Raw genomic sequence first — 135,673 nt, forward strand, 5'->3', positions numbered from 1 at the left:
ACAAGGAATAATATTCTTAACAGAATATTTCCATTGATATGAAAAAAAATCTAGTTTAAATGTTTATTATATTATTGAATAGCGCATGCGTTATTGTTGAGAACTATTTCTAATATTTCCGATACTTTCGTTTTATTTTATTCCATTTGATATTGAAATTATTATTATTATATGTGTTTTAATTAGCCCAATTTTGACCTGTTGATATCGGGCTTTATAAGGGCACAGTTTGAGTTTCAGCGAGTCATTGTCATTCGTATTCACGTCAATCCGGTTATGTCTCTGACATTACCCACCCGCCTAGATTTCTATCGGCACATAATTTCAGAAATTAACCAATGATCAAGTTTAAATGTATTATTGCTGTTACTTTTGGTTCCGAGAATGTTGTCGAATATGCGACACAAGTGTTGAGTCATACTTTTCTGAACTAACCGAAACAATCTGAATAAATTTGTGTTGAAAATCAACCCAAATTCGCGTCAGGAATTACCCCTTAAAAACCTTAATAATTAGTTTCGTTCTTGTTAAGACGTAGAGCCGTCTTAAGCTAGTTTTAAATTTGATCAGTATCTAACGGGGAAAACAGATTAAAAAAAATTACATGCGAACGCAACTATGTAATGAAAACCGCGAAAATGTTACCGCAGAGGCGGAACTTGAACCAGTAGCTAGCTCCTAGCCATTTAAACTACCTGTATATGAAAACACACCAAGAGACATCCCAATTGACTAGAAGAACCAAGCATGCTCCACTTTACTTGGCCACCACAGCATTCAATTATAGTCATATCTCTATGGAAACACATCCAACACACATTTACTTGAGTCTAATTTTGTGTAAAAAGGTTAAGGTTCTCTGAACGAATGAAGTATGTTCCGCTCTGGAGTTTTTTCCACAATACTTTACTGTCGTCATTGGGGAGGATGTGAGCGATGCGGACAGGTCGATTCAAGTGGAGAAACCCGGTCGAAAGGTACTGGTATGGCAAGCAATATGTTCTTGTGGTTTGAATTCAACCATTTTTTACACTACCGGAACTATAAATGCAGAAATCTATCGATCTGAGTGTCTCCAGAAGAGATTGCTGCCTTTATATAGGAAGCATAGTACACCTCCACTATTTTGACCGAATTTAGCGCCACCGCTCACTATGCCAAAACCACTCTCAATTGGCTTGCGGAAAAGGGTATAAATTTCGTTGAAAAAAATATCAATACACCAAATTGCCCTCGGCTTCGACCGATCGAACGTTACTGGGCAATCGTGAAGAGGGTCTTCAAGAAGACTGGTTAGGCAGCTGGGAACATGCAGGAGTTCAAAAAAATTTGGGCTCAAGCGTCCAAAAAATGCGGTGCAACACTTGTCCGGAACGTGATGAAGAGCGTTCGATCAAAAGTTCGAAAACTCGTGAAGGAATAACGTAAATTTCATTCGGTTTTCTTTATGCTCAAGTTTAACCTCGTACAATAAAGGATCAATTTTTAGTTTGGATAAAATATCGTTTTTCATCATAATTTGAAAGAAAAATTTGTGGATAGCTTATTTTCGATACACTCCTTAAGACACTCGGCTCCCAGGGCCTCAGTTCAAAGGTTTCCACAGTGATTGCATATCCTTTCTATATGAAAAAGGAAAAAAATATATTGATTGATATCTCGTTCACTGTTTTTGCTTCTTACTAGCACGATTTACATCTCAAATGTGTTTTTATAGTAGACTTGAAACACAAGGTTGCATTTGAAAATTGCTATAAAACAATGCATGATTAAATTTAGGAACGTCAATGGTCAATGAGAAAAATTATTTTGTAAAACACAGAAGACTAATCGCTTGGGAAAAAATGTCCGTATGGATGAACAGTGAAGGCTATCTTTAATCCTTACCAGAAAAAAATGCAAAGTATTTCATTCGATTTGCCTGCGTTTCCCTGCGTCGTTAACCGATTCGATTCTAAATGTAACCGAATACTTTCTAAATGTGATGATTATTTGCCTGCTGACGCCCTACAAACGTCCTCAAACGCCAATTTTCACCAAGTTCTCGAAATTCAATTGCGATAAGGACGCTTCAGTGGTTATCGCTGTGACGGAAGCAATCCAACACTTTACCGGCTCCAGCTGTATATTGGTGCCGAAGCCGAAGCAAAACAAGCAAACACAAACAAAAACAAAACCATTCCGTGGGTTTTTTTTGCAATATTGAATCAGCCTTCCAAGAGGTTTGTTTGACCGGCGTTTTCTTGGCTGCAGCCTTGATACACACTCACTTTTTTCTCGTTCGTCACTTAAATATTCTTTTGTGTTCTTGCTAGCTTGAAACATGTGTACATCGCTGCCAAAATCTCAATCGATTCGGTGCGATTATTTCTTTCATTTCATGCTCCTGCTGCCTCGCACATGTTGTTCCACCAAATTACAGCAGTAACATTCATGAAACGTACGGGATGTCACACTTTTAACGATTACGTTTCTAAAATTAAACTTTAACTACACAACAAAACCAGACATTACATCTTGTCTCGTCGAAATGTAGAATCCACAGTAATTTTGCACCATTCTCACCCCATCTCGACTGAAGACGACGGGCATGAAGCGTGTCTTGGACTGAAACAATCGCTTCGGACCATTACTGGTGTTGTCGTTGAATTCCTGGACCAAGGACTCGATTGTAGCACCGATGGATATCGGCATGGCTGTCAACTGGGTACTTGTTTTCGGTAAACAAAATACAAAACTTCACTTAATCTGAACGCACTGTATCAATTGAGAAAGAACGGGCAAAAAAAATGATAATCCCGCGACTTGATCGCAGTAGACGGCGCGGCGTAGCGACTAGCGAGCTACTGTTCAGCTTTTCGTGCTGCAGCTCCAACGGCTACCAACGGACTAACTCAAGCTGAGTTAGCAGAAAACAAACGGCAAAATTCGAAGATACCATTTTACATCAGTAGCCGCTACCATTGCGGGACAGATTTGCTCGCACACAGGGTGGTCAGCGAAAATCGAGATAACTTGCCAAACCACGTTGAAGACCGGCAGTGATCGGAAGGAGGTAGGAGTCGATGAATAATAATAATAACAAAGACAATCACCCGAGACAGACTACATAGTGACGAACGGCGACGTGTCGCCGGTACAGCGAAAAATCTGATGGAACGGGTTTTGCTGGCGCTTTCCAAGTGCGCGCGTAAAAGCTAAACATGAAGGGATTCCCACGAGGATGCGTGCGGTCGGATGACGAAGGAGCGATCGATCTTTTGGGGGCACATTGGTAAAATGTTGTATAGTTAGTTGTAATTCAAGTGGATAAATGATGTCATCGAACCAGAGTAGGGTAGTTTAACTATTATTATAATTATTATTGCTTTTATAACTCAATTACTTGTTATATAGATCAAAATGACAAATATTATATGAATTAGATGTTTTTTTCTCATTTATAACGTTCTTTATAACGTCAGATTTTATGTATACAGTCGATATACGGACTAAAGTTGTAATTGAGGTAAAAATGGGCTTGACAGTCTGCATGTTTAATGTCCCTAAGCTCTCAGCTAATTCAAAAGCAGCTCTCATGTACACTGGAATCTTTTGATTGAAGATTGAAGTTTCTGAATTGTTTTGTAACAATGAGTCTATGTTTAAAAACCAAGTGTTGACATTTGATTTGCAGTTTTGAAAGATGACAGCTACGTTAAAGACTGTCCCAGAAAGTATGGACGCAACCAAAAACCGCTGCCATTTCGCAATGGTTCAGAATCTGTCAATTTTTAGGGCTGCGTCCTGTTGTTTACACTCTTCTCTAACCACTTGTGCAGTTGTTTATTCGTTTTCATTAGTTTGTTTCGAAATGCGTGGACTTTCAGCACAACAACGTCGAAAAATTGTGTACAAATGGTGCACAGAACGCGTACTGTCACTGAGTAAGATAGCAAAAATGGAAGGAGTAAGTGAAAAAGCCGTGCGAAATGCAATCAGGAAGTTCGGTGAGCATAACACCTTTGAAGATAAATCGAAAACGGGTCGGAAAAAGGTCCTGCTAATCCTCAGTTGGATAAACGTATACTGAAGGCGTTCGAACAAAAGAAGGAGGCTTCAGTTCGGGATGTGGCCAAAAAAGTGGGCACTTCGAAGTCAAATGTTCTTCGTGCAGAAGAACGTTTGAATCTTCGAACCTATAAGAAGCAGAAACAACCATAACGTAGCTCGAAACAAGAAGCATCGATCAGGCCGAGAGTTCGAAAGCTGTACAATACGATTCTTGCTGGAAATTTGAACTGCATAATCAAGGACGACGAAATCTACGTGAAACTCGATTACAAATCCTTGCCTGGACCACAATATTATACAGAGCGAGAAAGGCAAGTATTTAACCAGTCCAAGACATCGATTGAAGTCGAAAAATTTGATAAGAAAACTATGGTCTGGCAAGCAATTTGTAGCTGCGGTAAGATTTCGAAACCCTTTATCACCACTGCTTCAATGAACAGCGAAATATACATCAAGGAATGTTTACAAAAACGACTTCTACCCATGATTCGAAGCCACAAGGATCCTGTTGTCTTCTGGCCAGATCTTGCTTCTTGCCACTACTCGAAATCAACGGTTGAATGGTATACTACCAAAAATGTCACTTTCGTCCCAAAAGACATGAACCCACCAAATTTCCCACAACTTCGACCTATTGAGGAATTTTGGGAATTAACGAAGGCACATCTTAGGAAACATGTCTCGGCAGCCATCCACTGGAGTTGCTCTTCTAGACATAGAAAAAGCATTCGACAGTGTTTGGCACAAAGGTTTAATAGCAAAAATGTCTGATTTCCAGTTTCCTATTTATTTGATCAAAATGATTCAAAATTATTTAACTGATCGTACTCTTCAGGTTAGCTATCAGAATTGTAAATCTGAATTGCTACCCGTACGAGCCGGTGTTCCGCAGGGTTCGAGCGTAGCTCCAATCTTGTATAATATTTTCACTTTTGATCTTCCAAATCTACCCGTTGGTTGACAGAAATCGCTATTCTGTGACGACACAAGTCTGTTAGCAACAGGTAGAAATCTAAGAGTGATCTGCAGTCGCCTACAAAGAAGTTTAAATCTTTTCAGTGATTATCTGTCAAAATGGAAAATTAAACCAAATGCAGCAAAAACGCAATTAATTATTTTTCCTCATAAGCCAAGAGCTTCTTTTCTTAAACCAAACAATAATCACATTCTCAAATTGAATGGTTTGGAATTGACATGGTCTGATCAAGCTAAATACTTAGGTTTAACGTATGACAAAAAACTCACTTTCAAGGATCACATTGAAGGAATCCAGGCAAAGTGTAATAAATATATTAAATGCTTATATCCTCTTATAAACAGAAATTCTAAGCTTTGTCTAAAAAACAAATTGTTAATTTATAAACAAATTTTCAGACCAGCCATGCTTTATGCAGTACCAATTTGGTCAAGTTGTTGTTCCACCAGGAAGAAAACGCCTCAAAGGATTCAGAATAAAATTCTGAAAATGATTTTGAAGCGCCCTCCCTGGTTTAGTACAAATGAGTTACACAGACTCACAAATATAGAACCATTAGATGTAATGTCACATAATATTATAAGCAAATTCCGACAAAAATCGATGCAATCTTCAATTGAATCGATTCGCTCTCTTTATTAGTTAGTAAGTTAGTATATAAGTTCCTTTTCCCCATTACACAATACAAGTAGGTTTAGAATTTTTCCTACACAAAAATCACAGAATTGCGGAAGCAAATAATGTCCTCATGGGAATAACCAAATCATATATATAATAGGGCTGAAAAGTCACCACTTGTGGCTGAACACCCAATTTAAATTTTAATAATTTAATTTTAATTCATATTCCAATAAATAGTTATTTAAAAAAAAATGTCTCGGCAGCCGAAACCATTCAACAGTTCGAAAAAGATTGGAGAATAGTGTCAAAACTTGTCGCCAAGAAGTCTGTACGCAATTTAATGAGGAACATTCGCAAGAAGGTGCGCCAGCTAGTCTACAATGGTTAAGTAGCAAATGTTAAGAAAATTTTGTTTTGTTTCGATTATAGAGGTTTTAACCTTAAGGTCATTTGCCTCTTTGGGCCAGTAAAACTTTCTGACCCTATGTGCGGGGTTGGGAATCGAACCCAGGTGGGCTGCGTGAAAGGCATCGACTTACCCATTACGCTACACCCGTCCCCCAATGTTGAGAATAATATTTTGTTGTTGTAGCATTAATAAGGGAATTTATATAACGTATGTATTTTTAAAAATCGACTAATTTCGAAGTTGACATTGATAAAAATATACAAAGGAGAATTCAATGGACAAAATTTTCCTTGAATCCTACACACTTCGAAAAAACCCTGTGATTTTACATCTTATTAGATGTACATAAATGGAGCATCGCAGCTCACGCAAATTTACCTGCCAGAACATTTAATACTGTGGTAAGTTAAGTATTTAATATTGTGTCTAAAATTCCATGACATGAAATTCATTAAAATTAAAAAAAAATAATGATAGCGACATGACCGCCGTGATTTGAACTGAGAATCATTGGATCAAAAAGTACGTCCGGTAATCGTCTGAGCCACAGAAGCGCTTGACACATCTACTTGACTGGTAAAAGGTGCATTTAAATTCATACGGTCGCACTTGCTAGTCGAAAGCGCATTGCAGTCGAAACCAGTAATACGATTACGATTTCCGACGTTATTTAACCATGACGGATTTTTGTTAGTTTTTTGTAGCCTTAGCCTTAGTTTATCGCAAGCATCTGTAGCTACTAGGTTTAGGCTGAACGAATTCTTCTTCAGCTTCTGCTGCACTTCATAGTCACACGCATCGTCTAGCGACCGGAATAAGGTTCTATTCGATGTGGTAAATGCAGAACTATATCAGATGGACTCAAAGTGTGTCACAATGGTTAACCTTTTTGCTCCGGGATGAGTTTGGCAGCACAAATAAAATATTCGGACATTTATCAAGTTTGGATATCACATAACCGACAGTTCTGGTCCCGAAAATATTATTATTGGGCTCGTTTAGAAGTTATTATTATATAATTGATCAAGCTCAAATGTCTGACACTTCAGATTCCAAAGATATCATAGTATTGGTGACGTAACCGACAGACCGCTTTTTTAATTCACTCAATTTTTTCGGAGTTGGCAAAATAAATTTTAACAACCTTTGGATCTTTTCGAAGGCATTATCAGGCCATTGAACAATTTGTTAAGGAAGGGGTAGGGTCTAAATGATGAAAAAAATCATCATTTTTGAGAATTTTTCTCATAGTTATCGTGCAACAAAATAAATTCGAATGTTTCGCATGATAAAAAGCATCATTCGAACAACATTTTGTATTTTTTTCGTGGAAAAATATTAAGAAATAAGTCGGTGAAGAGGTATTTTTGAGAACGCTTCTTAAAAATCATGATTTGCGGTGTCCACTTTATCTCAGCGCAGAGTAATCAAAAGTGAATAAATCAAATCAACAAAGATAGAGTAGAAGTTTTTCTAGACCCCAACGTTTCTGTTTGATTTTTATTAATTTTTTTAAATTTTTGTTGATAGTTTAAAGTCCAAACTACGAGTTTTCACGAAAAAAATCCGCCATTTTGTAGCTGTAAAACTTCCCCAAAATAATGAACAACGAAAAAGAAAACGTTGGGGTCTGGTATTTTACATGTAGAAAGTGTGTGCAAAATTTGAGACAAATTGGTGCAGTTGGTGCAGACGATGGACATGGACTTTCAAAACCAGCTTACGAGAAAAACGCGTTCAAAGGTTTTCGTCTATAAAATCGAAGGAAACAATTTATTACTCTAGGGAGCCCATAGGATCTAACAATTTTCAAAACATCATATTTTTCTTCTATAATTTGTTATAGTAAAACATTTGTTATAGTAGAATATTTGTCATGTTTTATGGTCAATCGAAGTAGAAATCTTGGGCCTATGCGCCGAGCTCTTACTTCTTCATAAGCAAAGATAAAGGCCCATAACTTGATGAGTTTTGTTTCGATAGTTTTGAAAATTTCACAGAATATTCTTGAAATGTTTTACTATATGAAAATAGAATATAAGGAAAATAATAAATGAATTTTCAAAAGTGTTAGACCCTACCCGCCCCTTAAGCATATGTGTACTTCAGTGTATGAGTCGATAAACAGACGTACTCAGTGATCCAATGATACTCGGTTCAAGTCACGGTGGTGGCGCTATCAGTATTCTTTTTTTTTTCATTTCAATGAATTTCATGGAGATTTAGACACAATATTGAATGTTCTTTCACGCAAATTTACGTAAGCTGCGACGCTCCATTTAAGTGCATCTAATAAGGTGTAAAATAGTCGTCAGAAAACTCTCGAAAGTTGGCAAACTTCATGGAGAAATGGCGAACTGGGACGATGGCTACATTCCATTATCCCTAGGGTATCGACGAAACCTTGGTTCAGGGGGATGAACGTGAGTCGCGATTTGATTCGTGTTATGTCGCGGCTCATGTCAAATCACTACACTTTCAACGCACATCTTCGGCGTGTTGGGCTTGCGGACCGTCTGCACCTGTGGCGACTGTTATCAGGACATCGAGCATGTCGTGTGATCGTGCGTAGAGTATCGCGACGCCAGGTCGAAGCTACTGGAATCCCTTAGGGCCCGAAGTATACCAGTACCTTGAACACATCAACACATCATCGTCCACGGAAGACCACTCCAGCATGCGGGTCACCCGCCGGGCCTTCGTAGCCTGGGGGTGTTTCCCACGGACCCACACGGACCGAAGGATGCGGCCAGCATAGATATTTACCAACGCCATCTGGAAGACTCGTGCAATACTCAATTCTTCGACCACTGACGATCGCCAGCTGAAAGCCGAGATTACATAGTCTAATGATACTATTCTAGTTTTAAGTTAGTCGTTAATTAAGATTAGAAAATACCCTTGACATCTTAGAGCCTAAGCAGTGTGCCTAAAAATGTGAAAAAAAAGATGTAAAATCACAGGGTGAACGTGTTAAAATACCATCGTCTAAAACGCATGGCATATCTATCTCCCCTTTTTTATCACTCAGTTCAAAACAGGCAGCTCATCACATACCGAATTCACCGCGTCCCCCACTTCCCCGGCTTCCTTATATCAACAACAGCACTCGCTTGCAATCTCCACTAATGCCGTCAATTCCATCAAAAATGCCTCGTCCAGTGTACCCACGATCCCCCATGCGTCGCTCACCGAACCCTATTCCCTTCCAGCAAAAATCAAAATTTCTGACAACATTAGTCTGAGCATGTACTATCAGAACGTTGGAGGAATCGACTGCACTCTCGAAGATTATCGTCTCGCTTGCTCTGACGGTGCCTACGACATATACTTATTTACGGAGACATGGTTAAACGGCAACACTCTCTCTACGCAAATATTCGGTGATTCGTTCTCTGTTTACAGGCAGGATCGCACCGAGCAGACCAGCCATAAAAAAAGCGGCGGTGGTGTATTACTCGCCTGTCGTTCAAAATTCAAATCTCAACAGTTGTCTCTCTTGAACTGCACCGGTGTCGAGCAGCTTTGGGTTGCTCTCTTGTTCTCAGATTACACGCTCTATATTTGTGTTCTTTATATCCCGCCTGATCGCATCAATGATATGTCCCTGTTTGATCAGCATTTGAACTCGCTCTCACAAATTGAAAACCAAATGGCTTTAGACGATAAGGTGATTATTATAGGCGACTATAATTTCCCCGGCATTAAATGGTCTCGCTCTTCGTCTAATTATTTATTTCCCGATATTGCAAGCTCGTCTAAAACATCTACTTCCCTGAAACTTCTTGATAGCTATAGTACTGCAAGACTAGTACAGTTCAACGATCAAAATAATAGTAACAATCGCTTGCTTGATCTCTGCTTTGTTAGTCTTGAACTCATAAATACTTGCTTAATAACCCTCGCCCCCTCACCGCTCGTTAAATCTTGCCAACATCATCCCCCACTTCACATTGCCATTCGTGATTCTCCGTCTGTTGTTTTCAATGACGTCCCCGAATCAACCTTCTTTGACTACAGAAATGGTAATTTCAATGAAATGAATAGATTTCTGATGGAACTGGATTGGAACTATTTACTATCAAATCGTGACTGTAATTCTGCCGTTGATTTTTGGACACATAAAATAACCGACGCTATTAATCAATTTATACCCAAAAAGCTACGGAAAAAACAGCTCTGTCCACCGTGGTCAAACCGAACTTTGAAGCGTTTTAAAAGAGCCAAACGATGCGCTTTGAGGAAATTCACCAAAAAGCCTACTCTTCATTCTAGATCTTATTATCTGTTCCACAACAATCGTTATAAACGATTGAATAAATCGCTCCACTATGCCTTTCAATGTCGCATCCAGAAGAATCTTAAATCCCACCCTAAAAGGTTTTGGAATCACGTTAATGAGCAAAGAAAGGAATCAGGGTTACCTAATCATATGTCGCTCGGCACTCTGCAAGCATCGACCCCGCGTGATATCTGTGATCTCTTTGGCAAACACTTCAGCAGCGTTTTCTGTGAAGAAAATCTGGCTAGTAATAACATCTTCGAAGCTGCCAACAATGTTGCCAACGCCCCCCCGTTGGTCCCCATCCCATTATTACCATAGATATGGTGAAAGCTTCCTTAACTAAACTGAAAAGATCATCATGCGCTGGACCTGATGGAATACCCTCCATTATTCTCAAGAATTGCTCGGAAAGTCTACAGGTTCCTTTAATGATATTATTCAATATTTCCTTGCGCTCAGGAATTTTTCCTAATTCATGGAAGGAATCGTTCATCTTTCCTGTATTTAAAAAAGGTGATAAAAGCAATATATCAAATTACCGCGGAATTGCTGCATTATGTGCTGTATCTAAGCTTTTTGAAATAATTGTTTTGGACTTCATTACCCACAACTGCTCTAGCTACATATCTTCAACTCAACACGGTTTTATGCCAAAACGATCCACATCTACAAACCTGGTATGTTATACATCCTACGTAATTCAGTCGCTACAGGCGCGACAGCAGGTTGACGCCATATATACAGACTTCTCCGCTGCTTTTGATAAAATAAATCACCAAATAGCTATTGCTAAACTTGACAGACTTGGATTCAATGGATCATTTTTGAATTGGTTGCATTCGTACCTGATTGGTCGTAGTATGATAACTAAAATCGGTGACTGTACAGCTGAACCTTTTCGAGCTAACTCGGGTGTACCTCAAGGCAGTCATCTTGGACCCTTTTTATTCTTACTTTACCTGAACGATTTGAACCATTCGATGCAATGCTTGAAATTATCTTTCGCCGACGATTTTAAATTGTTCCATCTTATTAAAGATCACGAAGATGCCAGATTCCTGCAAAAACAGTTGGATATTTTCTCCAACTGGTGCGACCTCAATAGAATGGTATTAAACCCATCTAAATGTTCCGTGATCTCTTTTACTCGCAAACGCACAACGATAGTATTTAACTATACTATTTCCGGAACTATCCTCAAGCGAGAATCGACTGTAAAAGACCTGGGAGTCCTTTTGGACTCTAAACTTAGTTTCAAGCATCACGTCGAGTATATTATCTCTAAGGCTTCCAAGACACTTGGTTTTATTTTTCGAGTCACAAAGAACTTTAAAAGCATATATTGCTTAAAAGCACTATATTGCGCACTGGTTCGTTCTATCCTAGAATACGCTTCTGTCGTCTGGGCCCCCTATTATCAACTGGACATCAATCGCATCGAAGCTATTCAGCGCAAATTTCTTCGCTTTGCTCTTCGTAGTCTTCCTTGGAGAGATCCCAACAACCTCCCAAGCTATCAGGAACGCTGTAAACTGATCGATCTACACCTGTTATCTGATCGCCGAGATCTCTCCAGGGCAATATTCGTGCCAGATCTGTTACAATCTAAAATTGATTGCCCCGAATTGTTAGGCAAACTAAATTTAAATATTCATTCTCGAAATCTTCGATCTCATCAATTCCTGAGAATTCAAACCGCTCGCACTAATTATGGCTATAATGAACCTTTCTCCAGTATGTGTCGTCTATTCAATCGATGTGCTCATGTATTTGATTTTACCCTGTCTCGCAATACCATAAAACAATTTTTTTTAAACACAATCTCAAACAGTCCTTCCAACTCCAATACTTAAATTCTAGATTTAGCATTAGCGTGATTTAGTATCTAATCCACAAGTTTAGTTTAGTGCTCCCTCAGTAAGCCTACTTCCATTCTCTATCGATTACGCAACCAAGAATAATATTCACCATTAGGTTTGTTTCTAACATCCGCTCGACTCTCTCGATTCCCCGGCTGTCCACCATCTTCTTCGGAACTAACTAGATCTTTATGATGTTACTAATACTTTTTGCATCCCCCCCTCTTCATCTTTTCACCATCTTTTGTGACAATTAACTAGATCTTTTGCCGCTTTCTACTTCTTTCGAAACGCAACCCCCACCCCCCCCCCCCCCCCCCCCCCCTTCCACCCCTTCGTAATTCCATTTACTACAATATTCACTTCTCTCTTTTTCTCTCCTTTTTTCCTGCATTGCCACTCTCCGAGGGCCACCCTCTTTGATGTCCAGCATGCCGGACACCCGCCGAGTGTTTGTGCTTTGGGGGTTTTCCCGCGGACCCTCACGGACAGCAGGATGCGGCCCTCAACGTCACCGGCCAGTCAATCTTGACCCTCGCCGGGAATAATTTTACTTTAAGCCCTTAGTATTAAGCAGTATATCTGTTGGATCTTTGTAATCTGTTGATATAAAAAGATGAGGAGGTTTTATGCCTGCTGGAGAGAGAGATTGTAAATTTCAGCTCCAGCGGGCTTTTCCCTGCTCCCAAATAAATAAATAAATAAATAAACGCATAATTTTATTACCCATTCACATTTTATTACCCATTTTGTGTAATATAATATCGAAAAGTATACAATTAAATCGGTGTGTTGTGGAATGTCAAGCAAAAGTACGTCATTTTCGTGTAACATTAAAAGAATGTAATTTTATGCTTCATTTCAAACCCAGTTTATTTGTATGCCCAACCACCCAGAAGTTCCATAATTACTTAAAACATCCACTTTCATGTTGCTTAAAAATACCCGTGAAACTTTTGAGAACTTGAAAGTACAGAATAAGTTTAATGTGAACTTTTCGCTGCATAGAAGCTGAACAATGTATTCCAGAAGTAGCTTAGAAGTTCGTTCGGTTGCGTCACGCGAACTTTCAAGTGTGGAGAATTACCTTAAAATGTGGGCTGCTTAAAATTCCATTCATGAACTTCGTAAGCTGCTTAAGCCAAATCAGTCCCTTTTGTCCGAACTTCGAAGCAGGCGTGCGCGTTGGACGCGACTAATCTTCGCTCATGTTAAAATTTTTCTATAGTAAACTTTGCTCGTTTTTATTGGGAGTACAAATTAATACGGTGCGTTTTTTGGAGTCAAAATGCATTTATTTCAAAATAAAAAGAATTTATAGATTAATCAAAGTATCGTCCATTACTAGTTAGTACTTTTTCCCCACCTCTCAAGAAATTTTTTAATTTCATCTTGATAAAATGTCTCGTCTTTTGAGGTGTATCAAGTTTGAAGCCAATTTTCGATTTCTGCGAAAAAAGTAAACCAGATCGTACTGCATTCGTCGGAACAACCAGTAATCAGAACGAGCATTGTCAGGAGAATACGGCGGGTGCGACAAAATGTCCCACTTGAGCGTTTCCAAATATTTTCCATGACTTTTGCGACATGAGACCAAGCGTTGTCATGCAGGAGAATTACCTTATCATGTCTTTGCCTGTATTCCGGCCGTTCTTCTCGTAATGCACGGCTCAAATGCATCAATTGCAGCCTATACCGATCGCCCGTTATAGTATCGCCTGGTTGTATTAGCTCATAATAAATATCATCCTTTTGATTCCACCAGATGCACAACATTACCATCGAATCATGAATATTCGGCTTGGGCATTGATATCAAGATCGATAGCAACAACTGACCGGGCACAGTGTTTATTCTTCTTGGGGCTATCATAGAATATCCATTTTTCATCCCCAGTAACAATTCGATATAAAAACTTTTTCTTTGTTGCCTTTGATTCAGTAAGTAAAAAATCGCCTTTCAATGTCTCTCGGTTCCTGTTCATAAAGTACCAAACTGCATGCTTCTGAATTTAATAGATTGGATTCTAATCGCACAGAAACTGCTTGTTGTGTTACTTCCAATGATTCGGCAAGCACCTCTTGCGTTTGACTCCGATCTTCTTCGAGCAATGCCTCCCCCTGCTTATCATCGATTTTTTCGGTTGTACAGAACGAGGCCTGTCTTCAACGCCGAGATCTCCATTCTTGAAACGTCGAAACAATTCCATACGTGATTTATCAGTAACATCCATATCTATTTAATGCGCTTCAGCTGCAGTTCTTTTTAAAATAATACAGAAAACAGAAACTTCCCGAAAATGCTACTAAGTTCACACCAAATTCCTCATAACTAACACAGTGAAAAACAAGTTTTTTTTTAAACTCGAATCATTATGAACTAAATATCAACAAAAGATGTCTAACCTCTTGAAACTATCGATATCAGCTATTACTGTTCAGCGTCATAACGCAGGGCAATGTGCTCCGAAGTAATATTACAAGAATTTTATTACTGGAGTTTAACATGTACTATGCTTGCGTGTGATGACTATTTTATCGTATAAACAGATTTAAGTGTATCTAGCTAATGTGATTAAAATTTGCTCCGCACTATCTAAGCGGAATATCACAAAAATGAATTACACGGGGACATGGCAGAGAATGATAATTAACTGCCCTTCCCCTCGAAAAAAATTAAGCTTTGAGCGATGAGTTTTGTTCGGTTCACTAAATTATACTGTTTTGCGTCGTTTAGTCGTAAAATATTGCACCTTTAAAATACCGATTTACTTTATTTCACAGTACGGAAATAGAAAAACGGCATGAAATTTACATTTGATAGTGGATTATTGTACCAATAGTCTTCTCATTGGTACACGGATAAAAATCCATTGTCGGTATCATGATTAAAGAATCATGAAAATCAAGAAACATATCTTCTCATGAGATCATGCCAATTATTCTTGATCTCATGAAATTGTCATGGGAGATGAGATATTGTTCAAGATTTATATCATTTTGCTCATGAAATTATGAATAATAAGCATGATCTCATGTTTCATGATTTCATGATTTTTTAATCGTGGTACCGGATTTTTATCCGTGTAGAGTCGCCATACTTTGCTTCGGACTTAAAAATCAAAACAGCAAAAAAAAAACAGTTTGACGATTGTGCTATACTGCTGTTATACCAATGCGAAAACTCGAAGCAAATGCGCCTATTCTCATCTAGCCTTTGGAGTCGAGCAGAGACAGCAGATACTAATTATCTAAAATATTTAGTTTTATCTACACGAATTGATGCGTAGAAGTATTTCCAAGCAGTAGGTATAATTATATCGAAATTCTGTTAAGACCTGTTCGAGCTGTAGATGTTGAGAACCTGTCCACTGATTGTATTATTTCCCATATACAGAAAACAAAGGCGTGAAAGTTGAGAATAAATTATTGGAAAATGCTATGTTTTTAATTTAATTACGAACGCGGTTTTGGTTATCTAGTAGAACTTAACTTTTAGGGTGAAGCCAGAGTGGGCGTGACACGCGACGCGAAGCGAATATCAAAGGATCTGAATTTCGTTCATTTGTTTCCAGCAAAAAATCAACGTGTATTCCTGAGTAAACACGTGACAAGCGCTTTTTGGTGAGACAAACAACGAATCAGCACGTGCTCAGTTTTTATGCGATTAACGAGTGAACAAAGGTTTCCTAAATTATTTTTAGTTATGGCGGAAGAAGATAATTTAATTGATATCGAAGCTCCAATCGGACCAGTTTTTCAACGGAATGCCCTTTGGGATCAACAATCTCGCAATTATCGCAAAATGGGATATTGTGAACAAGTGTTAGAAATAGGTTTCAAAAACATTAGAAATTAATGGCAGTCAATGAAAGTTCATTCAATGTGCTTTGAGAATATTTTGAGTTATCCCGATGAAAAACGTCTATACATTTTTTTAAAATTTTTTGACGAAAATGAAAAATCTAAACGATACTTTAGGTCTAGAGCTACGAACTACTAGAATCTAGATCCGTCGAATCAGGTGGTCATATAATCTCCTCGAGAGGGATTACAATCAACAGGTTTTTTACGCCATCAAATAAACCCACGAATATCTTCGGGTAATTAAAAACCTCCTGTGCAGTACAATGCCAATGACATGATTGATACCGTCGGAGAAACAGGACTTGAAGTAGCACCTAGAGATTGAAATATTCGAGCTAGCCGAGACATCAATTTTCTGAGTTCTGAATGATTTTATGGTACTGATCTTCTGTCTCACAAAATCGGTAGTGATTTTGAGTTAAAATGATTCTTGATTCATGTAATATCAATCATTGGATGGTTCGATCAGCTTTGATCTTGGTGGAGTAAAATCACATATGAGCAAGATCAGACACATGAGTTCGCTTTTACATCTCATCCAAGTCAGTCGATAAAACAAAACCACTTACGTTTGGGACAGAAGAAACCAATTACAGTATTGTGTAGTGAACAATAGAACGACCTTGAAATGAGTAAACCAAACGAACAAAAGCTTTAGGCAGTGCAAAATTCGACCTTCTATACGAGAACTTGAAGGTTTGCTTAAGGAGCAAATGCATCTTGACATTAAACGTGTGTATTTACATCAATGCAATAAGACAAATAATGTTGTTTACATCCAGTTTTATAAAGAGTTGGATACAATTCAATTCGCAAAAAATAATAGCAATGTGCACTATGTGGAGCACGAAAACATTAGGTACAACATTCCAGTATATATGGAAGATAGTGCTATAGAAGTGTGTGTGCATGATCTTTCCTCAAGCGTCATCGATCCTTAAATCCTTCGTAAAACTATGTCCCAATACGGAGAGATTCTCTCTATCGAAAAAGAAAAGTGGAAGAACTTTTTCCCCGGTATCCTAAATGGCGTACGTTTGTTACGCATGCGCTTGAAGAAGCCTATACCTTCTTATGTAACTTTCGGTCAGGATACAAGAATCCCGTGCAAATCACTTGTTACCTATGACAATCAGATGGCCACATGTCAATATTGTCAAAAAGCTGTTCACTACGGTAAGCCATGTGATAAATTGGACAAGGAGACAACTACACCAAAGGACAACGGTGCTTCCTTCACACCAACCCCAAGCAACCCCAGTACACCTGTGACAGCCACCAACAACAATGAAGCATCCCCTTCAACGAATCCATCATCATCCCCTATAGAACAAAGTACACCAGCTGCAGTTAACAATTTACCTCCAACCAACCAGCAATTGCAACTAATGTACAACAAAGTGCATCTACAGCAACTAGCAACGAAAAGAAGACGGAAATCGACAACAATACCATCGATGCGGCAATGGATGACGAGACGAACCACGAACGAAGTGTTCCTCAATTCTCGCAGGAGGGAAATGAAAGCTCCTCTCCCCCTAGGATGAGGGTGACAACGAGATCCAACTAAAAAAAAAAATAGAGGGTTGTATTCAAGACACGACCGAGCACAATAACATTAAAAATGAAACGTTTCTAGGGTCTTCATAATTAATACAAAAATAAAGATGATAATGATGATGACACACTAGACTAAAAACATATTCAATTGACTAATTACAAACTTGCTCTAGTTTAAGCGCTGAGATTGTTAGCGAATGATAAAATTGACAATTAGAATCTTTCTTGATTATTGATTCTATTCAATTTTGATCCCTTTCCACAAATTTTTACACTGTTAAGTTTTTGAATAACGTCCTTTAACTAGAAGTCAATTATGATGAATTCAAAGTTACTCGAAAGCTCAATTTTAGATACAAACAACCTAAACATTTAAACCTGAACAAATAAAACTTTTATTTTATGATAATAATTTTCGAGAAACGTACAAACTTATTAATTTTATAAACAGTTAATCGATCCAAGAAAAGATTTTATTTATTTTAACGAAAGATGTTGTACCGGTACACTCAGTAATAGTGTAATTTTATTAATCCTTCTTCAAAATCGTCAATAATCTTCGGAAAATGTCGGTAAATAATATGGCAACAATACGAGGAAGGAAGCATGTGAAACAGTCCGCATAAAATATTTAGTTACTTACATTGATTTTCGCTTTGGCATATTAGGAATATACGGAATGGATACGCAACAAACTTCCGAAATTTTGTTAATATTGTAACTTGATGTTATTAACATATGAATGAACATTGTCATAGTTACAACGCGTGTAGTCATCAGACGTTTATTGTTTTGAAGCAAATATTAATTAAACTTAAACTGGCGGTTAACCAAATTCTACGAGGGTTCGTATTCAAACGATACATGTAAAACCGCAGGTAAACTTACCTTGAGTTTATCTTTGATACTATATGATATTGCATCTAATTGAACTGTATATGTGAGCCTGTGGAACTCATTTATACTACTAAACCGAGGAGGCCGCTTTTAGATAAGTTTCAGAATTTAATTTTGAATCTTTTGAAGCGTTTAATTCCTGGTGAGACAACAACTTGTTCAGTCACATATAATGAAGAAGAAGTATCTATGATTATCGTCATCACACAACTTTATACTGAATCCATTTTCGCGCCACCGTTTTGTTCGTATGGGAATGGAGATTTAAGTATGCAAACCGATCCGTTGACAAATTAAAACATTTTCAAGCTTACAATATTGAAGCTTTGGAATCATTTAAATTAGGATAATCCATTAACAAATCATCGAGGTATGCAATTGAGATATTCAAATAACGTCATCTCATAAGTTTAAGTTAAATGTTTCCGAATCGATTGGTTGTTGAATTATATAAATCCATCAACAAATGACTAAGTTATAAGCGTTCAAAATTATGACAGAAAAATGTTACGCGATTAGTTTTGCATGTTTTAAATTGACACCCAGCCTCGGGAAACGAAGTGTAAGGCATTTTTAATGGCAAAATCGACCAAAAATTTGCTAAATACAAGGGATATTTCAAAAGAATCGGTAACCACGCTAATTCGGTTCTTCAATAGCTAGATGATATATAAGATACTCAAGCGAACACGGTGTTGTGCAGACAGCAGGAAATTTCACCAACACATAATGCAAAAGCGACAATCCAGCGAGCGAACGCATACACAATCCAGTAATCAGCTCACTGGACGAGCTACTTGTTTCATTCACAGTCAAACATCAACTAGGCAAAGAAATATTGTGCAGCCTATATTTATAGATTTCTCTTCATACTACGCATAACGTTGCGGTGTTTTTTATGCATGACGCAAAGCCTCCTATGCCGAACAAGAAGTTGACGTCATTTTGCACAACGGGGATTGGTGGATGAAAACATAGGTCGATTCTAACCATTTTTTCAATAGTATGCTATTGAAATACTGAAACGACGTCGTCATACATGTTTAAGTTGAAAGTTTCCGAATCGATTGGTTGTTAAATTATAACAATCCATCAACAAATGACCGAGTTATTAACGTTCAAAATTATGACACAAAAAGGTTACGCGACTATTTTTGAAACTTTTAATTGACACCCGGCCCCATATAGTGAAGAGTAAGGCATTTTTAATGCCAAAATCAAACACATGAGTGTCGATTTATCTACGTCTGAAATCGTTGATCCCCCGCTGAGGGGTGTGAAAATTAGTGACAACAGCAATTCTACAGTTATTTATAATTAATTCATATTATGATTAAACACAATAAAACGCTTTGTGATATGAATTTGATTTATAGAAGTAACAGGAGCACAGCAAAACCTGCACTCCTGTTACTTCTGTATATGATGTTCAAGCTAAATAGGGTGAATTGATCAGCTGCATAACATGCTTTGTGATTGAACATTTTTTCTTTTTATTTTAATTATTATTAATCACAGAATATACGTTAATGTTGTTTGCTGGTTTTATTGATATTATTCCGCCAACACGGTATTGCTGAATAAATTTCAAATACATCAAGAAGCATGAAATTCCGATGCGACCGACCAAACAAACTAATTGAAATTCTTTCATTCTTGCTACCATACTTCTAGCGAAGAGGTTATGATTTCTCTCAATCGCTGTACAAGTGCAATTAAAACCAAACACTGATAACAGACTTTCTTACCGGCACCGTAATACGAAACCGCGGTGTTTTGCTTTCTTAATCCTTACAAACACATATACGTACCGGTGTGGTTTATAATCCACCTCTTTTTACCACCTATCATCAGATTCCTGAAAGTTAGAAATTCTATAATTCCCAAGCTCATATAAATTGACTAAAATTATTAGTTCATAGCTTAAGTTCAACTGTTTGAAGACACCTTCTTCCAATACTCATATTTGCAAATTTATAATTTTCGCTATTTTACTCACCCCTTCGTAATTTTTTTAAAATTTAGATTTTTACTGATCTCGACTTAATATGATCATGATCTTAGAAAAATCAAAATCACTCAGAGATCAGATCAGTTGTGATTTCCCAATGCATTTTTTTTTGGTTAAGAATACTTGTGATGAAATCAGTAGTGATTATCTCGTAGATCAGTGATCTTAAGATCAGCAGTGATCTTAGATCAGCAATGATTTTTGAGTTTCGATGATTTTCCCAGCCCAGAACAAGAATCTCCATAAAAAAATTATTGTGAATACTGTGAATCAGTCTGAATTTCGATCGAGTTCGAATTTTAAAATTTTGCACTCATTTGAAATGCAGATTGGAAATTTTTACATTCGATCGAAACGCAGATTGGAGATGGTAAGATTATCTGTGAATTTATTTTGTTATTTATAGGTATGTGCGATGAAAATGCGTATAATGAAAGTTTTTTGTTTGAGAGTAACAATGAATATGACGTAAAATTGGAATAATATAAAATTATTCATTTATTTAATTATTTTCCAGCATTCGTCCTCACAGCACGGTAATTTTCACATACTCAAACTCATTGTGGCTATCACGTAACTCTGGAGCTACCAGAAGCTGCACTTTTCCCATTTTAGCATTCAGCTGTTCTATTCAGAGTAGGATAACGCTATCCCCATTCATCAAGTATGCTGTAATCATTAGTTACAGTGAGATCTGATATCTCTATTCGATGGTTTGGTTGAAAAGGTAAGTCAATTCTCATTGGTGTGTTCGCTCCGAACTTTCGCTTCCCTAAAACAGTAGTATTGCAAATTTAACGAATTATTCTGCTGTGATATTTCTTCTCAAAGCCGAAGCGAAAATATTGTATTCGATCTGATTACAATTCATTGATTTGAGGTAGAGTAATCCGCTAAATAACGTGGTAGAATAATAAGGAGACTATTGGTACAGTGTCCCGGGTTGGCGGTTCATTGCATAGCACGCTGGTCTTACAAACCTGTTCTCGTATGTTCGAGCCCCGACCTCATTTATTGCTACATCATTTAAATTTTATTAAAACGGTTGCCACTTTTTAGTGTTTTCTTCCATCTATTTCCTGTCAGCCAAAGAAAATTCGAAGTTTCGTCAATATATTTGATTACTGGCACTTAAAACGGACATTCAATACCCAACGGAAATAGCGTCAATGCGGTATCGTAATCAACGTTCTCTTTTAATATATCACAGACAATGACAGTCAATTTTGCAACAAATACAACTTTTGAATCTATCAAATCAGAACAAGCATATTCCACTTTTAAACAACCAATTTATGGATTTAATACGCAAGTACTTGTTTTATTGTCTCATTTCTGCGTGTATATTAGCGATCGCAAATGCCGGTTCGGTTGTTTACCCGCTCTTTGTTCCGGCAACAAGGTGATAGGAGTACAATAACAAAAACGACATTGTAAAATCCATTTTATGTACTATCGGATGGGTAGAGGTGAGCATTCGATGTTGGTACCCCGATATAATACTACACGCTTAACGGTTCAGTCAACCGTACAATAAGTTGATTTGTTGGCCATGTTCTGAACGCACGATTAGTTGAGATGCAGCCAATGATGCTAATTCGTTCGCATTTTTCGCACATTGCGATAAGGATGTGAAGCGTGAAGCGAGCACAATCGCTAATCGTGCAGTCATCGTTGAAGATTTGTTTTGTTTTTGTCGGTAATGTGATGATCACTATAACTAGGCACCGATTTTTTGGGATTACTGCTCAATTGATTTTAGGTTAATGTATAATAATCAAAAACCCAAAATAATATTTTCGTCTTTAATGGCATTTTTTTTTATTCGGCGATACATTTAATAAGGCACACTACCTCAGCTGCCTACTTAAGACTAGTATAATTTCTTGAATTATAAAATTGTTGTATAGGGACCGTGCACGATAATAAGTAGCGCCATTAGTGGCGAATAGGCGAAAAAACTCTACCATAGCTTTACTCTGTTACCATATGCTCACGCTGAATAAAATAGTCAAAAACCTGTTTTAATACAACATATATATAATACTGTGGTATACTATTGAAAGTATTTCTCTCCGATTTTTAAAATAAACCAAAGATATTGTTTGTGCATTAACTAGTATAACCTACAGACTGAAACAGGTAGGTATTTCGGGCAATAGAACCCGATAATGCATAATCGAAGTTGGTTTGTATGGCCATGATTTTAATTGCAACCGAAAAATATGCTTAATTTTCGGTAGGAGCATAAGATCTTTCATTTGAACCTAAGATTATGAATACCGGACTAAGTGTAAAAGTAAGTGAGATCCGGATGAAATTCAAGAATTCCGTGTAGAACCATGAGACCTTTCATTTGAATCTAAGTTGGTCAACATCGATTAAGTCATTTTCGAGAAACACACACACGGATAGATTGCTCTGCTCGAAGAACTGAGTGGAATGGCATATGACACTTGGCCAATTTTTACTAGTCGATTTCAAGTGATTGTATAACCTTTCTATATGAGAAAGGCAAAACAGTTCAGCGTTTCAATAAAATGATTATTTGTTGTTAGCTTCGTGACTCGTATTTTCAATATACGTCAAACTGGCTACTCGTGAGATTGCTAGCATTTTTACGATTACAATTTATTTTCTTCCTCCATTCTAAGAGTATGGACCATCCTGCGAATTATTTGAACTTTTAGTAAAATTTGACAGTCGGGCAGTTATTTTTTATAGAGTAGTAAAATTTATTTAAAACTGTGGCCTATTTCAAAGTTTGACGGATGGAAAGTTATTTGGGTCTATTTTGCTCTGAAAATAAAGTAATAGCAAGTGATGTAATAATTGCAATTCAGCTAAAGTAAGAATAACTTCGAGATAAACTTACTTCATTCAAAAAATATTTAAACTTTTTATTGGGGTATTTTCATTGAGTGAAAGTATAAAAAGAAATTACACAGAAGCGATTTTTACTAAAGGTCTGAAATTAGAATGTTTTAGCAAGATATTATTCAGTGTTTATGGTCAAGTCGATTAAAAAATCATTTAATGTGCTGAGAATATCGTTTGAGTGTTTGAGTTTGAGTGAATATGACAAATATTATACACAAATCCAACTGCAATGACAGAAAATGACGTGGCCGTATTTAGATGCAGAAATAATAATTCGATTCAAAACTTAATAGTCAGTCGATGTTGAACAATCGTTCGCACCACACGCGAATAGTTCCATAGGGTTCGGAAAAAAATTCGCAGAGAAAATACTCTAGAAAGTATTTTTAAGTTAAAGTTTTGCTATGGTAGCATTATTTTTTCCACTCGCCGCCTCGTGCGCTGTCGTCGCCGGGCCACTTAACCACGCCCTCGTACACGGTCCCTATACCGATAACCGCAACTCTGGAGCATCCGGTTCGTGGTCGTCAGTGTCTGATAGTGTGGATCTTACAGATACGTAGGTACTTATCCATGGTGGCCGTATTCTTTTGTTCCTGTGGGTCCGCGGATTTCATGGTGTCATATCCTTTCGTTCAAACGTCAATATACTTTTTACATTACAGTGCTTTATAATTGTATCAACTGCGAATAATAAACTAACGAACGCTCTAAAGAAACTAGGTTTCGATTGCTGTATATACTATTTTGTTAAAAATTAAATTGGATCACAGGGAACTTTCTCTGCCGCCAGAAATCCACCTTTAGTTACGTTCTAGAGATTATCCATAATTCAAGCTTTAATAAACTAGAAATATGTTTTTACAATTGCTCTTAAAAATTTGTTTTTGATACGATAATTGCTGTTGTACGCATATATGTCCCTTGTTATATGGGATTTCCGTAAAACGGCAGATAAGATCAATACCATCAGGACCCAGAGAAGAATCCCAAGGGGCCCTGGCCTCTCCCAAAATCGGACACCCTTATAGATTGCTTTCTACATACTATTTAAGCATTTATGATTTGTACATAGAAAACTTTTTGGAGAAAAATTTTGGATAAAAAAAAACATTTGCGGGAGGCAAAATGGTGAAGAGAATCAAACAAAAGTTCTCCTTTAGATTGCACCGTGAAATTGTTGTTTCGAGACTCCACTACCAGTGAAGCCCGCAGCGGCAGGTCCTTCGATACAACACCAAGGACAATGTCAAAACTACACGAAATGGTGCTGAATGACTGGAAATAAAATGTGCGCGAGCCAACAGATGCCACAAGGATTAGTATTGAGCGCACTTACCATAGTTTAAGTTAGAATCTGCAGATAAAAAAGATATCCGCTGGATGCCGCGAATGCATACTCTGGACTGATAAGACGAACGCGAGCACACTTTGGAAACATGTTAGGCCATGCTGATGCAGATTTGTTTGCGCCTTTTGTGTACGTTGGTAACTGTTGACGAAACCTGGATTACACGCCAGGGAACAGCATGATTATCCGTCTATGTATTAAACCGGAACGAGTGTTCCGATGCAGCCTAGGAAGGCTCCATGGGACGGACAGGTCATGACGTCGGTTATCAGGGATTATAATGGTATACTTTTTATGAAAAACCTTGAAAAACTGAAATTAAACTATCGACAGTGAGTATTATTGAGAATTATTGGAGCGATTGAATACCGAAAAACCTTTTTTCATCCATCTAGTGATGATGCCTTTCTTATATTGCTTATATTTGCAAAAATATCACTAGAAAATTCTGTCAAGAATTTTTTTCCAATCTTGAATAAATTAAGTAACTTTCTTTGGGTATGAACTAACATAACCTTTGCAATTTGTAAACAGTTATGTCAAGTTGATAGGAATTATTCTTTGTTTTTCATCGTCGCACTAAATGATTAAACACACTTTACCCTTATAGTTCTGTAACCGGAAGTCGGACCCGAATGAAATTGACCACTATGTCCGGTACTTCTGGAACCGGGAACTTGGAATCAGTATAGCCGAAGTCGGTTCGTTAAGTGAGTAACTAATATAGCCTACAAATTGAAATAGGTTTGAGCCAAATTAAGAAGAATTTTACCCTTTTTTGCATCGTCGCTCTAAATAACGGTGTGCAATTTTAACACACTTTACCCTATGAAAGTATGATGAAATTTAATAGCAACCTATGGAACTTTGAGATTTTTTCATTTTATGAGTGACATTATTTGACATATAGTAACACACATACCGACACACACACATACATTACTCAGCTCGATTCTATATGAGAAAGGTAATAAGTGTACTTTTATAGAAAAGCATCGTTATCATGATTTTGTAATAACACTACGAAGTAGATACAAATTAAATAAAAGATTTACAAATTTACATATTTTTCACTTGAAAAATATAGATTTAAATGTGGCAACACTGCACGCAATACGAATTTGAACAAAGCACGCTGCGAACGGTGCAAAGCCGCACGTACCGACACGTGCCAGTTTTGCATCGTCATTTTAAATGACGATTTGAATGTTTTGACACGCATCGCCCTATAATTTCGGAACCGGAAGTCGGATCTGGAAGAAATTGTACAGTATAATTACAGGCAATGAGAACTTTAATTTGAACCATGATTTGTGAAAATCGGTTTAACCGTTGCTGAGAAATCGAAATGAGCTCCGTTTTTGAAGTTTTTCTTTACTATTGTCGGTGCTTTCGAAAGCGGAAACCGGGGACTAGTAGTCCCAAAGTAGTTTTATATATTCACTTACTCTTTTCGCCATAGCTTGTGAAAAAATATTCATGAAATTGAGAATGAATAACGCTGTAATACCGGAACCGGAAGTCGGATCTGGATAAGCTTTTCGGTTTTTTTTTAAAGAATTTCAAGAACTTTTATTTGCTTCTTAGTTTGCGAAAATCGATTAAGAATGTTTTTCATAAATTTGCACATCTTTCCTTGTAATTCCTTTACCGGAAGTTGGATCCAAATGAAATTCAAGTGATTGTATGAGGCCATAAGAACTTTCATTTGAATCAAAATATGTGAAAATCAGTTTAGCTATCTCTGAGAAACGTGTGTGACTAACCGGAACCGGAAGTCGGATCGGGATAAAATTTAATAGCAGTGCAAAAAATGAAAATATGTGTTCCCTACTAACCGTTCATACATTGCCAGATGAGCACTTTTGAAGAAAAGAATGTCCATCTTGCAACATATGGAAGGTTGACAGGGAACATAATTACCTAATTCAGGGACGAAATTTCTTTAAACGCGAAAATAGTGTTTTTTTGTGCAACGATTTTAAATTTGGAAAATCGTTTTATTTTTCAGTGTAGGATTCGAATAAACGAATTTCGCGTAAATCGTGTTCGAATTTTGCAGCACTCTCTTAGATTTGAAAACAAAAAACACTTTGCTTACTTTGTTTTTCCAAAATTGTTTGTCTTTTGTAAAGGACTAGAAATTTAACCTTTTTTTACAAATATAAAAAATAGGTATAGAATTCGCTCAAACTGTAGAAAAATTTTCCGAGGCCCGGGGGCCGAGTGTCGTATATCAATCGACGAACTAAGCAAATGTCCGTGTGTGTGTGTTGTCAACAAAAGGATCAATATTTCACAGATACAGATGAATAAACCGATTTTGAACAAACTAGTCGCAAATTGAAGGTCTTCCCGTCACCCTGAACGCTTTTGAATGGTTTTGAGATGGATGTTTACTGTTTGAGTAACAGTTTTATGTCAAAATTTTTAGTTTCATAATATCTGTCACAATTGATATTGAAAACATAATATGTTTTAGACTTAGATTCCGCACGGTAATAGCTATTCAACAAGCTACAGAAATCTAACCAATTTTAACGGAGATATCAACATTTTAGTGTAAGCGACTTTTCATCCTATTTCAGTGCACAGTGGTCCCAATAATTCCAAAACGCGTTTTCTGTTTGCGATTCTGAGGTAGATTTTGGAGCCTAAATGCCTTCAGAGGAATCGGAATTGTCCCCTGGAATATAATTAACCCATTCTAACCCAGGAATTCCAAAATTTGAACCAAATGAGCAGATATCATCAATACCATCATATTTTGTGTTGAAGATGTTGGGAAATGCAAAATCACTATTATAAATCTTTTCCAAACGAAATTATCTTATGTATGATATATCATACGCTGGGACAACACAGTAGCAACAAGAGATATGCCTATATTTTGAGAGTGGTATTTAAATATACGATTCAATTTCTTTCAAATAGTACCGGTAGAAGTACTATCGGAGATGGAGGCACAATATAAATATAAATATTTGGTGCATTTCGTCCAAAATAACAGTTCGGCTGAAAAGTTCGTATCGGTTAATAGAAACACACATTTTTTTTTGCCAAAATTCGTTTTTATTATTCAACATAATTGCCATCAGAGGCGATACAGCGATTATAGCGATCTTCCAACTTTTCGATACCATTTTTGTAGTACGATTTGTCCTTTGCCTCAAAATAGGCCTCAGTTTCAGCGATTACCTCTTCATTGCTTCTAAATTTTTTACCAGCGAGCATTCTCTTGAGGTCTGAGAACAGGAAAAAGTCACTGGGGGCCAAATCTGGAGAATACGGTGGATGAGGGAGCAATTCGAAGCCCAATTTGTTTAATTTCAGCATGGTTTTCATCGACTTGTGACACGGTGCATTGTCTTGATTAAACAAAACTTTTTTCTTCTTCAAATGAGGCCGTTTTTTTGAAATTTCGTCCTTCAAACGCTCTAATAACGCTATATAATAGTCACTGTTGATGGTTTTTCCCTTTTCAAGGTAGTCGATGAAAATTATACCATGCGAATCCCAAAATACAGACGCCATAACCTTACCGGCCGATTGTTGAGTCTTCCCACGCTTTGAGTTCGTTCATCGCGTGCAGTCCACTCAGCTGACTGGCGATTGGACTCCGGAGTGAAGTGATGGAGCTATGTTTCGTCCATTGTTATATATCGACGAAAAAATCGGTTTTATTTCGATATAACAGCTCCAAACACTGCTCAGAATCATCAATTCGTTGTTGTTTTTGATCGATTGTGAGCTCACGCGGCACCCATTTTGCACAAAGCTTTCTCATATCCAAATATTCGTGAATAATATGTCTAACACGTTCCTTTGATATCTTTAGGGTGTCAGCTATCTCGATCAACTTCACTTTACGGTAATTGAAAATCATTTTGTGGATTTTTTTCACGTTTTCATCGGTAACAGCCTCTTTTGGACGTCCACTGCGTTCATCGTCTTCGGTGCTTATATGACCAGTACGAAATTTTGCAAACCACTTACGAATTGTTGCTTCGCCCGGTGCAGAGTCTGGATAACACTCATCAAGCCAGTTTTTGGTATCGGCGGCACTTTTTTTCATCAAAAAGTAGTGTTTCATCAACACACGAAATTCCACAATAACACAATAATTTTCACAATAACAAAAGTAGTTTCATTCAAAATGCTATATCTCTCAAACTAATAATCAGACAGCTGTCAAATTTATACACGTATCTTTTGAAGGTTGGTACTAACTGAAAATGGTATGGATTTAATTCTAGTGGCGCCCTCTCATAGAAACGATACGAACTTTTCAGCCGATCTGTTATACCTTCGTTTCAGTTTTTAGCGGATTGTTATTGATAATATAATTATTTGTATATATTGTATTGTAAGCTGCAATAAACAGCTTCATTTGTCGATGCCTTTCTTTCAGCATACCTGCATTCGTTTCCTAACCCCGCACACAGGGTCAAAAGGTTTTTTTCTGGCCCGAAGTGGTGAAGGATTTTAAGATTAAAATCTGTCTAATCGAAGATAAAAATAATAATTTCATTCGTTTCCATTTCTTCGTTTTTAAGAAATACAAATACCTGTTTGTATTTGTATGATATTTGAGATATTTGTACGATTTGTTGAGAGTATCATAAGCTTATTTGACAGTGTTTCCAATGTTTAACAGGTTTTGGAGGTATTCATATTTACTTTTCTAAGTTAGCGTTCTACTCCATATTCACGTGTTCGTCAAATCTTAAAGGGTCCCTATCCTATCACTATTTTTGGCAGCCATGTTTTTGAATATTCCACATTTTGAAGATATAACAAAATGAATTTGATTTGCTGATGGCAAGAAATTTTCGAAAGACTTCAACTAATCATCAAATTTTGATGCTCGAGTTTATCGGTTAACGATATGCTTCGAAAAAAAATAACTGTATTATCCCACCGTATGATATATCATACGTTCAAATGTTAACAATAATTAGTCTACTGTTTAACATATATTTTTGGAATTTCACTTCTGAAATAACTAATTTGAATCTTTGGCAATGGTTTGTCAAAAGATGGAAGCATTATCTATGGTTTCGAACATAAGATTCACACGAATATGTTGCTTACTTTTCTTTAGTGATTTGTGTGAACTTTGCAAGATTATAATACAAATAAAACGTTGACACTTGAAAACTATTTTAATATACAAAGAAATTAGAAGTGTAAACTATCAACTAGTGCTCTAGTAGAGCTGTTAGGTATTAAACTTCTAACTAAACTAAACATGCATTAAAGCTAACAACTGATGTGGTTGGATGCGACTCGTTTATTTCCCGCGTTAAACTACGTTTTTATCGGTGTTCTATGTCAAGTTGAATGAAGATTTGTATGTCTTTTTGAAGATCACAGTGCAGCGGTTCTTGTGATATATTTTGTGCATTGATATTCATATGCGTAATTGACGCAGTCTTCTTCAAAAGTTGTCGATAAACAGACTCATCTGAAGTGTTTCTATTGTTCCGTTTGGTGGACGACCTACGGGTCGGATGTCACGGGTGAGATGACGACCACATTACAATGCGGCGCCTGTGCGAAAGCAATAAAAGAAGATAGTGAAAAGGTGTTCTGCTACGGCCCGTGTGGTTTGATACTGCACCTAAAATGTACTGATGATATTGATAAGCATGGGTTGAAGGCAATGGAAACAAATCGTGGTTTGAAATATCTGTGCCATGGTTGTCGGAAGCACCAATCAGGTCACAACGAAATTTTGGCAAAATGTAACGACATTTTTGCAAAAATGAATGAGAATTTTGAGTTGTGGAAAAATGTTTTTAATGAGAAGATTAAACTACTGGAGCACGAGATTGGCATACAAGTAGAGAAAGCAGTAGAAAGTTTAAAACATGAACTGTCCCGAAAATCATCTGGTAATACAAATAAAAAATCGTTTGCTGATGTACTAAAAAATGATAACGGAAAAAATATTACCCCGAGCGGTCCTAGCCGAAATCTTAGATCTAGAAAGCGACCTAGAATTGACGATAATGATACGTTATCCCCGACTAACAATACCAGTGACAACCCGCTCTCATCGGTTAGTGATCCACAGTCTCACAAAAATGATTGCGTCATCGTTGTTCGCCCAAAAGAAACAAAGCAAAGTGCCAAAAAAACTAAGTGTGACCTAAGCAATCATATTGATCGTGTTTTGCATAAGATTCAAACAGTTCGTGAAGGGAACAGTGGATCAATTATTCTTGGCATCAAATGTGCTGATGCTGTAGAACCCGCGGTTGCCGATGTTAGGAAAAAGCTTGGTGAAAATTACGAGGTGTCAGTCCCAAAACCAATCAAACCGAGACTGAAGATTGTAGGTGTTGCCGATATGCTTTCTGAAAGTGAACTTATGGAATGTGTGAAGGACCAGAATGAATCAGTCAACTTGACTGAGTTGAAATTAATCACCGGCTTCAAATCAGTGCGTAACGACATTACGGTATACAATTATATAGTCGAAGTGAATAATGATGCGAACAAAGCTATGTTAAAGTTGGGTCGTGTGAACATTGGCTGGGATATATGTAGAGTTTTTGAATGCTTTGGGATCGTGCGCTGCTTCAAATGTTGTGCTTATGGACATAAGAGCAATGAGTGCAGTCACTCTCAAGTATGCTCAAAATGTGCTGGTGACCATTCCACGGCTGTTTGTGTCTCAGAAATACTGTGTTGTGCTAACTGTGCTCAGATGAACAGAAACCGAAAATTGAATCTAGACACAAAACACGAAGCGTACAGTTTGGTATGCCCTGTGTATAAAAAGCTCGTTGAGAAGAAACGTCAGCATATTCTACGTGCTGGATAGCAATTACTTGGATTTAAATCAACTGACGGACTACTGTCGTCTGCCATCGCAAATACTGACGCTGCCAAGCATATTTCTCCAGATCCTGATGTCGCCATGACTTTTTCTCCAGGTAAAGCTTGGGAGGGTATATGTCCTCTCGAAGCTACACTCGATACTGCACCTCCTCAAAAGAACTCTTGTTTGCAGCCTATGATTGTGAATGACGTCTGCAGTCCCGATTCCGTCACTCGCCTGCCGACTGCCATCGCAGATCCAGTTCTTGATGCTGCTTTGAATTTATCCCCAGTTCCTGATGCCGCCATAATTTTTTCTCCAGGTAAAGCTTGGGAGGGTATATGTCCTCTCGAAGCTACACTCGATACTGCACCTCCTCAAAAGAACTCCTGTTTGCAGCCAATGACTGAGAATGACGTCTGCAATCCCGATTCCGTCACTCGTCACTTCCTGCTGACTGACATCGCAGATCCGGATCCTGATGCTACTACTGTACAACTAAAAATATACTATCAAAACGTGCGAGGTTTGCGCACCAAAATCGACGACTTCTTTGTTGCTGTTTATGATGCGGAATTTGATGTGATTGTACTATCGGAGACATGGCTGAACGACGACATCTCCTCGCTGCAGTTGTTTGGTTCTGGTTACACAGTCTACCGGAATGATCGTGACTCAAAAAGTGTTGGTAAAAAAAGAGGCGGTGGTGTACTTATTGCTGTTACTAACCGATTAATGTCAAAAGCAGACACAAACTGTAACAATATTTTAGAACAGCTCTGGGTTCATATAGGTAGTCGCGATTATAATGTCTGCGTGGGTGTGGTCTACATTCCACCTGATATGGCAAGCAACGCAACCGTGATACAACAGCATATTGATTCTGCATTGAATATTGCAAGTGGACTGGATCCATCTACTTCTCATTTGCTATTTGGAGATTTCAATCAACCTGGTCTTGTGTGGAAGAATACTTCCTACGGTTATGCTACCATCGATCCGTCATCTTCCTCTCTTTCGGGAGCAAATTGCACTCTAATAGACGGGATGTCTCTTTTAAATATGTTTCAAATTAGTATGGTGACAAACAGATTGAATCGTACTCTAGATCTTCTGTTCATAAACGAGGAAGCATTAGCAAATTGTCACGTGCGTCAAGCTGTCGAGCCTCTCGTTGGGATTGATCCTCATCATCCACCTCTTCTGGCTGAATTGACATGCTACCAAAAAGTTTGCTTCAACAATACTGTCGAAGACTCGAAATTTAACTTCTCGAAAACCGATTTCACCGGATTAAATAGCTCATTAGAGTCAATTGATTGGGCATCTCTTTTGGATAATGTAACTGATGTCAATGTAGCGGTAGAAAAGCTTACACATGTGCTGAAATATTTGTTTAATCTACATGTACCAGCGTCACGACCTCGCCCAAAACCACCTTGGTCAAATCGGCACCTTCGTGCACTGAAACGCGTAAGAGCAGCTGCACTTCGGCATTATACAAATCGACGCAACCCTATAACTAAGCACGAATTCACTCTCGCTAGTAACAACTACAAGGTCTATAACCGCATGCTTTATTCTAGACATGTTTTACAAACACAAGCCGATCTTAAACAACATCCAAAACGTTTCTGGTCTTTCGTGAATAGTAAACGCAAGGAGGTAGGCCTCCCTTCTACTATGACTCTTGGAAATGAATGTTCAAATTCATCTTCTGGAATCTGCAACTTGTTCGCTAAACATTTCTTAAGTGTCTTCGAAACAATTTCATTTGATCCTGCTCAGATGGAATTCGGGCTCAGAGATGTTCCTTGCGATATTATAAGTCTTGGTAACATTCAATTCACATGCGAAGAAATCATTTTTGCGTTGAAAAAACTGAAGTCATCAACATCAACTGGCCCAGATGGCATTCCTGCCATCATACTCAAACGATGCGCGAATGCACTGTGTGTTCCTCTAAAGATAATCTTCAATAAGTCTCTGTCGCAAGGAATATTTCCACAATGCTGGAAAAAATCGTACATGTTCCCTGTGTTCAAGAAAGGAAATAAGCAAGACGTAGCAAATTACCGCGGTATAACTTCTCTTTGTGCTGGTTCTAAGTTATTCGAAATTCTCGTTAGCAATGTTCTGTTTGAAAAAACCAAATCATACATATCGACCGATCAACATGGTTTTTTCCCCGGTAGATCAACAGCTACGAATTTAGTTCAATTTACGTCACACTGCATCAGAAACATTGAAGATGGAGCACAGGTTGATACAGTTTATACAGACCTTAAAGCAGCGTTCGATCGTGTTGACCATACTCTGCTACTTGCGAAAATTCGAAAACTAGGTGCATCGGAAACATTCACAGATTGGCTCAAATCGTATCTTGTTGGCCGTTCACTTTCTGTTAAGCTTGGGAATTGTGAATCAAATAGCTTCTCGAATCTGTCGGGTGTGCCTCAAGGTAGCAATCTCGGACCTATACTATTTTCTTTGTTCTACAACGACATCTGTTTTGCCTTGCCACCAGGGTGTAGGCTTGTTTATGCAGACGATCTCAAGCTATTTCATATCATTAGATCTGAAGAAGACTGCATGGCCTTACAACGACAAGTTGATGTCTTCAGCGACTGGTGTACGCGTAACCGATTGACGCTTAGTATATCGAAATGCTCCGTTATTTCATTCACACGCAAGAAAGAACCTATTCTCTGGAGATACACTATTTTTGGAGAATTCCTTGAGAGAGTATCAATTGTAAGGGACTTAGGTGTAGTACTTGATTCTCAGCTGTCGTTCAGAGACCACTACTCCCATATCATTGCACAAGCTAACCGGAATCTTGGATTTATCTTTAAAATAGCAAAAGAATTCAGTGACCCTTACTGTCTCAGATCATTGTATTTCACCCTTGTCCGATCTGTTCTTGAAGCTTCATCGGTAATATGGTGTCCTTACGCGGACGTTTGGATTAACCGAATTGAATCAATACAAGCTAAATTCCTCCGCTACGCCCTCAGATCTTTACCTTGGCGCAACCCGACAGAATTACCACCTTATACTGATCGTTGTCGATTACTGGGTATGGACACACTTTCAAAAAGGAGAAATATTTCCAGAGCTGTATTTATAGGAAAACTATTGATGGGACAAATTGACGCTCCTAATATCCTTTCTCAAGTAAATATCAATGTACCACCTAGAACTTTAAGATCGCGGAACTTTTTAAGACTTGACTATCAACGTACTGACTATGGACAAAACGAACCCATTAGGGGAATGTGTAATAGTTTTAATAGTGCTTATGAATGTTTTGATTTTTCCATTTCATGTGATGTTTTTAAAAATAGACTAAGAAGATTATTGTAATGTATAAGTGTAAGCCCACAATGTAATATGAAAATGTATGTAGAACTGTATTATTGTCAACCGTCAGAAAAGATGAAGGGGTTTTTACGCCCAATTGGACGATTGAATTATTTTCAATTGGGCTTTTCCCCTTCCAATGCTTCATGGAGACTATAACAGGTCAGATGAAGGAATAAGAAATAAATAAATAAATAAATTAAAATATAGGAAGTTAGTAAGTAGGACATAATGGGTTAAACTTATCATTAATCCACCTAGAAGTTAGACTAAAGTTATAATTTGTCTACATTGCGTGATAGACGATTCATTTCTTCGGAAAAGTTGTACACCATATACAGGAAAACACGCCGAACACATGAACACTTTAAAATGGATTGTTGTCGAGATATGAAGCATTGTTTATCGGAGGCGCCAAAATGTATACCTTGACTTTTTTGTAACATTGGAATCTACTATATTAATTTATAGTCACTACACCTTCCCAAAAGTCACTAAACATTCACAGAAGTATTATTTACGTTATAATACAGATACGTAGTTCGGAGTGCTTAACCTTATAAAACCGATACACTGAAAAAGGATGTTCAAAGCATTCCAAAATACGTATACGTTGGTAATACTTCTGTAAAAGTGTAGTGATGTTCAATTAATATAATAGAATCAAATTGTACGAATCAGTTCGCTTTCACCATCCAAGTCTGTCGATAAAACAAAACCGCTTACGTTGGGGACGGAAGAAACCAAGTACAGTATTGTGTAGTGAACAATAGAACGACCTCGAAATGAATGAATCAAACGAACAAAAGTTTCCGCCGACACGGAAGAATACAATTGTTGTTGACTTCAGGCAGTGCAAAATTCGACCTTCGATACGAGAACTTGAAGGTTTGCTTAAGAAGCAAATGCATCTTGACCATTAACGTGTGCATTTACTTCAATGCAACAAGACAAATAATGTTGTTTACATCCAGTTTTATAAAGAATTGGATGTAATTCAATGTGTACAACATACAGTATATATGGAAGAAAGTGCTACAGAAGTGCGTGTGCATGATATACTCTCAAGCATCTGTGATCCTTATATTCGCAAAACTATGTCCCAGTATGGAGAGATCCTTTTTCCCCGGTATTTTAAATGACGTACGTTTGTTACGCATGCGCTTAAAGAAGTTCACTATGGTAAGCCATGTGAAAAACTGAACAAGAAGACATCTGTACCAAAGGACAACAGCGATCCTTCCACACCAACCCCCAAAAAAATCAGTACATCGGAAACAGCCATCGACAACAATGAAGTATCCTCAACGAAACCTATAGTCGCAATTCATGCCGAACAAGGTAAACCAACAGCAGCTAACAACGCACCCAACACCTAGACAAATAAAAGTAACAACGATGATTCCACCAACAACAGTGACACCGAACCAATGGATGGGAGCGAGAATAGCGATCCACTGCTTCCCCTTTAAATTGCTGGATGCCAAAAAAACGCCTCTCCCCCTAGGAAAAAGATGACAGCTAGATCTCACATCTCACGGAATGCTAATTGGGTTGTCACACGTTTAGCTTTAAAGAAATAATTTTACAGCAAATTCAGCAGCTAGAAGTTCTATATGGAAGATCTATAAGAGCAAATTTAGCAGCTGCAAGAATCATATGGGTGGTCTATAATGTAAATGAAACTGAAACAAACGTATCCCCAGCAAACCGTTTTAGTTTTATTTATTCGACCAGTTCTACTGTCAAATTTAAAACTGATATACACTTCCGTTCTATTTTTTCTATATTTGAAACACAGATAAAACGCTGCTGGGGCTGCCAGTTTATTTTGTTATAATTTCTAGATTTAAATTTTAAAACTGACATAAATTATGCATCTAGAACTAGAACACTCCTGAATATGCCCTAATAGAGCGGAAACTGGAACAAACGTATCCCCAGCAAGCCGTTCTCGTTTTATTTATTCGACCAGTTCTTCTGTCAAATTTGAAACTCGTTCTATTTTTTGTATATTTGAAACACGAGTAAAACACTGCTGGGGCTGCCAGTTTTTATTGTTATAAAATCCAGATTTAAATTTTGTAACTGACATAAATTATGCATCTAGAACTAGAACACCACTGAATATGCCCTTATGGTTTCTTACAATTACTCTCTTCGATCCGACTTGCAGTTCTGAAATTACAGGGTAATCAGTGATTGAAATTTCCAACTGTCATTTGAAACGACGGTTATTAAAATAACTTTATGAAATTTAATAACACCGAAGAATTTTGAAGGAAAGTATACATGTGAATTGATAAACAAAGGAATCATCTCACTGCTAGGTCGAAAAATATCGAATCCTTCAAAAATAGTTTAATTTTCGAGTGATAAGAAATTTTTCTACATTTTTACTAGAAAATTTGACTGATTTTGTGAAAATCACTAGTACAACACTTTTCGTTTTTAACTATTTGAACAAAATAGGTTGAATAAGTTTGGTTCCTTTTAACTTATTATAACCCGGGGGTTTTAAAATTTGAATCAAATGAACTGATATCATCAGTTTCATCATATTATGTGTTGAAGATTATGGGAAACGCAAAACCACTGTTAAAAATCTTTTCTAAACGAAATTATGCCACCGTATGATATATCATACATACAAATGTTATCCTCAAATTTTACATTATTTTACACATTATTTGGGATTTTTTTTATAGATATAACCTTTTTAGAGCCTCTGCTAAAGTTTTGTCACAAGATATAAGTCTTAGCGCATAATTTGACCAAAAAATACAAAGCAATATATAACTTACTTTTGCACTACCATTTCTAGTCGTTAGTAGGTCAAAGGTCAAGGATCAAAATACAAATAAATTTTGAAAAAAAACAGCAGATTTAACACCCATTCAACAGTAAACATTTTTTGAAAAATAGATATTTCTGCGTATGATATATCATACGCTAGGATATAATGGGTTAAAGGCAGACTAGATCAATTTTTAAAAAACAAAGTATTCTATTTGTGACAAAGTTTACATATCCAAAAAGTTCCATTCATATCTGAGAAGGTGCTGCTATCGTTTGTTCGAGTGTTCAATTTGGGAAAGTTCGTGAGGGGTAGGTATGAGTCCAGTTTTGATTGCCCGCTTCGCACAGTTGATTCTGGAATACTATAAGGTGACCTATGAAGTGATATACACTATCGTAGACAAACTGTAATGGTTTAACTTCGAGGCACGAGTACGCGTCTATTTTGTAGTTTACATGAATAAAACATTTTAAGAGAGACTTTAAAAGTCATTTCTCAATGCACGTCATCGTTGATTTACTGTTTGTTTTGTTTGTGATTTGCGTACAGGAGAGCACAGACCTAACAGATACAGCATACAGCAAAAAGCGTCTCTTTTACTGTAGATTGGATGGAATAAAACTAATGCCGTGACGTTTCTGTTTTTCTTCTGATTGATCCAATAAGGCATGGAGCATTCTATCTGGTTGCTTTTGTATGTTTCGGCACTGTGGCACTTGTAACTGTTATTTTATTTTAATTCTATTTTCGAAAGACAATCGTAAGTAGTCATGAGATTTGATAACCATTTCCTTTCTGAAGTACAGCAAGTTGATTAAATATCCTGAAGACACACAATCAAGTCGTAATGAAATCTGTCACAATTCAATTAAAAATTAATGGACTTGTTTTGACATAACGAAAGAAAAAAATCGTAGGTATATTCATTACTTTTTTCAGAAGCTTGGGATTGATTTTTATGCTTACCCTCTAAATTAATAGTCCAGAATTTATTATTCAGATTGTCTACAATTTAGAATTAGGTTAGCTAAATACTAGAGATGGTCGGGTATCGGGTATTTTACCCGAAACCCGACCCGTACCCGTACCCGACGGGTTTTTGGTCGGGTACGGGTAAAAAATTTTATTTTCAATCGGGTACGGGTCGGGTACGGGTAAAAAATTTTACTGCTCACTCGGGTACGGGTCGGGTACGGGTAAAAAAATTTATCGCTCACTCGGGTACGGGTCGGGTACGGGTAAATTTTTTTTTCGGATCGATTACCCGACCATTTGTACTTCACATAAATATGTTTACACGTTGACGAGATTTTTTCATTGCAAACAGTTTAATAATCAATTTGATTCAAGGGGTTTTGACATTCCCGCCTAGGACCAGACCTGTCAAACGGCATCTTTTTCCAGAAAAAAACATTTTTTTCTTCATGAAAAGTTATGTGAATATTTCCCGCCCTACTTTGTTTATAACATATTTAATAAGACACACTGCCTTAGCTCTATGATGTTGCGGTCGGAATCTACTTTTCACGTAGGTTTTAATGGACTGCCATTTTAAAGCTGTTTAATGCACAATCCAGTAAAAATTATTTGATTCATATACTGCCCATACTCGCATATCAGTCTCATATCGATTTTCGCCAATTTTGAGTTAGCTTGAGGAATGGAGTCATTCCTCAATATACTCTCAGAAATTGCAATGAAAGTTGAGGGTTTGTTCAGTAAAATATAAAAAATATCAACTCATTTCTTTGTCCCATATGCTAAATATCAGCATATCAGTCCCATTCAGTGCAAAATTTCAATAATTTCATTTGTTGCAATATTGGAACAGCAAAGGTGTATTACCGATATTTCATGTAATAATACCAAGATTTTGCATTAGGGAGCAAAGCAAAGTCTTGGCATTACATTCCTTTCGTGGAATTTGGCCTTTCTGTTTCAACAGACTTCGCAGCCGATTCTTATCGTACAGAATCATTGCATGGCTAGTACTATGAATCCTACTGACACTAAGAATCCTTCCAGGTCGGGGCTCGAACATACGACAGCTGGCTTGTAAGACCAGCGTCCTATGCATTGAAGCGCCAACCCGGGACCAGCATTAGGGAGCACAATAAATAAAAAAATTCGGAAATAAACTTTTGATCGTCTTTTTCTCAACATGCCGATTTCCCATATGGGACTGATATGCAAGTATGGGCAGTATATAAAATGTAGTGTAGTACTCATATCACATTCAGATACCAGAAAACTGTTATTTTAAATATTGGTTAGAGATTTTCAAAATTTTCATAAAAATCATTGGGATTCTTACCATAAAAACATGAACATTTATTTCAGAAAATCTACATAGAAGTTCTTATTATTCTGCACTTCTGGGTGGTGTCACCTCACTTTAAATGACACCGATTGATGGCACAGCAAGTTGGGCTATATTGCTAGTTAATTTTCGTTTCATTTCACTGGACTACAAGTGAAAATCTCGATGCGTGACAACGTGGAGTCGCAAAAGTAAGGGTGAAAATCTTTTCTCGTGAAATACTCAAATTTTCACCGTGTTAACTCGTTGAGGGTTCCACCGGTTCAATGGCTGTAAAAACCACCAGCTACCGATAACATCGTGGGTGTGGGTTTGTGAGGTTTACAAAACGGGCATAGTTGACAGATTAATTTAAATCAAAATCATAATTAATTTTGCTTTGTAGTAAAAAATTGTAACCAAAAAAATTTCCTACGAATGTTCAAACTACTTACACTTGAAGGACTCACCGTTCACCATGTTCAAAATTGAATTTTTCACACCGGGAATACACGTACATTGTTTGATTCTTTGGTCGAACTGATAACACACTATTCATTTTAGGGGATGTTCGCATAACATTCATTTTCGTCACGTATAATATTCAATTTGACATTTAGAACTATTTTACGTGATTTTTCAAGTGATTCGAATGTGAATTTTTATGTGTGTCAAGATAACGAGCACGCTTACTTATAGTTCTAAAGAATTGGATCAAAAGTCGCACTGTTTCGTAAAAACCATACCTACCCAAAATTGAGTACAACGGGTATTACGACATATTGGGTAAATATGCTTTTTGAAAAATTTGAGTAGATATTACTCGCTTTTGTTGACATTTGTAAATGAGTGTAAAGTACCAAAGACATTGGAAATCTACAGGGTCCGCCATCTAACATTTATTTTTGAGCTAGCGGTTATTTCGACATTGGTAACCTAAATGTCACTTCTGATTTGACAGAAACTTAGTTGTATCCTTCCGCTGAACGAAAATGGTTGTGTATACGCTTGAGGACCGCGTGAAAATAGTGCAGTTTTACTTTCAAAATCATGGTAATGTTACGAAATGTGTGCAAAAAAATCATCTTCTCGGATGAGGCACATTTTCATCTCGGCGGGTATGTTTACCGGCTGCTCGGCCATCCATGGAAGTTGACCATCAATGTTAACTTCCCTCTCTGAGCAGCCTAGATAGCCGTGTAGTGTCGGTAGCAGTTTCCCAACTGCTAAGAATAACGCTACGGTCCACCTGTACCGGTGGTATAAGTCCACCAAACAGGTAAGCCGTGTGGCATCCGGCGGAATTATTTTTTACCAAGAATTGATCCACTGGTTTCCTATTCCATGTCGTAAAAGGCCACAACAATAGGAACTCCTAAGTCAAGGTGTATTTCCGTGCCGATGGCTGAATGGCTGCAGGAGGTTAAACATTGCAGTCGTGAACGGAATATCTTGGGTTTTTCCCTTACTGGATACACGCAATGCTTAGCAATCAACTTCTTTGATCATCGCTTCGGCAGGCCAGAGATTAGAAAGCTGAGTGTCTGTGGGTGTCCTCAAGGTGGTGTACTATCCCCACTTTTATGGAACCTAGTCGCTGATAGTTTGTTAAGGAAACTTAATAACCTTGGATTTCCGACTTATGGTTTTGCCGACGATTATCATATATTGATGACCGGTATAAGCATTAACACTCTCTTTGATTTAATGCAGCAAGCCCTGCGATCTGTTGAACAATGGTGTTGTCAGGTTTGGATTATCTGTAAATCCGGGCAAAACATCAATGGTGCTTTTCACTCATCGTAGGATAATTACAGGAGCTCGTCCGTTGCAGTTCTTTGGTTCAGGGGTCACTGTGGTCGATCAAGTTAAATACGTCGGGGTTATTCTTGACTCAAAACTGAATTGGTCTGCTCACATTGATTTCAGGACTAAAAGAGCTTGCATGGCTTTCGGCCAATGCAGACGAGCTTTTGGAAAATCATGGGGACTCAAACCCAGATATATTCATTGGATCTACACAACTATCGTTAGACCAATTTTAGCATATGGATGTCTTGTATGGTGGCAGAAAGGAGAAGTCGCGACAGTTCAGTCAAAGCTAAATCATCTCCAAAGGATGGTCCTAATGGCGATGACAGGAGCATTCACGACAACTCCTACTGCTGCTCTAGAGGCGCTACTGTGCATTAAACCACTACATGTGTTCCTAAAACAAGAAGCATTATCTTGTGCATACCGTCTTAGGGTTACAGGGCTTTGGAACAGTAACCCATTAGAATATGCTACCAGTCACACTCGCTTGTGGTCTCAAATGGTTCCGTGGGATGAGTATTTACTCGCTCCTAGTGACCTAACTCTCACATGCAGTTTTCCTTTTAAAACATTCAATGTGAGCTATCCTCTTCGTTAGGAATGATTGTCTGGTTGTCTGGAACGACAACTTGATGAACACATAGTTTGTTTTACGGACGGTTCTCTGTTGAATGGTCGTGCTGGTGCTGGTATCTACTGTCGTGAAATAGGCTGGAGCAGTCTCATTCACTTGGTAGATACTGTACTGTGTTCCAAGCAGAAATCTACGCAATTCTGTGTGGAGTACAATCGGCACCTCAGCAGAGGATCTGTGGTAAACGTATTTATTTTTGTTCCGACAGTCAGGCAGCCTTAAAAGCACTCAGTTCGAATGACTCACGGTCGAATCTAGTGATCGCATGTCGAACTCAAATTAAAGACCTCAGCACTTCAAATGCTGTTTACTTCATATGGGTACCCGGCCATTCTGGTATTACTGGAAATGAATGGGCTGATGAGTTGGCTAGAGCTGGTGCAACGAATGATTTCGTTGGTCCTGAACCAGCTTTACCACTTTCAACTAGTTGGATAAAGCACAAGATACGTTCTTGGGCTGCATCCAAACATGCCAGCTACTGGCGCAGCTTGCAAACTTGCGCTCAGACAAAAGCATTTCTACCAGATTTAAATCTGAAAATGTCAAAGTGTCTACTGCATTTCTCCAAGTATCATTGAAGTATTCTGGTCAGAGCTCTGACTGGACATTGCAAACTCAATTATCACATGGCTACTATTCAACGTGCTGAGTATTATTCGTGTGATTTGTGTGAATGCGATTATGGTACTTCATATCATCTGATATGTAACTGTCCCGCATTGACGCAGCTACGTATCCGGGTTTTTGGTTCTCCATACATGGTTGAGTCTGTGTATGCGGAGCTAAAATTGAAGGATATTCTCTCGTTTCTCACCCAATGTGGTAAGGAGCTATAGTCAGAAGGGTTCACCGTTCTTCCTGGAGTGAATGAATCCCTTCTGTATGCACCTTAAATAGGGTTTGGCAGATTGTTTGGCATCCTCTGGGGGGTACCGCATTTACTTCTGCTCGTACATACTGCGAGTCGTTCTGCATTCTTCCGGGAGTGCAGAATGGTGTCGCTTTTGTAAGATCTCTAAATCCTCTCGGGGGTTGGAGGTTTTATTAACAGCAGACTGTTCGGGACCTCGTAGAGGTTCAGAATTTCCTTCTGCTTCCACTAAATGTGATCCTCAGCAGATTGTTCAGCATCCCTTAGGGGTGCAGAATTTACTTCTGCTTTTATGTGTTTTTGTGTCGTCAATTTTTCCCATCCTCCTAGTCCAACCCTTACCATTTCCTTTCAATCCTTCCCTCTTATATATCGGGAAAATGATGCTAAAAACAAATTGATGGCAAGGCACAAATCTCCAAATATCAAGGGGAACGTGCCATTTGAGCCAATTTGTTCTGATTCCTGATTCCTGAAATGTCACTTCTGATTTGACAGAAACTTAGTTGTATCCTTCCGCTGAACGAAAATGGTTGTGTATACGCTTGAGGACCGCGTGAAAATAGTGCAGTTTTACTTTCAAAATCATGGTAATGTTGCGAAATGTGTGCAAAAAAATCATCTTCTCGGATGAGGCACATTTTCATCTCGGCGGGTATGTTAATAAGCAAAATTGTCGCATCTGGGGACGGAAAACCCGCACGTCATCATGGAGAAGCCGATCTCAGAGAGTGACGGTTTGGTGCGGATTTTTGTCTGGCGGTATCATTGGGCCTTTTTTCTAAGAAAATGAGGCAGGAGCCGCCGCCACGGTCAATGGCGAGCGGTACCGCGTCATCATTAGCGATTGGTTCTTCCCGTTACTTGAAGAGGAAGACTTGGACACCTTTTGATTCCAACAAGACGGCGCTCCGTGCCACACAGCCAACGCTACGATCGATCATCTGTGCACAGTCTTCGGAGATCGAATTATCAGTCGAAATTCGGATGTCGTTTGGCCGCCTCGGAGCTGTGATTTGACACCGTTAGACTATTATCTTTGAGCGGCTGTCAAAGATAAGTGTTATGTGGACAAGCCAGAGACAATTCAAGCCTTGAAGGAAAACATTCGTGCATCCATAGCTGAAATAAAGCTGCATACAATCGAAAATGTATTAAAAAGCTGGACCGACCGTATGGCGTACTGCAAGGCCAGCCGAGGCAGCCATTTGAATGAAATTATATTTCACAATTACCCGGAAGGACTGTACTTTAATATGAAAAAAAAAATTTTGAATTCGGATGAACCGTTTGTTTTTTTATGCATGTTTAAAAAAAGTTCCATTACATTATTCATGCTTCACAGTGTATTTATATGTTTAAAAGTAAACAATCATTTTAATGTATTTTTCTTACCAACTAGAGCCTGATACGGCTCGATATCTAAAACACTTTATTTTTTCCATACTGAATTTTGGTAAAATTTTTACTACTCATTCGGGTCGGGTACGGGTACAGGTAATTTTTAATCGGGTACGGGTCGGGTACGGGTAAAATTTTTTATTTTTTTTCGGGTACGGGTCGGGTACGGGTAATTTTTATTTATTATTGATCGGGTACGGGTCGGGTACGGGTAATTTTTTTAATTTTCAATCGGGTACGGGTCGGGTACGGGTAAATTTTTTTGCTGACCACTCGGGTACGGGTCGGGTTCGGGTATAAGAATTTCTATACCCGACCATCTCTACTAAATACTGGATATTCTGTAAGATGGAGGCCTTTATTACCGGTATCACTTCACGGTGAAAATCGAGTGAAGTGAATTTAGGTCCTTATAGCGGAAGCCGCTTCAGAGACAAAAGTAATTTCTTGGAAGAACTTGATGTCACTATGAACATCAAGCCACCAACATTTTGTCGAAAAAAATAGTTTTTTCCACTACAGTGATCGCTCCACTATACGTGATACTGGTAATAAGTAAAATCAAGTGAAGTGACATGTAAGTGAAGTGAATGTGAAAGTGGAAATGAGAACGGTAATAAGATCCGGAATCTATTTTGAGAACTGTTGACTGTACTGTAAAACTAATACAATGTTACTGAATCATGACAGATTCAATTTAGACAAAATTTGTATGCACTCAGTCACACTATCGGGATTTGAGGATTGCAGTTCTTATGTACACAGCAATATATAAATAACATTTAAAAACATGTTAAAAAAAAACAAAAATACGTAACATGGGAGATAAATACAAATTTGAAGTCCTTATAAATAATTTTTCGGTTGGGTGAAGAGAAATGCGACATTTCCGGTAGAACTATTCGAGTCAACTGCGGCAATAACAAACACTTTTTGGATGATAATTTGTGGCGTTTCGAATAGAATTATTCCGATCGTTGATCTCGTTGAATCATCTTATGAATATAAAGTTTTCTCGACCCACTCGTCCATGCTGAATGTTGCCATGTTAGTACCCTCGGTGTCTCGTTCTCGGAAAATTTCTGTATGAATTAAATGAAAAGGTGTTTTTCGGTTGCAAGCATTTTATCTGGGATCACTCACCGATCATGGTTTTTATTTTGACGGCGCACATGATGAAATCGTCGAAGGCTATCGATCCGTCTCGGGAACCGTACCGATGCACCAGTCCATTCAGGATGCGATTGTTCAGATGGTAACCAGCCGAATTGAGCGCTTGACGTAGTTCGAAGGAACTCAACCGACCGGTTCGGTCCTGATCGTATAGTTTAAATACCGCCTTCCAGTTGGCAATGTCCGTCAGCAGACTCTTGAACTCGTCGAATCCTAGCTTGCCGGACTGATCCACGTCCAACATGGCGACCATCGAGCGACACACGTCCTTCGAGAAACCGGCTCCGACTTGATCGACTATCGGGGAAAATAGGAAGAGAAAAATGAGAATGGAGATGGTTAAATAGAGCTATTGTGACATCATTTTTGATTTCGTTTAACCATTTTTTATGGTGAAACATTGCATTGTAGCAGTTTACCTAGGATTTAAATTGTTTTGTTCACCTGACCTGTTCGAGCCTATTCTATGGATCGAAAACAATGTAGTGACAGAGACATGTGTCACGTTCGGACATATGTGCACATTGTCTTGCCAAATTACGTATGCATTCATATATGAAAAATTAAAAGTTAATTTTACACGGGGCATGAAGAGTACAATTATCGGTTTCATGGGTTTTTACTTATTTATTTATTTTATTTATTAGGAGTACGGAAACGCCTGCTGGAGCTGAAATTATGTAGGGTAAGGGCTCCCTATTTCATCTTATTTGTAAGGACGTTACCTGATTTAGCCACTAATATCACTATGATTTTTTTTTATTTCTGCTTAATTCGTCTTGCTCCACATGGAGAAATTGATTCACAATCCTTGGAAATTAAAATAATGTTCAAAAAATCAACTAAAAACACTTCTGATATGTTCATTACTCTGCTCCTAATTCCATCTCAAAGGATTTTTATTCATCCTATCGTTGGTCCTTTATTCATCCCATAAATTAGCAATGGCGACAGCAATCAAAACCAAAATATTGCACTATTACACTCTCAGGTTTTTGGGTTCGCATGCTGGTTTATATCAGAGTACAGATTTTATACAGATTTCCTAAATGTAATACAGATTTGTACAGGTTCATAAAAAGTGAGAAGTACAAAATAGACCTTTCTCTCTGAGTATCTATTAGTATTTGATTGCAGTAATTCTTTGAAAGTTTATTAATCAACGGGCAAATCGCATGTTTAAATGGAAATCTTCGCAGATATGAAGAATTATCTTTTAACCTCATTTTATTAGTTAAAACAGATAGAGCAAATATAGACTTTTTGTTCAAAGCAATACATATTTTCTATGAAAGTATCTGGCATCTCTGTGCATAGCCGATGAAACACACACACTTAACAGCGTTATGTTGACATAGAGTGGAAAGGAACCAGTGCTACTAGACTTGCCACAATGGTTATTTCATTAATATTTATCACGCTCTTTCTGGTAATATTCGAAGCCGAAATAGTTTTATTGAAATATAAATGTCAATAATATAATTAAACCAATGTCACGGATACCAAAAAAAAAAAAAACTTGTTGATGATAATTTGAAGAAGAAAAACAATTTTGTTTTGTAACATTATGAGAGAACCTGGCAACTTTGCGAAACCAAATGAAATGGAAACAAAGCGCAATCAAGTGAACTAAGTGAAAAATTTTCATCTCATATTTTTGAAGACTTTTATTGCTTGTCGGGTAGTTTTTGAAGTTTTTAATCGTTAATTAAACAAGTGGCAAGTGCGTATTACTAATTATGAAGTAATCCAGCATTGAATAGTAGTGTAATTGTGCGAAACAGTGATCATGTTTTGAGACGAATCGTTTAGTAGATATTCAGAAACATGACGAACTGTAAATGTTAAGACGAAAATGTGTCCTAAATCGAAAAGTGAGTTTGTTTTTAGTCAAAACATCGATCAAGTGTGACAAAACAAACTTATAAAACCGATACACTGAAGAAGGATGTAAATAACATTCCGAAATACGCGTATCTGTATTGTAACGTTTGTTATGCTTCATTAAAGTATAGTGACTTTGTGAAAGTGTAATAACGTGACAGTGAAATAGTGGAATTAAATGGTACATAAATAGTGCAACTATTGAATATATTCCGCTAACAGCTCCAGGTAAAAATAGTTAAATATTCATTTTTAAACATTTCACAGTTTGGTTCAAGTACGTTGTAAGATATTATTCATGTTCAAAGTATTGAGTTGAACGGATGAGATGGAAATAGGACCTCAGATGAAATAGGGAGCCCTGACCCTAATCTTTTTTTCCAGAAGGCATAAAACCACAACTTTTTTATATCATTTTTTAATTTATTCTATTTTATTGGAAGTAGGGAAAAGCCATCAGGTCATGACATTTTCCATCTTTTTCTCCAATACGCATGAAGCCTCCTCATCGTTTATACCAACAGATTTACAGTATCCAAGTAAAGGCTTAGATTAAACTAAATTACATTACAAATTAGGTACGTGGTATTTTGCTTGAAGTTTTGCGCTACTTCTACAACTGAATAGAACAATCGTTTAATTGCATTTCGAGATAAATCCGTGTCATGAAAGCAGCTATTAAACAAACAACACATAGCGGAAAAAGCTCATTATATCCGTAGTTGGTTCGGGAATTTGAAGAAACGGATATGAACCAAGACCACCATGATGAAAGTCGAAATTGATCAACCATATGATATCAGAACAGTCGATACGCGTTTCGATTAAATCTGCGATGATAACAACCTTGTAGACATTCCTTCGATCAGATCGCAGATCCAAGTCAATTAGCCGGCAGCGCTCCTCGTAACTTGGAAGGTTGAATAGATCTCTCCCCGCTAGATTGCGGATTACTAATCTTGAATTTGCATGCTCAAGTGTTGATCGGACTAGTGCAGACAATCAAGAGCTTTCAAGCAGTGCATGTTAACAAAACATTCAATATTTCAGAAAATGAGACCTAAAGGTTTGAAATTACGAAATCGACATGTCCTTGATATCAAGTTTGTGGTTAGGAATAATATCTAGGCCCTTCACAAAGTTGTCACGCATAAGAATATTTTGCGAGAGATTGAAGTCATATGTAGAGAAGGATAAAACGGATCATTTAGAGACATTCAGTAGGGGAGAGTGGGGAATTTCGAACCTTATTTTGATTCAGACTGATAACTCACACCAAAATCGTAATTTTTCAAGACTGGTAGAATAGAAGCTAAATTTCACGTTTTGGGAGTTGCAGAATTTGAAAATTCAAATTTATATCAAAATTACAAGGATTATAAAAAAACACTCGATTTTGAAATTTTAGAAAAAAGTAGAGAAATCACTTGATTGTCACAGAGACTCCAAAATGCTTCTGATCGGCTTGATTGCTAATGGAAAAATTAGATTATGCTGAAATAATACGATGGCAGAAAGTTCGCATAGATCGATGGCGTTTGGAACAACAACGAAGCAACATGAGAGATAATCTCGTTGCATCCCAAGGGTAACTCATACGCAGAGCTGTTTCATGGATTGAAGAAGCTTTGCAAGCAAGGGTTATACATGTAGAAGATATTTTTTCGCAGTATTTTTTTGCAATCGATTTCTTAATGAATATTGACTAAAGGTTGAGGCCGGCTTGTAGCCAATAAAACGGGAAAAAATTAGATGAACTATTTAAATGTTACATTCATTCGCAGATTTAGGACGAAATCCTATCAGGTGTACAACTTTGCTTTCGCCGTTTTCCGATAGGTGGCTGTACCGGCAGAGGCTGGTCAAAATACATAGATGATAATGCCTTAAAAGTGAGTGTGTACAGTGCCTAACGAATTGTGATCGCCGTTTCAGTGACAGTTGTTCTTGTTTCCGTATTATTCACGCTCGAAAATGTCTGTTTATGTGCCCAATTCTCGCCATTTGCGGGAAGTTTTACTTTTCTGTTACAATTCGAAAAAAAATGCAGCTGAAGCGCATCGAATGCTCTCAGAAACGTACGGTGATGCTGCTCTGAGTAAAAGAAAGTGTCGTGAGTGGTTTCAACGTTTTAAAAATGGTGATTACGATGTCGAAGACAAACGTGGTGGTGGAAGAGAAAAAACCTTCAAATATGAACAACTAGAAGCATTGCTTGATGAAGATTGACATAGAGTGGAAAGGAACCAGTGCTACTAGACTTGCCACAATGGTTATTTCATTAATATTTATCACGCTCTTTCTGGTAATATTCGAAGCCGAAATAGTTTTATTGAAATATAAATGTCAATAATATAATTAAACCAATGTCACGGATACCAAAAAAAAAAAAACTTGTTGATGATAATTTGAAGAAGAAAAACAATTTTGTTTTGTAACATTATGAGAGAACCTGGCAACTTTGCGAAACCAAATGAAATGGAAACAAAGCGCAATCAAGTGAACTAAGTGAAAAATTTTCATCTCATATTTTTGAAGACTTTTATTGCTTGTCGGGTAGTTTTTGAAGTTTTTAATCGTTAATTAAACAAGTGGCAAGTGCGTATTACTAATTATGAAGTAATCCAGCATTGAATAGTAGTGTAATTGTGCGAAACAGTGATCATGTTTTGAGACGAATCGTTTAGTAGATATTCAGAAACATGACGAACTGTAAATGTTAAGACGAAAATGTGTCCTAAATCGAAAAGTGAGTTTGTTTTTAGTCAAAACATCGATCAAGTGTGACAAAACAAACTTATAAAACCGATACACTGAAGAAGGATGTAAATAACATTCCGAAATACGCGTATCTGTATTGTAACGTTTGTTATGCTTCATTAAAGTATAGTGACTTTGTGAAAGTGTAATAACGTGACAGTGAAATAGTGGAATTAAATGGTACATAAATAGTGCAACTATTGAATATATTCCGCTAACAGCTCCAGGTAAAAATAGTTAAATATTCATTTTTAAACATTTCACAGTTTGGTTCAAGTACGTTGTAAGATATTATTCATGTTCAAAGTATTGAGTTGAACGGATGAGATGGAAATAGGACCTCAGATGAAATAGGGAGCCCTGACCCTAATCTTTTTTTCCAGAAGGCATAAAACCACAACTTTTTTATATCATTTTTTAATTTATTCTATTTTATTGGAAGTAGGGAAAAGCCATCAGGTCATGACATTTTCCATCTTTTTCTCCAATACGCATGAAGCCTCCTCATCGTTTATACCAACAGATTTACAGTATCCAAGTAAAGGCTTAGATTAAACTAAATTACATTACAAATTAGGTACGTGGTATTTTGCTTGAAGTTTTGCGCTACTTCTACAACTGAATAGAACAATCGTTTAATTGCATTTCGAGATAAATCCGTGTCATGAAAGCAGCTATTAAACAAACAACACATAGCGGAAAAAGCTCATTATATCCGTAGTTGGTTCGGGAATTTGAAGAAACGGATATGAACCAAGACCACCATGATGAAAGTCGAAATTGATCAACCATATGATATCAGAACAGTCGATACGCGTTTCGATTAAATCTGCGATGATAACAACCTTGTAGACATTCCTTCGATCAGATCGCAGATCCAAGTCAATTAGCCGGCAGCGCTCCTCGTAACTTGGAAGGTTGAATAGATCTCTCCCCGCTAGATTGCGGATTACTAATCTTGAATTTGCATGCTCAAGTGTTGATCGGACTAGTGCAGACAATCAAGAGCTTTCAAGCAGTGCATGTTAACAAAACATTCAATATTTCAGAAAATGAGACCTAAAGGTTTGAAATTACGAAATCGACATGTCCTTGATATCAAGTTTGTGGTTAGGAATAATATCTAGGCCCTTCACAAAGTTGTCACGCATAAGAATATTTTGCGAGAGATTGAAGTCATATGTAGAGAAGGATAAAACGGATCATTTAGAGACATTCAGTAGGGGAGAGTGGGGAATTTCGAACCTTATTTTGATTCAGACTGATAACTCACACCAAAATCGTAATTTTTCAAGACTGGTAGAATAGAAGCTAAATTTCACGTTTTGGGAGTTGCAGAATTTGAAAATTCAAATTTATATCAAAATTACAAGGATTATAAAAAAACACTCGATTTTGAAATTTTAGAAAAAAGTAGAGAAATCACTTGATTGTCACAGAGACTCCAAAATGCTTCTGATCGGCTTGATTGCTAATGGAAAAATTAGATTATGCTGAAATAATACGATGGCAGAAAGTTCGCATAGATCGATGGCGTTTGGAACAACAACGAAGCAACATGAGAGATAATCTCGTTGCATCCCAAGGGTAACTCATACGCAGAGCTGTTTCATGGATTGAAGAAGCTTTGCAAGCAAGGGTTATACATGTAGAAGATATTTTTTCGCAGTATTTTTTTGCAATCGATTTCTTAATGAATATTGACTAAAGGTTGAGGCCGGCTTGTAGCCAATAAAACGGGAAAAAATTAGATGAACTATTTAAATGTTACATTCATTCGCAGATTTAGGACGAAATCCTATCAGGTGTACAACTTTGCTTTCGCCGTTTTCCGATAGGTGGCTGTACCGGCAGAGGCTGGTCAAAATACATAGATGATAATGCCTTAAAAGTGAGTGTGTACAGTGCCTAACGAATTGTGATCGCCGTTTCAGTGACAGTTGTTCTTGTTTCCGTATTATTCACGCTCGAAAATGTCTGTTTATGTGCCCAATTCTCGCCATTTGCGGGAAGTTTTACTTTTCTGTTACAATTCGAAAAAAAATGCAGCTGAAGCGCATCGAATGCTCTCAGAAACGTACGGTGATGCTGCTCTGAGTAAAAGAAAGTGTCGTGAGTGGTTTCAACGTTTTAAAAATGGTGATTACGATGTCGAAGACAAACGTGGTGGTGGAAGAGAAAAAACCTTCAAATATGAACAACTAGAAGCATTGCTTGATGAAGATTCGTGCCAAACCCAAGAAGAGCTTGCCGAATCGTTGGGAGTGAGTCAGCAAGCCATTTCAAAACGTCTCGCTAAAAGAAAAGCGGCCACAATATCAAGAGCGACATGACAAAGTCATCCTCCAACACGACAATGCTCGGTCTCACGTCGCAAAAGTGGTCAAAAAGAACCTGGAAACGCCGAAATGGGAAGTCTTGCCCCGCCCGCCGTACTCCCCAGATGTCGCCCGTTCTGACTTCCACCTATTCCGTTCGATGGCAAACGGCCTGGCAGATCAACATTTTCAATCCTTCGAACAGTTGGAAAAATTGATTGCTTCATGGATAGCGTCAAAAGAACACTCCTTTTTCCGAGCCGGGATCCGAAAATTGCAGGAAAGATGTCGCTAGCGACGGACAATACTTTGAATAATACATCTGTAAGCACTTTTTCGCAATAAAGCTTTTAATTTTGGAAAAAAAACGGCGGAAGCAAAGTTGTACACCTGATACTCTGGCTAGTGATGTACGGCATAATATAAACCTGAAGCGGTTCCTGTTCCCAACGAAATTTGATGAAAAAAGAAGACTAAAATTTTATTTTTTTGTGATATAATCAATAACAAGTACAGTTATTGTGAGTTGCCTAGTTAAGCATTGTTATAAATTAGATTAGATTAGATTATTAATACATCAGATAAGTTAATAATAAGTAAATTCTAAACAAAATCAGAATCCTTCTCAAGCTGTGGAATAGCTGCAGATTGTTAGGTGAAGCTTGTTAGTGTAAGCGCAAAGTATTTGGGCTCATTTTCGACATAAAGTAAATAAAAGTATTTTCGATGGGAAGGTCTAATCGAACTTACGTGCACCGTATACAGGAAACACAACTCATTACGTGGAACGTTAATATAATAATGAACAATTCAATACCGATTAGACAGTAATCAAAAAATCTTCGAATAACCCGGGGAGCATGTCACATCAGCCATTTTTTATGCCCATATTGTAGCTGTCCATGACTGCACGAGATTTCCATTTTTCTATTAAAATCATCTTTTAGTGTCAGACGCAATGATACGCAGCAGTCTTAGTTCTAAGCTAGTCCGTAATTGAATCAGTTGCAGTTAAATTCACCAAAATAAACATGGCTTACTAGAAACCGATTATTAATTATTTATATTATTATTACTTTAGATTTTAATTCTTGTGGTCATCCGCCGGGGGAGACCGACTGTAAAAATAATTAAATCATCTAAGCCAACAAAATATATTATTTAAGATGCATTGAAAATGTTTGTTTCATTATCGGCATAGGGGTTTCAATCACCAAAAGCAATTTAATGAGAGGAGCATATAGCGCAATAGGTTAAAAGCAAAAAATAAAACAAAAAAACAGCTCAATAACAACAGCTAGAATACACGTTTATCTACACATAACAAAATCACCAGATTTGACCATTGCCCTGTGAATGAAAAACAGTAAAAAAGAAAACAATAAACTTCAGTAAAAACAAAAACTCTCACCGTGCTGGATGGGAATAATATCACTTTGAAGGTTTCCGTTGGTATCCGCCGTCGTCGGCCCGTTGCTAACCCCAAACGCCTCGGCCAGGGGCGTGTCCTTACAGAAGAGCCCGCATAGTTGGGCCAACAGTCCGCCGGTATCATTACCACCGCCTCCGTCATAGTTGGCCGCGTTCTGTTGGTTGGCACGCGTTTTGTTCAGTCCATTGACCGACGATGATTTGGGCAGATCTACGCGATACTCACATGCATTGGATTGATTATGTGTGCGTGCACGGTTGCGTGTTTGGTGAGCAGATTGTGGACGTTCGTGGAATCATTTTATGGATGGGGATTGCGGATGTAGGTTCGGTGGGGTTTTTTAGGTTGAGAATAATTCAGAAAGAAAATCGTTTTTTTGTCGAACATGAATTAAAAATATTTTCGCATGGGAAAGAGAAAAATAGTGGGAAATTTTTCATGAGATTCTAGTACATCTAGCGTAATGATTAGGTAATAAAATTAAACTTAAACAAAACAGGACGAACAACACCAACATCAGACCTGGACAGAGCCGAAACTGACGAGGACGGAACATTTTTTAATTTATACAATTGCAAAAGATAAATGAAATTATTTTGTTGTTGAAGAAATGGACCTTTTGTTGCATGTTGCGGGTTAGAGTATTAGTGAAGTTATTTCTGTATACACCACAACTGTTGCCAATAATACGAAACAATACAAACAGAACGATTATTGTAATTTTTTTTCAGAAGGTGACCAGAACCAAATGAATTCCGAGTAATAAAGTGGATCTTAAAACCATTCAATTATTACAGTTATGAGTTCAATAGGATTAGCTAGTTCTAATAATGAAACATAAACTAGCAAGTGAGAGAAATTTCAAACTATTACAACCTATCTATCAGGGTATAATTGTAAAGTAACTAGCATTCAGGAACCATAACTAAGAGGTGCAATAAACATAAATATTTCTAACATTTGGGTGTAAACTTGGAACAAATTGTAGAACCCCTCAATTAATTTACATAAATAAATGTGACCTTGCACATCGAAGGCAATACTCACCATCGCGGAACGAATGGTCCAGGATGCGTTTCAGTTCGACCCAATCAACCTCACCGTCAGCGTCGGCCACGTCCAGAAAGAGACGCTCCAAAGCCTCACGCTGAGGCGAGGGTTGCGATGGAGTCGGAACGTCCGGCGCGATCTGAAAGGTGGAGAGAAACAATGTTATTGGATATTTCTTGTGACGAATTGGGTAACTATGGCAGGTAAAGCAGAATTAAACTCGGCATTTAGTTAATTTACTTTTCCGTTGCAAAATACATGCAAAGCATAGTATGAGAAATTTGATCTTGGAAATTAGCGTAAAAATCTGACTTACGTAGCCACCAAAACCTAGATGGGCCTAACAATTATAATTGATAGTATAATACATATGTTAGTTTTATTTGTTAGATGAAAAAAGAGTTGCGATGAAAATTCGTGAGTTCTTATTTTCTTCTATAGTTTATTTGCTTTCGGATTATAAAATGGATTAACGAACGAATACGGAATATATGTTTATCAACTCGAAGATTCAACAATTCATTCAAAAAATATATTTTACTAAGAAAAAAAAGTTAACAATACCAACTAAATCTTCGAACTTCCAAAAAATCCAATGTATGATGTTAGATTACATAGTTCATCAACGAATAAAAATGAATTTAGTAACATTCTATGGCGGTTGGTTTTTATAGTTTATTTACCAAAACATATTTTAGTTTCGAGACTTTCTAGCACTATTTTTGCATTATGTTTGTGGATTGCACATGCTTTCAGCATGTTTCTTGCTGTTTAATGAATAGGAATTGCATAGGTTAGTTTGCTTTCCTATGTCGTGTGAAACAGTCGACAAAACAAATCGCTTACAGCCGGCACAACCGAAATAAAGAACTATGTAGTGTAGTGAATAATAAGGCGATTTAGGTAAAATATAGTTCATCTGATAATGAAATAAACCTTTAAGCATTTTACGGCGCTTCTAGTGGTTTCGGAAGATCTTTATGTCCGTTTTTTGGCAATAACAATAGTTTTTTATGAAAAAATAATCACTACTTTTGAAAAACTTGGTTCTGTAAAATTTTGCACAATAATTAGTTTGATAGCTATTTTGTTCCGAAAAATTTATGTAACATGGTCAAATTAAGAGCTTAAACGTAGTTTTTTCAGCAAAGTTGAGAGAATTAAGAATTAAGAAAGTTGAATTCCAGATATCAATCCAACCATGGACCACCCTAATGATTTTTCACATCAAAAGAAGCGCCATTTGATTACTAACAAGTTTTGTTAAGACAACAACTACCAAAAAATAAAATTTACTAAACGAAGGTTCGAGGAGATGTCCTTTGGCAGATTTAAGGTTGTTTTTGAGAATAGATTCGCCCACAAACATATGATCTGGCAGAGAATTTTCAGCTGCAGCCAAACGACAATAGTTCGTCGTCGCAAAAAACCGATTATTTTGGAGGTTTACAAAACCAAATCTCTCCGGAAACGAATTCTACCCTTTGTCAAGTCACAAAAGAATCCAGTGACATTTTGGCGGGATTCTTCAAGTTGTCGGGAAGTTCAGCAATGGTACAATAACAACGGAGCTCAGTTTGTTCCGAAAACCTGCGATCCGCCGAAATGTTCTCAGTTCTAGCCCATAGAATACAATTCCGTCAATTCAATAGATCAAAATGATGTTGTGTCATAAGGAAGTGGACCATCCTTTATGACCAAACCTCATGAAGAAATGGCATCACCAGTGGCGCTTCCGCGACCGGGATCAACCGATATTGACATCATTTGGCAGTGTAAAATTCCACCGTCGGTACAAGTAATTGCAATTCGCTTAAGGAACAAGTGCATCTCAACTAAGAGAAAGTGTATGTGATTCAATTAAACAAAAGCAACAGTAAAATACACATTGAATTCTTTCCCAATAGTGAGGTAGTTAAATTCACAGCCGACAACAATAATATACACTGTGTCGAGTACTAAAACGCTGAAAACATGTTCATTTCAAACCTTGCGTCTGGTGATTGCGATGGCTCTTTCTACTAGCTACATACACGACTTGTTGTTCTCTTAAAGGATCATGCATTTTTTAATAAACCATTGCAACGTATTTATTCACAGATTATAACAAAGCCTTTTGATATATTTTGTTAATTTTCTGGCGTTCAAATAATATGTAAATAGGATATGTACATAAATAGGAAAAGTCCGTTGTAGCAGTCTACTAGGGAAGGTTCACCAAGTGTGTTTGATGCCGAGAAATGTTCAGTAAGAAGAATAATCAGAAGAGACAACATTGCATTAATCCCGGTCCAAGTTATCGTTTTCCTAAGGCCCTCGATTTTCAATGTGTTTTCACTTAACATTGACTTTTCTAAATTGCTTCAAAATTGACTTCAAAAGCAAGGAAGTGTCTACAAATCGTTATGTGTAATATGTTGATACCAAAGTCGAAGTATCAAAGCTAGATCCTTCAAAAAACTGCGGGATTAATTTCTAAATTTAAGTTTTAACCTCGTTGTCATTTGCAGTTTGGAAACAAAAATTGTTAAACCGTTTGTGGGGGATTGGGAATCGAATACACATGTAATTGCGTTTTTCCCATGTTTCAGCAAAGTGAGAATCATTTTTCGTCTTTTTATAGAATATACTTGTTTTGTACTCTTTTCAATAGATCTGCATTTTTTATACGGACAAGAAATGCCTCGAAGTGCGAGACGTTACCAGTACTCATTTCGAGAAGCCCACGAGGAACGACCTACCTGATTTTTTTCATAATACATATAGCCCTCATATAGTAATTCTCTATATCACAGAAAAAGAGACATATCGCTAAGATTTTTACGTGAATACGTTTTACGGGATACCTTTTCAAAATTTATCATATAGCAAATTGCTAAGTTTTTTAGATCGTGATTTTTTTATTAAACTCAACGTATCAAGATCATTTTCGCTTCAAGCCATCGGAAATATGTTCAGCAGTTTATAATAAAATTCGGTCGGTATTATAAGATAATTGTAAATACCTAAAATTGGAAATTTTCCTAAATATCCGGAATCAATGAGCTTCAAAGAGTTCCATCAAATTTATGTCACGACCTTTTCTCGTGCTCGGAAGATGGTTCTAGTAACCTGAACGTTCAGAATTCAGCTCGAAAATTCAATTTCGGAATTCAGTTACTCTTTCAGAATCCTGGTCCAGTAACCCGATCCATAATTTAGATCCAGAATCTAGGTTCAAACGTCAGTTCTAAAATTCAGATCCAGAAATATGGTCCTGGATTCAGTTCCCGAACCTAAATTCACTTTCAGAATTCAATTTACAACATTCAGTTCAGGAACTATAAATTAGTTTTGAATTTGAATTCTGAACCTGGATTGTGTAACTGAACTCTGTAATAGGACTGTCGAACTAAAATTCAAGTTCAGAATAGTATTCAGTAGATCTAGTAATATGGTAACCTCAGGTTTAAATGCGTCCCGGGTTGTCGGTTGCATAGGACGCTGATCTTACAAGCCAGCTGTCGTATGTTCGAGCCCCGACCTGGAAGGATTCTTAGTGTCAGTAGGATCCATAGTACTAGCCATGCAATGATTCTGTACGCTAAGAATCGGCTGCGAAGTCTGTTGAAACAGAAAGGCCAAATTCCACGAAAGGAATGTAATGCCAAGACTTTGCTTTGCTCAGGTTTAAATACTCTCCTGCATGCGAGGTAAATGCACTCAAGAATGTTTAACATCAAAGAATTGGAACAATCTATTTTATTCGCATTTATGTCATCTGGTTATGTGTCTGACATTACCCACTCGCCATTTTCGGTATGTGTAACAGTGACCGCACTGTTATGTGTAACATATACTGTACACAAGCTTTCTTACTTGAAAAAATGTTACAGACTGTTTGAGATTTTCTAACTTAAATCTGGCAAAAATTCTTTTGTCTGGGCGCAAGTTTGTCGGTTTCGGTAATAACTGATAAGTTTGAATACAACTCGAAAACGAATACTACGTTTTATCAGACCCTGTCAGTTTGGAGCGAAATCAATCTTCAGTTCAGTAACGCCATCGCACGGCATCACATTCAACATTCAATTTTATGGGTGCGCAGCGCTGCTATTTTGGCGCGCACGAATTTGACATTTCTCCCCCCTACTTCTATGTATGAGATTCGATGCGGACTCGCCTGAGGGCGGCATGCTCGCAAAAAAGGATGTTGCCAATGAATTGTTCGGGAAATGTGAGAGCTGGATATCTTGTTAATATGATGCCATTGGCTTTATCCAACTAGTTGACAGTCAAAAAGCTAGTTCTGAACCAACGAAACCGTTCGTTATATCAGCTTCAGTCGACTCATCAACTTTTACATTTCCAGTAAATTCTGAATGAACGGGTTTCCCAAGAAGTTAACCGTATTTGAAATGCTGATACACCCAAACCTCCATTTACGTACCTTATATATGTATATATTTCAAAATTAAAAGCTTTATTGCGAAAGAGTGCTTACAGATGTATTATTCAAAGTATTGTCCGTCGCTAGCGACAACTTTCTCCCATCTTTTCGGCAATTTTCGGATCCCGACTCGAAAAAAGATGTCCTCTTTTGACGCTATCCATGAAGCAATCCATTTTTCCAACTCTTCGATGGATTGAATATGTTGATCTGCCAGGCCGTGTGCCATCGAACGGAATAGGTGGAAGTCAGAAGGGGCGACATTTGGGGAATTCGGCGGGTGGGGCAAGACATCCCATTTCAGCGTTTCCAGGTACTTTTTGACCACTTTTGCGACGTGAGGCCGAGCATTGTCGTGTTGGAGGATGACTTTGTCATGTCGTTCTTGATATTGTGGCCGCTTATCTTCTAGTGCGCGACTAAGGCGCATCAGTTACGTTCGGTAGCGATCTCCTGTGATGGTTTCACCCGAGCTGATCCCACCAAAATACAAATCATAACCTTGGCGCCGTGAATATTCTGTTTTGCCTTCGACGAAGTAGCATGCCCGGGCTTTCCCCATGATTTTCTGCGTTTAGGATTATCGTATCGAACCCACTTTTCATCACCGGTTACGATTCGATGTAAAAACCCCTTACGATTTTGTCTTTGAAGCAGTTGCTCACATACAAATAGACGGCGCTCGATGTCCCTCGGTTTCAACTCGTACGGCACCCAGTTTCCTTCTTTCTGAATCATGCCCAGGGCCTTGAGACGTTTTGAAATGGCTTGCTGACTCACTTCCAACGATTCGGCAAGCTCTTCTTGGGTTTGGCACGAATCTTCATCAAGCAATGCTTCTAGTTGTTCATTTTTGAAGGTTTTTTCTCTTCCATCACCATGTTTGTCTTCGACATCGAAATTACCATATTTGAAACGTTGAAACCACTCCCGACACGTTCTTTTACTCAGAGCAGCATCACCGTAAGTTTCTGAGAGCATTCGTTGCGCTTCAGCTGCATTTTTTCGAATTGTAACAAACTCACTTTAAAGGCATTATCATCTATGTATTTTGACCAGCCTCAGCCGGTACAGCCACCTATCGGAAAACGGCGGGAGTAAAGTTGTACACCTAATATGTATTAATATACGTACGCATGTGTGCAAATATTTGTTTTTCCTAATACATTGGTGAAGTAAAAACGATCCTTAATGTGTATAATTATATATACATATATGCAGACGGGTGAGTGTGTAAGCATACTTACATACATATATAAGGTTCGTTAATGGAGTTTTGGGTGTATCTTCTTTTAAAGGTCGATATGTAATACCTGGACATGAACCGAGGATCATTAGAACTAAGTTACTTTTAGGTAGCCTGACTGTAGCAGCAAAAAACAAATGAGTTTACTGCAGATTCTCTACCGAAGTGCCGATTATCCACCGCACAGAATCACAAAGATTTCTGTTTGGAACACGGCACAGTATCAACCTAGGGAATGGGATTGCTCTAATATCCTTTCACGACAGTAGACACCAGTAGATCCAGTTTTACTCACAAGTCAATTTGAAAACTGCTTGAGATAAATTTTTCTCACCACACACGATAGCATCCTTATTTCATCATTATTTTTAATTATATAATTGTTGTTGTAATATTTCGTTAAGTTTTTTATTGAACTACTTCCTCTATGAACTCGGTTCTTACTTGTGTTCATTAATAATTTATAGTGAAAAAAATTACATTAGACCAAGTGTTCGATGAATCATTATTACTCTGCAAAATAGTTTATTATGCTGATATCGGCTCAAGATAAATGAAGAGAGTAACAAGTGTCACAGGAAAAAAGTGGCCTAATTGATGTCCCGTGATATTTACTGTTCAATCATATAATATTTCCATTTAGAAGTAGCCAACCGAATCCCCAATCGTACCTCGAAACGCGATATCAAGAACAATTATTTCACAAGTTAGCTTATTTGAATTTATGTTTGATTTCGTGTTTATTTTCGAATAAAACGAGTTTTACAAAAAATTATCGCTCTAGTTTAGTGATCCTCGGTTTGTCTCACTGAATTAAAAAGAAATATGGCTCGACCCTCCGAAGGAAGCCTACTCAGACTATATAAATCGTATTTCTCCCGGACAGATTCCTAGTTGATGACAAGAACACTAATCAAAGCATTCAAGCAGCTTATTTAGTAAGAAGTGCTATTCTTGAGGGCTTAGAATATGCGTTAGTGAACTAAATTCATAATTGAAGTTAGTAAACGAAATGTATAAAATAAAACAATAACTTAGCGGAACACATTCAATGAAAATACCGCTAACGAATCACGCTAGAAGACAAGCGATTAGAAACACGTATAAACTAAACTCACAACAACCTATAGTGTTGAAGAAAGAGAAGTAACAAGATTTTTTTTAGATCAGACTATTCTTAAAAGCTCGAAAGAATAGATATGAAAACGTTGTTTCCAAGAATTAAGAATAAATAAAAACACTTTGTTGAACCAAGTGATAGTTTAGTAGAAAGAAGTTCTGGCAAAGTAGGAAAAGAGAAACTTCTACTATTGTGGCCTTTTACGACGTGGAAGCAGGAACCAACTCTTGGCTAATTTTTTTACAGCCGAATTCCACACGTCCCCTAGGCTGGAGGTACTATCAGTTTTCTATTTGTTCTGGGAGACTAACAGATTTTCATAGCTTATACTGATTCCAATATCATGTGTCTTGTTCTTGTTAAAGAATCAGTAGCTTCTTGAATGCAAGCAGACGTACATGCAGTTCAGATATGCTGCCTGATTTTCAGATTCTTGCCGTATTGTTTTAAATTTACCAGATAGAACGGAATAATATTTTATTCATGGGACAACCCAGTATAATTCGATTTTTGAGATCAGAATTTTCTGTTGTCGTGGATTTGTCTAGAACAGAGTTGTTTAAACCAAGCTTTTTTAAATTCTTGGTTATTCACGGTTGTTCGATTAATAGAGGAAAGTTGGAATTAAAATTATACTTCTTCTAAAAATGTTACACTCGAATAATTTGAGCTTTGATGTTTGATGAAAAACTAACATTCCAGCATAGAATTATTTTTCCAGACAAGAAAAACTGTATTCTGGCTAGATATTATCCCAAGTGCAAATGTAATTTATCGAAATTTAAAAATGATCTACAATTGTTTTAGAATTATTATTTATGTTATCTATGTTCAGAAAGATTACTGCCGAAAAAAACACTGTAGAACTACTTTCAGTACGTCTAAATCAACTATGCAGCAGATCACCAACTTATCCATATTGCACTAACAGTTGTAGAAGAACTGCAAAAGTTTTTGCATCGTCATGTAAAATGGAACTACACCAAGTGTGCAACTTATAAAAAAAAACCAAATGGCTGTCATAATTGTATTGGACACAGAATATGTCGAAATTATTATTAATCTCTTGTGGAAGAGAAATTAACAAAATGATGCTCTCCTGAAGATAAAAATTGATAAGCCGAATTAGAACCTTACTGTGAAAAAACAGTTTCTGTTAAATCTGCAAAGTTTTGGCTGCCTCATAAAATTGTAGGTCAGTGTGAATAGTTTTCTTCATTTTTAGAAAAAAATGATATGAAATCCAAAACTTACAAAAACGTTAAGCAAGATTTATCTATTTGAAATAAAAACAAAACTTACAAAGATGAGAATATTATCATAAATGTTGCGGAAATACAACATTACATACGCGATGAAAACAAAACTCAATCAGAACAATTGTGTTTGGTTTTCATCTTGCTGAAAAAATGACCAGATCTGACATCACTTATGAACGAAAAGTAAAGTTCATCAAAGTTACTCTCATGATACTGTTTGTACAACTCCAACACATGGGCTTGCCAAAATAATACCTACAGTGCGTATCACAAATGTCGGGCCCGTTAAGATGAATCTTTATACTGTATTGTAATTCAACTAGTTTGTTCAAAATAAAAATCAAACGTATAATATTTCTCTCTAAAATATTCACATGTTAAAGTATCCCGTTATTTAGATAATATAAATCATAACGTTGCGTGAACCATTTTCTATTCAACTCACTGTTACCATCGATGCCATATTGGAAAAGATTGAAGAAAAATTCATATCGAGATTTTTCAGGTTCAAAAAAACATTAGTTCAAAATTGATCAAAACCGTCTGGAAATTTTAAGTATGTTTGAATATATGTATTTTAAACACCATTCCGATGATTCTCTTTATAAATAATAGATTGTTATTTTCACAGAAGTTGGTGCACAATCATTAAAAACGCGTTAATTCAAAGGCGCTTGAAAATTTCGGCCGTACGAATACATGTTACACCATAAAAATGCAGTTCGTTGTCGATTTCTCAATTACAAAAACACAAAAGATCAATTCTACAATATGTAGCATTATCATTTTCCATGTGCAGATTATTTTACAAGATCCATGTTTGTGTTAAGTACAGTTATATTGAAAATCAAACGTGAAACTTATTTATTAGAAATTAGGTTTGTTATGTTTTTGTAAACGTCATTCCATTTCTTGTTTACATTAGGTAGTAGTTTTCACGAGTCTCACAATTGTTTTTTCGCTGATTTTATTACTGCCTCTGTGATGGGATCGACGCATGAGTTTTGCATCAGTTGCACAATCATTGTGAATAAATGTTCGTAATAACGGAAGAACTTGAAGATATGTTGCACAACACAGAAAATTACGCTTTTTCCATAACACAACAGTTACAAGAATAGTAACATAAACTTACTTGATAAATTGCACAATAAGTAGAAAAATACAGGACAACAACTTAACACGCTACTTGGGATAAACCATTCAGCATGTGAAAATATTCCTTCTATTTCAGAATCATTGAACACTACCAACAAAAATGATTACCTCAGTTTGCAAGCGTGGAACATGGTACTAGACAACAGCGTAAGATATTGAACAAAATACTGAAATTGATTAAGATACTGCCGTGCTGATCTTCTCAACTATTATACAATGTTAAAAATCATTGTTAGTATAAAGTGTTGTCTAGTTTATCTACCTAGTACTAGCAACACAGTGTTAGTGTTGTTGATTTTGTAAACTGAATAAAAAACAACAACATTCATTTAAACACTATCTACTCACCCTGTCATCGATGTCACCAACTCCGACCTCTTCGTCGTTCTCCTCCATACTGTTTTTGTTCTCGGAGAATACCCGAATCAGAAATTCGCCTTCCTCGTTCGGTTCGAATGTCGACGGCACTATCAGATAATCCCCCGGCGGAAGCTTAAACCGGCAGCTTACTTCCCGCAAATTGATAAAAGACGGAGAGCGGGCAACTGACGCGTTGTACTTGAAGAAGTTTAATTTTAACGGTTTCTGAGCCAGATCCCGTTCGCTCACGCGATACACGGCGAAACCGATCGTCAGGCAATCCACACCCATATTACGACGTGAGCGTCGATTTTTCTGCATCAGTGCAATGATTACCGTACACTTGCCTTCATCATCATCATCATCGGGATCCTCCAGATGAACTACATACTGTGGATTATGCCAGAACGTTTGCAAATAGTTGCGACAACCGCCAGCCGTACTTCCCATAGCCCACTCGCCTTCGAATGTAGACATTTCCCAGCGCAGTTTGCCACGGCTTTCCTGCTCCTCGGACAGTGAATCAGGACTCAAGTTACAGATCTCAACTCGGTCGAAATATCTTATGAAATCACGGTAAGACATCCAGAACTCTCCATCGACGTCGAAGCTTAGTCCGAGCTCCTCTTTCTGTTCATCCGGTATGAAGCGCCATTCGGGTGACTGATCACTCCAGGCTCCATTCCATTCTGCTTCATTTCCCCACGGGTTACGAAGACGAATTAGTGGAATTTTACCGGATGTCGATGGTGTCACAATGTCTGCCAACTGAATCTTAGTGATAGAGTAGGCGTGTCCTCGGATTAGACCTTCTGGCGTTTCTGCTTCTGTTACGTTTGGATCGGGCTGTTGAGCATAAACACAATTGTTAGATCAAACATGAATAATAAACGGGAATTCCGTAAAATTACCTCTATACTACAGGCAAACATCGAGTTTCTGAGAAATCCTTTCTCCATAATCTGGAACAGATTCGATGGTGTCTGATCCTTCAAATCGTACATTTCAGTGACACCTCCGGTGAAGTCTTCCATCGCCTCACAGGTGGTACCGCCTTTGAGAGCTTCATAAGAACCATGCAGTTTGGCATAGGCTTTCTCCAGTAGGGCACTCCAAAATTCATTCTTCTCCGACGATCGCATATAGATCAGTTCACCACGGTAGGTTGGTAGCCGATCATCAATTACAACATCAACCCAGCGTCCGTACTGCCAGAAGCGGAAGTGGAAGATACCAGCATAGTCATCCTCGAAGCTATTGTCCTCCGGAACGACTCGCAGAAACAGTTTCTGATCTCGCGTCAAATTGGCACATGCAGCCAACAGCCAGCAATCACCCAGCTCACCTTGCTGTACGTCGAACCGGGAGAATCCTTCCACGAAGAATTCCGGATGGTCAGCAATCTCGTGCGGACGGAGCCATTCGTAATGGCGATCCGGTCGGCGCGAGAACAGTAGCGAGGACGAAGTCGCCGGAAACTCCGGATCCTCGAACAGAGAACCATTTTCGAGGCACTGACTGCGCAGTACATAGTAATCCTGGACGTCGGTATTCGTTCGGAAGCCACTACCCTTTTCGCCAAGCTGTGGGGGTGAGAGAAGACGATATGGAACGTTAGCATTGTGTTTAACGGAAGCAATTTGGTAAATTTGTAAATCCTCGTTGGCATACAATTTTCGATTGGTATGGCTTTCTGAAAACTATTCTGAAATGTTGGAAACTAGAGTATGCGCACTGCAAAATCTAATAAAAGAAACTTTCCAGTATAAAATTGATTATATAAGGGGGATGGGTATAAAATGATGGGTTAGTCGATGCCTTTACGCAGCCCACCTGGGTTCGAATCCCAACCCCGCACATACAGTTAGAAAGTTTTTCTGGCTGGAGGAGGCGAATGACCTTAAGTTTATAACCTTTGTAATTAAAAAAAAAAACAAAATAAAACAGCATATTAAATCTATGTATTTCTAAATCCGCTTTAGCTGTTTTTTCAGACACCCGTTGATATAAATTTTTAACCAAAAGTGTAGTTACAAAGAGTTGGCTTTTATGACTACAACTAAAAATTGCCTGCCAAACCATGTTCTTTTTTGAGAATTTCAAGATCTTTTTGTTTCGAAATGGTCGTCATCCATGCCATGTATAAAACTCAAGACCAGGAAGTTGCTTGAAATCTGCATTGACATTTGTTGTCAAATTTTGTCAGCAATTTGGCGAACAGCTTACACGCTTTTGTTTTTGAACTGGTTTTCTGCTTCTGTTCCTGTTTGGTGTTTTTATCACCTTTAAACCTTATTATACTTTTTGAAATTGTGCGACGTTTTGACCATTTTAGTTACATCTCGGATGGGAAGGTTCACGTTTCGCTTAATTAGCCCTGTATTTCGTTGGTTTTTGAACTTGTAGCTCTCTGTGTCGCCTGATAAACATGAGTATTTTATCTGCAGCTGCAAATCGCTTTTTAAATCACAAAACTTTTAAATTGTCTTATCAGCAAGAACGATTTTATATCTGATGGAAGCTTCATTTTGAGTCGTCTAGAAACCGACCCAAAGTTCTCCTTTGTCAATTGTTTCTTTGTAAACTAGGTTGATGGTTCAATGCATAGGGCGCTGGTCTTACAAGCCAGTTGTCGTCGAACATACGTCCTGGAAGGATGCTTAGTGTCAGTCAGTAGGATCGTAGCACCAATTTTGTAATGGTTATGTACGCTATGAATCGGCTGCGAAGCAGAGTTGCAAATTGTCAATCATGTTAAATGACCTTGACAGACTGACTAAAATCAACGTCAACTGTAATCGGTACGGTCAAAGTACCAAGTATAAGTATACTCAATTAAAGGCAGACGACTTTATTGTTTTCTCTCTCATTCTCCTATTTCCTGTTGAAGTAAAAAAAATTCCATGAGAGTACAAACATAAACATAAATTGATAATGTTCATTGTTTTTTGCAAGAAGTCATCGGACTTCGGAGTTTATTGGAGTAAATGAATTTAATTCAATGTTTATGCTGCTTGATTAATATTTAGTCACATCGTAAATCAAGCAGTGACAGGAAAAAGCCTTGGTATTACATTCCGGTAGTGGAATTTGACCTTCTGTTTCAACGGGCTTCGCAGCCGATTCAGAGTGTACGGAACCATTGCATGACCAGCGCCCTATGCATTGAACCGCCAATCCGGGACAGTGACAGGAGAAATGAAGATAATATCAATGGCATCGGCAATTAATGAGCGTCCTGGTGAGTGTAATATCAAGTTATGACAGATCGGCTCTCAGACACTCAATATATGATGATTGGTAGAGCCTGCTTGGCAGAAGTCCAGTGACAAAAGTTTTCCAATCTTCTTCGTTCAAAGTTGCTAGTTGATAGTGACATTTAGCAGCTCTGCTGCGAAGTCTGTTGAAACAGAAGGTGAAATTACACAAAAAGAATGTAATACCAAGACTTTAATTTGCTGTTTAGTCTATTCGGTAGTATTTCAGGGTCCAGTTAGGCTCCTTGCTGGAACGATCAGATTGATAGTCTTCTCGTAAAAGGTTCCTCCGTAGTGTTGATTTGTTGGAATTGTATTTTATGGTAATACCGCTATCCAAGAGTTTTACGGTAGCCGAACAAGGAGCAGGTCTAAAACTTTTCATATCTTAGCAGCCAGTTAACGTCGGGAGATGGAACTTGGATTACCATAGATAAATGACGGTATACGATGTTAATTATTTATTTCCCTGTAATTCCGAACCCGGATATCGGATCGATGTTAGATACTGTGGAATCATAAGACCTTTCATTTGAATCTAAGTTTGTGAAAATTAGTGAGTTCCGTGCCGGTGTTATTTAACGATTACTTCCGGTGTTCGTAGTACTGGAAATTGAGAATCAGAATAGCCAAAGTGAGTTCGTTTGGTCATCAAATAATCTTTCTGTAAACTGAAAATTTACATTTATCAGTTCTGAGAAATTTGCTTCTCTTTGTATCGTCACGTATCGAAATATACTCTCGAAACTGAAATGTTTTAGTATCTGTTACCCTACAATTCCGGCATTGTGATTCGGATTGGAATCACAGCCAACATAATTTTAGAAGACTATAAATTCTTTCTTCTGAGTATAAGTATTTGAATCAATCACTTTCGTCGCAAACGGCCATGTTATTCCGGAACCGAAAGTGGAATCAGAATTAAATTAATTTTATTCAAGGCGGCTAAACCTTTCACTTGAATCCAAGTTTGTGAAAATCGGTGCAGCCATCTTTGAGGAAAGTGTTTCCATTTTTGAACATTTTAGAACTAGAAGTCGGATCCGGACGAAAATCAAAAATATTGCATGGGACCACAAGACCTTTAAGTTTATGATAATTGATTGGTCCAATCATCTCTATGAAAATTGAGTGCATATTTTTTAACTCACACACACGCACAGATATTTCGCGATCTCGACGCTCTGAGTCGAATGGTATATGGTACACTCGGCTTTCCTGGCTTCGATTCGGTTTCTACAGTGATTATATGAGAAATTAGAAATGATTTTGTGTATTGAACAAACACATTTTTGCTTGTATCTAAAACCCCAATATTTTCACTATCTTGAAAGGTCTTAAGCTAAATTCGGCACATTCATAAGAGATTGCACAGAAATCTACATAATTGTGTACAATATCACCCGATAGATGTACTCCCCCTCGGTAGTGTAGTACTTCTTCAGTGGAATCTGCGGCAGGTATCTTGCGTGCACCGGACACTGGTAGTTATAGTTCCGATAGTAGCGACCTTCCATTGGATTTTCCTGGCAATATTTTCCGTAGCTCCGATCGAATTTTCCATACTGATAAACTGCACCACCGGAAACACCGCCTACACCTGCAGCCGAGCACGGATCGAAAATGTCCGGACTTAAAAATACAAGATTTCGTTCGACCACTTGCTGAACCAGTGACTCCACCACCGAGCAGCTAGTCATGCCCGAACCGATTTCCGACGAAGACTAACCAAGATTGTGCGGATGCACAAAGAACTTGTTTCTCCGACTAGTAGGGCAGGTTCCGCACTGGACGCTAGGGAGGAGTAAATGCTTCTTGTTTACATGCATACTCCATTACGACGGAACAGGACATCCTGCTGGGAGTCTTTCACTCGTTCCTTGACCCATCGGAAGTTGCAGCGGCGTAGGACGCCAGTGATAATTGAATTTCGATTTATGAAGCCGGGAATAGCACGTTGTGCTGTAGGTCAAATCAATGCAGTTAGCGACCAATCTGAGAGTTCAAGAAAATTCCCTAACATTGACAATGGGAAACTCCTTGAACTTGGTTTTGGCATTGCTCAGTAAAGGAGGTACAACAATAGATTGGAGTAAACCGGGAGGAATGTTTACCTAATGTTGATGGGTTCCGTATTTTTGGGTTATGAATGTGATGAATTTTCAAAAATGATAAGATTAGAAATTTCACGTGATGTGATGCACAGAAAATGAATACATCTTGTACGGAAAACAAAAGATGTGCGAGATCATATCATCTATTAAACTTGAAATCATTTTCCAACACTTTGAACAGGTTTAAGGATGCTAGGCATTATAAACACTCGTTTAGTTGAATATGATTCAGAAAAATTCATTTTTATTGAGAAGCGTTATTACTACATGGAATGAGAAGTCTCGGGCCAAACAAAGAAAAAATCGATGTTTCACCGTGAAAACTTTTTATTCTACTGCATAATCTCCATCTAGAGCGATACACTTGACCCATCGGTCCTCCAACATTTTTTTTTTATTTAAAAGATATTTTTATTCAGGCCTATTTGCGTACAAGCTTTACATGGCCGATTGAGCCGATTTTTGAAATATTTTTTTTTTTTTGTATTGGATCTCGTTGTCACCCCTTTCCTAGGGGGAGCGGAGTTTCCATTTCCCTCCTGCGAGGATTGAGGGGCACTTTGTACATGGCTCGTCTCGTCATCCATTGCGCATCGGTGGTATTGTTGTTGATTTTCGTTTTCCTTATTGTTCGCAGTCTTGAGTTCGTTGCTAGTTGCTGTAGATGCGCCTTGTTGTTGTTGTTGGTTGCAGTTGCTGGTTGGTTGGAGGGTAAGTTGTTAACTGCAGCTGGTGTACTTTGTTCTATAGGGGATACTGATGGTTTCGTTGAAGGGGATGCTTCATTGTTGTTGGTGGCTGCCACAGGTGTACTGGGGTTGCTTGGGGTTGGTGTGAAGAAAGCACCGTTGTCCTTTCGTGTAGTTGTCTCCTTGTCCAGTTTATCACATGTCTTACCGTAGTGAATAGCTTTTTGGCAATATTGACATGTGGCCATCTGGTTGTCATAGGTAACAAGTGATTTGCACGGGATTCTTGTATCCTGACCGAAAGTCACATAAGAAGGTATAGGCCTCTTCAGAGATGTCCATCTCCTCTGTGTGACGTAGAGCAAGCAAAATTTCTCCCCTCGCACTGACAACTTTAACGAGAGCTCTTCTCTTTCACATATATACACCACTGTTGTATAATACCACTGACAGACATGTGATTTCCGTACAATGATTTCTATACAACGCTGTACGAGTACAACGATGAGGTGACAGACATGTTTTGCCCACAGAAAGAATATACAGTAAAACGAAACAACTCAAAACTTTGCTTAATGTTCCAGCTCCGATGATCGATAATATAGAAACCAAAAATTTTTGTGGTTTGAAGTGTATTCCTAGTAACTGATTTATGACAGATATAATCAATTCCTCTCTGAATTAAAACTAATTTTGTGTGTGAGTGTTCTTCGGATGACAATTTCACTCATATCAAATTTTAAGGTTTAAAGGTTCAGGTAAGGTAGGTAAGGTAGTTATGGTACCATGTTTGTTCTGGGATACATGATTTTTACCTTCATTATTTGAATGTAATTAGCATTAGGGAAAATTTGATGTCCACAATTTTGATGTTCTACCGTAAAATCAAATAAAAATTGAATGGAGGAAGAATGAAAGGCTTTTAGAACTAATTTTCGGAACACTAGCACTATTTTTTATGCAACGAAGCTGATTTGTACCGAAAAGGTGATTAATCACCAAATTTTGTTTGTAAATCATATCGACTTTTGCAAAATCCGCAAAAATTTCCAGTTGTTCAGTAATAATTCCTTTTTTACCAGCATATTCACAATAAAAATAAGAGCCTAATAAATAAATCCAAGATATTCTTATTATGTAACCAATAAAAACGGCATAGCACATACATATTCCAAAAAAATGCAGTTTATTCATTATAAAATTTTCTTAAAAAGGATTATGTTTATCAAGAAGCTGATTTCAAAACTTTCTTGAATTTGAAATCATTCCGAAATAGATTTGACATAGGTTTGATGCTTCGTTTTACTTCATGAAAATTGGTCTACTAGGCTGGAATATAGTCTCATAGTGATTTTATTAGGATTTTGAGGAGTTTAAAGTTGTGACTACACAATTGTTTTTTTATGTATTGGATATTTATCGTTAATTATTACCACATGTGCATTCAAAATATGAATCATTATGTGTTCTAAATCCATTTAAAATTTACTTGTTATTGAATAGAAAACAATAACTCAATAGTGCTGATTTTATGTACAAATATGAATATATTGTTTTCCTTATTTGTATTTAAAAACTTCACCAAATTTATGAACATTTCTTGGTTTGACTGCTTTTTGAAAATAAGATAAAACGTTTATAAAGTGTATGAGTTTTATGCTGCTGGTTAGCAGTTTACAGAGATTTTTTTTTCAAAATAAAACAAAGGTTGTTTATTATTTGATACTCAGAAGAAGAAAAAATTGTTTCGTGAGTTCACCATCGCTCGTCAATGGCGCTGGTAGCAGTAAACAGTGATGTGATTTTGCACAGTACAACGATAAATGACCGTAATACCACTGACAGACATGTGATTTCCGTACAATGATTTCTGTACAACGTTGTACGCGTACAACGATGAGGTGACAGACTTGTTTTGCGCACAGAATGAATGTACTGTGAAACGAAAAAACTCTAAATTTAGTTTAATCTCCCAGCTCCGATGATCGATAATATAGAAACCAAACATTTTTGTGGTTTGAAGATTATTACTAGCAACTAATTTATGACAGATATAATCTTGTCTCTCTGTCTTAGCTATTAAACTATTTGTGTGTGATTGTTCATTGGATGACAGTATCACTCATATCAAATTTTATGGTTTTAAGGTACATTTTTGACACGTTTGTTCTGGGATACAGGATTTTTTCCTTCATTGCTTACATGTAATTAGCATTAGGGAAAATTAGATGTTCATAATTTTGATGTTCTACCGTAACATTCACTGATAAAAATATAAAACAAATATAAATAAAAAATGGAGGAAATATGAAAGGCTTTTAGAACTAATTTTCGGAACACGAAAACTATTTTTTTATGCAACGACCCAGATTTCTACCAAAAAGGTGATGAATCACTTAATTTTGCTTGTAAATTATGCCGACTTTTGCCAAAATCGCATAAATTTCAATGTTCAGTCATAATTACTTTTCACCCGCATATTGACGATAAATATAAGAGCGCATAAACCATTAACATTGAGTCTCGAAATAGTAATTAAATCTAAGATATTATTAGTATGTAACCATCGGAAACGGCATGGCATACACATATTCCAGAAAAATTCTATCAACGTAACAGTTTATTCATTACGAAATTTTCATGAAAAGGATTATGTTCATCATAAAGCTGAATTTAAAACCTTCTTGAATTTTAAATCATTCCAAAATAGATTTGACATGGGTTTGATGCTTCACTTTGCATCATAAATCTTATGAAAAATGGATATAATCTCATAATCGTTTTATTAGGATTTTGAGGAGTTTAAAGTTGTTATGCTATATTTATGAAGTAAAACTGAAAAGTATTACAAGTATTTCTTAAATTAAACATATAACTTGGTACGTGTTCTGCTTCAATTTACTCACACTGAAAGGCATGATTCGCTGTTCTCTCTATTCATACCCATAATAAGACTCTTTCTAAACAATTTAATAACAAGTTTTCTTTCCATCCAACGGCATTCAATCCGATGACACAAGACGAAGTAATAAGAAGATTTAGAGTTTCCAGAAGTCATCAATAAACAGGATGATTACACAATTGGCTTTTTGATGTATTGGATATTCATCGTTTATTATTTCCACATGTGAAATAAAAATATGAATCATTATGTTTTTAATTCCATTTCAACAATAAATTTACTTGCTATTGAATAGAAATTAATTACTCAATAGTGCTGATTTTCTGTACAAATGTCAATAAATTGTTTTCCTTATTTGTATTTCAAAAGTTCACCAAATTTATGAATAATTCTTGGTTAGACTGCTTTTTGAAAATATGCTACAAAGTATATTGAACAATCCAATCAGCGAGGTCACCACGAGATAGCGTTATGGTGATTGTTTTGACATATCCCATGTATTTAGAGAAATTTTTGACGAATTTTTCAATTTACTTCAGTTTGAAAGAATGCAGATGGCAAAACCTTACAAATATGGGTAAGAAAAACGATTATTCATGTGTTGTCATCAAACATATGACTTCAAATTGTCCTATACTCTTGACAATCTAGGATGAAATTTGAAATTTTCAGTTCACATACAGATTTGATTTAGATGATAAAACATAAGTAAATAGACTAGTCATAAAACTTTTGATCATAATTTATCAATTAATCTCAAAATCCAACCCAAAAAATAAAGAATATCCCAAATATGAAAACAGTGCCCAACCTCACTTCTTCGAATTGTGGTATTTCATGTTACGATTTCTGCATAAATATCAATCACACATACCACGGAAAGTTACTGAATCATTAATGATCGATTTTTTTACCAATTTTTTACACGTTTTTGTATGTTAGTATTCGATTCATAAGAAAAAATAATAAAAACCCTGCATTTTGTTCGAATCTCCTAGAAAAATCTGAAAATTATCACCATCGCTTAGTTCAAAGCTCGCCACTCGGGCAGCGCTGCGATCGCAAAAGAGTTGGTTGGATTTTTCAATAGGTTTTATGCTGCTTGTTGGCATTTTACCAAGGTTTTTATTTTCAAAATAAACGAAAGTTGTTTATTATTTGATACTCAGAAGAAGGAAATATTGTTTCATGAGTTCACCATCGATCGCCATTGGCGCTGGTAGCAGTAAACAGTGATGTGATTTTGCACAGTACAACGATAAATGACCGTAGTATGGAAACCACCGTTGTATCATGATGCTCGCGTGATACCACCGTGATTTAGGGTGACAGACATGTGATTTCACGGTGTACAGTGATTTCGATATCACATGTCTGTCATAAGCATAAAGTGTGCACGCATCATGAGTGCGTTTGTTTCTCTCCTTTTACCTCCCCACTGAATCGCACCAAAGTGCTAGAGCAGAGCTAATAAATTCTCTGAGGTGGATGCAGATACTTTCAAAGAGGTGTACACACCGGTGAGCACTCTGGTGTATGGTTTGCGTAGAAGAAGCGTGGGGCACGTAAAATCAGATAAATAAAACAATTTATCATTACATTTTCGATTTTCATTGCAAATTTTTCATAGCAAGGCCAGATCTACTCTCTATTAATTGAAGTTCACAGAAGTGTTTGCTCACTATCACGCGCCAGTGATCACTTGGGTGTATTTAGGCGAGAGCACGTGAGAGCGATTCGTGCGAAGAGAATGTTATTCTCTCGCACCAGCTTTTTTCAACACAAGCACGCACTAATTGAAATCTACGCCCTGGTGTATCACTCTAGTGAAATGCCGTCTCTGGGCCTCTTCAAGCGCATGCGTTACAAACTTACGCCATTTAGAATACCGGGGAAAAGTTCTTCAATTTTTCTTTTACGATAGAGAGAATCTCTCCGTATTGGGGCATAGTTTTGCGAATATAAGGATCGATGACGCTTGAGGGAAGATCATGCACACGCACTTCTATAGCACTATCTGCCATATATACTGGAATGTCGTACTTGATATGTTCATGCTCCACATAGTGCACATTATTATTGTCTTTAGCGAATTGAATTGCATCCAACTCTTTATAGAACTGGATATAAACAACATTATTGGTCTTATTGCATTGAATTAAATGCACACGTTTAATGTCAAGATGCATTTGCTCCTTAAGCAAACCTTCAAGTTCTCGTATCGAAGGTCGAATTTTGCATTGCCTGAAGTCAACAATAATTGTATTCTTTCGTAGCGGCGGTAGCTTTTGTTTGTTTGGTTCACTCATTTCGAGATCGTTCTGTTGTTCACTACACAATACTGTACTTGGTTTCTTCCGTCCCGAACGTAAGCGGTTTTGTTTTATCCACTGACTTGGATGAGATATGAAAGCGAACTGTGGGCCAGATCTGGAGAATACGGGGGTGGTGGACCAATCCGTACCACAAATCATTCAAATTCATCGTTGCTGTTTTATGCGGGCACGAAACTCGTCTTTTTCCATAGCTTGATGAAAGCTAGAACTTGTCTGACACGATCAGTCGTTATTCAAACACTAGTGGATAGATTGTCATGAAATATGGTATTGGGCCATCTAAAGGCTTGATCTCAACGAAAATATACACAGTTCACGTCTTTTCTGTGAGAGACTTGAGACATTCTTGAGCAAACGACAAAAGGAACAGTCTTACGGTGCCTGTACTGGTTATGATCGAATTTAATTGAATGCCGTTTAAATATGAGCGTTTTGAGGCAGTTCACATTATTAAAATTTTTGGTAATCCGGAATATGATGCCTTAGAGTTCGGAATTACCTAATCGTTGCTATTCTTGCAATCAAGTTCGTCATCAAGAATAACTCCTAGGTTATCTCAATCTACGCACAAAGTCGGGAGTGCGTAAATAAAATAAAATATCGCGTTATTTTAGTTTTTTCAAGTAAAACAAGATTTTTCGCTTTTCATTCGATTTTAGTGGAACTAATATTAAAAAAAACAAACAACGTCCATACGCAAAAGCATCCAAGAGATATTGCAAGATCCAAGAACTACTTTGAATATTAGGACTACACTGTGCCGGGTTGCCGGATCGATGCATAAGGCACTCATCTTACAAGCCAGTTATCCAATGTTTGAGCTCAGACCTGGAAAGATGCTTAGTGTCAATAAGATTGCAGCAATGCTATAAATTGACTGCGAGGTCTGTTGGAAAAGAATGTCACACTGCACAAAAAGGAATGTAATACCAAGGCTTTGCTTTTGCCTACATAGTGCCACAGGAAGAACTACATATTGTTTAGTTGACTATTCATAGCTATTTCAGGTATGTTCTCGGTAGTAGCTTAAGTGAAAACTTGTATAAAGTTCTAAACGAGAAATTAGCAGCTTATGAATTATTTTGTCAATGCTGTTCGTAGTCATGGAGCTGCATTAGAGTGGGACAAGGTTGTACGGGAAAAGGATGAAAAGGTTTATTTTCTCGCTCCACCAAACTTTTCGTGTTCCTTCTGGGTCACATAAGAATTATGTAAAATTTTAGCTAGATCGAAGAAACTATATTGTTGCGCCCGAGGTTTAATATTTGTATGGAATTTAGCATGAGGAAATTGAATTTTTACAAACAATATCGGCTGGAGATCAACCTATACACTCTAAAAAGCAGTGCATGTGTAATTTTCGTAGGAAATTTAACGAGAAAGAAAATTTCCGAAGACCGCAAAACAATTCGACATTTGTAGAAAAAGTTGTTAAAGGAAAACCGACACAAGGTCCGAACAATTACTCATTCCTTAATATATCTACTACCACTACTGCTGATAGTGGTCGTAATATGAATTGACTATCTTTCATTATGCTATCATCTCTGATAAAATTGAGTGAGTCTCATTTTAGATTTTTTGACCACAATTCCCGGTACTTCTAGAACCGGAAACTGGAAACCAGTATAGCCGAAGTCGGTTCGTTTAGTAACCAAATCTAGAATTTTATTTTTTCAAACATTTTTTTTCGTCGCTGTGCAATTTTAAACACACTTTACCCTACGAAAGCATGATCAAATTCAATAGCAACTTATGTGACTATGAGATTGTTTATTTTATGATATGAGACTCATTCACATACATCCACACACAGACATTGCTCAGCTCGATGAACTGTGTCGAATGGTATAGAACACTTAGCGCTCCGGGCCAATTTTCACTACTCAATATTTCAAGTGATTGCATAACGTTCCTATATAAGAAAGGCAATAAGTGTACTTCACTAGAAAAATATCGTTATGATGATTTTGTGATAATACTAACAAGTAGGTACAAATTGAATAAAAGATTTACAAATTAACATAATTTCAATTTACATACACCTGAAAAATATAGAATTAAATTTGGCAACCCTGCACGCTATACGAAATTGAACAAAGTACGCTGCGAACGGAGTAAAACCGGTGGTGGTTTTCTTTTTCCGTACTGCACGTACCGACGCGTACTAGTTTTGCATCGTCATTTTGAATGACGATTTGAATGTTTTGACACTCATCGCCCTATAGTTTCGGAACCGGAAGTCGGATCTGGATGAAAGTGCACCGAATCTTTTAAGATAATGAAAGCCTTAATTCGAATCATGATTTGTGAATCATGATTCGGTTTAACCGTTGCTGAGAAATCGAAGTGAGTTCCGTTTATGAAGCTTTTCTTCACTATTATCGGTGCTTCATGAAGCGGAAACCGGGCACTAGTGGTCCCAACCTTACCTTACCTAACAGCTATAGGCCTGGGGTGTCCTTTGCTGTATCAAGCATACGTCTCCACATAACTCGGTCCATGGCTGCTCGTCGCCAGCCACTCAAGGCACGGATGCTTCTGAGATCACCCTCCACTTGATCGATCCACCTTGCTCGCTGCGCTCCTCTTCTTCTTGTATCAGTCGGATTAGATTCAAGAACCATTTTCACTGATTCATACGCCGTCTCCACGTTCCGTCTTCCATCTGCACTCCGCCATAGATGGTCCTCAGTACCTTTCTTTCGAAAACACTGAGGGCGCGTTGGTCCTCTGCCAACATAGTCCAGGTCTCGTGGGTTTTTCTGAGTCCAAAATACGCACGATTCCCTGCCAAAATACGTCTCTGTATTTCTCTGCTGGTGTCATTGTCGGCAGTTACCAGTGAGCCCAAATACACAAACTCGTCAACCATCTCGATATCGTCACCGTCTATCAATATTCGTGGTGGGAGGCGTAGTGTTTCTTCTCTAGAGCCTCTTCCTCTCATGTATTTTGTTTTCGACGCATTTATGGCCAGTCAGATACGCCTAGCTTCAGCTTTCAGTCCGATGTAGGTTTCCGTCATCTTCTCAAGGTTACGTGTCACAATATCAATATCGTCAGCGAAGCCAAAAAGTTGTACGGACTTTCGGAAGATCGTGCCACTCGTGTCGATCCTCGCTCTTCTAATCACACCTTCCAGGGCAATATTGAACAAGATACAAGAAAGTCCATCACCTTGACGTAACCCTCTCCGAGATTCGAAGGGACTCGAGAGCGTCCCAGATACTCGGACGTAGCACATCACTCTATCCATCGTTGCTTTGACCAATCACGTCAGTTTATCCGGGAAACCGTATTCGTGCATTATCTGCCATAGCTGTTCTCGATCGATTGTGTCATATGCCGCTTTGAAGTCAATGAATAGGTGATGCGTGGGTACGTTGTATTCACGACATTTCTGGAGTACTTGTCTTATCGCGAATATGTGATCCGTAGTGGATCCAGTAAATCCCGCTTGGTACGGCCCTACGAATTCCTTAGCTATTGGTGATATACGACGGCAAAGGATTTTGGAGAGTACCTTGTAGGCGGCGTTCAGCAATGTGATTGCGCGGTAATTGCAACAATCTAGCTTATCGCCCTTTTTGTAGACGGGACATACCACTCCATCCATCCATTCCTGCGGTAGAATCTCCTGCTCCCAAATCCTAGAAATCATCCAGTGCAGCGCTCTAGCCAGTGCCTCTCCTCCATGTTTGAGCAGCTCGCCTGGTAACTGGTCATTGCCCGCGGCTTTGTTGTTCCTCAGCTTGCCGATCTCCTCACTTATCTCCGTCAGATCAGGTGCTGGGAATCTGTCGTCGGCTGACTGTGCACCCAGATTGATTCCTGTGTCGTTCTTTGTATCTTGTGCTTCGCCATTCAGATGCTCGTCATAGTACTGCTTCCACCTGTCGATCACCTCACGTTCGTTCGTGAGAAGGTTACCACTGGTATCTCTGCACATTTCGGCCTAGTGGTCCCAAAGTTGTTTTATATTTTCACTTACTAACTAGATCTGCCAACTAGATGAATTTTTCAGTTAGTTTTATAAAAATGTGCATCTCGTTTCGCCATCGCTTATGAAAAAATATTAATGGAATTGAAAATTTTCACTGATAGTACTGTAATATCGGAGTCGGAAGTCGGATCTGGATAAGCGTTTCGGAGACTATTAAACGAATTTCAAGACCTTTCATTTGCTTCTTAGTTTGTAAAAATCGTTAAAGAAATTTCCGAAAAAATTGAACGCGCTTTTTTTTTTCATAAATTTGCACAAATTTCCTTGTCATTCGGAACCGGAAGTCGGATCCAAATGAAATTTATTAAAATTGTACGGGGTCATAAGAAATTTCAATCAAGAATTTGTGAAAATCGGTTTAGCTATCTCTGAGACATGTGTGTGATTATTGTTTCCTTTTTTTGGCGTATATCACCCAGAAATCGGATCGGGATAAAATTTAATAGCAGTCTATGGGACCATAAGACCTTTCACCAGTTTGTGAAAATCGGTTAAGACATCTCTGAGAAAATCGAGTGATATTTTTTGTCATATACACACATATATGCAGTGAAATTCATACACACACATACACATACACACAGACATTTTGTGTTCTCGACGAACTGAGTCGAATGTTATATGACACTCTGCCCTCCGGACCTCGGTTGAAAAGTCGGTTTTCACAGCGATTGCACAGCCTTGTTATATGAGAAAGGCAAAACACGTTATTTCAAATAAAATGCGTAAAAAAGTAGCGTAAATTAAATTTGCATAAATCAGGTTCTCGTAAATTGAGGTTATAGTGTAACGGAGAATATAGAGTCATTTAATACAAATCTGTTGCTGTGACCCGATTTCACGATTGTGTCCAATTGAACTTGCTTTTTCTTGTTCGTGTATCAGATGATATTGTATAGTTTGAAATCATCAGCAAGCCATTTCATTGAGGTAGAGTAAACATATAAACGATCCTAAATGACTACCTTGAGATACGCCAGAGCTAATGACAAACGGAGCTGTTTTGTAGTTCCTTATTTACACCGACCACCATGTGTGTCGAGTTTAGCTATTTTTATTTGATAGTTTATTTTATCGAATGCTGCCAAGAAATCCGTGTAGAAAGCGTCAACCTGTAGACGTACTATTCACTTGTAGAAGTACCATTTGATTAGCGTGATAAACTATTCCATGTAGAATCCAAACCATATCTAGTTAAGGTTATGTGGGTAGGCTCGTTGATATTAACCATTTACGCATAAATCCGTGTTGGTTTTCAGATACATAGACGTTGCACTTATGAATTACGAAGTCGAGAACAATTATTTTGAATAACTTGAAGACAGCACATAATGAGGCAATTCTAGGGTTAAGAACGCTCTAGATGACTTTCTTTGTATTTTAAGTATTTTGTCTGAGTTATTCAAGGAAATTGAACTAAAAATTAGATCGAAAATATTATGATCTATTGATAGGAATTTTGTCTGGAAATCTGCCGAATATCTATATAATCGATTCAGCCTTCAGAGCAGTGTCAGTAGAATAAAGTAAAAAATTATAGTCCCAAGTTGTTAATTATGAAAAACATTGTAAGGAATATGAAAAGGTGCATTTTTTGCGGTATTGCTTCTTAGATCCGAAGCAAAGATATTGTGTCCGATTCTATCACAATTCGTTGAATGAAAGTCGATTGAACGGCAAAATAATGTGGTAACTCTATTAATGAGATGACTATTGGTACAATAACCCTAGCACACTGAAAAGTCTCCCTAATTTCTATTTGTTATGTGAACGTTCCGAAATGAAACTTTCTGGAGTTCATCCTAACGACGTAGAACTTGACTTTCATTTTCGGCAGACTTCGCAATTAATTCTAAGTGAGCCCATTCTTTCAATGTCCAGTGAAATTTCTATTTATGCCTTCTTGAACCTTAGAATGAAGAAATGTTATCGAACGTTATTTGCCATTATAAAATTAGTTGAGTTTGATGGAACCGAAATGATTTTTTTTGTTGAGTTTATAAAATTTTTAAATAAACCATATACCTAGAAGTGCGATTGGATCGAGTAATACAGGTGCGCCATATTCCCCTGCGAAACGCACCAGTTTTCATATGCATCGTCTGCGTATTGACTTCGCACTGAGAGTCGTTCCCATCCAGAGAGCCTTGATAATAAATTTTGTGTTGTCACCAGCGTGACATGTTGGTGCTAACCATTAGTAAGGGTGTGAATATGCTACGGATGGGTAGGACCTATTAGCAAGTGACTACTTTCGGCACACCTTGAAGGTTTATGTGGGATTGAAACCAATTGGATACGATTGTTCATTTTTGTTCGTAAATTGAAAATAAAAAGAATTTCACCAATTTAAGACACAGGAAGTTAAAGTTTTCTCTTATCGTAAGCCCCCGCTTATGTGCTGCGGTGGGGGTTAAATCACGTTCCGCATTCGAGTTTATCTAATGAGCACTGCTGTTTTGGTTAGCAACTATTGTTATTTTTTTTATTTTGAAATTCTGAAATAATACTTCATTTGAGAACACACTGTACCGAAACTTATCAAAAACTCACTTGTTTGAATTTATTAATTGACGGAAGAACATTTCTCACTGTGCTTGTTACACTCTTAAGAGTTTCAAGAACTTCGCTTTCGGAACACATCGTGGTAGAACTCTAGTAAACCTAAAAACGAATAATTAATAATTTTCTCGATATTCCATTATGGTTCTAATGCGTTTCAAACACTGTTCGTTTAGCACTAATATATCCACATAGCTTAGTTCTTGAAAAATGGTGAGTCTAATGAGCAACTAGACTGACTTCGCAAACCACAGCGGAACTGGGCTGCTAAACTGAATCTGAACTTATTCACAGAGCTACAGCGGGATGGAATAAATTCAGAGAGAAGCTTAGCTTATCACTGCTCTGTCATGCCGTCCGTGGGGTAGTTGTGCTGATTGCAAAAATGACTTATGAGCAATTCCATAAATTAGCAGCAGACAAGGTGCCCAAATCAGGATTGACTTTCTTCAACTTGAATTAAGTTTTTCACATGTTTTCAGAATGGCAAATCATTTGTTTCGCATGGATAGAGAGACCAATTCGACTGAAAAATTGTTATAAAACGGCGGATGTATTTTTGCACGCACTCTCTTCAACTGTGTTAATTCGGAAACTGTAAATTCTCGGTTGATTTTTCATTAGTGCGTATAAGCAAGTGACAGTTTCTTTTTAATCACTCTCTCTTTCGATTATTGTGATGTGATTAAAAAGATTTTCTTTGATATCATTATTCTATTTGAAAGTCGAAAGTTTTTCATTTCATGCAAAGAGTTGAGTGATAAACGTGGAAACCGCTTGGTAATTAATAGAAGAGAAAGTAAACAAAGAGAAACTGTCACTTTCTTATACGACCTTTTGAAAAATTAACCGAGAATTGTACAAAAATGGTGTCAGAGGAAAAGTTGTAGAAAATCGACTGTGTTCACTCAAAAAAATCCTCACTTCAATGCTACGTGAAAACGTATGTGATTTTTATCCATAGAACTTTTCTTGTAATACTTATGTGAATTATAGATAGCACAGAATGAACTCATGAACTCTTAGTCCACATTTGTATCACGTAATATCTACGTAACTTTTTTCGTAGATTCTATAGCATACTTTTGTGAAATTAATACAAAGTTAATTTGAATTGTGCTGTAAAATTTATTTTATCTTACTTTTTTCCAGAATTTTCCTTAATAGTCATATTATTTTTATGTAATTGTTACTATAAAGTTCTATATTGAATCTTAATAATGTATATTGGTACTAAAAACTAATAGATTACATAGTCTGTTGGACATAACATTGCGATAAATTTTGTTCGCACGCAGATATTCTGAAAATTTTACTTTTAAATTCGTTTCTGTTGAATCACTGGTGAAAAATATCAATACAGAATGTATTGTTCTAAATCCTTTCTCCGAAGCAGCTAAACTGAAGCAAACATTGTTCCCTTTAAGGAATGCACACTTTCAAGTTCAAGATGTGATTGATGTGCTGGAACACAAGCTAGAGGTTTTGCCTTTTGAACTCCGCTGTAGAAAAAAACAAAATTGAATTGTGTTTCAGTTTCGTATTTTATTCACCCTAAAATCACTGTGATAAATACCTTAGAAGGGTCAAAAGGGATTTGGCCTATGTTGTTTGCTCAAGGTTTTTCAACTGACGCCATATTGCGAGCACAAAATGAACATGACAAAATGAATTCAAGTAAGTGCGTGACACATAAAATATATGTGACAACAGCAATAATTCTGACATATGGTTCATTTCATGTTCAATCTTGATCCGCTGTTTGTTAAGAAGATCACATAAACTCCGATGACAAAGCCATTTTTGGAATCTACGTGCTTTTTCACATAATGTTAACGTTTTTTTTTTCTTTGAGTGTACGTTAAAAAATATACACTGGAAAAAAAAGTTGTAGACTTTTTCAAAAATAAGAATGTCTACCGAAAAATTAAAACTAAAAGTCTTTACAATTTTGTCTTACTCATATAGAAAGGATATGTTATCACTTTGAAAATCGACTTTTGAACCGAGGCCCGGAGGAACAAGTGTCATATACCATTCGACTCAGTTCGTCGAGTACGTGTCTGTGTGTGTGTATGGATGTGTGTATGTAACAAAAAGGTACACTCCATTTTCTGGAAGATGTCTGGACCGAATTATTTACATACATTCAAATGAAAGGCCTCTTGGTCCCATGGCCTGATATTGAATTTTATTTGGTTTGAACGACCGCACAGTGATGCCAAGTTGGCAGAAACACAAAAAAAATGTTTTCCTGCACTATACTTTTTTTAATTCTCCGATAACTGAGGGATCACAGTTTAAAGTATAAAATTTTTGAATGAGAAATAAGCTCTCCACATCTTTTCAAAAACAGTAATGTATGTAAACTTATTTAAATCCTTCCACAAAAATTTAAATGTAAATTTCTTTTCATGCTCCCATACAAAATATATGGCGCAATGTTGATGTTTTGCGAAAAGAGTTTTAAATATGTAGTGAAGGACTGTCACTGTCATATATTATCAAAAACTCATCTAGCAGACGTTTATCAACATATTGAAAGTTTTTGCCAATTTTTGTATGGAGAAGCATCACTGTGGACCGAGAGAGACGAGGAGTTGGCATCTCGTGTTGTTAACAGCAATGCGATTAGGAGAAAAAGGATACTGAGGTGAGATCGTTTCTTAGAGATATTTAATATTTTTCTGACTTATAATGCCTTATTATATTTCTCCTGAGTATCGAAAATCACCTTTTGTTGAGATCATATTGTTTACCAAAAACATATCCGGATCTTTTTCCCTCCCTACTAACACATCTTCTATCCCGTGATGCTCATGGAGATACAGTGGTACCTGCGGTCTCTAGAAACAACTAGTATCGGACTAACATTCCTTCCTTTTCTTCAGTAGCACAGCCTTTGGTCGTAGCCGGCATCGTTATTGATAATTTAATGAAAAGTTAGGAGTGAGTGGGTATTTACAGTGAAAATGATTCGCTACTCCCAAGCTTCTTTTTCTTGGTTCATTGTACATTCATTCGGTCAATCACGAAGTGCAACTACGGGCGATTTACTTCGGCTCAGCTCAGCTCAGGAGAAGCATCACTTCAGGAGTAACAAAGTAAAATGTGTGTCAAAATTGAAACAAAACGTAAACTCGATTTTTCTCAGAGACCGCTTTACCGCTTTTTTTCAGCTCAGATTCAAATAAAAAAATAGTCTCATAGCAGCCTATAGTTGCTATTGAATTTCATCTGGATCCGACTTCCATCAATGTGCAAAATAAATTAGAAAGGTGGACTAGATTTTCTCAGAGACAGTTCACCCAATTTTCACAAGTTGAATTTTGAAAGGTCTTATGATTCCATATAACCCTACCGAATTTTATCCGGATACGATTTCCGGTTCCAGATTTACAGGCTGATAAGTATAAAAATGTATGCATATGTAAGGGATGTATTTTTATACATACCACGTAAAAATCGAGCCAAATATATTCAAATAGCCGTATAATTCTTCAATTAGGCAGGTATGGTTAGTTGTTGACTAAATACGTTGGTTTTGGGTATGCCGGATCATCGTTTCTGGTTCCGGAAGTACCAGAAAAGTGCTGGTAGGCTCCAAACCGGAAATCACTCCAATTTCTCAGAAACGGCTGAACCGATTTTCACAAACTCAAGTTTAAATGAAAAGTATTATGTTTCCATAAGTTGATGTAGAATTTTATCCAGATCCGAGTTCCGGTTCCGGAAATACAGAGTAGTGTAACCTGTCATATAGAGAAAAAGCATAAAAATTCTTCTTAATTTGGCCCAAGCTTTTTTCAGTTTAAAGGTTATGCTAACTGCTGGCCAAGCGAATCACTTTCAGCTGTATGGGTTCCCAGCTTCCAGTTCCGGAAGTACCAGAAATCGGTTTTTACAAATTCAGACTACTTTTGAATTTTGTTCAGATCTGACTTCCGGTTCCGGAACAACAGGGTGAAGTGTATTTAAAATTTTAAACAGTCATTTAGAGCGAGAAAGCAAAACAAACTGTAAAAATCGAAAAGGTCATGCTAGTGTATGCCGAAACAATTTTTTTTGTTCTTATTCAAGATTTTAATGTGTTTTGTTGAATCCCTTAGTAATATTATTAAAAACATTTTTTTATAATTTTATTTTTAACCCAAACTTAAAGTCCACATTTGATGCAAATTTGATTAGTGTGAATTGAAAAACGAAGTAGGTACAGCTAAAACAATTTACAAACTTCTGCAAAATGTCATGTTTTGGCTGAAAAATAGTCATTTAAACACCATAATTCAACAGTTTTATTTATCATCATTTTCTAGTTTTATCTGTCATCATATAACATCAATCTATTTGAAACTTATACCATCGTATTAATTCAGCTTCGTATTTTTGTTTTAATATCTACATTGGTTTTCAGATATTTTTGTGTTAAGCCTAGCATCTTTAAAATAATTGAATGTGAATATTATTTCCATATATTTTTTTGTATAAAAATCGGTTCTCGGCGAATATATTGTAGAACATAGCTTGCGAAGAATGTCGTAACACTATGTATTTATATGCTCGTTAATGTATTTTTAGGCTCCTAAATGAGTTTTCATGCGAAATAACATAAAATTATTGTAAAAAAATCAGTTTGATCGTATTTCAATTTATTTGAAATATTTTTTTTGTGATTCGTCACCAATATGCCGCGTTAAGTAGCAAAACATGGTCAATCAAAAACTGCACCTCGCAACAAATTTCATCGGTTTTTATCCATATATTTCTTAAAAAACTTAAGTTTTGCCTTTCTCTATAGAAAGTTAATCGACCTGTTGCAATTTTCTCGAAGAAGGCTGAACCGATTTCAACTAGCTAAGGCTCGTTTAAAAACTACTCCTGAGAGGTCATTCAAGTTCAAAGATCATTTGGCTCGTCTCTTCCGGTTCCGGAGCTATATTGGAATGAGTGACGTTACCGTCAAAACACATTTTTTCTCTCCACTCAATTTTCACAGAGACGACAGAACCGATTTTGAGAATTGATTTGTGTTCATTTGAAAGCTACTTTTAGGTTGTAAATCAAGTTCAAAGATCAAGCGGCTGTCACTTTTGGTTCCGCAGATAAATTATATCTAATAAAAATAAATGTGTTTTGACAAAACGCATTTATTTTTGTCGTGAATACGACTTACTTTACTGGTCACAATTTTATGATAAAATTTTCAGTTGTGTGACATAATCTCAAATAATTCAAAATTCAACTTTTTTGAAATGTTTGGTATAAACGAGTATCAACGACGATAATTTATAAGGCGCGTTTGCCTTTCTCGTATTTTGAAAGCTCATAACTCAGTGATCTGTGAAAGGATTTATATAATCTAACTACCAACAGAATTGAAATTTTTCAACTTAAACGTGTATAGCAACAGCATTGAAGTATTTCAATAGTACACTATTCAAAAACCTGTCTCATTTGACCCATGTCAACACCAGCCAATCAGAACGCGTTCTGAGGAAGAGAACAAAATATCTGCTGCTGTACAACAAATTGTTCGAACGACTCCCCCCCCCCCCCCCCCTTACCTCCCAAAACCCCCTTAAACGATACAAACCCGGCGAACGACCGCAACTTGGTTAAAGCCGGGTATAAATAAACGATATAAAAAAAAACAAAAATTGTTCGAAAAAAATGTTCCGAACAGTGCTTAATATCGTAGTGAGTTCCACAATTTGGTCCTTCTGAACGGCAGGAATGAATCCCGTACAGCATCCTGATAGTTTCTTTCGATGAATTATGCAAATCCGAAATGAAATAATCGACATCAAAATTATGTATGCGGCTATTTTTATAGCCTACAAACGAAATCTCGTAAAAAGAAACCTCCTAACAAAAATTGGATCAGTTTGGATTATATCGCCACTGCGAGCAGATGTATTGTGTATCGTTTGCAAAGCTAGGTTCGCTTCCGACAAGAGCGACTTCGTCACAGCTGCTAGTCGTTTGCATTGGTGATAAAACAACGAAAAGATGACAACGGTTGGGAGCATCACACAAAATCAGCCGTTCTAATGGCTCTAAAAGATTTCTAAAGAACTATTAGGATTTCTTGCTCGCAAGTCGAAGGTAAATATCCTTAGTTTAGTGCAAATCTAGAACAGTTTGATTAGATTTTTGCACTTTTCGCTGCGTGAAATTCACAATAATCGAGATCAAGTGAAGCCTTTTTTGTTTTTTTCGAAAAATGTAAAAAAGGGGAATGCTTGCATAATTCATACAATTGATCAACTAATTGATATCCGGAAGTGTTAAGGAACGTGTCAGTTGTTTTCGTATTCACGACATCCAGTTATGTCTCTGACATTACCCACCCGTCTATTTTTTCCTCTGAATTTTCTGCGAGATTGCTGAACCAGTTTCTACAACTTTAGGCTCATTTGAAATCTACTACTAGATTGTGAATCAAGTTTGAAGATCAATAGACTGTCACTTCCGGTTTCGGAGATATAAAGGCATAAATGACGTGACCGACAAAACGCATTTATTTTCTCTTCGTTCAAATTTCTCGAAGATTGTTAACCGATTTCAGCAAACTTGTTAGAAAGCTACTATTGGGCAATTGATCAAGTTCAAAGATCAAGTGGCTGTCAGGGAATAAAAAACGATTTTTAATTTTATCACAACATTCGTGGTATTTCTTAGATACAGTAGTAATCTGCTTATTAAATTTAATTTATTTAATTTAGTAGGCAATCACACGAATAGGTATAAAATATTATTGTTTCATTTAAAATTGTAACCAAATCCATAAGTTTACTTTGCTACCGATGTGTAACTTTACATAGGACAGTTTAGCACGCTGATCAAGAAAAAATATTTCAAGATTGATTGTTGTTTCCTTCATTCAAAAGCATTTGCTTTAGTGGATTGTGTCTGCTTCCCGTTTAATGGGGACTTGGTCGACATATTACCTGCAGGGACAGTGGTCGTTTACGGTTGGGCTATGTTCCAAACACGCCATCAATAAAACATGCACAATTTTCTGGTGATCAAGCTGGAAATTATAGTGAGTTTCTCATTGCAATCAACAGTAAACTGAAGAATGTCACAATAAGATTATTACCCTACCTTTGATCATCTGTTACATATGAATGACGAAAGCTGTCTGGTTAATGAATCACGTAATTGAAGGTAATAACATCGTTCAAGCTATAATTACTCTTTTTTTTTTTTTTTTTTTTTTTTATAACTATTTATTGGAATATGAGTTAAAATTAAATTATTAAGATTTAAATTGGGTGTTCAGCCACAAGTGGTGACTTTTCAGCCCTGTTATATATATATATATATATATGATTTGGTTATTACCATGAAGACATCATTTGCTTCCGCAATTCTGAGATTTTTGTGTAGGGAAAATTCTAAACCTACTTGTATTGTGTAATGGGGAAAAGGAACTTATATACTAACTTACTAACTAATACAGAGAGCGAATCGATTCAATTGAAGATTGCATCGATTTTTGTCGGAATTTGCTTATAATATTATGTGACATTACATCTAATGGTTCTATATTTGTGAGTCTGTGTAACTCATTTGTACTAAACCAGGGAGGACGCTTCAGAATCATTTTCAGAATTTTATTCTGAATCCTTTGAAGCGTTTTCTTCCTGGTGGAACAACAGCTTGACCAAATTGGTACCGCATAAAGCATGGCTGGTCTGAAAATTTGTTTATAAATTAACAATTTGTTTTTTAGACAGAGCTTAGAATTTCTGTTTATAAGAGGATATAAACATTTAATATATTTATTACACTTTGCCTGGATTCCTTCAATGTGATCCTTGAAAGTGAGTTTTTTGTCATACGTTAAACCTAAGTATTTAGCTTGATCAGACCATGTCAATTCCAAGCCATTCAATTTGAGAATGTGATTATTGTTTGGTTTAAGAAAAGAAGCTCTTGGCTTGTGAGGAAAGATAATTAATTGCGTTTTTGCTGCATTTGGTTTAATTTTCCATTTTGACAGATAATCACTGAAAATATTTAAACTTCTTTGTAGGCGACTGCAGATCACTCTTAGATTTCTACCTGTGGCTAACAGACTTGTGTCGTCACAGAATAGCGATTTCTGACAACCAACGGGTAGATTTGGAAGATCAGAAGTGAAAATATTATACAAGATTGGAGCTACACTCGAACCCTGCGGAACACCGGCTCGTACGGGTAGCAATTCAGATTTACAATTCTGATAGCTAACCTGAAGAGTACGATCAGTTAAATAATTTTGAATCATTTTGATCAAATAAATAGGAAACTGGAAATCAGACATTTTTGCTATTAAACCTTTGTGCCAAACACTGTCGAATGCTTTTTCTATGTCTAGAAGCGCAACTCCAGTGGATAACCCAGAAGATTTATTTGATTTTATCATGTTCGTTACTCTGACAAGTTGATGAGTAGTTGAATGTTCATGACGAAATCCAAACTGCTCTGGTAAAAAAATTGAATTCTCATTTATATGAGTCATCATTCTTAACAAGATAATTTTTTCAAAAAGTTTACTGATAGAAGAAAGTAAGCTAATTGGGCGATAACTTGATGTTTCTGCTGGGTTTTTATCAGGTTTTAGGATAGGAATTACTTTAGCGTTTTTCCATCTTTTTGGGAAGTAAGCTAATGAAAAACACTTGTTGAAAATTTTAACCAGGAGTCTCAAGGCAACATCGGGAAGATTTTTAATAAGAATATTAAAAATTCCATCATTACCAGGAGCCTTCATGTTTTTAAGTTTTCTAATAATTGATTTAATTTCATCAAAATTCGTCTCAATAATGTCATCGTGTGATAACACTTGAGTTGAAATATGATCATATTTCAGTGAGACTTCATTTTCAATAGGACTCACAACGTTCAAATTAAAATTGTGGACACTCTCGAACTGCTGAGCAAGTTTTTGAGCTTTTTCGCCATTTGTAAGAAGTATTTGATTTCCTTCCTTGAGAGCAGGAATAGGTTTCTGAGGTTTCTTAAGAACCTTAGAAAGTTTCCAGAAAGGTTTAGAATATGGTTTAATTTGTTCAACTTCTTTAGCGAAATTTTCATTTCGCAAAAGAGTAAATCTATGTTTAATTTCTTTTTGTAAATCCTTAACTATGTTTTTCATAGCAGGATCACGAGAACGTTGATATTGTCGTCGACGAACATTCTTCAACCGAATGAGCAGTTGAAGATTGTCATCGATGATAGGAGAATTTAATTTAGTTTGAGCTTTGGGAACTGAAAGATTTCTAGCTTCGATAATATAATGATTCAAATTATCAATTGCTGTGTCGATATCCGCAGAATTTTCTAAAATAGTTTCATGATCCACATGATTTTCAATGTGAGATCTGTAATCCAACCAATTTGCTCTATGATAGTTGAAAATAGAACTAATTGGATTAATTATAGCTTCGTTGGAAAGTCTGAATGTTACAGGAAGATGATCTGAGTCAAAATCAGCATGAGTAATCGGTTCACTACAAATGTGACTTTGATCTGTTAGAACCAGATCAATTGTAGACGGGTTTTTCACGGAAGAGAAACAAGTAGGATTACTGGGATGAAGAACTGTAAAGTAACCAGCTGAGAGTTGATTCTGAAGTATTTTACCATTACTGTTATTTTGCCTACAATTCCACTGGACATGCTTAGCATTTAAGTCCCCTATTACGAAAAATTTCGATCGATATCTTGTAAGTTTTTGCAAATCGCCTTTAAAGAAATTTAATTGTTCGCCGGTGCATTGGAATGGCAAATATGCTCCAGCGATGAAATAAATTCCATGAATGGTTTCAACTTCGATTCCCAAGCTTTCAATAACTTTAGTATTGAAAGAAGGTAAAATTCGATGTTTAATTTGCCGTTGGACAAAAATGGCAACTCCACCACCAATTCCAGTAAACCTGTCAAATCGATGAACCACATAATGTGGATTACTTTTCAATTTTACATTTGGTTTAAGAAAAGTTTCTGTCACAATGGCAATATGAATTTTGTGATCTTTGAGAAAATTATAAAATTCATCTTCACTCGATTTCAAAGATCGAGCATTCCAATTTAAAATATTCAAATAATTATTTAACATCACTGTTAAATTTTAAATTCATTATAATATTATTTGCAAATTTCCATCCGATTTGAAATGCTTCAAAAAGTGATGAAGTCGAATTCATTTGGATGATCATTTGAAAAAGTTGATCTTGTAGGTAGATCATTTTATTTTCAGTTATATCGCCTAAATCGACTTCATTTAAAGAAGCGAATGGCATTGAAGGAATATTTGTAGGTAGACTGCCATTAGAAGAAGATGATTTGGCCGGTCTACCTATTAATAAATTGTTTTCGTTAGAAGAAGAACTGCAAGGCGGTCCTGTGTTTTGATTATTTACATTAGAAGAAATAGGAGATAGATTTCTACCTAATATACCAGCATAACTGACATTAGAAGAAGATGATGACGAGGTCGATCTACCTGTCAATAAATTGTTTTCGTTAGAAGACGAATTGGCAGGTGCCTTAGAAGAATTTTCAGGTATGTTCTGTAAATTTAAGGTCGTTGATTTGACTTGTTGTCTAAGCGAACGAGCGTTTAAAATTTTTTCCCTGACAGGACATTTCAAATAATTGGATTTATGATTTCCATTGCAATTTGAACATGAAAATTTATCAGTGGTTTCATTCATTGGACAAGCGTCTTTCGAATGCGATTTACCACAATTCAAACACCGTATATCCATATGACAATTTTTGGTTCCATGACCGAAGCCTTGGCAACGACGACATTGCGTTAAGTTTGCAATACGATTATGCCGTTTATAATGTTCCCAATGAATTTTAATGTGGGAAATGAAACGAACTTTTTCTAAAGTTTTCAAATTGTTTACATCACTTCGATTGAAGTGTATTAGGTAAAGTTCATGGGAAATTCCAGAGCGTGGTTTAGAAGTACCATTCGCTCTTTTTTTCATAAGTATTACTTGGGAAGGGGCAAAACCAAGCAATTCTTTTAGTTCATTTTTAATTTCATCAATACTTTGATCATTTGATAATCCTTTCAAGACAGCCTTGAAGGGTCTGTCTGATTTTATATCATATGAATAAAATTTATGAAGTTTTTCGGACAAATATCGAATAAGACGTTCGTAATCTTCCAATCCATCCACCAAGACTCGACATTCTCCTCTTCGTCCGATTTGAAATGAGACTTTTACTTCCGGGAGAAAAGTAGAAAGCTCAGTACGGAATGCTTTGAAGTCGGAAATCATCACCGTCACTGGTGGCATAGATTGATGTTTCTTCCCAGAACGACAAGCGTCCATTTTGGGAATTTTTGAAGAATTTTCTTCTATGTCGCTACAATCGGATTCAGGAAGAATCTCGTAAATATTGTTAGACGGCATAGGATCAACGGAAGGGAAATCCGTCCGTTGTCTTTTATTTTTACATTCAGATTCTATAAGATCGTGAATGTTATTAGAAAAATGTTGAATAACGGATTGTGATTTATTCCGTATTGAATTATTTTTAGCCTTAGGCTTGTTGCCTTTCCGGTTGGACGCAGGCATTTTTGAAATTAATGAAATTTTAAATTAAATTAACTAGGCTAAATTAGTCTTCGATTAGACTCCTAGCTAGCCTTAAAAAAGGCTGATTAATTTCTTAGTCACTCTAATATCACTCTTTGTATCACTTAGTCACTCTAATATCACTCTTTGTATCACTTAGTCACTTAGTTAGTGATTCAGGTAGCCTTGAAAAAGACTGAAGCCTTGAATCAATGAAACTCTAGGTAGCCAGAAAAAAATTCCAGGAGCCAAGAGCTATACGCGTGCGGTGCGAACGACTGTTCAACACCGACTGAGCTATAATTACTCTATTTATTAACTTGTTACTCATATCAATACGAGGTAGAACTTGGTTACTATCAGAGCCGGTTCCTGCAAGCGCAAGATTTGATTTACATTATTACTGTTTTATTTCACTTGAGATGAAATTCCCAGGATATCTGGATATGTTCAAAAACGATAATGCTTTCGCATTGCTCCATAATATCAAGGGAGGTACATGATCTCTTAAACGTGTCGAAAGGTTCAATTCAAATCAACTGAACTCAACTTTTTCAATAAAATAGTATTCAAGGTTCTGTATCATCTAGTACATTTGTGACTTTTTATCCTACATATACGACCTTTTTAAATTTCTTCACATACGGCAACAGTTTCACGATATCAGAAATGCTCCTCAAGCAATTCTTTTCTCGATTTCTACAATCAGTGTTTAATGAGTCTCCGATAACATTCTTCGATTGACCGTGGCTTTTGATGTAATCAAAACATATCACATTCTCGGCGTCAAGTTCTTCGACTGCTTTGACGGGAGTACGTTCCTGTTTGTTGACAAAACTTGCGATACAACGTTTTAGCTCACCACTGGCACAGAGTGTCTCAAAACTATCATCCATTTTTTTTTATTATTTCAGTTGATTCAGTTACGTCACGTGCTGCGACCATAAATCAACAACGACCGGTCGACCTATCAATCCCGTGAACCGTTTATAACTGTTCGATTTATGCTTTGTAGGGAAAAAAAATTGTTTAAACCTTCCGCGATAAGCAATGAAGGGTGATATTATCGCGTGTCACGGTCAATAGAAGTGCAGTCGTTGCATCCTGATTGGGGTAAACAATTTTTTATAGCTATTTCTCGGTGGGTCACGATCAACAGTAACATAACACATACCCATAAAAAAACTAGAAAGAGTAATCGATTTCCTGTTGCTTTCTTCAAAAGTCAGCTGTCTATAGTTTGCATCCAGAACTTGATAGTTTCTATCAGGTATCGTCTTCTACTTGTCAGTGCATAGCGTTGAACTGCTATTCCAATTCAGTACAACCAAAATGCAATTGCTTTTTTATTCATATATTTATTTTATACGGTTCATGATCCTGAAAGCTAAACATTATTAGTATTATTAACCCAGGTACGGGTCGGGGTCGGGTACTGGTGACGGTTTATTCATTACGAACGGGTTCAAAAATTTTGTCGAGTTTCGGGTATTCAAACCCGTTATTGGATCCGAAATAAAGACCTGACAGGCTCAGATACAGACATTTTTTTTCGGGTCGGATATGGGTAAAGATTTTTTTTTTATCGGGGATGGGTTGGATTCAGGTTTGGAAGAAAAAAATTTTTCGGGCTCGGGTCGGGTACTAGCGGGTTGGGGTTCGTGTTCAAGAAATTGATAGAAAGCAAAGTCTTGACATTAAGTTCCTTTTGTGGAATTTGGCCTTTCTATTTCAACAGACTTCGCAGCCGATTCATTGCATGGCTGGTACAACGATCCTACACTATGAATCCTTCCAGGTCGGGGCTCGAAAAAATAACAACTGGCTTGTAAGGCCAGTGCCCAATGCTTTGAACCGTCAACCCGTGGTAGGTTACTTACCCAATCATCTCTAAATCCTTAGAAAAATGAACAGTTTTGTATTATACCCATAATACTATCAAACCCATCGTGAAATTCTAACACTAACTCGATACGAAATATACTACTAAGCTCAAACAGTTTTGACATGCATATCCAGATCCTTTGTGTAATTGTGGTTCAAAGACTCCTCTTAAGCTTTCAAATTCTCACCGTAGAGCGGAACTGGAATCTTTTATATTCTAGACATACTCAGTTGTAATAAATTCAATTGGAAGAAGTTAGATATTTCTCCTTTTCTTCCGATAAAGGTAGAGTTTTTGAATAATTGAATTTAGATGAAGATTGATTCGAAAGACAGTGATAGTTTAGTCTAGAGGAATCAGATAGGAAACATTGAAAAAATTCGGTACTTTAATGTAGGAAAAGTGAAACTTCTGCGATCTTTTACGACATGGAAGCATCGGCTCGCAGTGGTTCTATTCTTAGCTAAGTTTTTTGTCGCCGGATTTCACACGCCCTCTATGCTGGCCCTGTCCGGAGAAAGATTATTGATACTATCAATTTCCTAGTGGACCCTAACTCCTTTGATGAAGGTTTAATTATAAGGTTTTGCAACTATTGTATTCTGCATTTTTTACATAGAACAACATAATCAAGATTCTATTCGGTTCGTCAAAGCACGTTATCCTGGTTTTTCATTCATTTTTGTTGTCAGAAATATTGTGTGCTGCGTTTTCGTACTTTGAGCTTAGCGTATGTAACCAGTCTTAATTTTCTCTACGTTTCGTTTGCGATTATCTAATACATAACAATTCGAACAGGACTACTAGTGCAACTTAGCAATTTAATTTAATTTAATTTGCTAAGCAGACAAAGACGAAGATGAAACGTAAAAAAAATTGCAGTTAATACATATGTTATAAAGGATGTAGCCGGGTTTTTATATAAAAACTGCCCCCAAACAGAACAAAAATTTATATACGCTGTTTGAAAGGGTTTATATTGGAGATGATTTTCCCAAAATTTTAACCCAGGCGCTTTGACTTGATTTTTATCTGCTCTATAGTATTTCTTAGGACTAATAATAGGTAACATCGAAACCTACAGACTATCCCGCAAGATGTTGAAGTTAGAAATGAGTTGCAACCATCCACTGGCACACATGTTCACTAATACATTCCCTACATCATTGCTTTGTAAATAGAGCCAGGCGTGCGGCGTGTGTAAATAGCATAATGAATAAAATTCTTTTATCATTATTAATTACGTCAATACTCAAGCCCTGAACTCAAGTTGTATATTGAAACGCATGGTATTTAGTTCTAACGGCATGTGATATATGACCTTAGAACTAAATACCAAGCGTCTCCATCGGATGATGACAATTTGATGGAGACGCATGGCTTTCCGAATGATTCATTTTTTCAAATTCTGGTATTATACTCGTGCACATTTTTTTTAAATCTGAAAAAAATACAGCATAATGTATTCATAAAGGATTTATTTTTGATGTTAAATCTAGAGTGGTACCAGAATTTTAAGTGCAATTAAAAAAAAATCGAAAATTTTGAACATTTTTTTTTCACATGAAATACATTTAGAAAAATTCTGAAAAAAATCAGAAAGGTTCCCTATTATTACTAAAATATTCATGATTTTTTTCAATTTTTTTTTGTTAAAGAAGTTTTTGAAAAAATTAAATAAAATGAAAATCAGAAGAACCACCCTAACTCCACCAATATGGCAATTAAAGGGTTAAAATTTTAGGAAAATCATCTCCAATATAAACCGTTTCAAACAGCGTATATAAATTTTTGTTCTGTTTGGGGGCAGTTTTTATATGAAAACCCGGCTACACCCTTTGATTTCTACATCGCTTCTTCGGTAAACTGAGTAGGATCAATCTTTTGGTATTTTTTATTCAATAAATCAATGTATTGGTTGGTTTGCATTGCGTTACTCAAAGTGGTTCGTGTTATTCATGCAGTAGACTTACGTGTTTTTTCTTTAATTGTTGTAACTGAGAAACAGTAAGTTGTACGAAAAGTGTCAAAAGAGAAATCGCATGAATATTCTAAAAATATATACTCTAAACTATACACTAAAAATACGGAATGAGTTGATTGTATAAAAATAGTGTCGATAGGTTTGATTGTTCAATTATTTAGTAATTTTATTTACTGATTTTGATTAACTTTCCAATAATTTGAAAAAAAAAAACACCAAAAACTTCTTGGGCACCTGTTTTGTAAACTTAACTGTTCCTGAGCTACAACGATATGAGAAAAAACAAGCAAAAGTACTTTTTTGAAAATCAGTCTTGAGTTGAATCGATCTCCTCATCCCTGATTGGTTTGCCATACCGATCACAGGTGAGAAGTTTCATCCAAAATCGCAGCAAGTCGATTTCTGATTTTACTACCATTTCGGTTGCTAATTCCTGGAATGGCTTATTCCTCGAATAGATAGGTTATTACAACTCCAACATTTGGGACTGTAAAAGTCGGAATTAGAAAGCAATAGTTTAGGTATTATCCTATAATAACAAATCTTCTCGATAATCTAGTATCTATTCATGTGAAAATCAATTCGATGAATGTTGCCAGGAATCGAAATGCGCAATGTGATCCCTGGGATTAGGAAATCATTTTACAGTTCACTTCAACAATTGATCATTGCTGAATGTGAGTTAGTAATTGGAATCACAAATATATAATTAAAATCATTTAAGTTACAATAATGAAGTTTACTCATACCAATGAATGCCATGGTAAAGTTTATAGATTACTGCGGAAACCTCATAGTAATCAGCGCGATAAAAAATAACATTCATATTATTGCGTATATTCTAAAACTACTTACAACTTTCATGTTCTTTATCGATGGCAGTATCCGTTTGGTATCGGTTTGCTTCTTCTCGAACATTTCGTTGATGACATTGCCGAGGTACTCAGTGGCAGCACTTGTGATCGCCTGTCCGGCCTTATCGAACAGCTCTTTGCTGGCCCCGCTCAGGAGGCCCTACAAAAGTAATGTTTAGCAATGTTGTTTTTGAGAAAACAATTTATTCTACAATCAGTTTGCGGAACTGATTCAAGTACCTTTAGTTCATCCATATTTGCAAGTGATTAGCTAAGTGTCGTGGGAAGAGGCAGAGAGTTATCCAGGGATAAGTTTCTTAAACGACCTATAGGTGGCGGAATAATGTTAAATCTAGTGATGCGTTTCGTTGCTAGAATTGGAATCAATCTACAATGTTCAAATCAGCTAATGATATATTTGCACACCTTCTGCTATCAATTTGTGAGAAACTTTGCTACTACAACCGCACAAATGATTCTATTTACAGTACAACCGGTTCGTTTACAGTGAATTCCGTACGTTTCAAATGCGATGATCAAATGACAACTCCAGCAGAGAAATAACGCTGAACAAAAAAGTTAGAAACGAGTTCGTATTTGTTCCGCCAGTCGTGTTCGTCTATTGAAATTGAACACACAACCAAGTGGTCTAAATTTATGCTCCATCTGACGAAGTCACAGTTTGCTTCCCACTGCATACTAATGTACAAGTGCCAGTCGTACAGATGCGAGATACTGAACGAGAGATCATTAGCAGACTTGGAATCTAATGTGCCGCTAAACGGCTAGAACGTGCTACGAAAACAACCGAATTCCTGTTCAGTGGCTATGTATCACTGAAAATGTAAAATGCGTTGCGTGTGATAATATGCCGAGGCATCTTGCAGTTGACATTTCAGTTGGCCTTGATTTGCAGATTTTTTGTTTTACGAATTGTTGGGTTCGTTCCGGTTCTGTGAGAACTGGTTAGACATTACCCTCTACTATGTGTTCTGAGAAGCAGAGAATGTAAAACATTGAAATGTGATAAATATATGCTCGAGAGGGCAAGTTGTCACCAGTGAACAACTCAATTATGCATTGTCTTTTTTAATTTCAAATGCGAAAAAAGTTTTTGGTCTACCGCACCAGTGGAACGTGCCACTTGAGCCCATTCGTTCTGATTCCTGGTACGTAATAACCGTAATGTGCACCCGTATACGCACATTGTTACTGTAGAATCGTTGACAAATACAAATAATAATAATTGTTTGAAGTTTGCTTAGAAGAACATTTATTAAAAAAACGATCGAGTCTCGTTTTCGTAATATAGAAAGGTTTTCTTGAATTGAGTATTGGTTTAATTCAAATAAGTTTATTTCGATTTTTATGCTTGTTTAAAAGAACAACTTGATAGTTACAATCAATCGTTCAAATGTTTAGAAGTTATTTTACCTCGCGTAATAATTTTCAGAAATTTTTTTCAATATGCAACGTGTCTATGTTTGATCTTGTAACGCAGATAAAAAATGATTCATTGACAATGTGCGAAATACATCATAACAAAAATCAATATGGTCTGCGAAGAACGTCTCTTCCCTTCAATGGAGAACGACGCCAAGTAATAAATTTCTTTCATATCGAAAAATTTTATACTTTCATTTTGGCTCAGCGCCCTACTGTCGAGTTTGGAAGTATGTAGGTCACTACGTTTTTCTTTGTGGCAGAGCTGTTCAGACAGAAGAGAAGTAGACATTGCATTACCATGACCAGACCAATGTCGACTGGATGAAATAAGTTATTATTGGGTGACAGAAAAACAGGGTTTAAGAATTTCTATCTATAGTGAAGATTCGCTGTTAAAAAGTAGTTGTCATTTTTTGAAAATATATACTAAAATATTATAAGTTTTGTGAAAAATGTGGATTCAAAGTCAGTTAGAACTTATCGCACCATTTTCATTTTCATGATTTTATGCATCTACTAAATGATATTATTCTTCATGAAGGGGTTGTTTTAGTCAAAATTGGAAATCTGGCGAAACTTTACACGATGCATTGAGAGAAAAGCTCTAGTTTTTTACAACTGCAAGATTTTGTATTTGTTCATCATTTATCATATATCAATCGATTTATATACATAGTAACGTGAAAAGGTCGATTTTCAATGTACCGACCTCTTTCGTCCCACATATCGTTATTTTTTAATTAATTAAGTTGTATGTTGTTAAAGTTGGAATTACAGTCTGCGCCAGGAGAAACTATACGCGTTTCTATTAAGTTTGAGATGCGGCATGATTGTACCGACAGAAGGAGGAGCTGATGTAAGTATAGTCGATGGACTGACGTAGCCAAATTTCTGAATTGGAAATTAAAAGTGCCAGTCCATTGTCGTGATGTTATTTTTTATTTCCATGTCTTGGCCAGATAAGTCAGGTCTTCTTGAAGCACTCAATCTTACTGGTTGCTCCTAAAAATCTTCTCAGCCGATTTCATGACTACATAGCGGTAAAGTTTGACTATCTTGTCGGAGTTTAGATTTGGCTTGAACAGCTCTAAGCTGAATCCGGACGAAACTTGTATCATTGGTAGACCAAGTACACTTCAAAAGATCCCATGACCAAAAAGTTTCTACATAAGATAAAACAGCTTTAGGCTGATCATATTTATTTTTTTATAGTCAAAGCCAGACGTTTTTTGACGTGACTAAGAGATAACCCCCCCACGTAAAAGTATCATTTGATCAGTGTAGTTAATTGTTCCGTGTATAATCCAAACCATATTATTGAACGGATATTGTTAGCGTATATTCCCCTGATTCGGCTGCTCGGCCATCCATCAATGTCAACTTTCCTTTCTAAGCAGCTCATATAGCCGTGTAGTGTCGGTAGCGGTTTCCCAACTGGCTAAGAATAATGCTACGGTCCACCTGTACCGGTGGTATAAGTCTACCAAACAGGTAAGCCGTGTGGCATCCGGCGGATTTATTTTCTACCAAGAATTGATCCACTAGTTTCCTGTTTCATGTTGTAAAAGGCCACGAAAATAGGAACTCCTAAGTCAAGGTGTATTTCCGTGCCGAGGACTGAATGGCTGCAGGAGGTTAAACAATGCAGTCGTGAACGGAATATCTTGGGTTTTCCCTTACTGGATACACACAATGCTTAGCAATCGACTTCTTTGTTCATCGCTTCGGCAAGCAGAGATTACAAAGCTAAGTGTCTGTGAGTGTCCTCAAGGTGGTGTACTATCAAAACTTTTATGGAACCTAGTCGCTGATGGTTTGTTAAGGAAACTTAATAACCTTGGATTTCCGACTTACGGTTTTGCCGACGATTATCATATATTGATGATCGGTATAATCCAATCTTTTTGATTTAATGATCGGTATAATCCAATCTTTTTGATTTAATGCAGCAAGCCCTACGATCTGTTCAACAATGGTGTTGTCAGGTTGGATTATCTGTAAAGCTGGGCAAAACATCAATGGTGCTTCTCACTCATCGTAGGACAATCACAGGAGCTCGTCCGTAACAGTTCTTCGGTTCAGAGGTCACTGTGGTTGATCAAGTTAAATACGTCGGGGTTATTCTTGATTCAAAACTGAATTGGTCTGCTCACATTGACTTCAGGATTAAAACAGCTTGCATGTGGAAATCTGCATGGCTTTCAGCCAATGTAGACGAGCTTTTGGAAAATCATGGGGACTCAAACCCAGATACATTCATTGGATCTACACAACTATCGTTAGACCAATTTTAGCATACGGATGTCTTGTATGGTGGCAAAAAGGGAAAGTTGCGACAGTTCAGTCAAAGCTAAATATTCTCCAAAGGATGGTCTTAATGGCGATGACAGGAGCATTCACGACAACTCCTACTGCTGCTCTAGAGACGCTACTGTGCATTAAATCACTACACGTATTCCTAAAACAAGAAGCATTATCTTGTGCATACCGTTTTAAGGTTACAGGGCTTTGGAACAGTAACCCTTCAGATTATGCTACTAGCCATACTCGCTTGTGGTCTCAAATGGTTACCTGGGATGAGTGTTTGCTCGCTCCTAGTGACCTGGCTCTCACAAACAGTTTTCCTTTCAAAACATTCAATGTGAGCTATCCTCTTCGAGAGGAATGGTTGACTGGTTGTTTGGAACGACAACTTGATGAACACATAGTTTGTTATACGGATGGTTCTCTGTTGAATGATCGTGCTGGTGCTGGTGTCTACTGTCGTGAAATGAGACTAGAGCAGTCTCATTTACTTGGTAAAAACTGTACTGTGTTCGAAGCAGAAATCTGCGCGATTCTGTGTGGGATACAATCGACACTTCAGCAGAGGACCTGTGGTAAACCAATTTATTTTTGTTCCGACAGTCAGGCAACTTAAAAAGCACTCAGTTCGATTGATTCTCGGTCGAATCTAGTGATCGCATGTCGAACTCAAATTGAAGACCTTAGCATCTCAAATGCTGTTTACTTCTTATGGGTACCCGGCCATTCTGGTTGCGAATCGTTTTGCATTCTTCCGGGAGTGCAGAATGGTGTCGCTTTTGTAAAATCTCTAAATCCTCTAGGTTTTATTAACTGTGCATCATTCATCAGAAAGAACGCACATAGTAACAAACCTAAATAGGTTCTACAGCAGACTGTTCGGGACCTCGTAGAGGTTCAGAATTTACTTCTGCTTCCACTAAATGTGATCCCCAGCAGATTGTTCAGCATCCCTTAGGGGTGCAGAATTTACTTCTGCTTTATGTGTTTTTGTGTCGTCAATTTTCCCGATCCTCCTAGTTCAAACCTTTCCATTTCCCTTCAATCCTTCCCTCTTATATATCGGGAAAATGATGCTAAAACCAAATTGATGGCATGGCACAAATCTTCAAATATCAAGGGGAACGTGCCATTTGAGCCAATTTGTTCTGATTCCTGATAGCGTATAATTCCCTACTAACCAGTTGAGCATGGAACTTACACAGTCGGAGAGTAGAAATTCATTTGAATAGATTTACTTTTGTTTTGTGGTTGCTCGAATTGAGCTCCGTTCGCTGAAATCATAGAAATTTGTATACACCTTGAATCTTTCCCTTATAAATTTGCTTATCCAGCTGAGATGAGTCCTTGGTGAAGTTCGAGAATACAACTTGCATTTCACAACAGTACCGGAAAAGTAGTCAAAAACTTTAAAATTGAACTCATTCGTTTTTCTCGGAGTTTAACAGTTATTTTGTCTTGATAAATTAACTCACACGGAACATTTCTAAGTAACGTTTAGATGAGCAAATAAATTTAGTATAATAAATTTCCACAGTTCGAATCAACATTTCAAACGGTTTCTAAAATAAATGACAATTGCTCTTTGTTTTCTTTTTCTATTGCTTACTTATTAAATTTTTTTTCCAATACGAAATGCAATATCAGTATATTTCAAGGAAAATCGATAATGCTATAATAAGATAGTTTTTGTTTACTTCATCGATTGGGCTCTTCCCCTTCCAACATTTCATGTAGATTATACCTGGTCAGATTCTACTGGTGGGAATAATATTTGGTAGAAGTTTTTTTTTGTATTGGCTGGATCCAAGTCTATTTCATTTGTTAAGTTTTTTCCCATTCTTCGCGGGCGAGCATTAATAAAAAGCATTACTGAGAAAATCAATGCTTCATACAACCCTATTTATAATAATGACCTAAATATAAACCTTGTCCTTCAAAACGAGCTCGGTGCGTTTTCACACACTCTGTTTGGCATGCTCCTGTCTGTATAATGGACCGTGCATATATTCTTAGCTGCGCAAACTGAAATGGTTTTAATTTTGTACGCGCAAACATCAGTAAAAAGAGATACACAAAACGCGTCCAACAAACTAGTAGAGAAACATTTTATTCCAAAAACAAACACATTAAATTTAATTCCCATAGGTCCATAAGTTGAAATTCTATAGCTGTGTGCGTTTGGAATAGAAGTCCTACTCTATCAGCTGTAACTTAGGCACGATAACAAACGCGTCTACTCTGACGAGTACCTGAGTTTGTTTATAAACAATTTCCGAGCAGCGCGATTCACAATCTTGTTCATGAATACTTCACTTCTGCCGCGTGGTTTACGGACAATCGTTTTGGTGCACTTACACTCCACCGTCTATGTCATTTCGCATTCGCAACGATGCGAGAATGATTATTCGAACTTGAATATATACCTACTACATCATCAAAATCCAGTTGAGAATAGAACCGAACGAAACAGTCAGCAATTAGCTATGCGAATCAACGAGAATGACATCATCGTCCCAGCACTGCATGTTTTTCGGTCATTCCCGCAGCCAAAGAAAAACTCGATTCCAAAGTTATTCATCGAATTGCTGCTACGTCATCGATTGCTTTCTTGTTACGGTTTTGTATTAGAGAAAATCGCATATGCTAAGATATGCAGATGAACGATACTCCCAATAATTAGACTGTTTGAATTCACTGTAAACCTTTCGGTGCACATTTGAACATTGCAGTATTGTATATTCAAAAATAACTTTTCAAGTAACCTACAAAACAGTTTGGACAACTATTTTCCAAATCGATATTTTCTACTTTCAATATATGAAAGATAACCAAATCCGTGAAGAATTTCAATCGAAAAACTGCGCGTTTCCACGAACACTCACTCGCCACTGACTGACTGTCGGCGAAGACGGTGGTACGAAAGTGTCTACTTCCCCCAGACAACATCTGCCAATGTGTAGTTTGATTGCCAGTAGTGAGCATATGAGCCTCACGATGGAGTTCGTTCACTGAGCTTGGGTGAGCAGGTGACCAATATGCGATACGGGGTGGTTAGCTTCACTAACACTCATGCTGTTATGCGCTCGTATCTGTTGCGTTTCTGTTTATGTATACTGCATACAGCTGAATTCGGACCGAAACATAAACATTTACAAGCATGACGCGAATTTAGAAATGATAGAATAAGAAAAAAGGAAAATAAAGCATTGAATTATTTTATCAGAATGTTTGTTATGCTAGCGAACAGTAGGTTGCGTTGTTCGAACGAATATTGCAATATAGCTCAGGTAAAGTCTATTATATCTTTCATAGAAAGTATGTCACTAGTGAATGAAACATGTCCCAGTTAATTATTTATGTTATCGAAGTCCGTTACTTTTCAAACAAACAACCGAAAAATGTTTTAAGTCTTTCTAAAAACTACTCAAATATTGCGGCGAACGACCCACACGTGGTTAAAGTCGCTAATAAACGACAACAACTACTACTACTCATTTATCGTTTCGGACAAAATATACGATCTTTCATATAGAATCGTAGTAAGCTGAACTTTTGTGACCGTTCAATTTTCAACAGATAAGCCTAGATTTTACTGTTCCCATTAATGGGTAATTTACTACCAAAATCAATGTTCGTTGATTACCACAGTAAGATGTAAGATTATGACATTATGATATCAATTTCTTGCAAAAACGATTCCTTTATTATTGCTCCATAGTTGAGGTTTTTAGCTGAGCTGAGCTGAGCTGAAGTAGATCGCCCGTAGTTGCACTTCGTGTTTGACCGAATGAGTTAGAATGTACACTGAACCAAGAAAATGAAGCTTGGGAGAAGCAAATCATTTTCACTGTACATACCTACTCACTCCTAACTTTTTATTAAATGATCAATAACGACGCTGGCTACGACCAAAGACTGTGCTACTGAGAGAAAGGAAGGAATGTTAGTCCGATACTAGTTGTTTCTAGAGACCGCGGGTACCACGGTATCTCCACGAGCATCACGGGATCGGAGATGTGTTAGTAGGGAGGGAAAGAGATCCGGATATGTTTTGGTAAACAATATGATCTCGACAAAAGCTGATTTTCGATACTCAGGAGAAATATAAAAAGTGAGAAAAATATAAAATATTTCCATGGAACTATCTCACCAGTATCCTTTTTCTCCTGCTCGCTCTGATGTCAGCAACGCAAGATGAAACACGACCACTAAAAGCATTAAATAAAAACACTCGCGAATGGATCCGCTGCAGACCAACTCTAGACCTCTAGTCTGAATGACACGATCGACTTGTAGACTTTAACACATTCAATAGAAATCCGACACTGACGATGACATGCAGACGGTGCTTCGATCGGTTAACAGGTTAACATCATTGAATTTTGGGGCGGTAAATTCTCAGTGTCCGCCGCTTGAGCATCTTTAGTTTCGCGGATCAATATTATTCAATAAATAGTACTCTCACTACTAAACACACACTTGCCACACCTGCACTATAACTCAGTATAACAATTTCAACCAAATTTTTAACTTTACGTATAAAACAACACATTGAAATTGCTTTTTTTGAGAGCAGCACCAGGACACCGCATCGCACTCCCAGTGATGCCATCTCTCCTCCATAGTTGAAGTTTTCAGCTTCATAGAAAATAGATTTGAGTGATGGTGTCATTTGTGTCATCTTTATTAATTTTTGCTTTCTCCAAACAGAAATGCCTTTGACCGAGAACGGTTCGTCGAGAACGCAAAATCTGTGTGCATGTGTGTGTGAAGAAGTGTAATGTTTGTAAAGTGAAAATTTTCATGCACTTATGCAGCTCATGTGTTCTGGTAGTTCCTACCTACCGCACATGTGAAATTAATAGAGATGGACGGGTAAGCAATTTCTTAAACCCGAACCTGACCTGTACCGGATTAAAATTGAAAATAAAATTTCCCGTATCCGACCCGAACCCAACGATAAACTTTCTTTCAAACACGAACCCGACCCGTACCCGATAAAAAATAAAAATCTTTACCCGCACTCGACCCGAACCTGAAAAAAGTTTGGTAGTCGGGTTGAATACCCGAAATCCAACCAAATTGTTGAACCCGAACCCGATCTGTACTCTTTTAAAATAAAAAAAAATCATCATCCGCACCCGATTCGGCAAACCTTTTTTTTCGGAATCTGAACCCGACCCGTACCCGTTGGGTTCGGGTTGGGTTTCGGATACAAACACTCGAAACCTAACCATCTCAAATACCTACCCCCTAGAATACCTTGGATTTCTAGCCTCTAGCCTGTTCGTTACATAGGTGGAGACTGTGCTCATGCACTTCTTCGGTTAATTCCAGACGTTGCTGCTGTCAAATACCCGAATTCGAATCGACCGAAGGATACCGAGGTCGGTCCAGCGATTCCGTTTAGGAGTGCTATTGAACCCATCTCCTAAACGGAATCCGGTCCAGAGATTCCGTTTAGGAGATAGGTTCAATAATGTGATCCGGAATCACACGGTAATAAGTGGTGAAAATCGAAAAACCGTCATTCAAAAGATGTATGAACGAAATATTTAAACTGATCTCAAAATACAAAATCGATTTTATAGATCTTGCAAGTTAATGGTTAATGGGGGTAAGAAACGAAAGTAGGGATCAAAAGTCGTCGAAATAGAAATTAAATCAATTTCTCTTAGAAACGTGGATGAGAAAGGTATCATATCATCAATAGTTGGTCGAAACAAGTTTCTGTTTCTGTTTGGTAATCAGTAACGTTGTCAATGGCAATGTTCGAGTAGGGTAATGTGCATAGTTTCCAAATTTCATACGTTTCTAATGCAAGCTTGATATTCATTTTGACCTTTGTAAAAATCGGTCCTGCCATATCGGAGATAATTGAAGTGATACGTGGCGACACGCGAAGAAATCGAAACGAAATATGTTCTTTTTGTACAAACCAAAAACCCTTAAATGTTCAAATTCTGCTGCGGCCAGTAGTCGGTAATCACATACGTTTTTGCCCGAGACGTCAAATAGGATATGGCACCTAGTGAAATATCCTTAAAGGGTTACATAAATTGTGTAAACTTCGCTTCTGTTTAGCGATTCAAATTGAACTGTTAGGCGAAGATGGCGGTTCAATTTGAGCTGCTTTGAGCACTGATGAGCCGAAGGCGTTAACGGAAATTAAACCTCATCTTCAGGGAAAAACGACTACAAATATTTTTCGTCAAGTTTGGTGCAACATTTTGCCCTGAAGATGAAGGTAAAACTTTCGAAACGTTGTACGTTCACGAAAAATAAATGTTTTAACGAGAAACCAATTGACCAAAAAGCCATCTTTTGATTTCGTCGCACCCGCATCAAATATATCCATTTAAAGACTAGATCATATGAGTCGCAATAAAAGCAGTCGGAATGAAGATTAGTCTCAATCTTTGGTAGGAAGAAGCCGCACTTTATCCTCGTGTTGTTAATAGTACGAAGTTAACATTTCCACTCTCCCTACCCAATTCGTTCTATTGGGTACCCTGACGGTCCCTCTCGGTCGTTTGATTCATAGAAAATGTAAAAATATTTATCGATAAATAATACAATATCACACATCTCGATGAACATCAGATCAGGTCCTGCAAATGACAGATTCTCTTGGTTCACTTTCTTTTTCGATTAATACGGTACTTTTAGCAATCCTTCTCTTTAATCATTTGCAGATAATAATATCTGGAATTATCATATTTTAATTCGCACTGAAGATTTTTTATCGTAAATTTCAAGTATATTCCGTAATAATTGAAAGAGAACGTGAACAAAGAGAAACTGTCATTTGCAATTAGAACCTGATCTAATCGAGAAATATAACTTGTGTATGGCAAATTCGAAAAATTCACAAGTATCCGCCTGATCTGAAAAAAAACAATTTTTGAAAAATATTGAAGATTATGTTTAGTTTTGCTTCCAACACAAACTTTATCAAGCAGCGTTTAAAATTCATACTACTGAGATATGAAGGAGAAACCAGTCACTAAAAAACATGAATATCTTCGTCAATAGTTTCTTAGTAAGGCTAGAATTGGTAATTCAGAGTATAAGACACATGCTCGAAAGTTTTCAACAGCCTTATATCAACCCCGAACGGTCAGTTTTTAGTAACTATAAAATCGTAGCAGCATCCACGCATTCGTCTTGTGCGTCAAGATTCAAATGCGATGGCTGATGACCATCCATCGAATATGCTTTTCATACAATAAATAGCTCTTGAGCTACTGCGTATTAAGTAAAGCAATTTAGTTATGATAGTAAATGTTAGCCATTGACCATATTACGCTCAAGTTGGAATCACCTGCGATCATTATAGAACGTGGCACGTTACGTCGCATTTGATGAGTATCAAATCTAATTGAAATCTTACAACTTCCGTAGCTCCACATCAATGAGAGTTGTACTACGACTAGCGAGTCCAAACTTACAAATCTTTAACATATCTCTACTATTTTTTGTTGTTGAGCAGTTATTGGAATTCGAATTGTATTCGAGCTTTTTCTAATTTAAAGTTTATTTCTACTGTTCACTGTTTCACTAAAGACTGTCCCAGAAAGTATGCACGCAACCAAACACCGCTGCTATTTCGCAATGGTTCAGAATCCGTCGATTTTTATGGCTGCGCCCTGTTGTTTACACTCTTCTCTAACCACTTGTGCAGTTGTTTATTCGTTTTCATTAGTTTGTTTCGAAATGCGTGCACTTTCAGCAGAACAACGTCGAAAAATTGTGTACAAATGTTGCGCAGAACGCGGACTGTCACTGAGAAAGATAGCAAAAATGGAAGGAGTAAGTGGAGAAGCCGTGCAAAATGCAATCAGGAAGTTCAGTGAGTGGAGGATAAACTGAAAACGGGTCGAAAAAAAGGTCCTGCTAACCCTTAGTTGGATAAACGTATACTGAAGGTGTTCGAGCAAAAGAAGTAGGTTTCAGTTCGGGATGTGGCCAAAAAAGTGAGCACTTCGAAGTCAAATGTTCTTCGTGCTAAAGAACGTTTGAATCTTCGAACCTATAAGAAGCAGAAACAACCAAAACGTAGTCCTAAACAAGAAGCATCGATCAGGCCGAGGGTTCGAAAGCTGTACAATATGATTCTTGCTGGAAATTTGAACTGCATAATCATGGACGACGAAACCTACGTGAAACTCGATTACAAATCCTTGCCGGGACCACAATATTATACAGAGCGAGAAAGGCAAGTGTTAAACCAGTCCGAGACATCGATTGAAGTCGAAAAATTGGTAAGAAAGCTATGGTCTGGTAAGCAATTTGTAGCTGCGGTAAGATTTTGAAACCCTTCATCACTACTGCTTCAATGAACAGCGAAATATACATCAAGTAATGTTTACAAAAACGACTTCTACCTATGATTCGAAGCCACAAAAATTCTGTTGTCTTCTGGCGAGATCTTGCTTCTTGTCACTACTCGAAATCAACGGTAGAATGGTATACTACATAAAATGTCACTTTTGTCCCAAAAGACATGAATCCACCAAATTGCCCACAACTTCGACCAATTGAAGAATTTTGGGCATTAACGAAGGCACATCTTAGGAAACATGTCTCGGCAGCCGAAACCATTCAAAAGTTCGAAAAAGATTGGAAAAAAGTGTCAAAACTTGTCGCCAAGAAGTCTGTACAGAATTTAATGAGGTACGTTCGCAAGAAGGTGCGCCAGCTAGTCTACAATGACTAAGTAGCAAATGTTGAGAATAATATTCTGTTGTTGTAGTCTAATATTATCAGTATGTCGAATAAAATTTGAATATCTAACAATTGTGAATCACTTACAGCGAAATCAAAGTGCGTCCATACTTTCTGGGACAGTCTTTAGAAGTACCGGGAATAGTGGTCAAAAATTCTGAAATGAGACTCACTCAATTTGATCAGAGATGATAGCATAATGAAGGATAATCAATTCATATTACGACCACTATCAGCAGTGGTGCTAGATAAATTAAGGAATGAGTAATTGTTCGGACCTTGTGTCGGTTTTCCTTAAATAACTTTTTTTTTAAATGTCGAATTGTTTTGCGGTCTTCGAAGATTTTCTTCCTCGTTAAATTTTCTACGAAAATTACACATATACTGCTTTTTAGAGTTTATAGGTTGATCTCCAGCCAATATTGTTTGTAAAAAGTCTATTTTCTCATGCTAAATTCCATACAAATATTAAACCTCGGGCGCAACAATATAGTTTCTTCGATCTAGCTAAAAATTAGCATTAGCATTAGCATTAGAGACCGCCCGTGTGTTGCTACTCCGTTATTGATCTAGACCAATTGAGATTGCAAAATGATTTTTTGAAGTAACATGTTTGGGAATAACACATTGTTTCACACTGTGCAAACTGTATTGAACCATGCATGCTGATCAATACCGACGCCGGCCACGTCCGAATGCAGATCTACTTGGGAGGGAAAGGATTGTTAGTTCGATGCATGTTGCTACTAGGAACCGAGGAATCCTCTGCATTCCCACATGCATCACAGGAGAGGATACTTTGTTAGTAAATGTTTTAATAATGTTATCATGTGTTTATTGCTCTGGGTAGCCGGCTACCAAGAATGTTTTAAAGTATTATCGTTTTATGTGTTATTTTGTGCTGGCAATATAATGCACGAAACAGTCAATCTCCGAAATTGACAAAACTCCGGACAGCCGGCTGTCGAGTATGCAGTCACTCGTTTATGCATCTACCTTTCGCGTTTTTCTAGTCATGCAAAAAAACACATGCGGATTGATAAAAAAAAGGTATCATCTCACTGCTAGGTGGATTAAGCACGTTTTTATAAATGAAACTACGTGATACAAAATAAACGAGCGAATAGGATTTAGACGAAAAAGTTGATTCATTGCATTGAAATATTCTAAACAGTTATTGTAAAATCATTTTAAATCACCAAACAAAGGTCAACAGATTTCACACGCGTCTTGATTCTTTATTGTTTCCGCTTTATTATTTTAATTATTTATTAAAATTATTAATTGGTTATATTAGTTGATCTGGGCAGCCGGCTACCGAGAAAAATATTAATTTACTGTTTGAAATATTAATATCAAGTGTTTTTACTATGTATTCAATATACCGATATATGTTAACTCTGTTATTAACTTTGTAATATAAACGGATTTGCGCAATGGTTGATTTTTATCATTAATTTTATAATCCTGAAAGACAACCAATAACATGAAAGAAGAAATCATTCCTAATAAAACTTTTCTCCGAAGCTAGACGGAAATTGATAGGTTGAATAAAGAGATGATTTAGTAAAATAGAGTAATCAGAAGTAAAACATTGAAAATATCTGATAACTGAAAGGAAAAGAAACTCCTGCAATTGTCGCCTTTTACGACATGGAAGCAGGAACCCAGTGGATCTATTCTTGGTTCATTTTTTTTCCGCCGGATTCCACACGGCATCTAGGCTGGTACTGTCCGGAGAGAGCTAATAGGTACTATCAATCTCCTAGTGGACCCCAGCCCCTGTTTCTTCGATCTAGCTAAAAATTTTACATAAACACAAAATGTTTGGTGGAGCGTAGGTTTAAATTTAATGCTAATAAGCTAGATAAAATTTCACAAATTCGTATGTGTACGAATCATTAATCAAAATCAGAACGAATCCTTACGTCAAAAGTCGATAACATTTTTTTTTTTCATAAATACGTTTATTTCATAGGCAATATACATAAGTTTTTCTTCGCCGTGGCATCTACAATACATAGTACTTTAAACCTAATACATTTCGAATATCCTATTAGTATGTTGGTATTCATTAGTTAATCTAAACACTGTTTTTATCAAGCGAGTTGCTATTATAAATTACATTAAATGAAATACATTAATTTTTACATGATCTTATAACTATTTCAGGTTTGTTTGTATCAGTTCATCACTTTTATTTAATATAAGATAGCTGGCTATTGGTTGAACTCATGGAAGAGAAAACAATCTAACATAAAATAAAATTTAAATTGGAACTCCAATGGACTTAATGAAATAATAAAGAAGTTTCATGTAAGGAACGTCACGACAAGCAAGAATGTCGCGAACTGGGACATTGGATAGTCTACCTTGGGTACGCAAGGAATTTATTAGTTGAGATCTGACATCACGATACTCCACGCATGTCCAAACAACATGGTCAATATCGCGGTAACCTTCGCCACAAGCACAATGATTAGTCTCGGAAAGTCCAATTCGAAGGAGATGTGCATCTAACGTGTAGTGATTGGACATGAGTCTGGACATCACACGAATGAAATCTCTACTCACATCCAATCCCCTGAACCATGCCTTTGTCGATATTTTAGGAATAATTGAGTGCATCCACCGACCCAGATCATCTTTATCCCAAGAAGCTTGCCAGCTGGCAAGTGTTCTTTGGCGAGACGCGCTATAGAATTCATTGAAAGCAATTGGTCTCTCATAAATTTCACCCTCAATAGCACCACGTTTGGCTAAAATATCGGCTCTTTCATTGCCTGGAATGGAGCAATGAGCCGGGACCCAAACTATTGTGATTTGATAATTATTATTCAATATGACGTTCAGGCACTGTTTTATTTTGCCCAAGAAAAAAGGTTCATTTTTGCCAGCAGCCTTTGAGCGAATGGCTTCAATTGCACTCAGACTATCTGTGAAAAGAAAATAATGGTTTGGAGATAATGTGACGATTACACTCAAACTATAATGAACTGCTGCTAACTCTGCTATATAAACAGATGCAGGTTCTTGAAGCCTAAAGGAGACCGAAACATTATTGTTGAACATACCAAACCCTGTCGCTTCTTCAATTCGCGATCCGTCCGTGTAAAACATTTTCTCAGAGTCGATATGCCTGAACTTACTTGTAAATATTTTTGGGATTTCCAACGAGCGTAGGTGTTCCGGAATTCCACGCACTTCGCGCTGCATGGATGTGTCGAAAAATAAAGTTGAGTCAGGGACATTTAGGAGGCTGACACGGATAGGAATATATATTGAAGGGTTGATTTCCTGTGACATATGGTTAAAATATACTGTCATGAATCTTGTTTGAGATTGAAGCTCAACTAGCCTTTCGAAGTTATTAATAACTAGGGGATTCAGTACCTCGCATCTTATTAGCAATCGCGACGAAAACTCCCAAAAACGATCCTTCAATGGAAGAACTCCCGCCAGAACTTCAAGACTCATTGTATGTGTCGAATGCATGCACCCTAAAGCAATTCGCAAACAACGATATTGAATTCGCTCTAATTTGATAATATGAAAGTTTGCAGCGGAACGAAAGCAAACGCATCCATATTCCATCACTGAAAGTATCGTTGTCTGATACAATTTTATTAGATCTTCCGGATGAGCACCCCACCAAGATCCGGTTATTGTTCGAAGAAAATTTACTCTTTGTTGGCATTTTGTTATCAGAAACCTAATGTGTCCTCCCCACGTGCATTTGGAATCAAACCACACCCCGAGGTATTTGAAAGTCAAAACCTGTTGGATCATTCTTCCCATCATATGAAGCTGAAGCTGCGTGGGATCATGCTTTCTTGAAAAGACGACCAGCTCTGTTTTCTCCGCAGAGAATTCGATACCCAGATGGACAGCCCAAACGGACAAGTTATCTAAGGTATCTTGCAATGGTTTTTGCAGATCAATAGCTTTGGGTCCAGTAACTGAAACTACGCCATCATCTGCCAATTGTCTTAGTGTACATGGGGTTACTAGACAGCTGTCAATGTCATTCACGTAAAAATTATAGAGGAGCGGACTGAGGCAAGAGCCTTGCGGTAGACCCATGTAGCTAATTCTGAATGTTACCAAATCGCCATGTGAAAAATGCATGCGTTTCTCTGACAAAAGGTTGTGCAAATAATTATTTATAACCGCTGGGAGTCCATTTTGGTGAAGCTTGTCTGATAGAACATCAATGGAAACTGAATCAAATGCTCCTTTAATGTCTAAAAATACAGATGCCATTTGTTGCTTTTGAGCTAAGGCAATTTGGATGTCAGACGAAAGTAATGCAAGGCAATCATTCGTCCCTTTATTTCTACGGAAGCCAAACTGAGTATCTGACAACAAACCGTTCGTCTCGACCCAAGTGTCGAGACGTCGTAGAATAATTTTTTCGAACAATTTTCTGATGCAGGACAACATCGCGATGGGTCTATATGAGTTGTGATTGGAAGCTGGTTTCCCCGGCTTTTGAATGGCGATAACTTTCACTTGCCTCCAGTCAGGTGGAACAATATTTTGCTCAAGAAGCTTGTTGAACAATTCCAACAAACGTCTTTTTGCGAGGTCGGGCAGATTCTTCACCAAGTTGAATTTAATTCTGTCCAACCCAGGAGCGTTATTGTTACAAGACATGAGTGCTATGGAAAATTCCATCATTGAAAAGGGGCTATGAATGGAACCATTATTTGAAAAAGATTCCCTAATAATGCAACGCGTAGGAACAGAATCTGGACAAACTTTCCTCGCAAAATCAAATATCCATCGGTTCGAGTATTCCTCACTCTCATTTCCTACGTTACGATTCCTCATTCGTCTGGCCGTATTCCAAAGAGTGCTCATTGAGGTTTCTCTTGACAAACCTTCGACAAAATGTCTCCAATAGCTACATTTCTTGGCCCGAAGTATGCTCTTGTACTTGGTTTCTAAAGTCAAGAATTTTTCAAAATTCTGAGGAGTTCCTCCTCCTCGTTTTAAAAACGTCTTGAAGGCATTTTGTTTCGCGTGCTTAGCATCTGAGCACTCTTTGTCCCACCAAGGGTTTGGAGGCCTTCTTTTAGACGATGGACCAAGAAATCGTTTGGATTGGGCTTGTTCTGCGGCCTCCAGAATCGAACAAACGAGGAAGTCATATTCTTCAAGTGGGGGGAGCTCTTCCATTGAAGTTAAGGCACTTGAAATATTACTTTGGTATTTAATCCAGTCAATATTTTTTGTCAAATCATATGGAATATTAACTGAATTAGCAATGCCTTTGTTACTGCTAATTGAGATGATGATTGGTAAATGATCGCTACCGTGTAAATCAGGAAATACTTTCCAGGTGCAATCTAGTCGAATTGAAGTCGAGCAAAGAGATAAATCTAATGCACTTGGACGTGCAGGAGGTCTTGGGATCCGTGTCATGCTACCCATATTTAGTACCGTCATGCTAAAATTGTCGCAAATATTATATATTAAGGATGATCTGCTATCATTGTAAACGGAACCCCACATCATTCCGTGCGAATTGAAATCTCCTAAAATCAAACGTGGAGCAGGAAGGGCTTCGACAATTTCATTAAGCTGTCGTTGTCCAACTTGAGCTCTTGGAGAAATATATACTGAAGCAATGCAAATGTCCTTTCCTTTAATGTTTATTTGACAAGCAACAACTTCTATACTAGAAGTCGAAGGAATATTTAATCTATAAAAGGAATAACATTTCTTAATTCCTAAAAGCACTCCACCATACGGAGAGTCTCTATCGAGACGTATAATGTTAAAGTCATTAAAATTTAAGGCTATGTTTGATGTAAGCCATGTTTCGCACAAAGTAAATACATCACATTTTTGACTATGCAACAAAACTTTAAATGAATCAAGTTTTGGCATGATGCTTCGACAATTCCACTGCAGAACAGTGATTGAATCATTTGCGGCGGATGATAAATTATCCATCAAATGATACAAAACCTGAAAGAACTGGCCATTGAGCTGATAACTGTTTCAAAAAAGTTCTAGCTATTGGAAGGAATGCCGTTATGATAGTCTTTAGAGGTTCAGAAATATTGAATGCTGCGAAAATCCATTCTACAATTTCCGAAAACTTAAGTAATCCTGTTGGTGAATGTGAAACGGAGCCCACTGGATTATTGTCTTTTCTTGAGCTAGTTCCTGGATTGGTTTGTGAATTTGACAAACCAGGAGGCACAGTTTTTGGTTTTAAATTTGGCTTTTTAGCTTTAACACGGGGATCTTTTTTTGAAGATGTAATTTTAGGTGTCTTTTTAGGTATTTTGTGGTTTGTTAATCTCCTCTTAACAGACCCTTGAGGAGTGACAAACGAGGTATCTTCACTATTTCCGTCGGAGTCAGATTCCTCTGGCTCCATAAGATTTGAAAAACCGTTTTCGGTTTCCAAAGGGGAGACATGTATGACCGTTTTAAGCATTTCTGCATATGTGCGCTTAGACCGTGCTTTTAAAGAAAGCTTCATTTTGTCTTTACGCAACTTAAATGCAGCGCATACTGAAAGATCATCATGAGGTCTCTCCCCACAATAAACACATTTTTCAACATCTTTATCGCAAAGATTATCCTTATGAGGCCCTTGACATTTGATACATTTGGACTTATTACTACAGTAAGTAGCTGTATGCCCGAATTTTTTACAGTTCGTGCAATTCATAACATGCGGTACGAAAAGCCGAACAGGAAGACGAATTTTATCGATATAGACATGGCTAGGCAACGCAGATCCGGCAAATGTTACACGAAACGAATCTGAGGGACGATACGACTTTTTTCCATCGACAATAGATGCTGAGTACAATTGCTTGCACTCGAGTATCTTAACTCCCTCAAGCATGGAGTTTTTAAAACGACCAACTCCATTTTTAAGTAAATCATCGGCCGTCAGACTTGCTTCAGTCACAACACCGTCAATTTCCACCTCCTTCGATGGAATGTAAACTCGATATTCAACAGAAAATAATTTACAGGTTACAATTTCGTTCGCCTGTTTCAAGTCGTTGACAACAACTCGAATTTTATCTCTATTAACTTTACATATTTCTTTAACTTCAGAGAAATGTGATGTCAAATCCTTGGTAATTTGCATCAAATTTAAAATCTTTTCTTTTTTTCGAAGATAGACTATCCATGGCCCAGTGGTACCCTGTGGATAATGTTTAGCCCTCGGAGTATTTAAACTCTTACTAGTATCCGGAATCGGATTCGGATGATCTTCCATGAGATCATCCATTACATTAAATTTTTTTGTAAATTAATAATACCAAAATAAAAACTTATGTTTAGTAAAATTTCAGATATAAGAAATAAAAAATAAATTAAATTAAATCTACCTTGTAGCTGTCTCTGTTCCTTTATCGTGAAGAACGACGTGAAGCTCTTCCAACGGTTTCCAATTGGCAGTCTTCTGCTGTTTCCAATTGGCAGTCTTCTGTCGTTTACTGCTATCTCAGTTGCTCTGCCGTCGTTGTGAACACCACTGCACTTGCTGTGCTGCCTGTACCTGACCCCAGGTACAGTGCTTTTGCTCTTGGTGGCGATCAAATGCGATGCTTGCAGTGTAGCACCTCGCGATATATGCCGTCTCTTTTGAACCTACGCAGCGTACAAATTCTGGTACCTGGTAGATCAGCACTGGGTTGCTTTAGCACCTTTGTGCCTTTGCACCCCTTCGTCTTCGCACCTTTATGCGATGGCACCTCTGTGACTCGTCACTTCTATGCTCTCGCACCTCTGTGTTTCTACACCTCTGTGCGTATGAACGGGATGGCCTTCGTTGCTAGCTTTCCAGTCGGGAAACTCCCCGAATATTGCGTTTGCTATGGGCAGTTTAACTACCTGAAGCTTAGAATTGTCTCGGTAGCAGCCGTTAACTCACGAGCCAGTACTATCGAAACACAACCTCTTCGCTTGAATGGTTTTTACTGAATCAGTCGATAACATTTATTCGATAATCAATTCACCGATTTGTTTGGTTTTCGGAGAATATCGTGCACAACTAAAATATTGCCAAACAATATGATTCAGCTAAATTATCTATTCGGTTAAATAATTTCTGGTTAAATGGCTTTGGCCTGATAATTTCTGGTGACATGAATAAAGTATGACAATCTAAAAGCTAATAGTAATATAAATTTCATAAATCAGAAATCTAGCTTGTTTAACTTTAGAAACATCTTTGTGTTGTAATGACATGTAAAGTCGATGTTAAATCAAGAAATGGAAAACGTGTAATAACCACGTTACTAAATACCACATACATCGAATATTTTGTAAGCATTCGCCTACATTTTATTGGCATAAAATAACACACGAAACGAATATCTGTGCTCGATTCGGCAAATTTGCCAGATGCTCGGTGTGGGAAAATAGATACTCAGATGCTTTCTGATTTTCCGGTCTTGAAAATTGTGTTGTCTGCCATGAAAGTTGAACCACATTGACAAGAATAAACAAAACAAACACCTACGCTGACAGTCTACATGATTTCCAATAAAGTGCATCGCTTCCGTGAGTAATTACGGTATTTATTACAGATGTGACAAACAAGTTGCATCTCCTTTGGTTAAGTATAAAAATTTTTAGTGAAATTATATTGATTATATTCCAAAACAAAATTCCTTATAGGTTTCGAGGGTCAAAAAAATAAACGACGAGAATACTTGATTATGAACAAATGAGAAGGTTCAAATTGTGGCTATGTCGATGGCATGAACTAAATAAATACTCACACTGCTGAACATTCCCTCCGATATTGGAACGGCGACAGCTTGAAACGGAATTTCCTGTGACTGTTCAGCATCTTCCGCGGGTTCCGGCGAGCCGTAGGAATTTCCCGGCATCGGCATCAACGGTGCCTGGGGAGCACCATAGTTAGTGTTTGGCATCGGCATACCACCGTATCCGCTGAAACCCATGGTTGGATAGGGAAGATTAGCTGCTGGTGCCGGAGGGTAACCCATGTGACTGGGAGGGTTCACAACACCAGGGGCGAAGCCGTATGATAAGGCAGAGCTGGCTATTGAGGGATTTAAGCTTGAATAACCGGATGACTCTGGTGTTGGCATTTGCTGGGGATAAGGTGACTGGTTGAACGCGGCTGGATTGACCCATCCGAAACCGTTCGCTTGCCAGTTACGCGGGTAGTTATAGTCTTCGTTGTGGAACGACATACCGTCGAAGTGTTCGATTGAGTACCTTATAAGGTGGCGCGAAGGTCTTCTACTACTTCACGGCGACGGCGACTGCGACGATGAAACACGCGGCGCGAAATGACCTTACTCACGCGAAAAAATATTACAGCTGTACTCCGCTGACCTTCGTATAAGTGAGGTTTCAGTAGAAATCACTTATTCCCTATATGCAGATTTTTACCCAAGCTGTTGCTTTTTCACAACCGGCAGCGTTCAAAACACTCAACCACTGCACTAAACGCACTCGTTATTCTTATCAGTAGCCTACACAAAATTCCATATGTTGCTATCCAATCGAGTTATTTACAAGTTCACTACACACTCGCAGAATATTATATCTACCGACGATCATCCGCACATGACGAACACTCGCGTCAAACTGTACTCCGGAAAGTGAGCGATTTTCCACCGAATCCAATGACTTTCCCGGACTATTTATAAACAGTGTCTTCCACGTCGAAACGAAGCCAAACGCCGCACCTTACTTTTTATCCGACGACGAAGAAAGCAGATTACCGAACCGAACTGTTTACGTTTCGTTTATTTGTTTTGATCGCAGAAACTGCCCCGCTTGCTTAGAACCCTTTCATAGCCTATACAAGTAACGTTAGTTAACTAGTTAGCAAACGAAATTCGGCGGTGTATTGGCAAGAACTAATTTAATTAACTTCCAATAACATCGAACACTGTTTATCTTATGACGAACATCGCGAGACTGAACCGATAAACGATTGCATACGCATACGGAACAATTTCTTGGCCCTGTCCGGTGTGAGAGTTGAAGCTGGACAGCGCACTTGGGGAAATTCCGAATGGTGACAATTCGTACGAACGCTTAGCGGAACGCGTTCACAGCTGCTCACTGTCTGGTGTGTTAGTAACTGACTCACCGCTAAGTTGATATTCGTACAAGTAGCTATCGAACGAAGACGAGAGGCGGTCACTGGCAGATCAGGTTTTATGGAAACACGTGAGCTTGTGGTGCGGTTAACCGACAAGTTGAAAATACGCAACTAAATATACGCGATTTTCTATGGGTTTACCGAATCACCTACGCATGTTTTTTTCGCGAAAGATAAAAACTACACGAAAATTATTTTTATATGAAATTAGCAAAACCCGGAAATTTCGTTTTGCATGAGTCACGCATTGTAATAGTATTATCAACATCTACCTGGGGAGTGTTTCGAATTACATTTGGGTTAATACATTCATATTTCTAGTGTCAGAAATATCAATCATCTCTATCACGACAAATACCATATGCAATAAAATCAAAACTTTGTTAGCCCATGTGTGTGACTAATGACAGTCATGTTTGATTGTGGTTTTTGGACCTATGGTCACCTTGTCTTTCTTCCACCCGCAAATCTCAAACCACTTAATGATGGTGTTCTATTCAGCGATGCCAGATCGTGCGCGCTGAATTTCCGTATTCCATCTAGTATCGGGGTGGTCATAGAGGAAAAAATTCAGTATAAATCCGTATAACTTATTTTACATTGATTATATTTTTTTGATGTAAGAACGAGTTTTTGGTGTTCAAACGATTTTTTCTATTATTCAATAAGAAACAAAAATTATTCCAGATTAAATTATCTATCTTTACTGCACTCATTGAAGTGCCTGAATACAAAAGGAAAAAACATCCCCGTCGAAAGAGGAAGTTTCAATGTCTTATAATTATATGAAACGTCAAGATTTTGTATTATCTCGTTTTTTTTAAATCTCGACTCTGAGACTTGGAAAATTTTTATGATTTCTCAAATGTTTGTATGCCGAAACTCTTAGAATTGCATTAAACGTGGAGATCTGATATTATGAGAATTTTATGCAATGCTAGGGTAACCGACAACAAACAATAATGTCGAACTTTTTCAACTCCCATCGAGTCGATTTTTTCCAAAACAACAAAAAATGGCGAAATGACACTATATCTCGACGTTTCAGATAATTGTAAGGTAAAAACATTTTTTTTCCATTCTGGAAATTTCATGTTCAATACACAATGTACAATACTGAAAAATCCGTATATCTGGTAACCCTGGTTCTATTGGTAATGGCGAGCAGAGCTGCCAATGTTGCAGATCTATTTGGCATACGTCGGATTTACTCATTTCAACAGACATTATAAAAGTGCAGCACTTTTGCCAGATTACAATTATAATGAAGTTATCACGCTTAGAAAAAGTTACTCAAAGATTGAGTACTAGTTACTCATTTTCAAATGATACATGGAAACGTCAAAAATTGAGTAGTTATCATCAATGATATTGAGTAACTCCTACTCTAAATTTGAGTTTAACGCAAGAACTCGTTTTTTTTGTTACTATTCGCAAGATCAGTCTAAAAGTTGTATTAACCATTTGTAGCAACAGGTTGTATTTTTTGTTAGTGAGATCGCGTATTTCGAGGGTGAGTCGCTCAACAGAAACGGTAGTGTGTCTGCAAAAACCGGAATGATAAACTCCGTGCTGTGCTTTAGACTGGAAACGAATATGCTCAAATGTCATTTATGAGGAATAAGTGTCTGATTGGTGCCTGAGCATAATTGACATGTATGTTAATTTGCGATTGACACACTACTCCAAGCGACCACCACTTGATATAGTATTGAGTTCAATTACTTAATATTTTAATACAATACACTCAGAAAAGGAGTATTTATTTTTTTGCAAATTTGGTATATGTGAAATAAAATTTCACTCAAAATTTGAGTGATAGTTACTCTATTTTGGCACATGTACGAATAAGGTATTACTCAGTAAATGAGTAGATTTTACCCAAACATCGTTTCCAGTGGAAGAACTCAAATTTGAGTAACTTCGGAGTTACTCTAAGTTAGAGTTGTTCCACTTTTTCTGTAGATGAGTGAGATCTTACTCATTTTTGAGTAACTATTTTTAAGCGTGATGATCACTGAGTTGTCATCAACACTCACTTCCACTCATACTGGATATATAGTGATACCAGATCTGGAAATATTTTAATGAGAGGGAACCCCAGACTTCAGTAGGCAAATGCGACCTTTTTTGAAGAAAGTGAAATAGATCCAGCGTATTTTGTTATAATATGCCTCCCTTAATGAAATATTGAGATATTTCTAAATGTTTCAACATATTTTCTTCGAGAATGTGGGTATTTCGTTGTAATACGGATGGGAAACATCTTTTCGTCTGTATACACAGTAAGCTGCACATTTAGAAAAAAATACATCTTTATAGGTGCACATAAAAGAAGCGTCGCGATTCACTTACATTCAAAGTTCAAATCATGTAAAGATAAGTCATATCATTAACTTAAAAGCTCATCTAGTTAAAGCTTACATCGATAAAGATGCAACAATTATTTGTTAATAAATGTAATATTATGTCATCACCGAAGAAACTACGGCATCCTTGAATTTACGTCAAGCTTAAATTTTGTTTTTTGCTAAGAGTGTGGGTAATCAGAAAGTTGGTAGAAAAAGAATCTCGGAGTTGGCCTAATGCAACGGAAAATTAGAGCAAGTGACAATCTTGTTACTCTCATCTACCCATAATTAATAAAATCCGTTTCAATAATTTACCTAGATTTTTTGATTCTGGGCGCACTTTACTCTGAAACCATCAAAGAGGCGCAAACTTAGAATCTAGGTAGGGGAAGATGTTCGGTTGCCGGCAGTGTTCGGTTGCCGGCACCCCACCGTAACTTTTGACAGAAAGCAGGTAGCGTCATTCCGACAAATGTCATGTGTGTGTAATATTAGCACATTCTTTTTGGGCCGAATACCAAAGCAAACAGACGCTTGTACTTTTCGCTGCGCCTAAAACAAATTTTAATTGCGTGAAAATCAACACACAAATTTTTAATGACTTTTTTTATTGTATCGTAAACTGAAAAGCATCAATCGAAAAGGTGAGTACGTATAATATTTATGAGGTGAAATCGATCTATTTCGTGATTTAATTTCGGTTACCGGCACCCCAAGGTGTTCGGTTACCGGTACCCCCATTTTTTCGACAAATCGCAAAAAATGTCGGTGATATGCAGAGATGCCAAGTCTGCAAATTTGTCTGTAAATTATCAAATTTCTTAGTTAACATGTAAACCTTTTTTCGTCTAAAGACTTTTCATAGACTTTTGAAACTTCGATTGTTTGGAATATAAACTTTAATGCCCTGATTAATGCCATTTAACGTCGTTTAGTGGATGAGAAGCCAATAAATTCGAACTGCAGCAACGTATTCAATCCCGCGAAGCCGGTGGAAGACCGGCCTAATCAACAACAAAGGCACCACCATCCAAGTCATTTGTCAAGAGAGCCAAGGCGAAGTCACCATCAGACAATGAAGACTTTTGTCCGCCTCCTCCTACGAAAAGAATAAATTCTGTTTTTTATTTGAATAATGGCAGTTTTTATTTATATTTTTTCCATTTTTAGAGAAATTTCTTGAGGTACCGGTATCCGAACACCTGTTTTGAAATGGCCAAAATTTATCTCTTAACTAAATTGATAATAAAGTTTTTTGCATTGATGTGCACTTAGTCAGAAGTTATAAGTTTAAATGAAAAAAGGTGCCGGTAACCGAACACTCTCCCCTACATTATGGAAATAGTTTTCGGATCAATTATGGGTTGATGAGACTTACAAGATCGCGATTTGTTCCAGTTAAATGTCTGAAGTGTTGAATGGCTTGAAATTGAATATTTCATATACAATTTTCCAATGCACTTAAGAGTCTGAGTCGAAACTTGAAGAAACAAACAGGACTTTTATTAACAAAAGTATTTCCTGATTTTACCAGACTTTCACTTTTGCTATGCAAAGATTTTATTTATCTTATATTTTGCTTAGTTCGTTTGCATCTTTTGTTTTCAGTATGTTCACATATGTTTAATCGGAGCGGGGAAAACCCACTAAAGCAAAGCTATTATAAAATGTTTAACTCTATCTCCAGCAGGCATGAAACCTCTCATCTTTTGTACCAACGTGTGCATGATCTTCCTTCAAGCGTCACCGATTCATATATTCGCAAAACTATGTCCCAATACGGAGAGATTCTCTCTATCGAAATAGAAAAGTGGAAGAATTTTTTCCCCGGTATTCTAAATGGCGTACGATTATTACGCATACACTTGAAGAAGGCTATACCTTCTTATGTGATTTTCGGTCAAGATACAAGAATTCCGTGCAAATCACTTGTTACCTATGACAATCAGATGGCCACATGTCAATATTGCCAAAAAGCTTTTCACTACGGTAAGCCATGTGATAAACTGGACAAGGAGACAACTACACCAAAGGACATCGGTGCTTCCTTCACACCAACCCCAAGCAACCCCAGTACACCTGTGACAGCCACCAACAACAACGAAGCATCCCCTTCAACGAATCCATCATCATCCCCTATAGAACAAAGTAAACCAGCTGCAGCTAACAACTTATCCTCCAACCAACCAGCAATTGCAACCAATGTACAACAAGGTGCATTTACAGCAACTAGCAACGAAAAGAAGACGGAAATCGACAAACCTTACAAAAAATAGCAAAAGTCATGAAATTGGACGATTGATTATAAAATCTTCGAAAATTTGCAAAAAAGTCTGCTTAATTGCAAAGTCAGCTAACAGACAAAATTGCATATTTACATACCTATCTGCAAACCTGGCATCTGTGGTTCTGACGCTCATTATTCAGCTATTCTGCGACGATTCCGTCGCATTCTATGTCCTGTTGAAAATCACTATACTGCCCATATACACCGCTATTTCTCGGTAGTTGGAAATTTCGTTTTTGCTTCCATTTTTGAAAGCGTGGAAGATGTAGGAAAGAATGACTTCAGCTTAAAACATATTTTGCTCACTATAGCCGTCGTATTATTGGGATGAGGACCTATGGGAGCTTTGCGCTTAAATTGGATTTTGAATTCCCAAACAAGTTTCTTGTATAATATTTATTTGAAATAGTACTCGTTTTTGAATAATAGATTTCTAGTAAGTTATTCTACATATAAGTTTAGTTATAAAACTTTCATCCCTTAGAAAGGGTCCAGAATGAGAAATTCGAATTAGGGGAACCCGGCACTAAACGGGACCTTTTTTATAAATTGAATAAAACACGCATTACAACTAGATTTTAACCCGTTATCTGTAGCGTTGTGTAGGTTCAGAATTTCGAGAAAAACGTATTTCATTTGTATTCCTAATAACGCTAGCAAAATCAAAGGTAGCTAGGATTCGATCGAACCATATTCGATCGAAAAATAAATACGTCGTTATTCAGAATAAGGGCGATTTTCTTTGACTGAAAGTATAAAACGAAATTACACAGAAGTAATTTTTATTAGAACTCTGAATTAGGAATGCTCTCGCGGGGGATTAGTTTTGATAACGACAAAATAATTGCTCAGATGTCAAATTATAACTAAAAGAAAAAATCATTCGCGAAATAGTTCACAGCCAGTATTATAGATTTTTTCAGCTGTTCTCTGGGCATTGTATTATTTTTCACATTTAACATTTAACAATTAGCACGATGCGGCTCGACAGTTTACAAAGTACAAATTTTTCGCGATAAATTGGAAAACTTGTTTAGGATTCCGAGTAAGTGTTTTACACACTCGGAAATTTCCGAGTTCCCAGCTACACATATTATCTACCTGCTCTGCTAATGGAGCTAAACCGGACTGAAAAGTTTCAAACAAAAACGAAGAACAAATACAGAAGGTCGTCAATTCTCAAAATACTTCAATAATCGCAACGAAAGGAAAGTTTGTTCGGACTCAATCTAACAAAATCTACAAATCCTGTTTAGCCTGGAGTTACGGAACCGGAAGTAGTAAGAAAATTTAAGAATTCCGTATGAAACTGTAAAACTTTTTCTTTGAACCTATATGTTTGTGAAAATTGATTTGGCCATCTTGAATAAAAGTGAGTGAGATCTTGTTCGCAGTTTTTGATCACTTTGTCCGAAACCGGATTCAGATGACCGGAAAAGCCGTTTCGTTTGCCAGCAACAAATATGGTTCATTTGCCAGACATGACCGGTATTACTGCACTACCAGCTGTGAAAATTGCATTTACATCGCGAAGCTTGAAATTCCGATGTACGTTTATTTCTTCAAATAAATGTCAATTCATTGTCATTCCTTTATTCTTTCGGTCGCACTTGTCATAAAATAGCTAAAAATTTTATCATCCGTCTTTCACCAATATCACACACCAGTAGCAGATATCCGTAACCGTTTGGTTTCCTTTATAGCGTGTACGAAATAGAACAAAGCACGCATCGTTCGTGTTTTGTTTTCTTCCTCCAAGTTGCACGTACCGGTGTTAAACATATTGTCATTCTATGTGGCGAACTACGGAATACGGATCGGATGGCGACGATGGGACGACATTCGTGCCATTCTGCTCCCTGAGTAAAAAAGGGTGACACGTACTTGAAACGGCGAGTAAGCTGATGGTGCGTCTGTCGCCGTCCCGGTAAAACCTTGGCAGGCCTCCGGAAACGTTCTTCATCTGTCCGTCAGTTTCGATGGGTACTAGGCTCGGATGTAACATTCCCGACTTACGCTGATCTGGCTCTGGACACGAACCCCATGAAGGTACGTGTTCGACCCTCGCTTGGCCTCCCTGTTTCATAGACAACCAAGAGATTACCAAAGTGACTACGTACAGCGAGTGGAGATAGCGGCCCGGAGGGGGATCCAATAACATGGAAGGAAAAAACGGAAATAACAGCGGAGAGGTGGCGAATCCGTTCGCCAGAGAAGGAGTTCTTCCGTCGTCGGAGAACTCTCCGTCGGTGTAGTCGAAGACCTTCGCCGGGGATTAGACGAGTAGATTGCGACGTAGTACCGGTATGGATCGTCTGGGCGCCGGGAAAACTTCCATCGTCGGGGAACATTTCCGTCGGTGTAGGTTAGATCCATCATCGGGGATTAGCCGAGTAGTTCGCGACGTAGACCAGTCCTGGATCGTCGAAGTGCCAGCGAACCAAGATAGGCTTCAGCAATTCTAATACCTTTCTATGAAGAAAGGTAAAACGTGAACATGATTAACACCAAACTAAATAGACTCAGCTTTACCCAGCAAAATTATTTTTTCCTGTCACAAGAAAGTGCGTTTACAAAAACGGGTTACTTGTGATCAAAAGCCCTAGATGAGTTCCCGAGCTTGGATTTTAGCGATCGTAGAACGAAGAAGCTTTTGTTAAAATAGTCTTTTTTATGACAATGTCACCATCCGAGAGCACTGGGTTTGTTCTAAATGTCCTTATTACCATCCTTTGAATATTTAAATGTTCATAAGACATGATCTTTCCGAACAAAAGTTTACACCGGAAACATTTGATTTTTTATTAATCTTTTTTGAAAATATTCTACCTTGTGGGGTCAAAATCATGCCGTTTCTTATAGAATATGTTTTGACAGTTGAGTGAAAGGTACGCAGTCGAAATGTCGCACAGTTATTAGAGAAGGTTTATTACTAATATCTGAAAGGGGAGAGGAGGCTCTATTAACGACAAACATCTGAAATTGGGAGAGAAAGCTCTATTAACGAAGGCCCGTCAGCGGCGACTGGTTTTTACACAGCGCAATAATTGAGCAATTGCCATGAAATTTCGAACATATACTCAATGAAAAAAAAACCATAATAGGCATTTATACAATGCTTTTACTAGACGTTCGAGTGTTTGAATAAATTAATTTGTTTTCAATTATTATTATAATTTGATGCGTATAAATACATGTTAATATACTCAATTATAGAAAAAGAATTAATAGTTCGTCGTATTTGTGAGATTTCTTAATTTGGAATTTTTCAACTTCTTTTAAATTTTTCTTTACTGCATTATCAAGAAATTTTCGTTTGCTACCTATATTCGAAGAACCTTGATAGCTTCATTTGCTCTAGATCGAGCTGACTATTAGTTATTATTTTGTTTAGTGTCTCTTTGATGCTAGGATTGTACTTACTAGAAAAATCAGTTTGGACGGATCATTGAAATCACTCCAGCCGGTGAATCCACCGCGCAATGCTCTTGTACTGCACCGGTATTTTCCGTAGGGTGGCTTGGCCACAACAACACCGGCCGCGATTGGCCTAGATTAAGCATGCCACAGCGGATTGTATAAAATTTTCATGCAAACCGTGCACGCGTGAACGAAACCGACCGTAAAGAAAAATAAAACATCGAAAAAATGGCAACACTCTTGAAATTAGGTTATAACGATTCTTCGAACTCACATGCGTTGGAAAGAAATCATCTGCTCGATTCCATTGCGATCCGTCACTAGTTTCGAGAATGAGTAACCGACCATAATCGGTATCTCAAAACTTCCTGCACCGGCATCACTACTGCGGGAGCTTAGCTGCCGTCGTATCTGCGCCAACGGCGGTGGCCGAAGATGGTGCGGATCTTGTTTTGGTGGTGGCTGCTGCCCGTTGTACATCAGGATGATGGTTGCTATGCAACCGTTAGGTGTGACGGATAAGCGTCTGGAGATACTGACGACAAACCCACATGTATCTACTTACATGAACTAGTCGCCAGTCACTACACAAACAAATGATGATTTGTTCCGCACGGTTTTCGTCGCGAAAACCGTGATTAGTGGTATAAAAAAGGAAACACAAAGAAAATTTAGAGAAAATCACTGATGCTAATTGAGATGGGCTATGACCGTGAAGAATGAGAAAGTAAAAATAGGATTTTATTGCTCTATAGAAGAGGCAGAATTTTAGATGATTTTTAGCTGATAAGGGTAGAGACGAAATGTTACCTAAGCAAATTATGTTTTCTAGTGACAACAGGAAATGCAAGCTGTTAAAAGTGTTACACAGCAAATGGCAGGCACAAACACATATTCAAATTCAGAGCACAAGCTATACATTCATTGAAAAAATATGCAAGAGCGTAATAAAGAACTATTCTGATTCTCTATTCCGTCTGCTATTATTTAAGTTTTGGTGTGCAAACGAAAGTAATTGCATTCTTAATGGTATTCGAATTTGCATTCGCATTGAGAGAACCATGATAACCACTATCAAAATTTAATCAAATTCATTCGTATCGTATCGTTCGTATCGAATGATCTGATCTCTTCTGCAATGTTTACTTCACTTTCGCGTTCTTCTGATAGGCCCTGAGATCCGTTTCTGTTCTGCTCCTTACCTTTCTGGCTGTTGCTAAACGTGTATTGAAACGTTTAAGAACGTTTTGGACAGTGCTTGCAGGAAAACCAAGCGTTTTTGCAAGTTTTCGTACTGACAGAATTGGATTTTGATTACGACCGTACACAATTCGATAGTCCCACGACAAAAGGGCCTAACTGCAAATGAGAGCCCCTCTTTGTTTACTTTCTCTTTCGATTATTACGGAGCCATTATAGCAAATTCTCAAAAATTTACAATATAAATAGAAAGCTTGTAGTTTTACCTTGAAAGTTTTGCGAAGAGTAAAGCGTCAAATATAAAATCAGTTCGGTAAATCGTGAAAGAATAAGTAAACAAAGAGAAACTGTCATTTGCAATTAGACCCTTTTGTCGTGGGACGGTCGAATTGCTTTTCTTTTTGCGCCATCTTGGATCTAAAAGCTTGTAGTATCACCAACAATTGATATTACATTACATAAATCACCTAAAATTACCCAACGAGAACATTTCCTAGTTCAAATTGACCAGCCTGGCTAGCCATGTAATCGTCATGCACTTTTTATATAACAAAACATTCACAAAGGCACATTGCGTTAGCTCCAAGACACCGCGGGTATTCTTCATGTAGTTGTGAAGAGCTTGCGAAGTAACACATGGATCAATTAGTCCCGAGACTAAAAATGGAAACAACATTTTTTTTCAAAATTTTTATTTATTCATCAACATAATCACCTTTTAGGGTGATACAATGGTTCCAACGTTTTTCCAATTTTTCAATACCATGTTTATAAAAAAAATTATCTTTCGCTTCAAAATAAGCTTCAGTTTCAGCGATGACCTCCTCATTTGAGCCAAATCTTTTTCCCTGGAGCATTTTTTAAGATCAGCAAAGAGCCAGTAGTCACTGGGGGCTAAATCTGGCGAGTATGGGTTGTGGGGAAGCAGATCAAAGCCCAATTCGTTCAATTTCGCCATTGTTTTCATCGACTTGTGGCAGGGTGTTTTTGTTCCATCGAAAGCAGTCGCGGCACCTACTTGGAAAAAACCTTTTTCATGCTCAATTTTTCATGAAAGATAGTAAATACACTTCCATATGATATCTGTGTCATCTCAGCAATCTCACGGAGCTTCACATCACGATCTTTCATTATAATTTTTGTCACTTCACTCACATTTTCCGGTGTAACGGCTTCCACAGGTCTACCCGAGCGTTCCGCGTCATTTGTGTCGGTACGACCACTTTTAAACTCGGCGAACCACCGACAAATCGTTGCTTTTGATGGACAAGAGTCCGGATAACATTTTTCAATCCATTGTTTCTCTTGCACGGTGTTTTTACCCATTAAAAACAATGTTTTATCAAAACACGAAACTCGGTTTTTTCCATTTATTAAACAAACTACAAACGACTTTACTCCAACCTCGATAACTCAGCTGTTTCTGGTCGGATCGACTTAAAATTTTGACCCGTTTCAAGCAAAGGTTAGTACTCTACACACAAAGACCGAAATCAGCATTTTGGCGAAAAAATTAGTTGATTTTCTGATTTTAGTTAGTTATTTTTTGAGACAACTAAAAAAATCTTACTTTTGCTAATTTAGATTTTCTAATTCTAGTTCCCTTAATAATAATAAAATGTTTGTTGAAATGGCTATTTTTTAGTTGAATTCACCAATTAAACGTGCTGTCATTTCTTAGCTAAGGCACACTTCATATCCATTCAACTAATTTATTAGTTGAATTAGAGAAATAAAACGTTGTTTTCAACCAACATAAATGGTTGAATTGGTTTCTGCAATTTGCAGCTATATGGCGCTCTGTCACCGAAAAAACGTTAACACCGTAATGACTACTAGCCACTAGATGGCACACTACCACCGAAAAAAATTTCAGTCGCGGTTATCTTTTCTTTATTGGCATGGATAAATATGATGTTGTATTGGAGAAAAAGACATAAGCGAAACATAAACTTCTTTTTGAAAATTTTTCTCCTAAATCACTGTTTTCTTCATTCGACTTCGCGAAATCGACTCTCTCACAGAAAACTCTGAGCACTCGGAAAACAAAAACCGAATACAAGTAGCACACCGAACGGTTTAGCCCGGAAGGTTGGAAGATACAAAAAACATCATTTGACATATGCAATTAGAGTGCAACATTCGAAACTCACTTCACTGTTCCGCGTAAAAATGCACTTGAATAAATACACTTTCCACTAAGAGTTTACATCATTTTTACAAATCGGTTTAGAAATTTATATTTAAATACATCGTGACACATGCGAAAAACATCAAAACAATTTGCAAGCAGTTTCAACAAGATTGTCCTTTTTAGCTTTTTAATGGATTGTTTTGCTTTGACACTTCTCATGAGTTTTTGACTAATAAACTTGTTGATAAAACCAATTTCATTTTTGTTTTCTTTGTGCTGTCCTTCAGTAATGACAGTGATAGATAAATAGAAACAAATTTTCTGATTTTAATAACAAAATTAGTTGTGAATGAGAATTTCGTGTTGGATTGAAATATTGCTGGTTTATGTCCAGGATATTCGCCAACTAAACACATTCTCTAAAAATAAGAGTTTTTTCAGCAAAGTAAATTCTCAATTTTAACTAATTTTATAGTTATTTTGAAAATTTTGTTGTTAAAATCAACTAATTCAAAAACAGTAATACGAATTAGGCGCAGAGCTAATTTCGGTCGTTCCATGTAGAAAGACGTGGTTACTGGTTTACTACGAGCGCCATCTCTGCTTTAGTCTCGGGACTTATTGATCCATGTGTTAGGTGGAAACAGAAGGATTAAATTTCACAACGAAATGTGGTATATTGACATTACTGTTACAAACATTAGAAACAAAACTAACTTTTTCAAATATAATTATTCAGAGAAAAAATACTAACACATCGGAACTGGAACTTTCTCCGCTCTATTGAGAAACGATATTAGCATATCTTTTTCGTAGCAAACGTCAACACTGGACTCTTTCTTGGTTCTGTTTTGTCTATTTATGGCAGCTACTTGTATTTATGACCATGAAGTACGGTGAGACTGAGCCATATTGTTTGCTTCTGAAAATTTATATGGTGTAATATTTTCATGGATTTTATGGATCAACGTCAACATACTTATTCAGGGCTAGAAAGGGGAACGCAACCGCACTTGGAGTACATGTTTGGCTGAATCCATTATTATACGCCAGAGAACAAAATGATTACATAGCAATAGACTGGAGTCAGACCACTACTTCCGGAATTTCAGACCACTACTTCCGGAATTTCAGACCACTACTTCCGGAACCTGAATCCGAAACCAGTATAGCCACAGTTTGTATGTATGTAAATTGTATGACCATCTACTAATATGATCAATAAATTTAGAAGATGTTATCCGTTCTCCGCGAATCGGCTGTGCTACTCTATGTAGTGAAATATCGTCATTTAAAGTAGGAATGTAAATGACTTCAGAATATATGGCATAATCACATGTCTTTTCATGTATAACATGACAGTAAACGTAAAGAAATGTAAGGCACAAATCTCCAAATAACTAGGAGAACGTGCTACTTGAGCCAATTAGTTCTGAATCTTCAGTAACATTGTGTTTTTATCCGAGGCCCCTTCCGAAACGAAATCCTGGGTACGGGCCTTTGCAACACTTTCTGCGGCGGCTAGTGAGCGGTCGTCACTCGTTTTCATCCGAGACGTCAGATAGGATAGGGCACATAGCGTCACATAATTTTAATTATTTCTCCTTGAAGAACAATACAATTTCAAAATTGAATTTAGCCTTCGTAGCGATCGACTTGTAACATGGTGCATCTAATCAGAAGTGAGAAACCGCAACGTCTACTTGTCAAACATTCTTTTTCATAATCAATTGCTCATGCGAAGTAGCGATGATGACTTCACGATGTCAGCTATCTCCTGCAACTTGCCTTGTAGATTTTCCATAACGAAGGAATTAACCTTTTTCCGGAACAACAGTCTCATTTGGACGACCAGAGCGTGGTGCATCCTTGGTGCTCTCATGACCACAATTCAATTTAGCAACCCGTTTAATAATGGTGGATTCGCCGAATAATGCTTATCGAGCCATTTCTTTGCTTGCGTTGTATGTTTTACTTAATAAATAGATTTTTTTCTTAAAAACAGTAGTTTTAATGGTTTTGTCGTGCGTTTCAGGACTAATTTCGGAGGGGGTCAGCTATTGTACCAGAAAACGTTGATAAGGAGTGTATCGAAAATAAGCTATCCACATACATTTGTGTTGTACGCATGTATTTGTGGTGGTTTTTTATGCTCAGATCGCAGCATGCTGTGCGTTTGGCTGTCAGCTTTTAATTCTTTACTTGTTTGTGCGGTTGAAATTCTGCGTTTTCAAAATGTCGCGTATTGAAAAGGAAGTGGAAATTAAAGTTCTGGACACATGGCTAAGTGAGAAGGGTATTACTATGCGAAAATTGGCGAAGCGGTTTGGAATTCATCATGCCAGTGTTAAAAACATAATTAATATGTTTGGGGAACATTGTTCTTAGGATGAGCTACCAGGAAGAGGCAGAAAACCAGGTTCTTCCAACCCGAAACGGGACCAGAAAGTTGTATCTCTAATCATGAAGAACAAATCAATGTCAATACGTGATTTTGCCAAAACAGCAGGAACGAGTGTCGGA

General features: G+C 37.3%; 2 protein-coding genes across 9 annotated transcripts in view; both read right to left on the bottom strand.

The window, feature by feature from the left end:
• Positions 1 to 2,876, bottom strand: part of LOC131437154 (calpain-B-like) — a 9,517-nt gene extending 6,641 nt beyond the window's left edge. For all 3 annotated transcript variants that reach the window (XM_058606320.1, XM_058606319.1, XM_058606321.1), the window contains exon 1: positions 2,566 to 2,876. In XM_058606320.1, coding sequence (XP_058462303.1) covers positions 2,566 to 2,694 — 129 coding nt within the window. In that variant the 5' untranslated portion in view covers positions 2,695 to 2,876. The remainder of the gene's footprint in view (positions 1 to 2,565) is intronic.
• A 35,297-nt stretch (positions 2,877 to 38,173) lies between these two features.
• Positions 38,174 to 121,650, bottom strand: LOC131439072 (calpain-A-like). Of its 6 annotated transcripts, none has more exons than XM_058609617.1 (9): positions 105,669 to 105,823; positions 99,390 to 99,475; positions 99,151 to 99,309; positions 65,884 to 66,555; positions 64,961 to 65,818; positions 55,398 to 55,539; positions 54,330 to 54,560; positions 45,927 to 46,253; positions 38,174 to 45,865 (listed from the first exon to the last, which is right to left on the bottom strand). In XM_058609617.1, exons 2-9 carry the CDS (start codon positions 99,402 to 99,404, stop codon positions 45,780 to 45,782), a joined length of 2,490 nt encoding a protein of 829 aa, XP_058465600.1. In that variant the 5' UTR covers positions 99,405 to 99,475; positions 105,669 to 105,823; the 3' UTR covers positions 38,174 to 45,779. The 6 variants fall into 6 exon arrangements, with proteins under 6 accessions (XP_058465600.1, XP_058465602.1, XP_058465601.1 ...); XM_058609619.1 differs by having other exon boundaries at positions 99,390 to 99,420; positions 105,669 to 105,797; XM_058609618.1 differs by lacking the exon at positions 105,669 to 105,823 and having other exon boundaries at positions 99,390 to 99,494.
• Positions 121,651 to 135,673: the final 14,023 nt, after the last annotated feature.

The sequence above is a fragment of the Malaya genurostris genome, chromosome 3 (assembly GCF_030247185.1).
Source record: "Malaya genurostris strain Urasoe2022 chromosome 3, Malgen_1.1, whole genome shotgun sequence".
In the NCBI taxonomy this organism is placed as follows: Eukaryota; Metazoa; Arthropoda; class Insecta; order Diptera; family Culicidae; genus Malaya; species Malaya genurostris.

Coding starts and splice junctions, on each gene's coding strand:
- LOC131439072 (XM_058609615.1), bottom strand. CDS start 120,835: ATGTCGTTCCACAACGAAGACTATAACTACCCGCGTAACTGGCAAGCG. Junction 66,556..120,394: donor CGGAGGGAATGTTCAGCAGT/GTGAGTATTTAT, acceptor TCACCCCCACAG/CTTGGCGAAAAGGGTAGTGG. Junction 46,254..54,329: donor TATTATTCCCATCCAGCACG/GTGAGAGTTTTT, acceptor TTTCCCCGATAG/TCGATCAAGTCGGAGCCGGT.